The sequence below is a fragment of the Muntiacus reevesi genome, chromosome 1, assembly GCF_963930625.1.
Source record: "Muntiacus reevesi chromosome 1, mMunRee1.1, whole genome shotgun sequence".
Lineage (NCBI taxonomy): Eukaryota > Metazoa > Chordata > Mammalia > Artiodactyla > Cervidae > Muntiacus > Muntiacus reevesi.
This window is the reverse complement of record NC_089249.1, coordinates 216,808,979-216,935,671: the sequence shown is the minus strand read 5'-3', so window position 1 is coordinate 216,935,671 and position 126,693 is coordinate 216,808,979. Positions and strand designations below refer to the sequence as shown.

General features: G+C 49.2%; 5 protein-coding genes across 25 annotated transcripts; all 5 read left to right on the top strand.

The window, feature by feature from the left end:
- The first annotated feature begins 1,391 nt into the window (after positions 1-1,391).
- Positions 1,392-8,806, top strand: LOC136157274 (transmembrane emp24 domain-containing protein 9-like). The gene is made up of 6 exons (XM_065919222.1): positions 1,392-1,434; positions 6,624-6,869; positions 7,247-7,347; positions 7,701-7,826; positions 8,383-8,529; positions 8,657-8,806. Exons 1-6 carry the CDS (start codon positions 1,392-1,394, stop codon positions 8,804-8,806), a joined length of 813 nt encoding a protein of 270 aa, XP_065775294.1.
- A 35,770-nt stretch (positions 8,807-44,576) lies between these two features.
- Positions 44,577-75,433, top strand: FAM193B (family with sequence similarity 193 member B). Of its 10 annotated transcripts, none has more exons than XM_065918301.1 (11): positions 44,737-45,967; positions 50,760-50,815; positions 58,706-58,948; positions 59,746-59,977; positions 61,070-61,457; positions 63,825-64,026; positions 64,941-65,180; positions 71,188-72,208; positions 72,359-72,434; positions 73,171-73,268; positions 75,044-75,433. In XM_065918301.1, the coding sequence occupies exons 3-10, from the start codon at positions 58,835-58,837 to the stop codon at positions 73,265-73,267; spliced, it is 2,370 nt and encodes a 789-aa protein (XP_065774373.1). In that variant the 5' UTR covers positions 44,737-45,967; positions 50,760-50,815; positions 58,706-58,834; the 3' UTR covers position 73,268; positions 75,044-75,433. The 10 variants fall into 10 exon arrangements, with proteins under 10 accessions (XP_065774369.1, XP_065774368.1, XP_065774373.1 ...); XM_065918300.1 differs by having other exon boundaries at positions 50,755-50,815; XM_065918302.1 differs by having other exon boundaries at positions 44,769-44,874; positions 50,755-50,815.
- Positions 75,434-79,636: 4,203 nt separating this feature from the next.
- DDX41 (DEAD-box helicase 41) lies at positions 79,637-85,330 on the top strand. The gene is made up of 17 exons (XM_065918295.1): positions 79,637-79,781; positions 79,864-79,974; positions 80,248-80,407; positions 80,488-80,562; positions 80,691-80,751; positions 80,875-81,011; positions 81,796-81,868; positions 81,971-82,124; positions 82,207-82,343; positions 83,151-83,313; positions 83,442-83,573; positions 83,826-83,897; positions 84,003-84,099; positions 84,237-84,386; positions 84,471-84,542; positions 84,658-84,768; positions 84,944-85,330. Exons 1-17 carry the CDS (start codon positions 79,755-79,757, stop codon positions 85,078-85,080), a joined length of 1,869 nt encoding a protein of 622 aa, XP_065774367.1. The 5' UTR covers positions 79,637-79,754; the 3' UTR covers positions 85,081-85,330.
- A 1,858-nt stretch (positions 85,331-87,188) lies between these two features.
- DOK3 (docking protein 3) lies at positions 87,189-92,243 on the top strand. The gene is made up of 5 exons (XM_065934767.1): positions 87,189-87,390; positions 88,705-89,010; positions 90,887-90,986; positions 91,102-91,274; positions 91,375-92,243. The coding sequence occupies exons 1-5, from the start codon at positions 87,325-87,327 to the stop codon at positions 92,053-92,055; spliced, it is 1,326 nt and encodes a 441-aa protein (XP_065790839.1). The 5' UTR covers positions 87,189-87,324; the 3' UTR covers positions 92,056-92,243.
- A 7,841-nt stretch (positions 92,244-100,084) lies between these two features.
- Positions 100,085-120,380, top strand: PDLIM7 (PDZ and LIM domain 7). 12 transcript variants are annotated; one of them, XM_065918283.1, is made up of 14 exons: positions 100,085-100,166; positions 101,134-101,239; positions 105,093-105,244; positions 105,326-105,356; positions 105,837-105,955; positions 106,327-106,347; positions 106,604-106,740; positions 106,889-106,925; positions 107,856-107,926; positions 108,075-108,312; positions 109,390-109,570; positions 119,542-119,662; positions 119,778-119,893; positions 120,048-120,380. In XM_065918283.1, exons 2-14 carry the CDS (start codon positions 101,144-101,146, stop codon positions 120,132-120,134), a joined length of 1,407 nt encoding a protein of 468 aa, XP_065774355.1. In that variant the 5' UTR covers positions 100,085-100,166; positions 101,134-101,143; the 3' UTR covers positions 120,135-120,380. The 12 variants fall into 12 exon arrangements, with proteins under 12 accessions (XP_065774355.1, XP_065774357.1, XP_065774360.1 ...); XM_065918285.1 differs by having other exon boundaries at positions 107,865-107,926; positions 120,048-120,379; XM_065918284.1 differs by having other exon boundaries at positions 100,103-100,162.
- The last annotated feature ends 6,313 nt before the right edge of the window (positions 120,381-126,693 follow it).

Below are 126,693 nucleotides of genomic sequence, written 5' to 3'. Positions count from 1 at the left end.
GAGGAAAGGGCTATCGCTACATCTCACACACATGTCATATTTCCTAAGTTATGCTGTCACCAGGCCCTGTGCTTTAGTCTGACACACTCTCTGGTATGTTCCATTGGCTTCCTCTGAGTTTTTAAGTCAGAGTCTTCACATTAAGAACTGGACTATCAAGAAGTAGACAACTCTTAGCACATTCTGTTTCTGTAGCAGTGTAGAAAAAGAAAGCAGTTTCTCTCCAGACCTTTATCAGTCTTGCTGGAACTCTTCCCCACTGACCATTGACATAGTCAAAGCAGAAGATAGGCTTCATGTTCCAAACAGTTTTCCTAAATCCAGGGCTATAGCTTGGAGAACACTCAGAGATGGGAATCTGAACAGTAACAAGGAAAACGTTCATAAGGGATTAAATAATACAGGGAAAGTAAAGAAGCCAGCAGTAGGAGAATATGAGTGTTCAACTATGTATATCCAAGGACTTCCCTGCTAGTCCAGTGGTTAAGACTCCGTGCTCCCATGCATGCATATGCAATAAGTCACTTCAGTCATATTCAACTCTGTGTACCTCTATGGACTGTAGCCTGCCAGGCTCCTCTGTCCAAGGGATTCTCCAGGCAAAAATACTGGAGTGAGTTGTCATGCCCTCCTCCAGGGGATCTTACCAATGCAGACTTCAATCCCTGGGCAGGGAAATAGATCCCACTTGCCACAACTAAGTGTTCACAAGCTAAGACTAAAGATACCATATGCTGCAACAAAGATAAAAATCCTGCGTGCTGCAACTAAGACCCAGTTCCACCACATACATTTTTTTTAAAAGATGTATATCCAATGTGTGTGTGTGTGAGAGAGAGAGAGAGAGATTTTTGGCACAAGTATGGAGTTTATTCTTGACATACATTCGAGGGAACAGGGAAACTAGAGATCAAATAACATCAATCAGTGTTAATGGTAACTGAAGAACTTACTTAGCTTTAATTCCATCCAATTATTCTTAAGGCAGAAACTCCCCCAGGAGGAGGAAGGAAACACCAGCGCCACCTCTCCCACACTCAGGGAGCAGTCCTGGGGCTCCCTTTCTCCTCTCCAGTGGTAGCAGAGCCCATTCAACCAGCAAGGATCTACACACTTGGAACTGTAGGATGGAGTGATTGACACAAGCCCCTGAGAGGCAGAGCGTTCCGCAGCATGGACCAGCAAGCAGCACAGTGGCTGAGCCCTCATCTGGATCAGCCCTAGGGGCAGGAAAATCTGAGCACCAGAGAAGGGAAGCAAGGTACAAACTCATATAATTAACTGAGAGCTAGTCCAGAATCCTGAATCCTAGTTTTAAGGACGGGGATGGAGAAGGATGGAGACCAGTACCCATCTTAGGTCATTTGAACTTGTTATTCAAAGCTAGAAACATGATTGGGGCTTATCAGATTGGGTATAACTGGGACTTACCAGGTTTGGTATAGCAGTATTCTGGCCATGGCAGCAGCAGAAACCCAATTGTCTTACTTTCCTCTTAACCTCAGCCCCAATCTGCTCCACTCCAGTCCAAGAGAAGATAGGACTGTAACACACCTTTCTATTCTTGCCTTCCCACTCTGACCCCCATCTCCTGGTTTGTAAAGCCTTCAGTGTAGCTGGGATGAGAATGCTGCCATGATCTTTTGGAGACTCAGTGGTGCAGACTCTGGTTGGGAGTGTATTAACCGTATTTTCTTATTTTCTGTGGTCCTGGTGCTCTGGCATCTGGGCCCTCATTGCCCCTCCCAGGGTGAGCCAGTTCTTAGAAATAGCAAAGAACTCCACTCAGAGGGTATCTTTCAGATGCAAAAGAACCAGTCCAAAGCACATACCACTGCCACCACCACCCGCCCTCAACCACCATCTTTATTGAACTCTCATGCGCCAAACTAGTATTTCTCCTGCCCTAATCACCCCATGGTCAGATACCAGACAACAAAGGAAAGCCAAAACACCACAGAGACTGCTGAAATTATTCAAACTAACCAACCACTTACACCTTCCCATGGAAACCACAATAAAGACTTTTACCCATGATTTCCCCTCACTCCTGCCTTGTAATCAACCCTGGTATTTCCCCATGTGGCCCTGCATAATGTGGTGTAACCAGTCCTCTTGAGAATTGTGAGTAAGAAACTATCTTTTCTTTCTTTCTTTCATCCTTATTCTTTTTCTTTCTTCTTCTTCTTTTTTTTTTTTTTTTTTTGGCCGCACCATGCTCCATGAGGGATCTTAGTTCCCTAATCAGGAATTGAACCGAGGAAGCACGGAGTCTTAACCACTGGACTGCCAGGGAAGTCCCCAAACTATCTTTTCAATAGCAACCATCTCCTATCTTTAGGCCTCACCATGCCTAAATAATAGTAAAACCTGCATTTTAAAAACAGGAGGGGTGGGAGGTGTTATGGGACAGAGGGGAGGGAATAGAGGAGAGGAAAGGGGGAGAAAGTGGAAGTAAGGAAGTGTCACTGTCTGCATTTGCCGTCTTCCTCCTCTCTCCTCCCTCCACCTTTCCCCTGGGCTCTATCTCATTATAGACAATGAATGATCTTTGAACGTACAGAATGGGGTTTCCCATTTGTATGAAAGACTGGAGAGGAAGTCTTCAGTCAAGGGCAGGAGTGGTTACCAGTTAAGGAACTTGGCAGAAAGAGTTATGAACAGTAGATGATGTCTGAGAAAGCTGCATCCCATGTCCAGGTTCATTTATACAACCTCAGGCATGAGGGGAAAGGATTTTCCCTTGGTTAAAACAGAGCCCAGAGAGGAGTCCTGGTGCAGTTCTGGTGCCTTAGCCAAGTCTGTGCATTTCTTTAATCATCCAGAAAAGATGTTTGGAAGATGGTGGAGAACTTTGAGGATGCTGCAAACATTTTACTGTGGGAAAGTATAATGACATTTTGGCTGGAGTAGAGCTGAGACTTAAGTGTGTTATTTAAGTATATTGTTTTTGGCACACTACCCCTAGTAGTCTTCTGAGTCCTGGGATCAATGGCTACCTGATTCTCAGGGACTGAGACATAGCCCAGCTACTCCCTTTGATTTGCTCTCATTATGGGAACCCTTGCAGTGCAGAAAGGAGGGAGGACCAAGCCAGGCACATACCCGTGAGATGGATTGCCCGAAGCCCTGAGGAAAGATGGACTGGAAAGGAAGACAGTGAGAAAACTCACCAGGAGTAGAAGAATTCTGTCAGAGGGATCAATGTCAGCCTGGGAGCAGGAGGTATCTGAATCAAGAAGTGTAGTTGATTCCAGATCCAGAATGATACTGTTCTTATACACACCCTTCAGTGCCTAGGTGTTCTGGGGCAGAAAGCACAGGAAAAGAACACACATAGGAAATACCTTTGTGGAGATGGTCACAAAGAATATTTTTCTACAGGCCAGGGAGGAAGAGGAATGTAGAGGCCAAAGGACCAGAAGAAAGGACAGTGGCACTGTGGTATCCTGGGGATGAAGCAGAGGTCACCAGCAAACCAACAGAATCCACCCAGCACCAGAGCAGAATTACACATGGAAGCTCTGCTTTTAGCTGCAGGACATTGTAACCCTGATAAGCCTCCACCCTCACCATCCTCAGCTTGAGATGCCTAATGGGAATAATGAGGAGGGGGCATCACAAGAAAAGCCAGGCACCAGGTGTGGAGATTTTGGCTTTTCCGGTGCTTATGACTCACCATTACTCTTCTTCTTTCTTTCTCTCCCAGCTCCTTCATCCTTTCTTTCTTCTTTCCCCCTTCATCCTTTCCCTCTTCTCTCTTTCTCTCTCCAATTTCTCTTTCTTTTTCCTCTCTCTATTCCCCTTCCTTTCTCTCTATACTTTTCTTCTTTCTCTCCTTCATCTCTCTTCCCTTTCTCTAACCAAACATCCATTGCACAATCACGTTGTCCCTGGATTTTTGTTAGGCATTGGCGAGCACAGAGATAAATTTGTGGCAGAAACTTGTCTTTATCCCTTCTAGCCATCAGCCCCAAGGGACTTGAGTATGAATGGACAGCTGTAATTCAACATGGTTAATACAAGGCCCCAAGGAACCCATGATTAGAAATACCTAAGAAAGTGTCGCTGCACTTGAGACTTGAAAAGGTGAATAGGAATTAGGCAAGTGAAAAAGAGGGCAGCAATGGGAGTTTGGAACATCCCTTAAAAAGGGCACAGCACGTAGTAGAGGTCTGCAGAGACTAGATCTTGGGGGAACCCCAGACAGGGCAAGTAGATGTAGTTCCCCCAATATCTCCTTTTGAATCTCACAAATGACACCCAGGTACAGTGGTCTTGACAGTGTGGAATGAGATCACTGTCAAGTGGGAGAATCCCTCTCTGTTCTTATATTCTCAACCCTGTCATCACTTAAAAACAGGTTTTATCATCAAAACAACACTTTTGCCACGTGGAAACCAAGTCACCATTCCCAACATCTGAATTCTTGATTTTGACATCTTGCTGGTATGCTGTTTTCTTACATGCATGTCTCTGCAGCCCCTAATAATTTTACACTTTTGTCCCTTTAGAAGATTCTGTGGGCAGTCTGACCACTGGCTATGAAACAGTACTATTCACTGTGGACCAGTGTTGGTCCATGAGCATTTGTTATAGATCTTCAAAGAGATAAAGTACAGAAATTGAGTGTTTAGAAACTTTTGTAAAAATTTAACGTTGATGTGACAGCCAAGCACATAATGTTTCATTTTTTTAAATTTTGTTTTGCAAAAGCATTGGTTCATGAGGGATTGGAAATTTTATATAAAAACAATAGCAAAAACAAAAACCAAACCAGTCCTTTAACGCAGGCAGTGGCACTGGCAATCACCATTCAGGACCGTGGACAGCACCCCACTCAGTCTCCCAAACCCTGAGTCATCATCCCTGCTCCCAGCTCCTGGTGAACGCCGTTTGTGAACAACTAGTTTCCAAATCCAACTGATGCTTTTCAGTTGTTGTCTTAATTGACCTTTCTAAAGTGTCTGCCTTTGTTAACACTTGCATCTGCCATTTTTGTTAAAGACCATTCCCAATGAAGGAACAAAAACGTTCCCCTAGAATTACCAATGGGCCACACTGCTAAAGTGAGGGGACCATTTCTGGTAACTGAAAGATATCATTAATCTTAAAATACTGTATTGACATTGATCCTTTGCTTTTCAGTGGGCTCTTAGAGGGAAGGAGACAGGTTTTATTCATCTTTTTGTCCAATATGCATCATAAGGTCTTGCCCAGAGCTTGTGTGAGCAAATGTCTGTGGCTTATCAGATGGATGACCTTGGGCAAGTATAACTCAACTTTTCTTTGCCACTGCTTCTCCACCTGTTAAACTGGAATCCCATTAGAGTCTACCTTATAAAGTTTTAAAAGTATTAATTTAGTTAATACACTTAAAAGTGTTTAAAACAGTGGCTGGCACAGAAGAATAAAAGAATATTATTATTTTCATCATCATTACTTTATATTGCTGAATAAACTAATGTGTATATATTATTACCAAGTACGAGATGGTGGAGGACTTCATCCCACCACCTGGATAGATTACTGCTTTATAATGATGCTTGGGTCTACACTGCCTATTTACACTGCCTGTGAGCTTTGGAATTCTTGAGATTTGCTATTCCTGGGTCCCTATCTTGTCATGTTGACCCCATTCTCCCACACCTTTCAGTTGTATATTCCCTGTCCTTTCCTAGTTGCATTCCTGCTGCCTTCTTTCACTTTCCAGGCTCACCCACGATCTCTTCTTTTGGTCCCAATGGATGAAGGGTTCCAGCTGTGCAAGTGGGCCTGGCAGCTCCTGCCCCCTCAGTGATTTGGCCCAATTTACCTCCCCCCTCCCATAAACTTTCTAGTACCTTAACTGTCCCACTGCTGCTAAGTAATTCTAGGTCTTTCCACTGAAGTGGTTCTTGCTCCCTCGCTGCTCAGGGAGATTTAACCATTTTTCAGAGCTTGAGTCAAACTTGGGTGTTTGCAAAGTCTCTTCAGTCATGTCCGATTCTTTGCGACCCTGTGGACTGTAGCCCACCAGGCTCCTCTCCGTGGGATTCTCCAGGCTAGAATACTGGAGTGGGTTGCCACGTCCTCCTCCAGGGGATCTTCCCGACCCAGAGACTGAATCTGTGTCTTCTCCCTCTCCTTCATTGGCAGGCAGATTCTTCACCGCTAGCTCCACCTGCGAAGCCCTGAGTCAAACTTACCCCTTCCATAAAAGGGACATTTCTCCCTCCCTTTCCTGAACTACTATCTCAGCCTCTGAACTCCATGGGGCTTGTATGCAGTTCTGATTCTGTCTCACCATTCCGTCCACCATCACTTCTCACCTCCTTGAGGTTTAGGTCCAGCCACCCATCTCTGGCAACTGCTCTGCAAGTTTCAGAGGGCAATCCCCTTCCTTCCTCTCTCTGAGGCTCAGTTACCACATCAACAAGATGGCGCTAAGAGCACCTGCCTCCTTGGGTTTCTGCGAGCATTAAGCGAGGTAAGGCAAGGAAACCGTTCTAGAGCGCCTCGCTGGCGGGCTGGGAGCTCGCGTGGCCCGTCCTCAACGCGGGTTCGCGGGAACGCGCCTGGGGCGGGGCCGCGCTGGCGCTCCTGGGATTTGTAGTCTGTGCGCTAGTTCGCAGTCTCCGCAGGCGGGGCGCAGAGGCCCTCCGGCTCGCCTGGGAAAGTGGCGGGGGCCTGCGGGACACGAGGCCCTGGGCCCCGGGCCGGTCCCGGGCTGGGATGGAGCCGAGCGAGGGCAGCCGGATTGGCCCTGCCGCTGCTGCTGGGGCAGCTGCTGGCGCTGGCGGGCGGCGGAGGAGCCTTCTACCTCGAGGTCCGTGAGCTGGAGGAGAAGTGCTTCATTCAGGAGATCCCTGATGGCACCGTGGTCATAGGTGCGCGCGCCCCGCCAGTCCCGGCCTTGCCCTACCCACATCCAGAACCCTGAGAGGGAGTGGGAGATGGGGCCCGCGGGATCAGCCCCGGGGAGGGCACGGGTGGGAAACAGGTGGACGGCTGTGTGGTCAAAGCACCCTCTCCATTGCCTGTGCAGGGGTTGGGGACACGGAGGAGGCAAGAGTGAGCCAGATCCGGATAACAGCAGAAAAGCAGGGCTGGAGAGGGGAAGAGAGAGGCAGAGGGCTGTGGTCAGGCCCCACCAGACCAGATCTTCCTGTTCCTCCACCCACCACCACTCCTGTGACCAAAAGTCCGTGGTGGGCTCTTGGTCATGACTGTGGATGGAGATGCATCCAGGCTGCTTCTCCATTAGGTAACTACAAGACCGAGCTATACGACCCTGCTATGGAAAAGTACCAGCCCTCCCCGCAGTGGATCAATTTGTTCGTGTTTGTAAAGGACCCTGAGAACAAGGTGAGGCAGGCCTTGACTCCCTGCAGCCCCGCCCCCTTCAACCGACCCCTGCCCAGATCCGCGGTCTCCAGCGTCAATGCCTAGTCCTCCCTAGCCCTCCTTCTCTTAGACGAGGGACTATCTCCTCACAGGGAGGAAGAATCAAGGAAGGTCGCGCTCTTTGCAAACTGTAGAGTACTGTGTATTGGCAGTGCTGGGATCTGAGATTTTCAAACCTGGACAGATGCCAATTTCTCTCACCCTCCTTCCTGGTCTGGCCAGTGGGTCAGAACCTGGGATACCCCCAGAGTTCCTCTCTTAGAAGCAGGTTTCTGGTCCATTTCTCTGTGCTCACCAGAAGCTGTTTCTGCTAGAATCTGCTGGCCCGCCAATATGGCCCTCGGGGCAGCTTCACCTTCACCTCCCAGTCTCCAGGAGAGCACCAGGTCTGCCTTCACCTCAAGTCCATCCGGTTCGCCCTCTTCTATGATGGTAAACTGGTGAGTATGGAGGGGAACGTCACCAGTCCTCAATGTCTCAATCCCTGGGGTGAGAAGTGTTCCACAGGTGGTGCCTCTTGATGAGGGCTGGGCTTTCCATGAAGTAAGCCTAAAGAGAACAGGTCCTGAAGAATGAGAGGGGACCCAGGAGGGAGTCACTTGGACTTAAAACCATCCTTAGGCCCCCCTGCCATCTCTAGAATGAAGCCCAAGCTTCTAATGTGAGATTCAGAGCTGTCTGGCAGCTGAATGCTCCCAGGCTCTTCGTTACCACCTCCCACTGACACAGATCTCCTAGAAGCTGGCTGTCTCAAACACTGAGTCACACCTTGGTTTCTCTGCACATTTTGTTCTGTCCCGTCTGTCTTTTGGACTTGGAAGTCCATGCAAGCAGGGCCTTGATTTGGGATTCTGGCACCTGGAGCAGGGCTGTCCCCACATTACTGAGTGTGAGGAAATGAACTGCTCAGTTCAGTCAGGCCCAGACTAGTGTGTGGAAGCTGGGTTTCCTGCAGGTGCTCCCTGACCTCCAACCCTTGACTCCTCTGCTCCCCAGGCCATTCACTTGGACATGCAGTTGGGTGAACACACCAATGATTATATGGAACTTGAGGCCAATGACAAGCTGACCCTGCTGCATCTGCGGATACAGCAGCTGGTGGAGCAGGTTGAGAAGATCCAGAAGGAACAGGAATACCAGAGGGTGAGGGGCTGGGCTGGGCCCAGTTGGGACAGCAGACGTGTACCCTGCCAGGGAGTGGTTCTTTCAACTTTTCCCCTGGAGGTCAGTTCCGTTCTAGCCACATGCCTTCCTCCTCCCCTTCCCACAGTGGCGAGAGGAGCGCTTCCGGCAGACCAGTGAGAGCACCAATCAGAGGGTGCTGTGGTGGTCCATCCTGCAGACCCTCATCCTTGTGGCTACCGGCATCTGGCAGATGCAGCACCTCAAGAGCTTCTTTAAAGCCAAGAAATTGGTGTAGATCAGCCTCAGAGACCAGAGGCCTGGCCTCCAGTCAATCCCCTGCTGCTGAATGATGGGAAGTGGTCTGGCCTGGTCTGTCTCCTGACTTTTCCCATCCTTCCCAACCCTGAGGGATTTTCTAGTTAACTGGCAGGGGGAGAGAGGACCTCGTTCAACTGGTTTTCTTAGTTGGGATTTGGGAGAGAACGAGTTTCCAGCTGGAGATGGCGTGGGTGGGAGGAGCAAGAGGGTGGTGAGTGTTATCCCCACTCCCATGTTAATTAGAATGAGTGAGCTATCTCAAGATGGAGAAATAGGAGTGAATATAAATTATAACTGTCCAATTTTCTGAGCTAAACATTTATTGCCTCCTATGCTACAATTCATTCTATAAGGCCAATCAGATGTTTAACATGTGAGGCTTTGGTGGGAGATTGATCCCGAAGTGGATGAGGTGAAGAATGCTTTTATCCCAGAAGCAGTAGCGACATGTGGAACCTTTTCTAGAAAAGTCCAACTTGGACCCCTCTTTTGGGTAACCTGAGTGCTGGTGGTAATTGTGTGCCTATTGCACCTTCTCTCTCTGGGCTCTATTCAGGCTCACGTGCTACCTTATTCCAATTACTTGGACTTCTGGGTTCTTCAAGGAATCTGTTGTGCCCTTCTGTGGTCCTGCTTTTTTTTAGTTGACCTCTGTCTCTCTGTGATTCCATTGGCTAGTCTTTTCAGGAGATGCCTGAAGTTCCAAGTCACTGTTTCTATTATATTCAGCATCTCCTGTAACTCAGCCTTCACAAGTGCACACAGGTATGCATGCGTTCGTGCTAAGTTGCTTCAGTCATGTCCAACTCTTTGCAACCCTATGGACTGCAGACTGCCAGGCTCCTCTGTCCATGGGGATTCTCCAGGCAAGAATACTGGAGTGGGCTGTCATGTGCTCCTCCAGGGGATATATCTGACCAAGGGACAGAACCCATGTCTCTTATGTCTTTCTGCATTGGCAGGCAGGTTCTTTACCATTGGCACCACCTGGGAAGCCCTGGCACACAGGTATAGATGCCCCCCATTGCTTCTGCCTGATCTAATCCACATTTTACTAAATTCTATGCTGGCGGCCCTGTTGGATTATAGTCATCTCTCATGTGAATTTGACATTTTCTGTTATAAGGAAATTCACTGGTTGGCATTTCAATAAATTCACATCCAAATTGTCAAGGCCAGGAGTATTACTAAGAGAGACTCCCCATGGGGAGGGGCAGCTGTGACAGCCCTGGCCTCTGACAGAGACTCACTCTCCCCTGGGATAATCCTGAGGGTAACTGCAAGCCTCAGGGGTGTTGCTCACTTGTGCGTCTGGCCATAGTTGGCCTCAGAAAATATGAATGAGGCTTAACTGAAGGCTGGGGGCAAGGACCATTGGGGAATAATCTCTAACCATAGAGTGTGACCTTAGGTTCACTTCCCTCATCTGAAGTTGGTGGGGGTGGGGATGGGAAGGGTGCTCTACTCTCTGCTGCAGAGGAAGGAAAGTGACCTAGATGGGCACATTCTTGCCCATGGAACCTTCAGTATAACACCAAATGAGTCAGGATACTGAACAAGATGTAACGCTGACACATGCTTCTGAGGAGGAGGACATTGGGCTTAGGGCAGTTTTCAAGGGTCCTGGTCTAATCTAGTTAGTCATAGAAAGGTGCTTTTCAGAACTCAGACTCAGGATAGACGTTAGCTGGGGAAAGAATGTTCTGGCTAGAGAGAATAGCAAATACAGAAGCCTAAAACAAAAAAGAACATGGCTATTTGGGGAAACTGAAAGGAGGCCGCTATATCAAAATCCCAACTCCAGAAGGCTGCCTGCAGCTTGCTTTCCAAGTTATGATTTCATGTCTAGGACTTGCCTCTTCCTCATGATTAACCCTAGAATGACCACACACTTTACAGAGGGACTCTGTCCTCTCCCCGTATAGGTGAGACCTTATCCTGTCACTTCGATAGAGAAACAAGTCACAAAACAGCAACAGTGAGTGAGTACATGGAAGAGCTGCACACACAGTAGAAGGGGGTTTCTTCGTGTCAACCTCCCTACCCATTCCCCGTGGAAACTTCACAGTCACTCTCTGGAGGAAATGGCACATGTCCCTGATTTAGAGAAGAGAGCCAGCTAGTAAGGGATGGGTCATTCTGAAATGGGGTGAATTCAACTCAGTTCTTGGTGTTTTGTTCTTTTTCTGTTTTGGCTTCTCTGTTCTGGCTACTTTTCTCCAGGTAGAGGAAAGATCCCATACAAAGAGGTAACAGCTGGTCGTTTGAATTTCTAGTTTCTTGTGGCTGCCTTAACAAATTACCACCAACAACAAAAGTCTATTGTCTCACAGTTCTAGAGGCCAGAAGTACAGAATCAAGGTGTCAGCAGGGCTACACTCCTTCCAAAGGCTCTAGAAGAGACTCCTTCATCTTTTTCCAGCTACAGGTGGCTCTAGGCATTCCTTAGCTTGTATGTGTCTTCATCTCCTCCTTTGTGTCTCCTCTTCTGTCTCCTTTTCTGTGTCTTCTAAGGACATTTGTCATTTGATTTAGGACTTACCAAGGTAATCCAGGATGATCTCTTTTCAAGGTCCTTGAATTAACTATAACAGCAAAGAATTTTTTTCCATATAAGCTCATATTCTCAGGGTCCAGGGGTTAGGACATAGGCATGTCTTCTGTGGGGTCACCATTCAACCCACAAAAGAGAGCAAGACATGCACATATGATAAGATTCCAGGTGATCTAACAAATGGGGTACTCAGAGCTCTCAGAATTCAGTATGGGGTGAGACCTGGGTGGATGGATGGATGAATAGGAAGAGGGACACCAAGATCTTTATAAAGGAAACAGTACATAGGAAAACATTGAAAGATAAATGGTTTGAATATGAGAAGAATAGGGAAGGAATTTCAGTTTGGGGCAATGAAGCCTATAAAGATGCAAATGTACAAAGAATTTCAATATAATTTAACATATAATCCAATACCCATGAATATATAACACTGTAAGACAGAGACTTTGAAAAAGAAAGGAATTGGGAAGATAAGTGTAGCATGGTGAAAACAGGAAGAAAGTTAGATCAAACAACAGATGAAAGTGAATTATTTTTCTGTTCAGTCACCAAGTCTCATCCAACTCTTTGCGACATGGTAGACTGCAGCACACCAGGCTACCCTACCCCTCACCATCTCCTGAAGTTTGCTCAAATTCATGTCCATTGAGTTGGTGATGTCATCCAACCATCTCATCCTCTGTCATTCCCTTCTCCTCCTGTCCTCAATCTTTCCCAGCATCAGGGTCTTTTCCAATGAGTCGGCTGTTTGCATCAGGTGGCAAAAATATTGGAGCTTCAGCATCAGTCCTTCCAATGAGTATTCAGGGTTGATTTCCTTTAAGATTGACTGGCTTGATGTCCTTGCTGTCCAAAGGACTCTCAAGAGTCTTCCCCGCACCCCCCAAAAAAAGTCTTCCCCAGCACCACAATTCAAAAACATCAATTCTTCAGTGCTCAGCCTTCTTTATGGTGAAGCTTTCACATCCATACATGACTACTGAAAAGACCATAGCCTTGACTATATGGACTTTGTTAGCAAACTGATGTCTTTGCTTTTTAATATACTGTCTAGGTTTGTCGTAGCTTTCCTGCCAAGAAGCAACTGTCTTCTAATTTCTTAATTGCAGTCACCATCCACAGTGATTTTAGAGCACAAGAAGAGGAAATCTGTCAATGCTTCCACCTTTCCCCCTTCTATTTGCTATGAAGTGATGGGACCGGATGCCATGAGCTTAGTTTTTTTAAGATTGAGTTTTAAGCCGGCTTTTTTACCCTCTTCTTTCACCTTCATCAAGAGGCTCTTTAGTTCCTCTTTGCTTTCTGCTATAAAGAGGTATCATCTGCATATCTGATGTTACTGATATTTCTCCCGGCAATCTTGATTCCAGCTTGTAACTTGTCCAGTCTAGCATCTCGCATGATGTACTCTGCATTTAAGTTAAATAAACAGGGTGACACTATATGGCCTTGTTGTACTCCTTTCTCAATTTTGAACCAGCCAGTTGTTCCATATAAGGTTCTAATTGTTGCTTCTTGACCTGAAAACAGGTTTCTTAGGATGCAGGTAAAAGTGGTCTGGTATTCCCATTTCTTTAAGAGTTTTCCGCAGTTTGTTATGATCCACACAGTCAAAGGCTTTAGCTAGTTAATGAAACAGAAGTAGATATTTTTCTGGAACTCCCTTGCTTCCTCTGATCCAGCAGATGTTGGCAATTTGATCTCTGAGGTTCCTCTGCCTTTTCTAAACCCAGCTTGAACATCTGGAAGCTCTCAGTTCATGTACTGCTGAAGCCTAACTTGAAGGATTTTTGAGCATAACCTTACTAGCATGAGCTGCTGCTGCTGCTGCCGCTAAGTCGCTTCAGTTGTGTCTGACTCTGTGCGACCCCATAGACGGCAGCCCACCAGGCTCCCCCATCCCTGGGATTCTCCAGGCAGGAACACTGGAGTGGGCTGCCATTTCCTCCTCCAATGCATGAAAGTGAAAAGTGAAAATGAAGTCGCTCAGTCATGTCCGACTTGTAGCAACCCCATGGACTGCAGCCCACCAGGTTCCTCCGTCCATGGGATTTTCCAGGCAAGAGTACTGGAGTGGAGTGCTGTTGCCTTCTCCAACTAGCATGGGAGATAAGTGCAATTTTACAGTAGTTTGAACATTCTTTAATACTGCCTTTCTTGGCAATTGGGATGAAGATTGACCTTTTCAGTCCTGTGGCCACTGGCTGGATTTTCCAAATTTGCTGACATGTTGAATGCAGTACTTTGATAGCTTCATCTTTTAGGATTTGAAATAGCTCTGCGGAATTCCATCTCCTCCACTAGCTTTATTGGCAGCAGTGCTTCCTAAGGCCCACTTGACTTCACATTCCAGGATGTCTGACTCTGGGTGAGTGACCATACCATCATGATTATCTGGGTAATTAAGATCTTTGTTGTATAGTTCTTCTGTGTATTCTTGCCATCTCTTCTTGAGCTCTTCTGCTTCTATTGTGTCTTTACCATTTCTGTCCTTTATTGTGCCATTCTTTGGATGAAATATTCCTTTGACATTTCCAGTTTTTTTGAAGAGATTGCTAGTCTTTCCCCTTCTGTTGTTTTCCTGTATTTCTTTGCATTGTTCATTGAAGAAGGCTTTCTCATCTCTCCTTGCTATTCTCTGGAACTCTGAATTTAGTTGAGTGTACCTTTCCCTTTTTCCCTTGCTTTTCACTTCTCCTTTCCTCAGCTATTTCTAAAGCCTCCTCAGACAACCACTTTTGCATTTCTTTTCCTTTGTGATGATATTGTTCACTGCCTCCTGTACAACAAATATTACGAACTTCTGTCATTGTTCTTTAGGCACTCTGTTTACTAGATCTAATCCCTTGAATCTGTTTGTTGCCTCCACTGTATATTCATAGGGGATTTAATTTAAGTCATACCTGACTGGCCTAGTGGTTTTCCCCACTTTTGTTAGTTTAAGCCTGAATTCTGTTATAAGGAACTCATGATCTGAGCCACAGTCAACTCCAGATCTTGTTTTTACTGACTGTATACAACTTCCCCATCTTCAGCTACAAAGAATATAATCAACCTGATTTTGGTGATGTCCATGTGTAAAGTCATCTCTTGTGTTGTTGAAAAATGGTGTTATGCTATGACCAGTGCATTCTCTTGGCAGAATTCTGTTAGCCTTTACCCTGCTTCATTTTGTACTCCAAGGCCAAATTTGCCTGTTATTCCAGGTATCTCTTGACTTCCTATTTTTGCATTCCAATCCCATTGATGAATAGGATATCTTTTTTTGGTGTTAGTTCTGGGAGGTCTTATAGGTCTTCATAGAACTGATCAACTTCAGCTTCTTTAGCTTTGGTGATTGGGGCATCGACTTGGATTACTGTGATGTTGAGTGGTTTGCCTTGGAAACGAACAGAAATCATTCTGTCATTTTTGATGTTGCACCAAGTACTGCATTTCTGACTCTTTTGTTGATTATGAGGGCTATTCCATTTCTTCTACATGATTCTTGTCCACAGTAGTAGATATAATGGTCATCTGAATTAAATTCACCCATTCCCATCCATTTTAATTCACTGATTCCTAAGATGTCAGTGTTTACTCTTGCCATTTCCTGCTTGACCACATCCAATTTACCTTGATTTGTGGACCTAACATTCCAGGTTCCTATGCAATACTAGTCTTTTCAGCATTGAGTTTTTCTTTCATCACCAGACACCCACAACTGAGCGTCATTTCCTTTTTGGCTCAGCTGCTTCATTCTTTTAGGAACTATTAGTGGTTGTCCTCCACTCTTCCCCATTACATATTGGACACCCTCCAACCTTGGGGGCTCATCTTTCAGTGTCATATCATCATACCTTTTTGCCTTTTTCTGAAGTTAATGGGGTTTTCATGGCAAATATACAGGAGTGGTTTGCCATTCCCTTCTCCAGTGGATCACATTTTGTCAGAACTCTCCACTATGACCTGTCTGTCCTGGGTGGCCCTACACGGCATATCTCATAGCTTCATTGAGTTATGAAGCCCCTTTGCCACAATAAGGCAGTGATCCATGAAGGGGGAATATACTTACTGCAAGTTAGACAACTAGAAGTAGGCTGTTATCAGAGGCTGTAGATGGGTGACCTGAAAATATATTGTTTATCTTTTTTTGGTTAATTTTTTCCAAATTATTTGACAACAGTAACAGTATCACGTTTTCTGTGATATAACTTTTGGGATATATTGGATAGGCAAACTGGTTGGATGAAGGAGCTTTGAGCTGTTTTGTAACACTTGACTTGACATAAATGTGAGAAAATGACAGTTGTGCATATCCAGGAGGCACGATAAAGATGATAAGGAAGAAGTGGGCCTCTCTCCCTGAAGAACACTGTCTTAGACAATCACTCATAGATATGAGAGGTTTTGTGGAAGTCCAGGTTTCCAGAAGAGAAACTCCAGCACATAGTTGGAGCAGAAAAATATACATTTGAACACACTGGAGAGGTTAAGAGGAACAGTTTGACTGTACCTGCATCACTTGTCCTCCAAACTGACATACCTCAGTGCTAAGGAATCCTTTTCTTGGCCAGTGATTTCTCCTGCAGGGTAAAGTGAGAGTGTGTGAATGAGCACCTAACTTCCCCAGCTCTGTGGGATCGTGCCAAAGAAGCCATTTCTCTCCTGTTCCATCCAGAGTACTGAGTTGTGAGCTACCTGTCTGGGGGTGGAAAGAGGCTGTGAGAGAGCAGAGCAGAGGACATTAAAGGGACATGGATCCTACTGAATGTCACAAACTCCATTTAGAAGTCTGCCCACAAGCTGCTGAAGACACACTCCCCCCAGATGACTTACAGGTACTGCCAATGCTCCATGCGCCTCATCTACACACCTCCACCCTGTGTCTTACCTCCCTGCATGCACTCCTGATGGTGATGAGAATAAGCTCAGGCAGAAAATGATGGGCATGTGTGGAAAGCTTGGCTAAATCTGCTGGCCAGGGAGAGATCACAAACTTGAGCTTTAGCTCTACCCTTCAAAAAGCAAAAGGGAGTCTGTCAGCCTCTGGTCTGGTGCCTTGCAGGATGGAGAGAAGCTTAAGGTTTCTGCCACAAGAGGGAACAAGGAATGTTCCCTATGGACTAGGCATATCCATGGTAGGTCTGAGGAAACCTCAGAATTCCCAACAGGGCTGACAGAAGGTATTTCTCTCCTCAAGTCAATGTATAAAGACTGGAGGAAGTGACTGCTACTTCAAAGGTGAAGACAGCATCATGAGACTTCAAGGAATATGAAAATTCAAGGACATATCATGCCACCAAAGGATCCCAATAATCTGGTAACTGATACCAAAGACATGAAGACCTACAATTTACCTGATAAAGAAGTCAAAATAGTTGTTTTAAGGAAGCTCAATGAACTGCAAGAAAACATAGAAAGATAACTGATAAAATCAGGAAAATGATGCACAAACAAAATGAGAACTTTAACAAAGAGAAATCATACAAAAGAACCAAACCAAAATTCAATACAAAGAATACAAATGAGTGAAATGAAAAGTGCAGTAGAGAGTATCAACATCAGAATGGATCGAGAAGAAAGAATCTGGAATTAGAAGACAAGACCTTTGAAATTATCCAGTCAGAGGAAACAAAGAAAAAATAACATAAAAGAGTGAAGAAAGCATGTGTCATCCATGGGATAATATAAAAAGAAACAATCTGCAAATTATTGAAACCTCAGAATGAGAAGGTGGGCGCAGAGCAGAAAACTTACTTAAAAAAAATAATGGCTAAGAACTCCCTAAATCTGGAGAGAGATTTAGCTATACAGGTTCATGAAGCTCATAGGTTACCAAACAATTTAATGAGATCTTCTCTAGGACATATTATAGTAAAATTGTCAAAAGTCAATTTTTTTTTAGACAAAAAAAAATTATAAGGTGCAAAAAAAAAAAAAAAAAAAAAAGCTTGTAACTTATAAAGGAATCCTGATAAGACTCTGAGGATTTCTCAGTAGAACCCTAGCAGGTCAGAAGAGAGGGAGGTGATATTTTCAAAGGGCTGGAAGGTTGAAACTGCCAAATGAGAATACTCAATATGGCAAAGTTGTCCTTCAGAAGTGAAGAAGAGGTAAAGACCTTCCCAGACAAAGCTGAGGGAGTTTATCACCACTAGACCTGTCTTGCAAGAAATGCTGAGATGAATTCTTCAAGTAAAATGAAAGGGCACTCATTAGCCACACAAACATATACAACATACTGATAAAGACAAGTATATAGCCATGGAATCTCCCTGGTGGTCCAGTGGTTAAGACTCTGCTCTTCCAATGCAGGGGGTGTGGTTCTGATCTCTGGTTGGGGAACTAAACTCCCACATGGTGCACAGTGCAGCCAAAAAATTTTTAAGTACATAGTCAAACTCAGAATACTCTAATACTGTAATATGGTGATATAGTAACCACTTTACTATACAGGTTAAAGGACAAAAAATTAAAATAACTGTAGCTATAATAACTTATTAATGAATATGCAGTATTAAAACATTTAAATTATGGCATCAAAAACATAAAAGGAGGGGAGAAAAATAGAGTAGAATTCTTATATGTGATTTAAGTTATTACCAGCATAAAATAGACTGTAATATCTATAAGATGTTTTCTGTAAGGCTAATGGTAACCACAAAGCAAAATCTATAGTAGATATATGAAAGGTAAGTATAAGGAAATCAAAGCATATCCGTACAAAAATTTAATTCACAAAGAAAGGCAGCAAGAGAGGAATAAGGGAACAACAAAACATTTAGAAAACAATAAGATGGCATTAGCATTAAATTCTCCAATCAAAAGGCATAGAGCAGCTAATGGATAAAAAGAACAAGACTCAAACACATGCTGCCTATTGGAGGTTCATATCAGCTTTAAGGACATAACACAGGCTCAAAGGCAAGAAATGGAAAAAGACACTCCTTGCAAGTGGAAATGAAAAGAGAGCAGAAGTAGATATATAATACAAAATATACTTTAAAACAAAAACTATAACAAAAGATGAAGAAAGTCATTATATAATGGTAAAGGTGTCAGTTAATCAAGAACATATAACAACAATAAATATATATGCATCCATCACTGAAGCACCTAAATATATTAAGCAACCACTGATAGGTCTGAAGGGAGAGATAGACAACTGTACAATAAAAGTAGGGGACTTCAATATCCTACTTTCAATGATGGATAGATCATCTAGACAGAAAATCAACAAGGAAATATTGGACTTGAACTACACTTTAGACCATATGAACCTCAGAGACATATGTAAAACATTCTACCCAACAGAAAATAATACACATTCTTCTCAAGTGCACATGGAACCTTCTTCAAGATAGATCAGGATAGGCCACAAAACAAGTCTTAGTGATATAAAAAAAATTGAAATAACACCAAGTATCTTTTTCCTTGGAGCTTACAATGGAATGAAACTAGAAATCAATAATAGGAGGAAAGCTGGAAAATTAACAGATATGTAACAGTGAAACAACACACTCCTGAACAACCAATGAATTAAAGAAAACAAAAAAATTAAAAAAAGAAACCAAAAGGGAAGTTGTAAAAAAAAATCTTGAAATAAACAAAAATGGAAAAACAGTATACTGAAACTTATAGAATCAACAAAAGCATTTCTAGGAGGGAGGTCTATAGTGACAAACACCTATATTTAAAAAAGAAAAATCTCAAATAAACCACCTAACTTTACACCTCAAGGATCTGGAAAAAGAAAAGACTAAGCCCAAAGTTAGCAGAAGTTAGAAAATAACAGAGATCAGAGATGAAACAGAGACCAGAACAATAAAAAGATCAACAAAACTAAGAGCTGTTTGTTTTTAAAAGATGACTAAAATTAGCAAAGCTTTCCCTAAACTAAGAAGAGAAGATAAAAATAGATGAAATCAGTAATATAACGAAAGAAGAGACATTACAACTGATACCACAGAAATACAGAGGATCGAGGAGGCTACTATGAACATTTACATGTGAAAAATTGGACAATCTTGAAGAAATGATTAAACACCAAGAAACATACAGCCTACCAAGATAGAATCTTATGAAAGTACAAAATCTGAACAGAATGATAACAATTAAGGAGAGTGAATCAGAATCAAAATTCTCCTAACAAAGTAAAGCTCAGGACCAGATGGTTTCCCTGGCAAATTCTACCAAACATTTAGGGAAGAGTTAGTATCAATCCTTCCAAATTCTTCCAATAAATTGAAAAGGAAGAGGAGGGAACACTTCCAAATTCAGTTTACGAGGCCAGCATTACCCTCATACCAAAGCCAGATAAGGACACTGCAAGAAACCAGTATCCTTCATGAATATAGATGCAAAATTCCCCCCAAAAAATATTTAAAAATTGAATTCAACAGCTCATTAAAAGGATCATGCATCAAGTTCAAGTGGGGGATGCAAGGATGGTTCATCATATGCAAATCAACAAATATGATACACCACGTTAATAGGATGAAAGGTAAAAATCATATGATTACCTCAATAGATGCAGAAAAATTTTACAAAATATAACATTCTTTCATGATAAAAACTCTCAATTAAAAAAAATTCTCAATAAATTGGGTATAGAAGGAGCATATCTCAACATAATAAAGTCTCTATGGGAGAAGCCCAGGGTTAACATCACACTCAGTGGTCACAGGCTGAAAGCTTTTCCTCTAAGATCAGGAATAAGACAAGGGTTCCCCACTCACTTGGAAAAGGAAATGGCAACCCACTCCAGTATTCTTGCCTGGAGAATCCCATGAACAGAGGAGCCTGGCAGGCTACAGTCCATGGGGTCACAAAGAGTAGGACATGACTGAGTGACAGTACACATACACGCCCCTCTCACTACTCTTGTTCAACATAGTACTGGAAGTCAGCCAGAGCAATTAGGCAAGAAAAAGAAAAGGCGTCCACACTGAAAAGGAAGGAGTAAAATCACCTTTGTTTGGAAATGATATGATCATGCATGCATGCATGCTCATTGCTCAGTCAAGTCCAACTCTTTGAACCCCACGGACTATAGCCTGTCGGGCTCCTCTGTCCATGGGATTCTCCAGGCAAGAATTTTGGAGTGGGTTGCCACACCGTTCTCCAAGAGATCTTCCTGACCCAGGGATCAAAACCAGGTCTCCTGCATTGGAGGCAAATTCTTTACCATCTGAGCCATGAGAGAAGCCCTGATATAATCATATATATATATATATATATATATATATATATATATATATGCTAAGATTTCACACACATGCATACAAACTGTTAGAACTAATTGATGATTTAGTACAACTGCAGGATACAAAGTTCACATACAGAAATCAGTTGTCTTTCTATACACTAACAGTGAAATATCTGAAAAGAAATAAAGAAAACAATCCCATTCACAATAAAATAAAATATTTAGGAGTAAATTTAACCAAGAAGTTAAAATATCTGTACACCAAAAACTATAAGACTGATGAAAGAAATTGAGGAAGACACAAATAAATGGAAAACTTCCCCAAGTTCATGGATCAGAAAAATTAATTTTATTAAAATTTTCATATTACCCAAAGCCATTTATAGATTCAATACAACATCTATCAAAATTCCAAAGACAACACAGAAATGGGAAAAAAAATCCTAAAATTTGTATGGAACAACAAAAGACTGAATAATCAAAGCAATTCTGAGAAAGAAGAACAAAGCTAGAGGTATCACACATCCTGGTTTTAAACTATAACTACAAAGCTATAGTAATCAAAACAGTATGGTACTCTTATAGACCAGTGGAACATAACTCAGGAACACACCCTCACATATACATTCATCTAATATTTGACAAGAGAGCCAGGAATACTCAATGGGAATAAAAGCTGTCTTTTCAATAAATAGTGATAGAAAAACTGGACAGTCACAAGTAGAAGAATGAAATTGCAACACTGCTTTATACCATTCAGAAAAATTAACTTGAAATGGACTAAAGATTTAAACATAAAACCTGAAACTGTAACACTCCTAGAAGGAAAAATTTCTTGACATTGGTCTTAACATTTTTTTTTAATATCACTTCAAAAGCATATGCAATAGAAACAAAAATGAATAAGTAGGAGTACATAAAACTAAAAATCTCCTGCACAGCAAAAGAATCAATCAACAAAATGAAAAAGCAATTCATGGAATGGGAGTAAGTATTTGTAAGTCATGCATCTGATAAGGAATTAATATAAAAATATATAATAAATTCAAACAACTCAAGAAAAATTGGATTTAAAAATAAGCAATACGTGTAACTCTATGGCTGATTCATATCAATGTATGACAAAACCCACTGAAAAATAAAAAAATAAAAAAGAAATTAAAAAAAGAAATTAAAAAATAAAATAAAATAAAAAATAAAAATAGGCAGAGGACCTGAAAAGACATTTTTCGAAGCCAACAGATACATGAAAAGATGCTCAACATCACTAATTATCATGGAAATGAAAATCAAAACCATGATGAGATATTACCTCACACCTGTTAGAATGACTACAATTAAAAAAATAAAAGATAACAAGTGTTGGAGAGGATGTGGAGAAAAAGGATCCTTATGCACTGTTGGTAGGAATGTAAACTGGTACAGTCACTATTCGAAAGAATATTGAGGTTCCTCAAAAAATTAAAAATAGAAATACCATATGATCCAGCAATTCCACCTTTGGATACATATTTAAAGGGAATAGAATTACCATCTTGAAAAGATATCCACACACACCCCCTCCATGTACACTGCAGCATTATTCACAAAATCAAACACATGGAAACAATCTTAAATGTCAGTCTCCAGATGAATGGATAAAGGTGATAAGGACTGACACTGGTGGCTCAGTCAGTAAAGTCTGCCTGCAATGTTGGAAACCAAGGTTCAATCCCTAGGTTGGAAAGATCCCCCTGGAAACAGCAGGAAACAGCAACCCATTCCAGTATTCTTGCCTGGAGAATTCCATGGACAGAGGAGCCTGGTGAGCTACAGTCCATGGGGTTGCAAAGAGTCAGACATGCCTGAGCAACTAACACTAGATGGATTGACACACAAATACTATTTACTCATAAAAAATAAAGGAATTCTGTCATTTGCAACAACATGGATGAACTTGAGGTATTATGCTAAGTAAATTAAGTCATACAGAGAAAGACAAATACTATATGATCTTACTAAAATGTGGAATTGAAAAACACTGAACTTACTGAAACAGAGTTACCAGAGATTGTGGAATGAGGAGATTTGACATGTTGGTCAAATGATACAAATTTGCAATTAGAAAAAGAAAAAGTTCTGGGGATCTAATGTATAGCATAGCGACAATAATTTACAATACTATATTGTGTACTTGAAATTTGCTAAGAGAATAGACCCTTAAATGTTCTCACCATACACAAACACGCACACACAAAAAAATGATAGGTATATGAGGTGATGGATGTGTTAATTAACAGTAATATGGTTACCATTTCATAACATATATATATCAAATCATCACACTTGCACTTTAAACTTATACAATATTACACAATGTTATCTGTCAATATATCTCAATAAGTGGGGTTGGAGGTGTTTTTAACTTTTATACATCAAAGGATACCATTAAGACAGCCTGGAGTTTAGTCTGGATAGAACCTATAAAGAATTCTTAGAATTCCACAACAAAGAACAAGCAATTCAATAAAAATTAAAATGGGCAAAGGATTTGAGTAGAAATTTCTGCAAAGATATACAATAGCGGATAAGCACATGAAAAGATGTCCAATATTATTAGCATTGCTGCTGCTGCTGCTAAGTCGCTTCAGTCGTGTGCGACTCTGTGCGACCCTATAGACGGCAGCCCACCAGGCTCCCCCATCCCTGGGATGCTCCAGGCAAGAACACTGGAGTGGGTTGCCATTTCCTTCTCCAATGCATGAAAGTGGAAAGTGAAAGTGAAGTCACTCAGTCGTGCCTGACTCTTAGCGACCCCATGAACTGCAGCCTACCAGGCTCCTCCGTCCATGGGATTTTCCAGGCAAGAGTACTGGAGTGGGTGCCATTGCCTCCTCCCAGGGTCATGCAAATCATAACCACATGCGATACCACTTCACACTCATCAGAGTGGCGATACTTTTTTAAATGGTAAAGCAACAAATGTTGATGAAGGTGTGGAGAAACTGGAACCCTCAACATTGCTGGTGAAAATGTAAACAGAGCAGAGGCTGTGGAAAATATCTCCTTAAAAAGGTAACATAGAGAAAAAAAAAGGTAACATAGAGTTACCATATGGCCAAAAATTCTACTTCTAGACCATTTAAAAGACATGTTCACACAGAAACTTGTACCTCAATGTTCATAGCAGAATTATTCCTAATAGCCAAAAATAATAGGAAACAACCCAAATATCCATCACCTGATTAACGGATAAACAAAATGTGAAATATCTGTACCATGTAATATTAGTCAGTAGTGAATGAATAATAATGAAGAACTGATTCATGTTACCACATGGATGAAATTTGAAAACATTAAGCCAGGGAAAGAAGCCAGACACAAAAGGCCACATATTGTATGATTCCATTTATATGAAATGTCCAGAATAAGCAAATTCATAGAAACAGGAAGTAGATTGATGGTTTCCAGGCGCTGGGGCTGAGGAGTCATGAGGACTAAGGGCTTAATGGGTGGGGTTGCTTTTAGGTAATAAAATGTTCTAGAATTAGATAGTGATGATGGTTGCACAATTTTGTGAATATACTAAAAACCTTTGAATTACATTCTTTTAAAAGTTTTAAATGGTTACTTTTATGTTATATGAATTTTATCTCAATCTTTAAAAACCTACACATTTTTATAATACTGGAATACACAATGACATGAGTAATAATGGTAATAGAATCAGGAAACAAAGGACATCACCTCTTTACCAAGCTTGGTAATCATCAGGAAAGAAATTAATCTTTCCTGAATAAATTGCATTCCAGGACAACCAAATAGCTTTCGTTGATAAATGAAAGTTCTTCCCTATAGAAATGTTGCAGGTAATAAATGTGGAAGAAAGGAATTAGAAAAAGAATTAGAAAAGTTACCTCCTTGCCACCCCTACTGCAGTAACTGAGTAAGGGAATAATTAATGGATGAAGCATTTGGTTGAGAGATTGATGGGTAACTTCACAATGGAGGGATCAGACTGAACACATTGATTCCCTATGCCTCCAGGTTACAATATGCTGACCAGACCTCTGATGAGGTTATCTTGCTATAAAGAGTCGAACCTGGTTCTAATTAGGTTTTAAGAGGGTATTTCCATTTGTAGGTATTCAAGAAATCAAAGTAAAAGTTAAGTCACACTCTAAGGAAGAAAATAGGTCTCCCAGGAGCAGAGTTTGACCCTCGGATTCTCTTTTTGAGAGCAAGTGCTCTCAAAAGAAACCTGCAGGGAAGTGAGGGAGGCAGAGTAGAACAGGGGGAAGAAAGGGCTTCCCTGATGGCTCAGAAGGTAAAGCGTCTGCCCACAATGCGGGCGACCCGGGTTCGATTCCCGGGTCGGGAAGATCCCCTGGAGAAGGAAATGGCAACCCACTCCAGTATTCTTGCCTAGAAAATTCCATGGATGGAGGAGCCTGGTGGGCTACAGTCCATGGGGTCGCAAAGAGTTGGACACGACTGAGCAACTTTTCACTTCACTTCACTTCAACCAAGGAAACCAGAATTGAAGGAGACGCATGTACTTCAGGGCTCTTTGCAGCACTGTTTACAGTAGCTAGGACATGGAAGCAACCTAGATGTCCCTTGGCAGACGAATGGATAAGGAAGTTGTGGTACATACACACAATGGAATATTACTCAGCTAAGAAAAGGAACACATTTGAGTCAATTCTAATGAGGTGGATGAAACTGGAGTCTACTATACAGAGTGAAGTAAGTCAGAAAGAGAAACGCCAATACAATATATGAACACATATGTATGGAATTCAGAAAGACATTAATGATGACCCTATATGCGAGACAGCAAAAGAGACACAGATGTAAAGAACAGATTCCGTCTATGTGGGAGAAGGTGAGGGTGGGATGATTTGAGGGAATAGCATTGAAACATGTATATTACCATATGTGAAATAGATGACCAGTGCAAGTTCGATGTATGAAGCAGGCACTGAGAGCCGGTGCTCTGGGACAACCCAGGGGGATGGGGTGGAGAGGGAGGTGGGAGGGGGTTTCAGGCTGGGGACACACCTGTGTACCATGGCTGATTCACATCGATGTATGGCAAAAACCACCACAGTGTTGTAATTATCCTCCAATTAAAATAAATTGATTTTTTAGAAAAAGCGAAAGTGCTTTCAGCTGAAGCCAAGGCTCTGCCTAGTCCCCTGGAAAGCTCTAGAACATGAGCACCACTACAGTACTGTCCCACCTCAGGTCAGGAAGTTAGGTTTCAGCTGTTGCTGTTGCTTTGCTGCTAAGTCCTTTCCAGTTCTTTTGCAAACCCATGGACTGTAGCCCACCAGGCTCCTCTGTCTACGGGACTTCCCATGCAAAAACACTGGCGTGGGTTGCTGTTTCTTTCCCCAAGGAATCTTCCTGACCCAGGAAGAGAACCTGCATTGGCACTTCACTTCCCAGGAAGAGAACCTGTCTCCTGCATTGGCAGGTGGATTCCGTACCACTGAGCTACCTAGGAAGCCCAGGCTTCAGTACCCCCGTCAGTCGTTGTCTGCGAGCCATGAGGAGAGTGAGCTCAGGCTGATCAATTTCTAGAAGCAGTTCCCTTGAGTAGAAGGCACCTGTGAGCCCTTAGCATCCCACATTCACTGTAGCCCTGTAGCCAAAAGTTGGGTGTGCCAGTAAAGAGAATCTGGGCGAGGCAGCAAAACCATCAACTATACAGACAAACAGACTGAGAGCCATGAACAGGGTCATGGCGGTACAGGACAGCCAGTGTCAGCAACACTGGTCACCGACCCAGAATAAAAGCGAGAGCACTGTCCATCAAAACAGACTTACAGAGATATCACAACCAAATGGTGGGCTTTACACACCACACAATAGCAAAAGTACACCAAGGAGATTCAACTATGAACTAATACTCGCTGATACCAGAGAACCTCTGTTAATTTTGTTAAGTATGATAATAGCACTATGGTATGAAAGTAGCTGTCATATTTTTGACATACCAAGGTGCTTAGAGGTGAGGTGGCAGAAACGTCTGAGATTCGCCTTCAAATACTTCAGCAAAAAAAAAAGTGAGAGTACATACAGCACAGTCTTAGTAATTATTCAGTCTAGAGAATGGGTACATGTGAGTCTGAAGGAGGAAACAGAACAGGCTCTATCTTGAAAGCAGGACTCCATCTTGGACCAGGCTGTGAACTTTGAGCGATATGCCCAGTATCTATGGAAACGACAGACCAACTGGAAAAGCAGGCCCTTTTCCTGGAAAAGCAGGAAGGAAGAGACCCAGGGCTTTCTGTTGCTAAAAGAATACCCGAATGATCTGTATAACTGAATAGAATCATACAGTTCTATTATGCTTATTGGCGTATGACCACAGGCCTGTTGATAATTGCCCACTATTAACCACCTAGGCTTAAGGCACATGCTGCTGCTGTTGCTAAGTCGCATCAGCCGTGTCCGATTCTGTGCGACCCCATAGACGGCAGCCCACCAGGGTCCTCTGTCCCTGGGATTTCCCAGGCAAGAGTACTGGAGTGGGTTGCCATTGCCTTCCCCATAAGGCATAAGAATCACGGGTTAACTTTGATTGTCAGGGATTTTGGGGAGGTGGGTTTATACACTTAGGGTATAGAAGGTTCTCACAAAAACTGATCAGGGTCCTTGGCTAAGAGGAGACTCTACCTTGGACCCGCCAGTGTAATAAACTGCACTCCACTATCTGCATTGTCCTTCTGAGTGAGTTTGTTTCCCAGAACCTGTGGCTACAAGTCCACTGTTATATGTCTTTACTTGTGTACGTTTTTCAGGGATAAATGAATCAGACCTGATTAAACACAACTCTTCAACCACCACCCACTCTTTTCCAGTTCCAGGAAAATTCCCAGATAATCTGCCCCCTCTGTCTGTGACTTTGGGACTGGAAGAACTGACAGCAGGCAGTCATGAACCCCTGCATAGAGGGAATCCCAACCTGGGCTCCCAAGTCTCCCTCTCCAGCTCTTCCCAGGCCCCTGCTTGGCCTCCTTCCTCATTGGGCCCCTAAGAGCCTCTCGCGAAAGGAGAGGCAAGACACCTCACTACCTCAGGAGCCTCATCCCTTCCCTGCCCACCTGAGGCTTCCTTCGCACAGCAGGTACCTACCTTGAGTCAATAGTCAAATCCTTTGCTGAAGGCTGCAGAGCAAGGCTCGGGGCTCAGCACCAAGGCACCCTTAGCTAATCTCACCTAAGCCTCCCAGACCCACCTAGGCACTGAGGGAGGCAAGAACACCCTGCCCAGCTCAGAGGGAGTCTGTCCTTGACCTGCCACAGGCCATGCAGGCTTCCAATCTCCATCCCTAAACAGAAAGGAAAAGTAGAACTGGAAGCAGGCTTGGAGGACTAGTCCTGGAAGTTGAGGGTTGTGGAGGGAGGAAGGAGGAGCAAGGAAGTGGGATGGGCAGATGGAGAAAGGCTTCCAGCTTGGAGAAAAGGCACGATGAACTGCAAGAGAGGAGAGCAGAGCCTGTGCTTCCTTCTCTATGTCCCTACCTTCCAGTCTTTTGTTTATGCTTAAAACAGACTAGTGCTGAACAAGAAGCTGCCCCTAATTTTGACAATGGGGTACAGATGACTAAGACTCTCTCTTAGGAGAAGAGCTTCTGGGGGCTTGGAGAGACAATCACATAAAGAGAACTATGCCCAGGAGTCAGTGCCATATTGGGGGGTGACTGGTGTGCTCTGGGCACCCAGAGGAGGCACAGAAGTAACCCTTCACTGTAGGGTGGGCCTGGAAATTTCCCAGGCATACAGCAGAAGCTAAAAGCCACAGCCCTAGAACTTCCAAAGTGATGGTGAGTGGTGATAAGCCCAAACAGGATTGCCACGGGGCAACATGGCAGAGTTGCACGGTGGAGAAGCACTAGGACATGCCGATGTAAACTCTGCACCAAGAGGCTCAGGCTAAGGGAGAATGAAGGGCAAAAGGGGAGGGGAGCCAGGCTACAGCGAAGCAGGGGGCAGGGGGAGGCTGTGAAAAGGCTGCGTTGAGGACAGCAGTAGCTGTTTCACAGGTGCAGGTAGGTGGACACCAAAGAGGAGACCAGACAGCCTGGAGAACTGGCTCTGCTGAACTGGAAAACACAAGGCTGAGAGCCCTGGGCATTGTGACTTCAGGTATTATTGTTGCAGAGAAGCCAATTCTGACTCCGTGTTGGAACTGTTTCTTTGACTTGCTTTTCATTGCTTTTGTTACCATAATCATACAGAATGGTTTGCCTCAGATAATTCTGCCCCTCTGCCTGACTCTTGACTAAAGTGCCTTTGTTCAGAATCCTGTCCACCTGTGGCAGGAAGGCAGAAATGAACACATCCCCTGCCTGAGGCTTGCCATTCTAGGAGATGTTTGCAAGATTAATGGCCTTTTTACTTGGCTTCCCCACCTCCCGGCCATCTCTGATCCATAAAAGAATCTGGCATCCAGCCCCCATAAGGTGGGTTATTTTGGAGCTTCCCTGGTGGCTCAGACAGTAAAGAATTTGCCAGCAATGTGGGAGACCTGGGTTCCGTTCCTGGGTTGGGAAGATCCTGTGGAGAAGGGAACAGTTACCCACTCCAGTATTCTTGCCTGGAGAATTCCATGGGCAGAGGAGCCTGGCAGGCTACAGTCCATGGGGTCGCAAAGAGTCGGAGATGACAGAATGACTTTCACTTCACTTTAGCCTGCCATCTGCTTGGTCAGCCAGCTCCCCGAATTGTCTCTTTCTTGCCCCAGCCCCTCGTGTCTTGGATTCATTGACCTGTTGTGCGGCGAACAGACGACCTTGGACTCATAACATTACCAGCCTCTAGCAGCCTCTCAAAGAACTCTGGGCCCCTCCAGGTCATAGTGCTCCAGAGAGAGGGGCCCAGGCCACAGGCAGTTAGACACAGCCCTGCAGGGACCAACAACAGCAGCACCAGGTGGGAGATGAGTGTCCCAGTGACTAAGGGCCCAGTCCTGATGAAGAGCTCCGTTCCTCCCACAACAGTATCACCCCAGTTACAACTGAGAAGGAGATGAGGCAGAGAGGAGAGCCCGATGTTGATTTCAGATAGGCGCAAACACTGTGACAAGTGTTTTACACCCATTGCTCCTTTATGTAAAGTAGCATTTCTGCCTTGCTGTAAGATAACTGTTTGCTACCACGTTATGGAGATGGCTGACTTTTCTCCAAATGCAGAGCGATGTTTGGCATAGTTTGACTTGAAATACGAGCTATAGAATACAGTTAAAATTTGGTTTTAGAGGCACCAAGACATTTATTTTTACTATCATAAGAGTGGGTGGGTGGGGGATACCTCTGTAAAGATTTTGAGCTGAATACAGAAATTTACATGTATTCGAGTTTGCCTGCATTTTATAGTAAGGAAGGGTGTGCTAATCTTCATTATTTTTTCCCAAGCATTTACTTTGGGTCATTCTTTTATTGAAATTACATATAAGAAATTATTCCTCGACGTCCTATCTGCCTCTTTCTCCCAAACCCATCAAAAGTAGCGAAGAAAAAGAGAAACAGCAGTTTTCTGTCTTTGATTAAATGAGGAAAACCTCAAACTCCAAACTCTAAAATAACAGAAAAATTGCCGAGGGCAGAGAACAGTGGGCCATCCAGGGAGACCTTTATAGCAGGGCCAGTGTGGGACTGGCCCATGCAGGTGGGTGGCCTGCCTGGGATGGGGGTTGGGACAAAACAAGAACATTGGATACAGTAAAGTAGAAGGAGAAGGTGCTTAGAGAAATAGGAGGTTACATGAAGGACCTGGCAAAGGGCTGCCTCGGCGACATGGGGAGCAGGAAGGGCTCAAGGGGAGACAGTAGCCTGGCAGCTGCCATTCTTGGTCAGCTCAGCGGGCAAAAGGTCAGCAGCCTCAGTCACACGCACTTGTCTTATGAGACATCCCATGAAATAATGCAAATACCCTGGGCCCTCCCCAACACCACCCTTATGAAAATAGCTCATCCAAGAAGTCAACCACAAGATGAAGAGGCAAAGAGTCTATACTGCAGGGGAAAACAGGGAAAAAAAAGTGGAAAAATAAAGAAACAAGTGAAGAGCATCTCTCAGACCTACTGAACCTGAGTCTTACGATTTCCAGGTGAATCTTGAGAACATAAAAGTTGGAAAAGCTCTGTTCTTAAAAGACTATTTTCAGCCAAAGAGGAACAGAAAAACTAGTAACGACAGCAACAAAGTGACTGCTGAATGCATTCACATGTACAACTGAGCCACAAACAACTGCAGCAATTTTAGTTACAGAAAATAGAAATAATGGAAGAAATTGTCTTCAGTAGAGTCCGTAAAGGAGAAGCAGAAATGGTAACAGATAGTACAAATATGTTGATTTTCTCATCCTTCCCAACACAATAGTAACTAGATACTATCTTAAGCTAATAAACAATAAAGAATATATTTAAAGGAATAAGATAGGGTGGTAATACCAAAAATATATAAATGCTGAAGGCAGGAGCCTAGAGGGCTCCTCACTGGGGAATCTGACCCCCAACAACTGGCTCATGTCATCGCCCACTGTGAACCTCCCAGTTGGCAAGGCCCACCATGATCTCGAAGACCCCAGTTAGTCCCCATTCTTAATCATGAGCAGGGAGTCATAAATTGCTAGACATCTGAGAAAATGTTGAACACCCTTAAGAGAAAAAAAGCAATCTGGAGGAAACACACTATACAGGGAGAATATTTTATGTATGTTTTAAAACTCTTCAGGGGACTTCCCTGGTGGCCCAGGGGTTAAGACTTCATCTTCCAGTGCAGGGGGTGCACGTTCCATCCCCAGTCAGGGAGCTAAGATCTCACATGCCTCCCAGCCAAAACACCAAAACATAAAACAGAAGCAATTTTGTAATATATTCAATAAAGACTTCAAAAAAACCTTCAAATTACACACCCCAAATAGTGAATACTACCACACGTAAATTTTTAAATTAAGATTTTAAAAACTATCACTGAACTCTTTAAAAAAAATTAAATACCCTTAAAACGGTAACAATGCTATTTCTAAAAAGAAGGATGGAAGGAAAGGAGGGAGAGAGGGATGGAGGAAAAAAAAGAAGGAAGGAATGAAGATTCAGAAGAACACAAAAATAGGTCTTGGAAATTAAAAATCTGATAGCATAAATGGAAAATATGTAAAGTAAGAGTTGGAGGGTAATTTGAGAAACTCTCCCAACAAGGAGGGCAAAGAATAGGAATGGAAAAGATGCGGAAAATAAGAGAAATTTTCCAGGAGTTCAACCATCTAAATGAGAAAATAGAGGGGAAAAACAGTCAATGATCCCCCAAAATAATTTTAGAAATGTTGCCAGAACTGAAGACCTTGACTTTTAAACGTTGGAAGAACCCTTGAAAAAAACCTATAGATCCACAACAAGGAAAGTTACGGTGAAATTCCAGAACACTGAGGACAAATAAAAAATTCCATAGGCTAGAAAAGAGGAAAAAAACAAGATACACAGGGCGATCAAGGATTACAATGGCTTTAGATTTATCAACAACCATTCCGGAGGCAAGTGGACAAGAGAGTAATCATTTCAAAATATTGAAAGAAAATTATTCCCGTCCTAGAATTTCATATTCAAGACAAACCAGTAACCAAGCAAGACTTCCCTGGTAGCTCAGATGGTAAAGAATCTGCCTGCAATGCAGAACTGGGTCTAATCCCTAGGTTAGGAAGATCCCCTGGAGAAGGAAATGGCAACCCACTCCAGCATTCTTGCCTGAAGAATTCCATGGACAGACCATGAGGTGAGAAAGAGTCAGACATGACTGAGTGAATAACACTTTCAACACTTCAGTAATTAAGTGGGAAGGTTGAATAGCGATATTTTCAGTCATGCAAAGTCTGAAAAATTGACTCCTAAGTACCTTTCCTTGAAAGGTTACCACGATGTTCTCCACAAAAACAAAAGAGATAAACAAGAAAGGGGAAGAGATGGGTGAGAAAAACCGGAAGATCCAACAAGGAGAGAAGTGATGGAAATCCCCAAGAGAACATTGAAAGAGAATCCCTGGGTGCCTCTCATTGCACCACCTTTATAACTGGAAGACATGTGGCCTGCTGAGCTGGTCGTGAGTTTCATTCTGTACTTGTTTACATAGGAGGCACTCCTGCTCTTTTCCATGACCTGCTGCTTGCATCAGTGGCGGATGCTCAGCCCACCACACAGAAACAGCCCCTTCCTCCTATCCCATGCTGCCAGATGCACAGCTCCTGCAAACCCCAGAGACCTGTGGGATTTCCCAGCTGGGATTTCTCTCTCTGGGAAATTCTACCCATGATCTTGCCCACCAACTTCCCTGAGTGGGGCCCCAGAGACTCTTAAGGAAACTGAAGCCAAGGGTATGCCTCAGAACCTCTGTTCAGTATATCCTCTGGAGCTTCATCAAACAGTGGCCATACTGCCCTTTCCTTCCACAGATGGGTTTCAGTTCAGATCGGTTCGGTTGCTCAGTTGTGTCTGACTCTTTGTGACCCCACGGACTGTAGCACGCCAGGCCTCCCTGTCCATCACCAACTCCCAGAGTTTACTCAAACTCATGTCCATCGAGTCGGTGATGCCATCCAACCATCTCATCGTCTGTCATCCCCTTCTTCTCCCTCCTTCAATCTTTCCCAGCATCAGGGTCTTTTCCAATGAGTCAGTTCTTCGCATCAGGTGGCCATAGTATTGGAGTTTTAGCTTCAGTATCAGTCCTTCCAATGAATATTCAGGACTGATTTCCTTTAGGATGGACTGGTTGGATCTCCTTGCTGTCCAAGGGACTCACAAGAGTCTTCACTAACGTCACAGTTCAAAAGCATCAACTCTTAGGCACTCAGCTTTCTTTACAGTTCAGCTCTCACATCCATACATGACTACTGGAAAAACCATAGCCTTGGCTAGACAGATCTTTGTTGGCAAAGTAATGTCTCTATTTTTAAGTAGAGACATTAAAATGCAGAGACCTAGATTGGTCATAAATTTTCTTCCAAGGAGCAAGCATCTTTTAATTTCATGGTTGCAGTCACCATGTGCAGTGATTTTGGAGCCCAAAAAAATAAAGTCTGTCACTGTTTCCACTGTTTCCCCATCTATTTGCCATAAAGAGATGGGACCAGACGCCATGATCTTAGTTTTCTGAATGTTGAGTTTTAGCCAACTTTTTCACTCTCCTCTTTCACTTTCATGAAGAGGCTCTTTAGTTCTTCTTTGTTTTCTGCCATAAGGGTAGTGTCATCTGCATATCTGAGGTTATTGATATTTCTCCCAGAAATCTTGATTCTAGCTTGTGCTTCATCCAGTCCAGCATTTCTCATGATGTACTCTGCATATAAGTTAAATAAGTAGGGTGACAATATACGGCCTTGATGTACTCCTTTCCCAATTTGGAACCAGTCTGTTCCATGTTCAGTTCTAATTGTTGCTTCTTGACCTGCATACAGTTTTCTCAAGAGGCAGGTCAGGTGGTCTGGTATTCCCATCTCTTTAAGAATTTTCCACAGTTTGTTGTGGTCCACACAGTCAAAGTCTTGGCATAGTCAATAAAGCAGAAGTAGATGTTTTTTTGGAACTCTCTTGCTTTTTCGATGATCCAATGGATGTTGGCAATTTGATCTCTGATTCCTCTGGTTTTCAAAGCTGTACAATGCATTCTTTAGGAGTACATAAGTAAGGAGTAAAACCACAAAGAAAAGCAAGGAGGACATACGTAAGTGAGGCTAGGAGGAGGTTAGGGACCTTGAGTGGTTGTGGGGGAGGACACACGGAAGAGTAGTTATGGTTCTGGTAACAATCTATTTCCCAACCTGAGAGATGAGTATGTGGCTATTTATTATTTCCTCTTTCAACTGAAAATGTACCTTTGCTATATTCTTCTCTATGTATGTTGCATTTCACAATAAAGTGTTTTAATTTTTACATACATGTATACAGATATTCCTTGCATATTTTTGCCCCAAAATTATAACTCAAAAATTTAAAAAAGGCACCTGGCAAATGATAGCTGTTGTTTCCTTGTAAAAGGCTACACAAATAAGCAGACACTGCTCTTAACTTTCAAATACAAGCACCCATTGCAGTTGATGGGGAGTTTGGAGCTCAAAAAGAATTAGAGCCCAAGCCTCCAGATGTTGAGTTTGCACTCCCTGATGAAATGACAGCAACAAACTGGACAAGGATCAATTCCACCATAATACCTCCCAATCCAGAGCCTCATTTCAAACCCTGTACTCTCATACTACCTGCCAGCTAGACTCACACTCTTCAGTCACTCACCATAAACAGTAGGAGAAAGCACACACCTCTCTTACAAGACCATTCTCATCTCCATGCTCAGACTTCATGGGGCTTTGTAGTGAGATATTATTCAAGAAACATCAAATACCCTTTCAAACTTTGAACACCCTTTCAAGCTTTTTCAGTGGTAATTCCCTCTGACTGAAGAGTTATCCAGCCCCTACCCCCATCAGTGTGACAAAATCCTACACACCCTTGAAAGTGAAAAGTGAAGGTGTTAGTTGCTCAATCATGTCCAACTCTTTGCAACCCCATGGACTGTAGCCTGCCAAGTTCCTCTGTCCATGGAATTCTCCAGGCAAAAATACCAGAGTGGGTACCCATTCTCTTCCCCAGGGGATCTTCCCAACCCAGGGATCGAACCTGGGTCTGTTACATGGCAGGCATATTCTTTACCATCTGAGCCACTAAGGAAGCCCACACACCCTTGAAGGCTCACTTTGAAGTTCTCTTCCTCATAAAATCTTCCCAGGCCCTCTGGACTCCCACATCAACAAGTGATCTGAATGTCAGCCCCTATCACACTGCACTCAATGGCCTTGTCTCTCTGTGCTCCCTTTTCTAAACTAAGAGCTCCTCAACCAAGAACAGTATCTTTTTCTTCTAAATTTTTACCCATCACCAAATCAAGCTATGACATGGAGTGCTAACAAAGGCCTAATGAATAAACAAATTATTTTTCAATAGGACAAATTGGAAACACACAGATGCTCTCTTATCTGAGTGATCCATTTAAATCAAAGAAAATCAAGTGGAAGCTGGAAGAACCCTCATGGGGAACCTAATATCCCTAGTGAAGCCAGTTCTATAGATAAGCTTGGCCCAGGATATGTCAAACACCCGTTATGTGATGGTCTAGGGCTATGGCTTCCAAAAGGGCAGTATTACATTTCCAGGAAGAATACTCTTTCCTTCAAGGAGACAGTTTTGTCAACTGCAAGAAAATTAATGCTTCCTTAGCAAGGTGAGCTTACTTTTCAGGTAAATTACTAAAAAAAGACTGTGATCCACACAGTCAAAGGCTTTGGCGTAGTCAATAAAGCAAAAGTAGACATTTTTCTGGAACGCTCTTGCTTTTTCTATGATCCAGCAGATATTGGCAATTTGATCTCTGGTTCCTCTGCTTTTTGAGGAGATGCAAAGAATGGGATCAAGAAATCTGTTCCTGAAAATACCTAACTATCCAAAGACCTGTTCCACCCGTTTCCCTGGAGCACAGAGTGCCTTGCTCTCCACCCTGAATTTTTTAACGGTTGCTGAAGGTCAACAACTGTAGCAGCACAAGGTTCAATCTCTGCAGAGGCAGATGGCAAATGCCCTTGTTGTTCAGTCGCTCAGTGTCCGACTCTTTGTGACCCAATGGACTGCAGCATGCCAGGCTTCCCAGTCTTCACCATCTCCCAGAGCTTGCTCAAACTCATGTCTATTGAGTTGGTGATGCTATCCAACCATCTCTGTCATCCCCTTCTCTTCCTGTCTTCGATTTTCCCAGCATCACGGTCTTTTCTAATGAGTCAGTTCTTTGCATCAGGTGGCCAAAGTATTGGAGCTTCAGCCTCAGCATCAGTCCTTCCAATGAATATTCAGGGTTGATTTCCTTTAGGATTGACTGGTTTGATCTCCTTGTAGTCCAAGGGACTCTCAAGAGTCTTCTCCAACACTATAGTTAAAAAGTACCAATTCTTCAGTGTTCAGCTTTCTTTATGGTCCAACTCTCATGTCTGTACATGACTACTGGAAAAACCATAGCTTTGACTATATGGACCTTTGTCAGCAAAGTGATGTGTCTGCATTTTAATATGCAGTCTAGGTTTATCATAGCTTTTCTTCAAGGAGCAAGTCTCTTTTAATTTCATGGCTGTAGTCACCGTCTGCAGTGATTTTGGAGCCCAAGAAAATAAAGCCCATCCCTGTTTCCACATTTATTTGCCATGAAGTGATGGGACCAGACGCCATGATCTTAGTTTTTAGAATGTTGAGTTTTAAGCCAGTTTTTTCACTCACCTCTTCACTTTCATCAGAAGGCTCTTTAGTTCCTCTTTGCTTTCTGCCTTAAGGGTGGTGTCATCTGCATATCTGAGGGTATTGATATTTCTCCCAGCAATCTTGATTCCAGCTTGTGCTTCATCCAGCCCGGCATTTCACATGATGGACTCTGCATATAAGTGAAATAAGCAGGATGACAATATTAAGCCTTGACATACTCCTCTCCCAATTTTAAACTAGTCTGTTGTTCGATGTCCGGTTCTAACTGTTGCTTCTGGACCTGCATACAGGTTTCGCAGGAGGCAGGTAAGGTGGTCTGGTATTCCCATCTCTTTAAGAATTCTCCACAGTTTGTTGGCAAGCCCCAGTTTGTAATTGACAGGTCCTTAACAGACATGTGAGTGAGAACAAGCAATCAAAGGGGATCAATGACACCACCATGAGCACCTGCGTGAATGGATGCCCTGGAGAAGTAGGTTCAACCCGCAACCATGCATGCACATACACTCTCTCTCTCACTCACAACTGAGTACTAGATAAGGCTCCAGGGCCTTAAACACAACCCCAGGGAAAGGGTAAAACGCTCAATTAGCCAAGCTTGGGTTTTGCCACCCCAGCAGAATGGGTGTTCAAAGCAGAAATTGAGTTATAGAAAACTTTAATTACTTCTTTTTGGCTATGCTGGGTCTTCACTGGCTGTGTACAGGCTTTCTCTAGGTGTCACGAGTGGGGCTACTCTCTTGTTGTGGCACGTGGACTTCTTATTGCAGCGTCTCCTCTTGTTGCCCAGCACTGGCCCTAAGGCAACACGGGCCCTAGGGCAGCAAAATCTCAGTTACCTCACGGCATGTTGGATCAGAGTTCCTGGACCAGGGATCAAAACCATGTTTGCTGAATTGGCAGGTGGATTCTTAACCACTGGACTACCAGCGAAGTCCATAATTATATTTCTTGCACAGATGAATTTATGAACAGTTTCCTTCTTGCTGCAGTAAATATTTTGGAGGCAGAATCAACAAGACTTGAAAGCCTGATGTATGATGCAGTGGTGGGGAAGAAATCTCTGTCCTCTCTGAGATACCTGTCTCTCAAATGCCCCAGGCAAATTCAGGTCTTCAATTCTGTCTGCAAAGTTTTCCTTCCTTGCTTTGATGCTCTTCTCTCATAGCCTATAACATAGGTTCCACTGCTCTTGCCCAGTTAATTAATGATCAGGAGCTATTACTGGTTACTCTAATAAAGCAATGTATTTACTAGCAATTTACTATTTACTTCCTAGAAAAAGTATCTGAAAATTGCCCCATTCAGACTTCTGCACAATAGTCACTTAAGTTAGTCCATAGGGCCTGGAAGAGGTCGGGGCAAATTCTCAAATGCTCTGCCTCCATGAGTATCTCATCTGGGCCTTCCTGTTTCATTCTTTTCCTGTGCTTAAGCTCCACTACCCTCACAGAAGGTCCAGTCCTCACCCTGGTATTCGAGATTATTTCCCACTGGATCCCATCTCTCGTCCTCTCAGCCTTATGTCCTTTCCTCTAAACCTCTCTTCCTCTCTGGGGAGGTGGGAAGGGTTTGTCCCAGGCCTTCCTGCTCAAGAGTGAAAAGGCACTTCTCTAGTGAAGAGGGAGGAGAATTGAAGGGAAGGAAAGGAAAATTAGTTACCTCCCTCAAAAAGTGTTCATAAATTCCTTAGGTGGGCAGGGCCCAACTCCAGGACTCAAGGAGAGGAAGGCACCTGATCTGGCAAATTCCTCCCAGAATACAGCCCCAGAATGAGGGTGGCAAGCTGGATGGGGCTCAGGAACTGCACTGGGGCTGCCTGAAGCACACACCTGTGTGAGGCCCATGATGCCCAACCTCAGCTGTGCAGACGGGACACTATGCTGAGACGGTAAACTGGTTGGCATCATCCTTATCATTTCCCCTTTCCTCCTCTCCACTCAAGCAGCTGGTTCTGTAACTATTGCCTTGAAGTAGGAATAAAGTACTACTTTATTGAAAAGTGGAAAGTAGGAGAACTTATAAACCATCCTGGGTTTTGTGTTTCGAAAGTCCAGGCTCTTACAGACTTGATGGTTGAGGTTAGTGGCCTGCAAACTTTTGCTTCCCGCTTGCTTCCTGCTCCCCAAAAGCAGTTTTCAAAACTACACACCCTTTCACACAGGACTAGCTACATAAACTGGAGTACCTAGAACAAAATGAGAATGTGAGCCCCTTGCTCAAACATTATTAGGAATTTCAAAGAACTTCCCTAGTGGTCTAGTGGTTACTTACAACTCTGTGCTTCCACTGCAGGGAGTCCAGGATCCATCCTTGGTCAGAGAACTGAGATCCCACATACCGTGCAATGTGGCTGGGGGCAGGGGGGGGGGAGGGGGAGGATAGGAAGCAATTTAAGAAGTGATGGTAGACTGCTAAGCCAAGCTCAGAGCCCTTCTGAATTAGCGGTCTTGAGTGACTGTGCAGGTTACACCTCCAAGAAGCTTGCTCTGCTCTCAAACATTCTTAAGTTAGTGTGTAAATACATATATATAACTTTAAGCAGTTGCAAAAGATGTGATTTTAGTATCCTGCATACTTGCTTTAAAAATATTTTCTTCCTGGGACTTCCCTGGTGGTCCAGTGGTTAAGACTCTGTCTCGCCAATCCTGCCGACTATGCCAATTGTCTTGCTGTATCTCACTGTGTACATGGTTCATTGAACCCATGGTAGGTAAAGCATGAGTGGAAAAGGTGGAAGAAAACTCAGGAGCCATAGGAACTGCAGACATGTTTATTCTCTCCAGATTGGCACAGCAGCCGTAGCAGCATCAGACATGCTGTAATCTCCATTCTCATGCTTGACCCAGTGGACACAACCGTAACACGACCTTACCACCATAACACAGCCATAAGGGAGCTGCAAGGGCTTTTTCAGGTGGAATTTATGTATGCTTACAGAACAAGAGTAGCTTGTGGCCAAGGGAGTATCTTGTGAGGCACATGCGCAGTGCTATAAGTGATCTCAGCTGTTACATAATCATTATTTACAAAACAGGAGCGAGAGCGAGAGGGCGTGGGGTGAGAGAGCCTGACCACCACCATCTTGGCTGATTTGCTGTTTCTCTACAGACTCTATGCTCCCAATGCAAAGGATGCAGGTTTGATCACTGGCTGGGGAAGATTCCCATATGCCTTATGGGGCAGTCAAAGAAAAAAAAGAAAGAAAAAATTTTTTCTTTCAGTTCTCAGAGCAGTATAATAAGTTAATTCAATGTATGAGAGAGATCGGTCATGACTATTCATCGATGTTGAATAAATAAACAAACTGCGGTACTTCTATACAAGGGAATACTACTTAGTATTAAGAAGGAATGAGCTACGGATACATGCTACGACATGGATAATTTGCAAAATAATTATGCTGAGGGAAAGAAGTCAAACAAAACAAAGTGTATGCTATATGAAAATGCAAAACACGCATTAGAGACAGATCGTGGTTGCCTGGGGAGAGGGAAGGAGTAGGAGGGAAAGATTACAGTTAGGTGGAGCCATGTGGCTGAAATCTCCCCAACAGAATGAGTGAAAGTGATATATAGTCATTAATGGGTATTGCTCATAAAAACAGCCCATGCAACCATTGCTCTACCTTCTTTCCCATCCTCTCATTGAATGGAGAGAACCTAGATGAGGGCAGAGCCACAAGACAGAGAGAGTAGATCCCCAAACGACAGCCTGAAGCAAAGTCCTCTTCATCCAGCATTGGACTGTGACATGAACAAGAACTAAGTTGTTATGGTATTAAACCCCTGACATGTTGGAGTCGGTTGTTACAGCAGTTAGCCAACACTCACTAATACGGAGTCTAACGTAAGCTCCCTGCCAGGAGATACCAAGCTGGCTCCCTCAAAGTAAGGTTCTGCCTGGGGGCTCAGGCTGGTTCCCCAAGGCTTGCAAATTGGGCTCAGCACTGAGAATAGGTCAGCTGAGGGAGGGAGCATTTCTTAATACTTGGCCAGTTTGCTCATAAACCCATTGAGCCAGTCCTGATATGGCTAGGGAAGGAGCCAAACTGCCCACCAACCTGCTAAGAAGTTCTTCTGTAGTAAGACCCTTTGGTGACTATTCATCTGGCATACAAATAACCCTAGGCTCTGAAGCCATTCTGGGCAGTTTATCCACATTTATCTTCCTCAAAACTTCTCATCACTAAGCCTTTAGTCTGGTTCCTTTCAAGTCCCTGACCGACAGACCATACCATTAACCAATGGCCAGGAATCAGTGCATCTTCACTTTGGGGCCTCTGGGCACACTTCCCTTTTCTAGGTCCCTCAGGCTTTCTCGGAGGAAGACTAGAAGACCCTAGCAATCCACTTTCAGCAGGAGCCAAAATAATGTACAAAGCCATTTATAAACAAGGCTTTAGGTTTTTCTTCCTTAATCAACCCATCACAAACAACTCTCTTGGAGCAGAACATCAGTTGCAGAAGAGGAAACAACTTGCTCAGGCAACCTACTTGTGCCTTTAAAGGCTGCGGGATCCCAGCCATATATGTCATGTCCTCTTCATGAAGGAGTGAGGCCTGGTCATCCCTAGTTCTATATCTAGGTAGATCAGATACCACAGTAGCTCAGGTCATGTGGTCACCTGCTGTGCCATGATCAGGCATCCAATTTCTACAGACTCCTGGAGCAAGGCAGAAGATGTTTCTCAAAAGGAAAATAACTGTTGCAGGAGGTCATAACTTTGCTCCAAAATCCAATGCCCAAACATAAAAGGCCAAAGGCAGAACCATCTCCCCTACAGCCTGATCCAGTAAGAAAACCATCTCTCCTTGTATGGCCCCCCTTAAAGTTGATAGTTTTCAAGTGATCCAGTAATAGGTAAAAATAATATACCTAAATTTGGTATATTTTATACTGAAGTCTAAAGCTAAAGAAGTCCACAAAGTAGTATACCTCTTTCTTAGTGGTCAGGAGTGTGGTGCTCAGCAACTTGTCCTTTATTTGGTGCAGAATATTACAATACACCCCAGATCCTAGATAGTTCACTGAGTAGACAGACCCCTACGTATTTATGGGATTTGTTATCTGCCCTCCGGCACACATTTGTGTGCTTACCAAATCATCTAGGGTATCCGCCACTTCCTGTTCTCAAGCTCCATCTGGATACTGTCATCAGTATCGCAGTACATTAGCCTGATATCCCCTGGAATGGTGATCTGGTCAAAGATTCCTGTAAACTGAGTATATCCAGACAGTGACACACCCCTGAAGCGAGACAGTAAAGGTCTATTGCTGCCCCTGCTGCTGCTAAGTCACCTCAGTAGTATCCGACTCTGTGCGACCCCACAGACATCAGCCCATCATGCTGCCCCTGATAGAGGAATGCAAACTATTCCCGAGCTTTGGTATGGAATAAAAAGCATTGACCTGACCTATCACTGTGGGCCAACAACTGTGCTGGTTTGCTCCAAGAATGACTACTCTGAAAAAGTCCCTCAGTCGGGTTCCCTACCAGAATGAGTTTATCATAATGCTCGATCATTTTTTTTCTTTTTTTTAGTTCTACCACTTTATTGCTACCAACCCATCTCCCTCCACCCTCGTGCACACATGCTCAGTCATGTAACCCCATGGACTGCAGCCCGCCAGGCTCCTCTGTCCATGGACTTTTACAGGCAAGAATACTGGAGTGGGTTGCCATTTCCTTCTCCATCGATCATTTTTTAAGACCATCTATCTGAAGTATGAATGGATAAAGAAAATGTGATATAGACAGACAGATATCTGTATATATATAAAGAAATATATAAGTATATGCTATATATATATATATGAGTATATATATAAGGAATATACAAAAAGTATATATAATGAATATAAAAGAATATTATTTGGCCTTAAAAAAAGAACAGAATTCTGCCATTTGCACATGTATGAAACTTGAAAGGCATTTTAAATGAAACAAGCCAGTCACAAAAAGACAAACACTGCATGATCTCACTTACATGTGGAATACTTTTTTTAAAAAAAGCTAAACTCATAGGGCTTCCCTGGTGGCTCAGTGGTAAAGAATCTGCCTGCTAACGCAGGAGTCAGGGGTTAAATCCCTGGTCTTCGAAGATCCGCACATGCCTCGGAACAACTAAGCCCTTGTGCTACAACCATTGAGCCTGTGCTCTAGAGTCCAGGAGCTGCAACTACTGAAGCCTGCACGCTGGAGAGCTGGTACTCTGGAACAAGAGAAGCCACTGCAATGAGACGTTCACACAGCAGCAAAGACCCAGCACAGCCAAATAAATAAATAAATATTTTTTAAAAAAGCTAAACTCATTAAAAAGAGAGTAGAACAACAGTTACCAGACACAGCGGTGTAGGGAAAAGGGGAAGGTTTTTTGTGTTTTTTTAAAGCAGAATGCTGGTTGCCAAGGGCTGTAAGGATAGGAGAATGGGACCTTATTTAATGAGTATAGAGTTTCAGTTTAGCAAGAAAAGAGTTTTGGCGATGGAGGGTGGTGATGGCTGCACAATCATTTGAGTGTATTTAATACAAATGAACTGTACACTTAAAAATCGTTGACACAGTTAAGTTTTATGTTACACATATTTTACCACAATGAAAATAAATAAATGGAGAAAAAATGCCATCTATCTTCTGTTCTGGCCAAACTGAAGAGTAAACGTTGATATAGTGGGAATCACTCTGAATCTTTCAAAAATCTTTGACGGTGGTGCTAATCCCTATAACGGAGATGAAGTATTATTTTTTCATTCCATAGTTAGGGAGAGCTCCAGGGCCTTCCATTTAGCCCTTCTCAAAATAGCCCTTACTCCCGGAGTCAGGCCAATGTCAAAATTGTGCCCTTGATGGAACAACAACAACTCTACATACAACCACCAGAAGGTTTCAGGATGCCACTGACCCTTGCATGAGACAAGGTGCACTGAAAGCTATTTTTAAAAAATTTGTTCTACGTGCATGTCACATATTCAAAAAAGAGTAAATATTCCATTTTTAACAGTTAAATACATAATCATTACACTCTTTTAATGTTCTTTTGTGTATCACTCAGAATCCTCTCACATACACATATACTTTTTTGAAAACACTGACCTAGTATGTGCCCCAGTCATCTCATCTTTATCACACTTGTAATTGTGTATTTCAGTGTCCACTCTTCCCACCAGACTGAGGAGCTGAGTCTCCCTGCCCTAAGCACCAAACGCTGGACTCCCCGTGGACCATACACTGAAAATAAGCATCTAGACAATCCCTTCGCCCCATTCAGCACAGGCTGTCCACAAGCCCATGAGTTCTGGCTGGCTGATGCTGAGCAACCGTTTCACCTTTTGTAGCCCCCGTTTTCTCCACTGCAAAATAGAAGCTCTCGCACCTGCCAGGTCGTGCAGGTACGAGAAGTCAAGTCACGGCTGTGAAAGTAGCGGAGCACTATAGAAATTATTAATATTACTAACATTCACTCATCCATTTAACAGCCAGTTTTGAAGCGCCCAGGGCCGTGCAGCACGGTTACTACAGCGCACACCCACTCCTGGCGCACATCTCCTTCGGGATCCCCGGAATCCCGAAATGAGGAGGGCGTTTCCTCACCAGGTTTACTCTCCGGCGGAACTCCGGGTAGTGACCTTATGCAAAATGGCGCAGGCGGCCTCGGGGGCTAGTGCGGCGGCGCGGACTCCGCGTGCCCTCTGACCTGCTGGCAGCGGCGGAGGGGGAGCCGGGCGCCGCCATATTGGCTGTTGTCCTGTGTGGGGAGCGGCGGCGGTGGTGCGAGTGAAGCAAGGGAGCGGCGCGAGAAGCAGCATGACTCGGAGGCGGAGCAGGCCGAGCGGCGGCGCGGGCCGGCGCGAGCGGGCGCGGGCCACGGGGCCGCAGAAGCCCCAGGCGCCAGAGCCCCCACCGCCGCCGAGCCTGGAAGCGGGAGCGGGTGCAGGGCCCCCGGAGGCGCCGGCGGAGCCCTACGGCGACGGCCCCAGGGAGGAGGACGAGCCCAAGCTGGCGCCCGGCCCCCAGGTAGGAGCGAGCGAGGCGAGTCTGGCTGCTCGGGTGCTTTCATCTCCCCGGAATGGCGCTGGGACGGGCTTGGGGATGGACCATCCCCGGCTGGGACCAGAACCTTAACCCTCAGGGCCAGGGCTGAGGCTTTCTCCCCCCAAGGCGGGAGTTAGCCTGGACCCTTTGGTCCAAAGCCGAGGCACGGCCCGTCCGGTTCTGAGTGAGACCAGCCTCCCTGCCCTCTCCCGCCGGCTCCGGGATACATTCTGGTCGCACACCCACTAGGACCGCTCTCCAGTTTTAAGGCCACAGCTTAGCTCTGTGCCCTTCACCTTTCCTGGGCCCACCTGCTCCCTTCCCATCCACCCACAGGCCACGTCGGGGCTCTGGGGCCTGGAAAGCTGCAGCCTGTTCCCTCTCCACCCCCTCGGGAGCAGCTCCACCCCTTCCCTTCGCTGCTCCCTCAGCAGCTGTGCCCCCAGCATCTGTCTCCAGGGCGCCCTCCCCCTCACCCCCCCGCTTTGCCCAGCTGAGCAGTGGAAGCAGACAGCCAGGCTGCCTAGAAGACTTATTTGGTGGGGCTTCTGACTGAGTTGGAAACCCAGCAAAGCCTGCCCTTTCTCCCCGCAACACCCCCGATCTACGGGGCAGCCCACCCAGATCCTCAGATCCCTGGGTTTGGCAAATCCTGCTGAAAGTGAGCAGTAGGAGGACTCTCCAAGGCTTCCAGCTTGCCACCTGGAAGAAGGTCACTTTCTTTTGAGCAAAGGAGATAATAGGAGGTACCCTGCCAGTGTTCACTGCGACGCTGGGGTGGCATGAGCCACAGTTGCTCTGGGAGGGTTGTGGCACCTGGGGATGGGTGGCTTGCCCTAAGCTTGCTCTGACAAAAGAGTTTTGAGTTGGTTTTTTGGATGAGTCTGCCAAGGAAGGCAGGCTCCTGCAGGAGTCTTGGAGGGTCGGATGCAGCGCCGGATGAGGATGAGGCGTGGCGGAAGATGCGTTTGGCTCTGCAGACACTGCATCGGGCAGCAGGGGACTCTGGGAGGCTGGTGCAGCCAGAAGGCATGGCTCTTGACAGCCTTCTAGTAGAATCTCTGGAATTGTGCATGTGAGTGGGGATGCTGTTTGGGGTACCATTCCCAGAAAGCCTTTCCTGACTTCCCCAGCTGTGTGAGGTGCCCCCTCTGTCCCACAGCCCCCATGCTCTCCTCTGGTAGCACTCCCCGTTCTACAATGACATAGTCTGTTGATGTGTCTGTTCCCCCCACTGAACTGTGAACTCCGCAGGGCCACAAATCATGCCGTCTGGCCCCAGCCGTCCACACCTAGCCCTGGGCATTGCTGACAGAGTAGGAATAATTAGGTGAATGAGAGAGAATGAATCCTTTGAGAACCCGAAATTACTGTAACCCAGTTTTTATACTGTCTCCTTTGTATCTTAGATTATAGTGAGATATTTAATTAATGAAGATGTCACCACTTAGTGTGAGAAGCACCCCCTTCATCCCTATCCCCTACCCTGGGCTGAGACTGTTTCCAAAGGACTCCTCAAGTTGAGAACACAAGTTGGACCCCACCCTTGCCTAGTCTAACTTCCCACCCTGAAGCTGTTTCCCCCTCTAGCCTCCTCTGGACCCCTGGGAGTGCTGTTCTCCAGAAGAGGAAGGTAGGGGAAGGGAGGGTCAGGGAGCTGTTGTCTTCTCTTGTTTACCATTTGGGTTCCCCTGCCACTTAACCAGCCTGTAGTATTCATGGCGAGAAAGTTCAGTTGATGGCATAACCATTCAGTTTTTATTTAGGTCGCAGTTTTAGCATGATAGATTCCTACCTACTCCACTGCTTGACCTTTCAGTTCATTCATTCATTCATGCTAGGCATTTTACATACCTTCCCACCACCCCGTGTTCTCCTCAGCATTTAGCGTGAATGTGATGAGTTAACCATTGATATAATTATTCGTCTGCTTTTGCTTTGTAAACTCTTGAGAGTGTAGGAACCAAGTCAGTCACTATTGTACCACTAAGCCTGGTGATTGATAAATTCTAATGAATGAAGATATAAATACTATTAATCCCATTTTTCAGATGAAGAAATGGAAACTCAGAGAAACTAAACATTTGCCCAAATAACTCCTACTATAGGTACACCTACCACCACCCCATAAAGTGCCTTCTTGTGTACTGTGGGGTATTTAGCAAGACTTTTTTTTAAAACTCTAGCTGTAATAGGTGAAACAAATGGACAAACTTCTGATTGAGCCCTATTTTTGCTGGGGAAGGGGGTTCTGGGTGCCAGAAGCAGGCCTTTGTGCCTTGGTGAAAAGCACCTGCTGAAAGAATTGGGATCAGTCCTTGCTCTGCCTGCAGGCATACCTTTGGCGAGGACCTCTGGCTCCCACCACCACTTAGTCCCCTGTCTTAAGTACTTAGAGTGGGTAAGTAAGGTGAAAGTCAATGTCGAATGCCACACTGAGGCCAAAGCTGGAGAATGGGATCACTTTCAGTCCACACACAGGGTTTAATGCCCAAGTCACATGTTTTGTTTCTTTTTTTGTTTTCATTTGAGCCAGTATTTTTAAAAATCAATTTCCCACAAAACTGGATTTATGCCATCTGCTGCTAAAAATCTGGTGCTGCTAGGCCCACATTTCCAGAAGGTAGTCATCTGCAGTCTCTGGGAAGTGTCTGCCCTCTTCATCATATGAAGGACACCTGATGTGTGCCAGTCTCTGGGCTAGCTGGAATACAGAAGTGAATCAACTGTGGACCCTCTTCACAAGGGGCTCATTTGGTATAGAAAACATGACTACATAGTAGTCATGGTAAGGCTAGAAGAGCATTGCTTTCTCTGAGTTAAGGCTCATAGGCCTCTCTGGTTCCATCCAATCTCCTTTGCTTGACCTTGAACTTAATTGGAATCCCAAAAGCCCTTTCTTCTAATTGTTTAGGCCCCTAAACAACATTGATACATTCACTAAAAACGCAAATCCTTGTTTGTTTGGGTTTTTCCCCCCACGAGAAGACTAAAACAGTGGTAGCCGCCTTAGTGGGGGGTGGGGGGGCGACGAATTACAAAGCAGTTGAAGGAGGCATAGAGACATAGTATTTAATCTTACAGACTTGGGGTGAACTTCCTGCTCAGTCCCCTAGCTCTAGGCATGTCTATTCCCGTCTTTAAGACTCTATGCAGCTTCACAAGAGAATGTGGAGCAACCCACAAAGCATCTAGTGCTCCTCATGCCAGAGCTAGAATTGGATGTGGCATGTGGCAGGAGCCATTTGGCCATCCAAAGCCTGAGTGTTCTCACCTGCCAACTCCACTGGCTATTTCTAGTTCTCTTGGACCACTCAGCTGGTAGTCCAGGTGCACACTCACTCAGTAAACCCAAAGGAGACTCGCTAGACTGTAAACTGGCATTGGTAGGGGTTGAGCACATCCTGTCCTTCCCGTCTCTCCTCTGCAGCTTCCCATGAGACTTTGCCCAGCCTAGTTTAAAGGAACTCTAGAGACCTGGCTCTACCACTGCTCAGAGTTAAACCTACTCCCTCATGGGAGAGGAGCAGATGACAGTCAGTATCTTTATTAAAATCATCTCATTATATTTAATCCACTCAGCAAGTATTAATAACCTCTGTGCCAAGGCCTTTATTCAGAGCACACAGATGAATGAGATAATCCCTGTACCCTGAGACTTCCCCCTTAAAATCACTGCCCACCTAGCCATTTTAAATGCAGGTAGGAGGAGATAATGCTGAGTAGAGATCCCTGTCACCTCTGGTCCTTTGTAAACCAGTAGGGCTTCACCATGTAGAAATGCCAAAAGACCTTTGAAGATTAAAACTTAATTCCTAAAATTTTAAATTTCCTTAAAATTTCCCAGAACTATTAAGTTTAATATATGTTAGATGTACTATTAATATCCTAACACCTTCACTTACTAAGCCTAGAATCTTGTGGGCTTGGGCTATGTTTTTAATTCATTTCTGGAGTATTTATTGCACATTGTCCTTATGTGCTCAATGAGTGGCTCTTAAACTATAATAAAAGAAACGTTAGGTTTCTGGCACCTTATTCTTACTGCCTGCATTGCTAGGCCAGGCTGGCAGTCACTCATTCATTCAGGCCCATTACACACACACTATGCCCAGCCTTCCTCTCACCTAACCTGGTGTTCACTTATTCTACCAACACTAATAGACTCCTGGTCTATGCTGGGTCCTGGGCTAGATGGTAATATAGAAGTGAATCAGACATGGTCTCTGCCCACAGGGGCTCATGGTCTAAAGAACATGCATGTAATAATTACAATTAAGCTAGAGGAGCATCACTTCCTCTAAGCTGAGTCAAATTCTAGTTCCTGGTACACACCTTGAGAAGTGTTTCAGCCTTTTGTTTGGCTTTCTGTGTATAAAATGACAGTGATACTGGACTCAAACTAAGGTTCAACAGGCACTGCATGCTTTGTTTTGAGGATGCACAGATTTAATAGCCTAGAAAAGGCTTCTTGGAGCTGAGTCTTCAAGGTCAAGTAGAAGGTCCTCCAGAGAAGGTGAGGCAAAGCATCTGGGCAAAGCAAGCAGCGTAGACAAAGATCCAGAGTCCAGAACTGCCCAACTCATGGAGAGTGGTGAGAAGTCTGATTGGAGAGTTTAGTAGGTTTGGGCTTTATCCTATAGGCTATGAGGTGTCAACAAAAGATGTGGAAAAGTGAATGAGAGTGTGGGAGGAAGTAATTTTCAGTAGAAGAAGCAACTGTGATTGCTTGATTCTACCTCTCTCTCACCCCAACCTCACTAATGATCAGATCCCTTGTGCCTTGCTAGACCCTATCCCAGACCTAGAGTCTCTAGATCTGGAGACCAGGAACCTGTTCTTAAATTGCCCTAGATGATTTCTGATGGGTCTGGGAACTGGGTCTGGGAACTATTTAACTGAGGGTGCCATGGGGATCTCTGTAGAGGCCTAGAGTATTCTTTAAAGAATGGAGCTTCCTGGGGAAGGAGAGAGCTTTTCCCTAAGCGGAAGAAGAAGCAGCCTTAGTTTTTAAAGGAAAAAAAAAAAAAAAAAGCAAACTTTTTCAGGTTCGCCATTTGTCCATATTCTCCAACTGCTAATCTTTCTTTGTGTATCAAAACACGTGCTGCCATCTCTCCTGAACAGCTGGGATGCAGTGACTCATGGGAGACAGGCCCTGCCCTTGAAAAGCTCACAGTGCTATGGAGAAGACAGATTTTGACAATCGGGGTACACGTGATAACCTCTGTTCAGGAGACATGTAAAAAAAAGTGTTAGGGCATCCCCTAACACAGAGCAAAGCACAGTTTATTTAGCCTGTAGACTTAAGAGAATGTAATACCCAAACTGAGCCTCAATAGGGAGAGGCAGAGAGGACAGTGGGAGTGGAGATACGCTTTATGAATTGGGTAAAGGGAATGAATATTGTGGAAAGGAGTGGTTCATGGTTCTTCGTGGCGGAATATGCAGAGCAGAAAAGAACTGAGGAGAAGAATGCTTGTGTCCTCGGGAGGACCCTGTGTTTGCACCTTTCAATTCTGTGCCCATGTTCCCACCCTCATCCTTCCAAGTGCAAGATGGATGAACATGGTGCTGTCCTATAGGCCACCTCTCCTTTATTCCCTCCCCAAGACTCTTAGCTACCCAGCTCCCTTCATGGTTTCTCCCGCCATTCTGAAGTGAGTAGATATAGAGTAATTAAGGCAGAAAGAAGGGCCTGGAAATATTGAAGGTTCTTATTGTGAAGTTGCAGCCAGAGAACATGGGCTGGGGGGTTAGAGGCCTTGAAGGTCATCTGTCTAGTCTTCTGTCCAGTGCTTCAAGTCATAACTTTGGATTGGGCAAGTCTCACTTAGTAAGTTTCCCTGTCATTTCTTCCAGGACAGAAGAGGAAAGAAACTAACGGGTATTGAGCACCTACTGTGTGCCAGGCCCAGGCCAGGTACTTTACATAATTTATTTCCTTCTGTCCTCACGACTCTGTGAAGTATGGTTTTATTCTCATTTCATAAATGAGGAAATTGAGGCTCAAAGAAATTCAGTAATCATCCAAGATCATACTGAAAATGGCAAAACTTGGATTTGAACTCAACAGTCTGTCTTCAAAGGTCATTCTCTTCCACCCGTGAGAACTCCGTTGCCATTACAGAGTCATAAGGTTTTCCTGAGGTTCCAGGTAAATAAGCAGGAGCTTAGGCCTTCCCATGACTGATTGCACCCAGGAAACAGGTTCAACAGGTGAACTAGCTTTCGCAGGTAGAGGGCCACTGGGGTCAGAGAGACTCACTGCTCTATCCCTGACTCAGCCTGTACAGCCAGAGAGAATTCTCCACAGACTGACTTTATGTTGTGAAACTACAGCCCTATCTCCTGGAGGGCCCTGAGCCAACAGCCTGAGTGGGAGTTTGGGTGAAAGCTCAGGCCGCAGAGGTGTGGTTGTATTGGCTCCCTAAGAATTAACTACACCTCTGATGGCCAGCATTAGAATGGTCTGAGATTCTTAGCACTGAAGCCTTTCCATTAGTGACCTGGAGTGACACAGCCGTTTCTTTTCAGCATAGTATGTTGGGCTAGTTGGGCTGTGTTTTAGTTCCTGTCCTTTGTGTAGAGCATCTGAGACATAAGCCAGATGGCTTAAACATTCATTCATTTATTCAGTGAATGCCTGCTATGTGCCAGGCCCAAGCCAAGCCTAGTCCCTGGACTCTTTTAAATGGCCAGGGTCCACTCCCTGTCCCCAAAGAGCTCATTCTACAGGGGTTTGGGAGGGGGCAGAGGATATGTGTCTATGGCACAATGTGATAGACACTATACTAAAGGAATTCTGCTTAGCCTGGTCCAGCAAAAGCTTCATCAACCTTTGACCAAGATCTTAGGGGATGAGTAGGAATTTCCTGAGGAGCAAAGCTGAGGTTTGATGGGGCATGGTATATCTGAGGGATAGTACAAATAGAACCTATGGCTCAGGGTGTTAAGTGTGGAAATGGAATGTGGAGAGATCAGCTGGGGCCATGTTATGAATGCCACAGGCCAAAGAGTGTCATAGTGAGAGTAGTGAGCTCCACCCAGAAGGAGCCTAGAGATGAAAAGAGACCAAGGTAGGAAAGAGGAGGTAAACAAAAGAAATCCTCAGACTGGATAGATCGGTGAGAAGGCACGTTATCAGCTTAACCTTAAGGAGAGAATCCCACTGTCCTAATTGGTTGTTTTAAATTTATATTTATTATTTTGTTTATGGATTATAATTGTACATTATTTTAATATGTGTTCCTGCCTGATTCTCCAGAATGAATATGAGGCATCCTGGGAGTTTGGGAGCATTGACAGCCCCGAGCATGAACCTGCCTGCTTTTACGCATGTGTTGTTAAGGCGGGAACTCTTGTTTCCCAGCACCTAGCACAATGGTTGGCACCAGGTAGAGGCTCTGAGAATGTTTGTTGAATGAGGGAATGAATGGGTGAATGGAAGAGTGAGTGGTCATGACTGGGCTGACTAAGTTTTTCTAGGCTGGGGAACTAATCGCTTTCTCTGCTTTTGGAAGGGAATTTTAACTGTTGCCCTCTGCCTGCCTCGGTGACAAGGAGGCTTTTGGAGTTGGGCCATTTCTGAATAGAATTTAGAAACTGTCACAGGGCTCCTGGGTAGATACAGCACTGTGTCTTGGGGGAATCCTCTATAAACATACACTAACTCTTGGGAATAAAAGGAACCCATGAAAGAAATGAGAGCAGGTTTGGTTTTGGAAATTAGATCCAGCTTCAAGAGCAGTCCTTGATAGCCATCTGGCCTAGTGACATGTAATTCCCAAACTGTGGCCAGAAAGGCTGTGGTGCAACTTTTTCTCATGACCCCAAACAGCTTTTCAGATATACCATGAACTGCTATATGATTGTTAATGATCACTATTGCTTATAGCACACCCACTGGCTGACAGGCACTGTTAGATCCTTTACATCAGCTGTTCTCAAAGGGTTTGGTCTTGGGACCCTTTTACATTTCTAAAAATTTCTGAGGACCCAGAAGGGCTTTGTTGGTTAAACTATTGAAATTTACCAAATTAAGTATTAAATTTGAGAAAGTTTAAAAATATTTGGTCACTCATTTCAGAATAACAGTATTAGATTTATCTATCATATTAACATAAATAACAATTTTTAAATTAGAGATAACAGTTTTCCCAAAAAGTGAGAAAAATGGTCTTGTTTTCACTTTTGCAAATTTATGTCTATCTTAATAGAAAAAGTTTAGATTCTCTTACATGCTTCTGGGGCTTCCCAGGTGGTGCTCGTGGTAAAGAATCCACTTGCTAATGCAGGAGACACAAGGGACGTGGGTTCAATCCCTGGGTCAGGAAGATCCCCTGGAGAAGGAAACAGCAACCCACTCCAGTATTTCTTGCCTGGAAAATTCCATGGCTAGAAAAGCCTGGTGGGCTACAGTCCATGGGATCGCAGAGTCTGACACAGCTGAGCATGTACACACACATGTGCTTCTGTATTCAGTCTGTTGGCAGTACATTATTTTGATGGAATTATGTCCTTTAAAAAAAATCAACTTCACACAGACACTTAGTTGGAAAAGAGAAAGGTATTTTGATAGCCTTTTCAGATGATTTGTTGGTATTATTCTTTGCAATATGGAATCTGAGAACATACCAATAAAGTCTTTATACTCATTTACGTTAAAATCTGTTGGTTCATCTAACACTTTGGGTGAACTTTATACCAGTGCATGACTCTGTGGCATCATGCTTTGATCATTTGGAAAAATAGGTTCACTGAGTTATATAGATCTTCCAGATGTTTTCCTGTTTCATTTTATAATATCAAAACATAACATTTGTTAATATCACCATCAATTTCATCATAAAGTCTTTTTAAGTATTGGGAAGCTGTCAAGTTCATGGTTGTGGATGCAGCTTTTTCAAAATTCTAATTTTCGCCTAAAACTTGAAATTTTATCATTGACCACAAATACAGAATAGTTTTCCTTGGGGGTGATAGGCTTGTTTTGTTCATTTTCTGAGAAAATGTCTGCCAATACCCAAGTTTGAATAGCCATAGTTTGTCAGTTAGTCATTCTTTGAAGTAAAAATGCTCCGTGAAAAATTGGCTTTCCCTTTCTTTGACTTTATCTCTTTTTTCCGAGGAAAAACTAGAAAGTCCTAGCATAATGCTTTCAGACAAAAACAGAAAAGTCTTGGGCCTGGTCAGATGAGGGCGCAGGTACTAGTTTTAATGGGTGTGCATGCCAGCCCCCTGGGCTGGGAGTGGCCACAGTCTAGGGTCTTGGCTCCTTGAGAGCTCTGGGGATGTGCTTATAGTACAAATACCCTGTGTGAGTAACTCCACACGTCCAGAGATTTGGGGTTGCCCAGAGAATGAAGCAGAACTATCTTGGAGCTTTTTTAGCAGATCCCAAATCTAGAGAACCGCTAGAACCTTTCCATTCACTCCTCCATCTTTTACCTAAGGCTAAACTGGAATCTGGAGAGGCTCTGAATTTAACCTGAGGTAAGAAGGAATAATTAGCTGCTGCCCAGGGTCGTTGGGTTGAAGTATCAGTTCCAACAGCCTTTCTGATGAAGAAACATGGTTGGAATTTTCATTCATTCAGTAAACATGTATTGATCATGTTCTTCATGTGAGATTACTGTAAAATTGTGCTAGCTGCTAAAAAGTACAGCTTGAGAGCAGCTGGTTGAAAGCATGAATTGACTACAGGGCATACAAGGTCATGGTTTCCAATAATTTAGAAAGTGGCAGGAGATTGCAGTCAAAGGGAACTATAAACCAAGAGCTTTTCTGCCAAAGCAAAAATTTGATAGTATTAACTGTATATAATATATCCAGGTCTTGGGATTCTCAACACCCTCTGGCAATTAAAGTAGAGATGAAAATGTCAGAGAGAACAGTCCACAGGCTCCACTGGGAATTTTACCCAGAGGTAGGCACCAAGGCTTAGAGTTAAGACAACTTTGAGGATGGCCCCCTAAAACTTCCTGGGCCTAAAAATAAAGAATCTAATATACCAAACTCAAGACAGCTAGTTTCCAGTGTAGACTTACTTAAGAACAGACCAAAAAAATAAAGACCAGCCCAGGAGCCTAGATAATAGATTGAGCACATCCTGTATGGATCCTTTGAGCTAAGTGCTTTGCATCTCTAATGTCACTTAATCCTCTGGACAACCTTATGCAACATAGGTGGTATCATCCCTGCTTCAGTTTGTACTTAATTAGCTTCCCAGGCCTTGTGTTTCTTCCTCTAACTAGAAAGACAGCCTGCCCTGTAAATTCACTTCCTTTGATGGCTAATCTTATTTATTATGTGTACCATTTCAGCTCTAGGGAAAGTCACATTATTTCCATTAATAAGCAGTCTCATAATCCCTGAGGAATACAGTCTTCCAACAATCTTCCACTGTTCCACACTTGGAATTGGAACCATTTGGTTGGAGGTCCAGGGTGGGAAGACGGCCTCTTTCTATGGGAAACAACAATTTCAAGCAATGTCTCACCACACTGCCTGCCAGCTATATTGCCATGGGGTTACTTAACAAGTCTGACTTGGCCACTGGGTGCCCAGCTGAGCCCATGCCCTGTGCTGTACCGTGAGGGGTCCAGACAAGAATCAGACCTGGTACTTGCCCTCTAGGAGCACAGCCTCGTAGAAGGGACAGAAGATACAGGTAAATAAGTTAAGTAGAAGGCACAAGTCTTCTCACCAAGGCCCCATGTGCTCTGGGGGTATGGAAATGGGAAAGAGAGGTGAATTGTAAGAGGGGATCTCTAGGAAAGCTTCGGTGAGATTGGACCTAGGCTGGGCTTTATTTAAGCCCTGCTTATCTACCTGTTGGTAAAGGTGGGGAGGAAGAGGGGTTTAGGCAGAGGATCCCCTTTAGCAAAGGTGTGGCTTAGGAGAGCACGAGGAGTATTTGGGGAACCTAAGGAGTTCCTTAGCGGAGTGAGGACAGGGATTAAGACGCCTGAAAGTCACCTTCCCTTCACTACATATGAGAGGCTCACATTCTCATAAAACGCAGTGACTGCATATTCTCTGTTTTCAACCCTAGTCCCGATTTTAAATGTTCTTTCCTATTGCTCCCATCATGTTCATAATTAGTGCCATATGTTGAGTAGCGTATATGCCTGGCACTGGACTAGGTACTTTATCACAGTGCTCACAGCCAACTCTACAAGTCAGAACTTAATCCCATTTTATAGATGGGGAGGCACAGAATAAGTAGAACTTGTCCAACATTATGCAGTTGGTAAGTGATGGAGGCCCAGGATTAATGCCAAAGCCAGTATTGTTTCTTCTACACCCCAGCACCTCCCACAAGTATTTTAGCATGAAGTACAGTCACACAGGTCATATATTTACCTTATAAGAGTTGTTTCACTTTTAAAAGAAAACAGCAAATAACACTACACATTGTCATTTACATTGTACATTTGCGTTCTTGGTTGTTCCTATAAAACCATATATACTGTACTTTACAGGCCACATTAAAATTTTCAAGAATTATTTTACTCACCCAAGATTTTTGTCTTCTGTAATAACTCTAGAACCTAACACTGGAAAATGAAGCTCCCTTGTAGTAAACTTGCACATCCTGGTGTTTGCCTAAAAAATACAGTCACTTTACTCTTTCTCACAGGGAAAAGGACTTGGGCATTGGTCTCACCTCCTCCTCCTGGAGTTATTAATACTATGGCATCTTGTAGCTATGGAAAGTTTCCTGGGTGCATGTCTCCTTTACCTTAACTTCTCTATCAGCCTTTCACCCTTACCATGAGATACTCACCACAAATGGGTTCTAGAATGCAATTTTCTTTTGTAGCTGCCACTAAGCAGCTGACTTGCTCACTGAACTGTCCTCTTGGCACAGACTTTATGCTGCATCTCACATGAGTTCCATATGTAAGATTTTTTCCCTCTTTCTCTGATATTCTTTCCCAAGGTCCTTGTAATTCCCCACACGTTTCAGTATGCTACTGGTGGCGCTAGTGATAACGAATCTCCCTGCCAGTGCAGGAGATGCAGGAGACCCAAGAGACGTGGTTCAATCCCTGGGTCAGGAAGATCTCCTAGAGGAGGAAATGGCAACCCACTCCAGTATTCTTGCCTGGAAAATTCCATGGACAGAGGAGCCTGGTGGGCTACAGTCCATGGGGTCGCACAGAGTCGCACACGACTGAGCGGCTGAGCACACATGCACAGGCTCAAACATGCATGCTTCTGGTGCTGCTGTGTGTTTTCTTTCTTTTTCTGGAAACCAGGGACCCAGGTCAGTGTAATTGTAACATTACAAATTTAAGGATACCCTGATGCCAACTTATTGTGAGAAGGTGATTTTATTTGAAAAAGATGACCCATTTATTTTATTGGTAGGATGAAAGTGATACTTGTATTATTCCTTTGCTTAGGTCTCTGCAAATATGTCTTGCCTAGTGGTGGGTAAGTTTGGAAGGTATATCAGTTAACTGTTATGTGCAACAAACCACCCCAAAACTTAGTGGCTTAAAACAATACCATTTATTATTTGTCATGAGTCTCTCGGTTGACTGGGTGTTTCTGCTGATTGGGGCCTACTTGACTGATCTCAGGAATCCTCATGTATCTGATCTACTGGCCAGTCAGCTGGGAAGATTCAGTTTTCCCCACAGTTCTCTCACATCCCTCCAGCAGCTAGCCTGGTCATGCTTATGTGGCATGGCAGAGGTGCAGGAGCGAGCAAGTCCAGCCATGCAAGGGAGCAAGTAGAAATGCATACACACTTTTCAAGCTCATGCTGGCAGCATGTTTGCTGACATTCCGTTGGCCAAAGAAAGTGACCTGACTGTCAGAGTGAGAACGGACTGCAGTGCAAAGTTGCAGGATATAGGAAAGCCATTGATGGGGTCATTAGACACAATCAGTCTCTCAAGTCACTACCCCTCAGTGTGACAGAAAACCTATAGACATATTTCTAGGTCAGGTTTGTCCTAGAAGGAGAAGGAAAAAAATAGTAGCAATAATGGCTGTATGCTGGGACTGTACTATGGACATGCACAGGGCTAGGCACTTGCCTTGTTTATACACCCCCCTCATAACAACTCTGCACAGTATGTAGGAAAGCAGAAGTTTAATAACTTGCTCAAGGTCACCCAGCTCATGTGTGGTCAAGGAGGGATTAGAACTCATGTCAGTCTGACACCTGAAACCCAGTAGTTTTTCACCACACCTCCCTGCCTCTCAGAAGCCTCTGGGTCTGCCTTACCCTCCAGCTGGGTTTTCAGCTGAGTTGATCGTCTTTGACTAGCTCCTCCAGAGTGCTGCTGTGATCCTAATGGAATTGTGCAGCTCTTTGGGAAACCCACATGGTCTCCCAAACTGTGTTCACTGAAAGCATATTTTTTCCTTTCAGGTGAGGATTGGTCTGTAGACTTCACAGACAGCCCAAGAATTGTGACCTCTCCCAGACATGCCACAGCAGGAAGGGCCAACTCATTAACCTTCAAGATCTGGAGACGTTGGGGCACTAGGGCATTTGAGCATGAGCTTTGGAGTCAGCCTCACTGGGGTTCAAATCCTATAGGGTTCAACAACTCACTAACTCTGTAACCTTGGGCAACTTATTTGACTTCTTGAAATGTTTCTTCTTTAAAAAAAAAAGATGAGAATAATAACACATTTTGCAGAGCTGTTTACAAGGACTAAAATTGGGTAAATAAAGTGCCTAACCCAGTGCCTGGCACATAATAAGTGATGTCATCAGTATTGTTAATATTGTTTCTAAGCAGAGCCTTTCCCCTTCTGGGAAACCCTGTTTCTGTCTGTTGGACAGGTTCCCCCTACCACCAGCCAGTCTGTGCAGACTTGCTGCCTGCTGTGTCACCGGGAACGCAAAGGCTGGGAAGAAGGCCCTTCCCAGAACGGACTGGTGTTGCAGGGTGAGAAGCTGCCCCCTGACTTCATGCCAAAGCTCGTCAAGAATCTCCTAGGCGAGATGCCTCTGTGGGTCTGCCAGAGTTGCCGAAAGAGCATGGAGGAAGATGAAAGGCAGACAGGTCGAGAACATGCAGTGGCGGTAGGTAACCGCTGAGAAGGGGTCCCCGAATGCAGGAGCGCTGCCTGCCCAGAGAAGTCAGGCTGTTGAGCTGTGGCTGCCTTGTGCTCAAGTGGCTGTCCTCAGGTAGCACCTCCGCCCAGGTGCCAAAGAGGCTGCACCTATGCAGCATTAGCAGCTTGTGGCCCACATTTGGGGGAAGAAAAGAGAGGTTTCAGGCAGCCCACCAGCCCCCAAGGACAGTGCACCGTGTGATGGCCGGCTTGGAGGCACTGGTAGATCGAGATCCTGACCCTCCCTGTGACTGTGCTGCCTTCAGCTCTGTGGCAGCTCAAAAACCAACCAGTATGACATGGAAGGCAAAGGTCAGTTTGAGGGTCTGCAATGCCTCTGTTAGAAGGCTTCCAAGATGGCCGGGAGCCATCTAACTGCCATCTCCTGAATCACAGAGGTCAGACTCCTCATTTCTCATTCCCCTCAGTCCCTCTCTGTAACCCAGAATCAGTTCAGCTTCGGGATTCCTGACTTAAAGACCTTTTTCCTCTCCTTGGCAGCTCTCAGGACTCCCCAAAGGCCACGTTGACAGGCAGTCTCTGCCACTACCAGAATCTCTCATCACATCCACATATTTCACTTCATGGGGAGCATCACAGCCCCTCTTGGCAAAGGCCTGGCCCATGTTTGCCCTTGCACCTGGAGTTGTGGGAACTGTGCCATGGCATGGGGACCTGGAAGAGGAGGTGCCCCTGGGGAAGCCAAGGCAGCAGTGGGTCAGCCCTGATGTTTACTGTTTTACCATGAGCCTTTTTCTCCCCCAGATCTCCTTGTCACACACATCCTGCAAATCACAGTCTTGTGGGGGTGATTCTCATTCCTCTTCGTCCTCCTCTTCGTCGTCCTCTTCCTCATCCTCCTCCTGCCACGGGAACTCAGGGGACTGGGATCCTAGTTCGTTCCTGTCAGCACATAAGCTCTCGGGCCTCTGGAACTCCCCGCACTCCAGCGGGGCCCTGCCAGGTGGCTCACTCGGGAGCCCTCCTACAATCCCTGGTGAGTCTCCAAGCTCAGAAGAGAGCTTTCTCCATAAATGGAGAGAGTTGTGTTTTCCTAACCACACATTTGTTCAAACAAATCAGATCGGTTATTAAATAAAAGTGGAGCTCTTCTGGTGGAAGCCAAGTAGGGAATCTAGCCCTTGACTATCTTGGTAGAAATCCTTTCCCCAAAACTCTGAACTTGAAAAATACTGCTGGCATTGGCTCTGATAACTTCCCATTGGATCCAAGAGGGGACCTGGTAAGCATTGGCTGAAGAGAAAGTAAAGTCTTCAAGGGCCTTGAAGGAATTAGGACTCAGATCACCTGACTGCTGCAGCAGCACGGAGGGCCTGGGTGTCTCCTCTTCTCTATCCAAGGGATGGACGCTTTTATAAAAGCACTGCCCTTCCATCTGCACGAGATTGGCAGTGTGAGCTGCATTGATTATTAGCCAGTTATGCAGCTGTGTAAGCCTTTTTTAGACCTTGGGATAATGCTTAGCAACCCAAAGAAAAAATCTTGAGTTATTGCTGTACTTTGTAAATATGAATTACTGTCTACTTTTAAATGGAGGACCCAAGTTCTTCAAAGGGATGCTACCCCCAGAATTGTGAGTGGAGCAATACATAATTCTAGTTACTTTGGTGCATGAATCAGTGAGACTCATCAAAGTGCTTTCCCACTTGTCCTCTGAAATTTGGGGCCACCCAAAAGTCTGGCATATCCTGGCTACCTTGATGCACGTGGCCCAGAAGCAGAGCCTTGTCAGACAGGTTCTACAAAAGCACTCAGAGATAGAACATACAACCCCTGTTTATGCCCAGCAGAGGTTTTATGACCTTGCATGGGGCTGGCCTTCCTGGTGCCTTCTCCCTCAGGCCTGGCCATCTTCAGCCTGTCCAACTGCTGCCTGCAGAGAAATCTCTCCAGCCCAAGGTACCGCTAGGCTTTTCCAAAAGCTCATGGGTCCACCATGGTGAGAGACTATGCCCAGGCATGTTGCCTCTGGTCACAGGAAGCAGGCTGCTGCAGCAGCGAGCCCTTGGGCCTCCTTCCCAGGATCTGGGCTCCCACTCTGACACCTCTCTCCCCCATCCGCCCACAGGTGAGGTTTTCCCCATCTCGGAGCACCACCGGCACTCAGACCTCACTGCTCCACCTAACAGCCCCACCGGCCACCACCCCCAGCCAGCGCCGCTGATCCCATCTCACCCCGGATCCTTTGGCTCACCACCCCACCCGCACCTGCTGCCCACCACCCCAGCAGTGCATTTCCCTGCCCAGGTTTCAGAATGCCCTGTTGCCGTGGCTGCTGCCCCCCACACCCCAGGGCCATGTCAGAGCCCCCACCTTCCCTCCACCAGCATGCCGCTCCTGAAGATGCCTCCTCCATTCTCGGGTTGCAGCCACCCCTGTAGTGGTCACTGCAGCGGGCACTGCAGCGGGCCCCTCCTCCCACCACCCAGCTCTCAGCAGCTCCCTAGCACGCACAGGTGAGTGGCACAAAGAGCAAACTCCCTGACAACTTAAAGAGTTTGGGGAAAACTTTGGGGTGAAAATTAAAGGGTATACTCTGTTTATGTTTTTTCTATAGTTTTTCCAGATATGAAAGAAATATGTTTGTTTGTTTTTTTAAAAACTTGGGGAAATTTATAAATGTATAAAAATTTTAAATACATAAAAAAAGAAAAAAATTCCTGGCAACCTAAAGATAAACTTTAGCACAACAGCATATTTTCTTTTTTTGATGTTTCTCTATATCCATAACAAAATGAGGTCCACATTCTGTATTATTTTCGTGTGGTTACTTTTTAACATTATTCCATCATCATTTCCCTAGTTAAAATTCTTCAAAAACTTTGTCAGTGGCCACATGTTTTATTATACAGCTGTGGCATAATTTATTTTATCATTACCTATTCCTGGATATTCAGGCATTTGCAGATTTTTTTGTAGACTGTAATAAGCATCCTTGCACCTAAATGTCAGGAGTTCTGTCCTTAAAGTAGATTCCTAGAATTAACTCTTAAGTACTGAGAAAGTTTGTTTTAATATATATTTGAAAGATACAGTTTTTTGGAGAAGATCTGTCTTTTTATAAATCAGTTGTGTGTTGATGATGTGTTTCTATTTGCCCACTCTAAAATCCCACCACCCCGATACAGCACTCCTAGCAATGTTCTTTTGAGTAGCTTTCCCGTGTGGTAGTGGTGGTGTCTGTGTGGTTTTTCGTCGTCCAGTTTCACTTAGCGCTGTTAGGTTCCCACATGGCTTCTGAACCTCAGCTTTAAAGGCTGGGAAATTCTTTGCTCTTCTCCAGTTGCTGAACATTTAGGTCATCCCAACATTTTAACATTATAAATAATGTCTCTTAACGATGTCTTTGCCTAAAGCTTTTCACTCTTTGGGATTTTTCTCCTTGCAATAGATCTCTCAGGGTGAAAAAAGTTCTCAGTTTAAAAGATATGAGGGATTTTTTGCTTTTATTTTGTTGAGAAGGGCTCTTAATACATATTGATAAATTGCTTTCCAAAGGGGTCTCCAAATTGATGTAACCACCAGTATTAAAGCACTAGGAATTTTTAACTGTGCTAATATAGTAGATGAATAATGGTCAGTTGGGGTTAAGCTTCTCTAAGCACTTTTTTATTTTGCACCACCCAATATGCAGGATCTTAGTTCCCAACCTGGGATTGAATCCGTGCCCCCTGTAGTGGAAGTGTGAAGTCTTAACCACTGGGCCACCAGGAAAAGTCCTCTAAGCATTTTGATAGTGATTCCTGCCCCAGGGAACCTCCTTGGCTGCTCCTTGCCCCACCCTTCCTCCTGGCTCCCTCTGGCTTCAGCCCTGGAGCAATCCCACTGCTGATGGCCAACCCAGGACTCTGACTCTTCTAGCGTGAATTCTGGGACCTTTCAGACCTGTCTCTTCCTTACCCTGGGAAATTAGTCCATATTACAGGATGCTTCCTGAAATCCAAAGGCAGAGCAGTGCAGTGGGAGGGTAAGTCCTAGCTGCTCCTTGGGCAAAACAGTGAAGCATCCTGAGCCTCAGTCTCCTGTTGCAGCCTGGGGATGGCAAAACATGTTTTGCAGGATTTGGGGGATTGTTAGAAATAATTTGCTGTATACAATACCTGGCACAAACAGTAGCTCAAAATATGGCCCACAAGGCACATTTGCTTTCCTAACCTCAAGACACCATGGCTAAGGCAGCTCTGTGCAGTGGTGCGATCTCAATCAGAAGGACCTTTGAGCACGATCCACTGTCAGGGGCCCGGGTTCAATCCCTGGTCAGGAAACTAAGATCCCAGAAGCCACACGGTATGGCCAAAAACAAAACCATAGTGTCAGGGTGAGGGGAACCGTAGAGAATGAAAGGACATTGGCCTCCTTTAGATGTTCCAAGGAACCATCAGCCCACTAATCTGTTCAGACACCTACTTCCTGAGCACTTACTGTGTATAGGCTTGTGATGGTACACACTGGGACCCAAAAATAGAAGTGGCATAGTCCATATCTTCAGGGAATGCACACTCTGGTCTGGAAGACAGATGGGTAAACAGACCATCACTGTAGTGTGTGATAGAGGAATACTTGGTGTCCTCAGAATCCAGAAGGCTCACATGGTAGACAGGAGGGGAGGCACGGGGAACTTTCCAGAACAGTGCCATTGAGGGGGGCCCTGAGGAACAGCGAGGTTTGCCTTGTTCTTACAAAGGGCTCATTCTGTCTGTCTGCCTTGGTCTTTGTGGGATGAGGCAGATGAAGGTGATGGTGCAGCTGCTCCCCAGGCTCCTCACAGCGTGCTCCTGCCCTGCCTTTCCTCACCTTTGGGCCTGTCTTTTCTCCCAATTCAGCAGGGACCCTGGGTGCAAGGGGCACAAGTTTACCCACAGTGGCCTGACGTGCCAGCTTCCCCAGCCATGCGAGGCAGACGAGGGGCTGGGCGAGGAAGAGGACAGCAGCTCAGAGCGTAGCTCCTGCACCTCATCCTCCACCCACCAGCGAGATGGGAAGTTCTGTGACTGCTGCTACTGTGAGTTCTTCGGCCACAATGCGGTGAGTGAGCCTTCCCAGGCCCGAGCAGGCTGGGGGCCAGCCGAGGGGAGCCAGGGGAACACCTTGCTCTTCCCAGGGTCCCCCTTGCTCCTGGAGCTAATAATTGTGCTTGGACCCTGTGAGTCCTCACCAGTGTCCGCTTGCTAGATCCTCACGGCATATGGGTGAGGTAGAGATTTTTCAGCAGCTTGCTACCTTTGCTCTTCTCATGGTTTCTCTTAAGATTGACTTTTTTTCCTTAGGCAAAAAGAAAGGAAGTGGCAGAGGAAAGCTATGACTCTGATGAGTATGTATACGTAACGTGCGTAATCACAGAGAAGTGAAGACTTGTGCGTGAGGAAGGCAGTGGAGGCCAAGGCTCTCAGTCCTCAGTGTGGGAGCCAGCCATGGGACAGGCCGTGAGCACAGATGGCACCAGGAAGGAGGCTCAGAGCAGAGTACAGGCTGTCTCTGGACAGGGGGAGAAAGCAGTTCAGAAGTCTCATAAGGTGAAGAGGAAAGGGCTTCTGGCTAGGGGAGAGCATTTGAGGACAGAAGAAATTCAGACAGTTATGTTGCTGGTCACTTTTGAGCTAGAAGTTGTTATCCTCATTTTAGAGATGACAAAATCGAGGCTCACAAAGACTCAGTGAACCTGCCCAAGGTCATACAGCTTCCGAGTGACGAAGCCTGGGCTCAGACCTGCGCTCCTGGCTCCCAAGTCAGCGTGCTCGCAGCACTGCTGCATACCTCCCACTCCTCCGCCCCCTGCTGCCTTGGCTCCGAGCCTGGCTGAGGGTGAAGCCATTTGGCCTCTGTGGCTGTGGTAGAAAGAACAGTTGTCTTGCTTCTCACCACATGCTTGGTGCCCGCGGGTGGGAGTGCTCCGGGCTTCCCAGGCCCAGGGTGTAACGTCAGCACCTCCCCTCCCCCAGCCACCCGCTGCCCCGACGAGTCGGAATTATACCGAGATCCGAGAGAAGCTTCGCTCAAGGCTGACCAGGCGCAAAGAGGAGCTGCCCATGAAGGGGGGCGCCCTGGGCGGGATCCCTGGGGAGCCCGCCGTGGACCATCGAGATGTGGATGAGCTGCTGGAATTCATCAACAGCACGGAGCCCAAAGTCCCCAACAGCGCCAGGGCTGCCAAGCGGGCCCGGCACAAGCTGAAAAAGAAGGTGGGTGTAGGGGGAGCACAGCTCTACCACCTCTTTTCCCCCGAGGAATCCCTCACCCCCAACCCCCAGGACTTCTCAGGCATGAATAGTACTGGCTGCCAAAGGCCTTGGCAGGGCTCTCTTCTCTGAGAAGGTCTGAATGAGTTTGGGAGGCATCGGGGTAAGGGAGCCAGGGGACCAGTGGTTGGAGGAAAAACAAGTCCTGGCGTCAGAAGCCGCTTGCTGGATTCCTCAAATCTTAGGACTTGCTTCAGTCAGTCAGTCATATGTTCATTCAGCAAACACTTCTGCAAATACTTGGAGCCAAGTATGATGCAGTTAGGTTCTTACCCTAGAAAAGCTTGGTCCAGTGGAGAAACAGCACTGGACAAGCACATTAGTGCAACAAGTGCTGGGGTGAGCGAAGCCCCCATCCCGCCTGCGGCACTGGAAGCGGCTGGACCCCCAGGCTGCCTGGCGAGCCGAGTTGTAGAGAGTGAGTACAGATTCATCAGGAGGACCCTCCTGGCAACGGGCATAACACATCCACAGCAGTTTTTGAAGTCAGAGCTCACACCCAGGAGAAGGCAGACAAATAGAGGTGAGGGAATGGTACTGCTCAAGAGCTCTGACTCGATCCTACAGCTGAGGGGGTTCACAGAAGGGCTTTAATCACACAATGCACTCACCAGATGTGCTTCCCAAGATGACTGTGTAGCAATATGGAAGGTAGCCTGAAGGAGTGATACTCCGGGCCAGAGAACCAAGAGCCAGGGGAGGGGTGATCGGTAATGGGCCTGGAGCAGTTTTCAGAGGAGGCAGGTGATCTCTTGATTACAGGACAAGGAGATGATAGAGTCAGGGATACCTCTAGGTGTTTGCCAGGGTGGTTGGCAGGATGGCAGACCTTACTGAGCACAGGTGGAATTGGCAGAAGACGGAATCAGTTGGGGCACAGTGACTCGGAGATTCTCATGAGAGGTCCGAGTGGAGATGGCGATGTGGGGCTGGGAGTTGCTGGCATGGAGATGTAATTGAAGCCATGGGAATGACCCATCCTGAGGACTGAGTGAACTCCTCCCAGAAGGCCGAGGACAGAACCAGGGGAACTGTTCCCGGCAGCCCTGCCACCAGGCAAGCAGCAGAGCTTGATGGCTCGTCCCCTGCCACCTCGTTACCTCTTAGCCTGCCTGCCCCCAACTGTGTCTGCACAGTTCCACACTCAGGAGCTCAGCAGCTGAGAGAATGGGTTTGACAGCCAGCTAGCTCCAGGTCCTGGGTGGTCAAACAGCCCTGGTGCTCTGGAAAACAGTAGTGCTTCTCCATCTTTTTCCAGCCCAAATGACAAATCAGGACCCCTTCCCTGCACCCTGAAGTAGTAAACCAAAGGGTCTCACCACTGCCTTCAGAAAATGGTCGGCATTTGTTGTCTCCCTGCCAGCATTGCCTGGCCAGGAGTGTGCAGTGGGCAGAAGTGGTCTCTCTGGCCTTTCCTGACCTCCCAAGGCTGTGGTTCCCAGTTAGGTCCCAGGGAACACACTCACAGTTCCCAGGCCTGGTATGTTTTTCATAAATTTCTGCCTGGATATCCTTTCTCCTCAACCTCTGCCCCCTCATTTTCCTCCTAAAAACCTCCTCCCAAGCCCAGTTCAGATGTTTCCTCCTTCGCAGTCTTCCTCGGGTGACATCCACTGTGCTGTGGCTGCATCTCGCACATCTCTCTAGTCTGCCATTTATCATTCTCTATTCGCAGTTCAGAAACTGCCTGCACACTCCCATCTGCCCCACCCAGTACAGAGGCCAGGATACAACACAGAGTAGGTAGTTCTGATGTCCTGTAACTAGCGATCATGGTCATTATCTGTTTATACATCAGCCTCCTCCACAGTACCCCTCCGTCACCTCCCAGACTTAACTACAATCCACCAAAAACACAGCTTCCACCACGAAAGCCATCTACCTACTACCCACCTGAGGAGACAGATAAAGCTGGGTATTTTTCTGTCCCTTCATACCATTTCCGGACCCTGACTCTTTAACGTCCTAACCCTTGCTCCTTTGAAACCGACCCTGCGTCTGTCATCTGTAACCTCCCATCACTACTCCTCTTCATCCACTGAAGACTGTTACCTGTCTTCCTTTTCTCAGACCAGTTGAGATCCCTTGAGTATCATTCATTCACTCTCCTACCAATCCTCTCAATTCCTCATTGTCCTTCCATTATACCCACTTAGAAAAACCACAGTCCTGGCTTCAGCCCGAGCCTGCCTCTCTCCTACACCTTGAGGAAGGTGCTAGATTGAATCTGTCTTTGGCACCCTGGCCAAGTGGTCTCCCACCTGCCTGAGCCCCCACTTTGCTGTTCTCTAGTCTTCCGACTCCTCATCATTTCCATTCACCCCAGCCCCTTTGTTAGACCTCCATTCTGCTCCAGCTGCCAGACTCTCCCCACTCCCACCTTACTTTTTGGCAGATAACTCACTTCCTGTTTCAACAAGGATTAAAAACCAGTGGAGAGGCACTGTCCTGCAGAGTTCCTTCTTGCATGAAGGAGGAGTTAGTCCTTTTCCTACCTAAAGCCTGTGCTGTCCTTCCTGCCTCCTCAGTCTAATACCACTTCCTGCTGCGTGGCTCCAGCCTCTCACTGTGCCCAGTACTCTGTTTTTTGAAAGCAAACTTGTCATTTGAGTATACAGCCTCTCTTAACCACCCTGGTCTCGTTCCTGACCACACAAAAACGTCATCTGCATTTACTCCTGTCAGCTCACTATAGATTGTCTTCTACCTCCACTCCTCCATAGAGCCACTAGTGACTTCTTTGTTGCCAAATAATTTTCTCCTGTTCCATCTTCTTTTCTGCTAGGCAGCATCTTACCCTTTGTTCTCTTTTTCAAACACTGTTTTCTTTGGCCCCTCCAACCTCATTCAAGTGGGGGCAGGGAAGGGGAAAGGGGAGGCCACATTCTCTACATTTCTCACTTCCTCTCTGCCCTCTGTCCTGTCTCCTTTGTGAGCACCTCTTCCTCTGCCTAGCCCTCCCCCTTCAAGACAGCTGCCTGGGAGAGAGCCATCTAGATAGTGTTTCCTCCCAGGTCATTATGTCTCCCTGTTTCCCCCTGTGCTTCACAGTAACATATCCTACCACTGGTGGGTACCTCCTCACAGACATTCTACAGGTACCCAAACTCAGCGTATCCCAAACTGAGCTTGTCACCTTTCTCCAAAAGAGCCCACTCTTGCTTCTCCGTTGTCTGTCTAGTTAATAGCACCACCATTCACCCAGTTGCCTCAACCAGAACCCCAGATGCCATCTGGGGAGGACCACATCATGGTGATGGAGAGCAGCAGGCCTTGCAACTGAACCAGTTTGAAACCCGGCTCTGCTGTACTTGCTGTATGACCTTGGGCAAATCACTTAACCTCTAAGCCTCAGTTTCTTCCTCCATAAAATGAGAATAACGTAGAACCTAATTCATGGCTTTCGCAAGAATGAAATGGAGTGATGCATAGAAAGGTTGGGCAGAGTGAACAGAGTAGTTGCTGCAGAAATAGTAGTGATGGTTGATGATGTTTTCACATCTCATCTTGTTCTCTCCCCCACCCGTCACCGAACAGTCCTGGCCATGTGACACCCTCCAGTAGCTCACACCATCCACTTCTTTCCACCCTACTGGCACTGTTTAAAAAGCCTTCAGTGACTGAACATTGCCTATAGGCACAAATCTAAGATCAAATATGGCCTGTGGGGCTCTTGAGGATCTAGCCCCTGCTTAGGTTGCCAACTTCATCTCTCAGTCTGCCCCTGTGGCTTTCCTGCCCACTCTACTCCACCCAAAAGAGATCTGTGCTCCAGCTGTCCTTCTAAGTATTTGCATTCCCTAAATATTCTGCATTTTCCCATTTCCCAGCCTTTCTTCTACTTTTTGTCTAGAATATGTTTGTCTCACACTTCCCAGGATAATCCCACTTAACCCTTCAGTGCTCAGTGAGATACTGCCTCCTCTGGGAAGCACCTCCTGATGGCCCAGTCTGGGTCCCCAGAGCACCCCGTGCTTTTTCCCCTGTTGCTTTTCACACTGTCACTCAGAATTAAACAGCCTGTTTGCACATCCATCTCCCTCAGCAGACTCAAGTCAGTGAACAGAGACTGTCTGTGCACAGCTGAGTTCCCAGAGCCCAGCCCAGTGCCTCATATAAGAGTCACAGGTCCAAAAAAAAAAAAAAAAAAAAGTCACAGGTCAAGAAATGATTGTCAAATGATACTTAAAAACATGAAGATCACCCCTGGGTATGCTGTCCTGACTCACCACTTAACTAGCATGTAATCTTAAGTCAAGTTTCCTCATCTATAAACTGAGGATAATGACAGTGAGGGCAGTTGTGGGAATTAAATGAGGCAACGTGGGAAGGTACCAGGCTTATGGTACATAGGAAAAATGTGTGGTTCCATGCTTTTTCCTTCTCTCATTACAAAATTATACACGATTCCACATCATTCCCTCTACACCAGTCGTTTCACACTTGTATAGCAGAAGTCCTTTCTGCAATTGAAACTGTCCTCAGGCCCTCAATTCCTAACAAATGAAAGCAGAGCTGTTCTGACATAGAGGAAGAGCAGAGTGAAGGACCTTCCGGTTCTTTGTCCATCGCCATGGCCTCAGCTCTGCCTGTAGCCTTGAACTCCATGGCTTACAGCTGCTCCAGACCTGAGTTCCTTTCTCACCTGAGCACCCCTGTGCCAGGGCACAGCCTGATTATTGCCCAGGGAAGGGGACGCACACCCACTGGGGTGTCCTCATGGTGACCTGTGACATATATAGGTTGGTTGCTTTTCTCCCAAATTGATAAATGGAGATCGTAAGGTTCAGGGAACATAAGTGATTTGTCCAAGGTCCCACAGTTGTGATCCTAGTCAGCTATAGAACCAGCCTGTTAAAAAGATGAGAGAATAAATGTATGCCCCCTGGGGCAGAGGGTCGCCCTCTTAAGTTGATATTGTGGTGGCAAGTCCTCTTCTCACATAACTTTTCCTGTTCCTCCTCCTCCATTCCCAAATCAGCTGTAAATAGGTGAGATAGTGAAGTCATCTGGCCCCTAGCACATCACTACCACCTCATTCCCATTGGCTTTTGAAAACTGTCTTCTCCTGTCTCCCTCTAAAGGCCTCCTCAACCTGCTGGTGCCTTGAGGCTGGGGCAGAGCTGGTGCCAGAGGTTAGGGGTGGGGTGACTCAGAGCCCACAGACTTGCTTTCACTCTCCCAATCTGACTGTCAATGCTGAGTGGCAGAGTCTAGCCTTCCTCAGCCTCCTGGTCCTCACCTGGGCAAAGGGGCTGCTTTTACCTCTTGTTGGGGGGCCTCTTGTCTGCCACTGGGCATGCTTTAGGTGTGCCTTTGATTCCTTGAGGCCAACTAAGCAGTGAGTGGCCTTCCTATGGGAACTTGGCCCTCTCCAATAGCACCCATAGGCAGCCTCAGGAGGGCACACACATTTCCCAGCCACCCAGAACAGTCTGATCTACCATGGTATCTCACAGCCCCACAGCTTCCTTCTTGGAAGACCTACATGTTGTCATGGCTTTTTTTCTCCTGCCACCTGCAGAATTGAAGAGAATGCCTCCATAATACTAATCTTCCTTACACATATTCCCACTTTGGTCTTCACTCCAGAATTACTGTCCCCATTTTGCAGATGAGTTCACTGCAACTCAGCAAGTGAGTGAATTGCTTAAGCTTATGCCTGGGAGGGAGATCCTGTAACCCATTTAGACCCTAGGACTGATTCTAGGGCCCTGGACAAACAAGATGTAAAAACCCTACCCTCTTTTGGTGTAAATGCCTCCATCCCCACACATGTACCTGTTGGATTGCATTTCATCCTTGTTACTGTAGGGTGAGCAGGCCAGGATTGCCAGGCCCTGCTTCTAGCCAGTTAGTGGCAAAGCTGGGCTGGAAGCAGACGTGTCGGGTGTCACACTGTGCCTGGCAGCTGCCAAGCCCCTGCTGAAACTGCCTCTTGTCTTGGCAGGAAAAGGAGAAGGCCCAGTTGGCAGCGGAAACTCTGAAGCAAGCAAATCGTAGTGTTTCTGGAAGCCGGGAGCCGAGGCCTGCCAGGGAGAGTCTTTTGGGGTGGCCCGATCGGGAGCTGGATCGGGTCAACAGCTTTCTGAACAGCCGTCTACAGGAGATCAAGAACACTGTCAAGGACTCCATCTGTGCCAGCTTCAGTATGTGTGAGCTCAGCGTGGACAGCAATGGCTTCTCTAAGGAAGGGGCCACTGAGCCAAAACCTCAGAGTCTAGCCCCCTCAAACCCCAGTGGCTCCTCAGAACAAAGGCCTGACATTAACCTTGACCTGTCCCCTTTGACTTTGGGCTCCCCTCAGAACCATATGTTGCAAGCTCCAGGAGAGCCAGCCCCACCATGGGCAGAAATGAGAAGTCCCCACCCACCATGGACAGAAGTGAAGGGCCCCCCTCCTGGCATCCCTGAGAATGGGCTAGTGAGGAGGCTCAACACCGTGCCCAACCTGTCCCGGATGATCTGGGTCAAGACACCCAAGCAAGGTAACCCTGGCTCTGAGGAGCCAAGCATAAAGGAGGCCCCTGGTTGCAAGCAGGAGCTGTCTGAGCCTGTGGCCTCAGGTGGGAAGCCACGGAAGGGCAGGAGACAGGGTAGTCAGGCCAAGAAGAACGAGGTGAGCCCAGCTTCCCAGCCCCCAGCCTGCCTTGAGACTCCCAGTGCCAAGGGCCAGGCCCCTAGCCCCAAGCAGCCAAGCAAGGCCCCAGAGCCTCCCAGAGTGGACAGCGGTGCTGAAGCTGGAGAAGGGAGCCAGGGGACCCGGCCAGGACCAGGCTGGGCTGACAGCCCCAAAGCTGACAAGGAGAAGGGCAGCTCCTGGCGAAACTGGCCAGGTGAAGCCAAGGCACGGCCTCTGGAGCAGGAGTCTGGACACCCCCCAGGCCCAGCAAGGCCGCAGAGCTTGCAACAGGGCAAGGGCCGCAGCCGCCGGAGCCGCAACAAGCAGGAGAAGTCCGCCGCCTCCTTGGGTGAGTGCACCAGGAACTGACTGACTGATCGGCCCCCACCCAGCCAGGCCACGGGGTGGAGGGCAGCCCTTACCTGTGAGCAGCAGTGCCCCAGGAGCATGACCCAGAGGCTGCTGTGAGCACTGAGCCCTCCTGGCTATGTCTTCCTAGACGATGTGTTCCTGCCCAAGGACATGGATGGGGTGGAGATGGATGAGACTGACCGGGAGGTGGAGTACTTCAAGAGGTAGGTGTGAGACTGCCTGCTCTCCCACTCACGGTGGACTCCAGCCCCTCTCCCTCACCCCAGGTAGGGACACAGGTAGCCAGGATGGATCATCTGGGAAGGTGCAAGGGACTGGGAGCAGGAGAGATGTCAGGCCCCAAGAACAAGGGCTTTCTCCAGTTTCATTCACCTGCATTTCTCTGCTCTTGCCTGGGTTGAGTTTTGGGGGCAGTCTTATCTAGGTTGGGGGAGAAAGCCATATACATACAACCCAGCGATAAGAGCTATTAAAGGAGTAAAGACATGGGGCTAGAGCCTAGGAATGGCCAAGCTGAAGGATGGGGTGGCCAGGGCAGCCCTTCCCAAAGAGGCGGTAACCAGACTGAAACCTGAGGAATAGGAATGAGTGCGCCAGGCAAAATGAAAAGGGTTTGAGGGCAAGAGAAGTACATCATCCTGGGAGGAACAGAAGGCATCCCAGTTTAGCTAGAGTAAAATCCAGGGTGAGGAGGCTGGCTGTATGCTAAGGCAGGTCACTCTCTTCACACACTGCCCCTTAGGCGTGTGGGTACCTCACCCGGGCAGCCCCTTACTGTTAGACCGAAACACCTGGGTCCGAGGGGTTTTACAGAGCTGACCTGGTTTCCCCAGTGGCCAGGGCTTACAGGTCTGGAAGCGGGTCCAGTGGGGAGAAGAGAGAACCTCCGGATTGTGCCCCCACCCCACCCCCTGCCTGGGCATCTCCCAAACCCAACAGGTTCTGTCTGGATTCTGCAAAGCAGACGCGTCAGAAAGTTGCTGTGAATTGGACCAACTTCAGCCTCAAGAAAACCACTCCCAGCACAGCTCAGTGAGGTATCGAGACCCCTCCAGTGTTTTGTGCACCCCTTCTTCCCTTGCTCTGCCACCTTTTGTGCCGCTGCCAGGCCGTTTCATGCTCTGGAGCACAGGGAGTTGGACTAGGTGCTTTGGCGGCCCCATCTCCTCTCCTGAGGGCCCTCCTGTCGGGCCCTTCCAACACTGCCATCCCCTGGGGTGTCGTTGCCAGGCCTCTAGCTTCCCTCACCAGCTGCCTGCCAAAGTGCCCAGGGGGCCATGGGCCTTAGAGGGCGGCCCCCACCCCTGACATTATCGGCCTCTGGGTTGAATCTCATTGGCCTGGCCTGGCTCCTCCATGCAGGATACCAAGGTGCTTCCCAGCTGAAGCCATGCAAAATGGACCCAGCCCCAAGGGAACAGTGAGAGGGCAGTCCCACTAGACCAAGACCTTGGAGGTCATTTAGGCGTAGAGGCTAGGTGGGCCCTCTTCCTCAAACAGGATGGGTTCCATGAGGAAACCGGTACTAAAGCTCCCTCCTGGAAGAAGAGCCTGGCCCCCAACTGGGCTCTGGTCTCCCCTCCCAGCCACCTGCATAGGTCTTTTTATCTGAAATATTGACATATCAGATGTTGTTCCAGGCTAAAAACAGAAAACTGAGAAGGCAGTGGGCTGGGAACCCCCAGGGCAGAAGAGAAGACTGACTGGTAGGCCTTGGTCCTAGGCTTGGGGCTTAATGGCTGTAGAGTGCCATAGTTCACCCTAAGATGTGTGCCCGTGGCCGGGCCTCTTCAGGCTGGCAAGCATACAGCTGCCTTTGAGGCAGTAGGGAGCTGGGGCAGGTGGGCTGAGCTCACCCCTTGTCTCTTTCTCCTTTTCCCAGTGCCAGGGCAGCAGACTTCTTGGACCCTTGACTGAGTCCCTGAGTCCCCTTTTGAGTCAGGATCCTTGACACTAGTCTCTGCTTCCCGGGGCAGCCTTCAGGGCTGGGCTCCCTGTAGGCTGGTCACGTTGGCACTAACCCAGGGTCAGGGCAGTCCTCGGGCTCGCCTCAGCTCCGCTGCTCTGTGGGCCTGGGCTCCCTGGTCCTTTGGCATGGTATGTCTGCGCCCCCCCCCCCCCCCCCCCGGAGCTGCTGCCAGGGTCAGGGTGCCATCCTGCCTTTCTTCACCACCTCCACAGGAGCCAGGGGCTACCAGAACCCCAGGCACCTTCATCTGTTGCCCCTTTTGAGAGAAAACAAGTCACACTGCCTCCCCCAGCCCAGTGCCCCTGTTACGTAGGAAACCTCATCCAGCCATCTTCTCTCTCTCCCTCTTGACTGGTCTCAAGACGGGGGTGCTCCCCACCAATAAATGCCCTCCAACTTTGACCTTCTCCACCCTTCTCGTAGCCTTGCTTGTGAGCCCCGAGTGTGTGAGGGAGCACTGCTGGTGCAGGCTGGGAGCCCAGCCTGGGCCAGGCACCTGGAGCCTGAGGCGGGAGTCAGAGCACAGGTGACCTCTCCACGGTCAATGGGAGAGGCCGGGCTCTTCCTCCACCCTCGCCTACAGGAGGGGGCTCTGTGTTCCTCTAGTGTTGTCCTCAAGTTCTTGAGATTTAGGATGATGTTCAATGGGGCGGGGGTTCTGTCTTAACCTTCGTCCTCTGCTGGAGGTGATGGGGAAAGTCTGTTCACTGTTTTCAGCCCAGCGGACAGAAATAGCAGGCAACTGTTCCTGCCTCCATGGGGACCTGTGGAGACTCGGAGCCAGCACAGGGAGGCTGCCTTGGGGCCATTTCTCACCATGTGGCCATACTCTTTTTTTCTCAGCCCCTGCCAGAACCAGCTTCTTAAGGGTGTCCTGAGACCCCAACTGCCAGCCGAAGGTCTACAGTTTTCTCCATCACATCCCCACCTACCTGCCCAAGACCCCACTACCCGCTCCACCATCCTGGACCAACCAAAAGCTGAATAGATGCTGTTCATGCTGGGGCCCCTCAGGACCTCCGCAGAGCCGCTTCCTGGTGCTACGCAGCCCCCACACTCAGAGCCCGGGGGCTGGGCTGGCCTGTGGGCTTGGGGGCTGATGGTACTGCTGGCCCAACACTGCTCTTTTTGTGTTTGGTTGTTTTGTTTTTGTTTTACTTGTTTTTCAATTCTTTACTTTTGATACTGTGAAAATCTTTCCTGCCGAAAGATAAAGCAACATTTGGACACAGAGTCGGTGTGTTGATTGATGGTTTACTCATCTGGGTGGGGCGTGAGGGTGAAGGATGTACTCCGAGGCATTGTAGTCTGCCTTAGTCATTAACCTTCCTGAGCACATGCTGCTGCAAGAGGTTGGCATCGATTCCACTTAATTCTGTCAGCAATGCTAAGTGGAACTATTAGCCCATTTTATGGATGACGAATTAAAGCCAAGACAGCAAAGAGACTCCACTGAGCTCAGTTTGGCCAACTAGGATCCCAGGTGGTGCAGTGGTAAAGACTCTGCCTGCCGATGCAGGAGATGCAAGAGACTCAGGTTCGATCCCTGGGTCAGGAAGATCCCTGGAGTAGGAAGTGGCAACCTGCTCCAGTATTATTTTTTTTAATCGAAGGATAATTGCTTTACAGACTTTTGTTGTTTTCTGTCAAACATCAACATGATCCAGCATTCTATAACTGGAAAATTCCATGGATAGAGGAGCCTGGTGGGTTACGGTCCATTGGGTCTCAAAGAGTCAGACATGACAGCACACACACACAGGATTAAAGCGTAGGTCTGTATGACAGTAGCATCTGTGCCATGTCCTCCTGTTAACAGGACGCCAGTGTGGAAACCCGGAGCAACCCCTTCCCCACACTGTGTCTCAGTTTCCCTGCCTCCAAGACGGCTGAGTTGGAGGGGTAGAACTTGGCCTCTGTGCAGCTGATGCGAGAAGCTATCAGGAAGTCTTGAGGCCTTTGTGGATTGTGTGTGTACCTATAGCCTAGATGACAAGTTGTCAGGGAAAGTGGGTAAAAGTAAAGGTGGAGTTTTATAAGTTGGATCTGAGTTTACAGTGGGCATGGATGTGTTGCCAAAGTACTTGAGTGTTAAGAATGAACTCTTGTGTAAAGCAAACTACCTCATCCCCTGCTCCCCACCACAGATCTTGTTTGTGAATTCAGATTTTAATGTAACAGTTTTGCCAGAAATGCCTCACACACACTTTTGTCCCAAATCCTCACCTCCAATGCTATTTTCTCTGCTAGAGCAGCTCTTCTTAGCTTGTGCTCATGCAGGGATTGACAACGGCAGCAGCTACACCTTCGCTAACAGGTCTTTGTGGAGTGTTGGGACCAGGATCCAAAACCACTCCCTCCTTCCCCACCAGGTTGAACCCTTTCCCACCCCGCAACACACACACACACTGGGCTAGCAGTACCACTTCTTCCAAAGAGGTGAAACAGCATTGACCACAGGCTCACAACTCTTGATCCCTTGGCCAATCCTCAAGGAAGTGTGGCCACTTTTCTCTGAAAACTTTCTCTGTATATTTATTACCTGTGCTTCTCGCCTTCAACTCTTACACTGGGATCCTGCTCAGCAATTGAATTGTCACAGCTATGAAAAATTCTGCTTCATCTGCAGAGTTGCAGATCTGATCAAGCAGCTGCTTTACCCACAGAAAGTGAAAGTCACTCAGTCATTTCCGACTCTTTCTGACCCCATGGACTATACAGTCCATTCCGACCCCATGGACTATACAGTCCATGGAATTCTCCAGGCCAGAATACTGGAGTGGGTAGCCTTTCCCTTCTCCAGGGGATCTTCCCAACCAGGTCTCCCACATTGCAGGCAGATCCTTTACCAGCTGAGCCACAAGGGAAGCCCAAGAATACCAGAGTGGGTAGCCTGTCCTCCACCGGATCTTCCCGACTCAGGAATTGAACCGGTGTCTCCTGCATTGCAGGTAGACTCTTTACCAACCTGCATTGCAGGTAGCTATCAGAGAAGCCCTTTCCCACAGAAAAAGAGCTCTATGAATGGTGTTCAGGGTTGTTCAAGTCTGGCTCCTGCCTCTGGCACACTCCAGCCACACCTGATGACCTGTCTCCAGCTAGGTCTGGCACCCTCAGGGCTCCTTTTGCTCACTTGTTTCCCTCTTCCAAAATAACACTTTCTTACGAATACCACCTAATCCTTCACATTCCAGCTGAGAAACCACTTTTTTACAGTTTACCCTGTGTGTGTTAGTTGCTCAGTCGTGTCCAACTCTGCGACCCCATGGACTGTAGCCTGACAGGTTCTTCTGTTATTCTCCAGGCAAGAATACTGGAGTGGGTTGCCATTTCCTTGCCTTTATGCTAATTCCAAAAGGGATACTTTGTGTGTCTTAGGAGAGTTCTTAAACTCAAGATCAGTTATCTATCTCCACCTAATCTCTTTTGGGCTTAGATGGTAAAGAATCTGCCTGTAATACAGGAGACCCGGGCTCAATCCCTGGGTCGGGAAGTTCCCCGAAGAAAATGGCAACCCACTCCATATTCTTGCCTGGAGAATTGCACAGACAGAGGAGCGTGGAGGGTTACAGCCCATGATATTGCAAAGAGGCAGATATGACTGAGTGACTAACATGTTCTCACTGCACAATGTCCAGTACACACTCTTATCATAGAAAGGAAGAAAAAAACAGCACTAACCTATCCTCTTTAAAAGTTGAAATTATCCTGACAGTCAGCCCTGGATGATTATCCCATCCTACACAGGCCACGTCTCTTTGTTCACTAAGAAACTTGGGCATGGCCAGAACTTGACCCCTGCTAGACTCTCTATCTAGTTGAATGGTTATCAGGCCTGAGTGGTCTGGCTGTCCAGACAGGGCACCTTTCTTTTTGTTTTTAAACTCATGTATGCAGAGTACATCATGAGAAGCGCTGGGCTGGAAGAAGCACAAGCTGAATCAAAATTGCCAGGAGAAATATTAGTAACCTCAGATATGCAGATGACACCACCCTTATGGCAGAGAGTGAAGAGGAACTAAAAAGCCGCTTGATGAAAGTGAAAGAGGAGAGTGAAAAAGTTGGTTTAAAGCTTAACATTCAGAAAACTAAGATCATGGCATCTGGTCCCATCACCTCATGGGAAATAGATGGGGAAACAGTGGAAACAGTGTCAGACTATTTTTTTGGGCTCCAAAATCACTGCGGATGGTGACTGCAGCCATGAAATTAAAATACGCTTACTCCTTGGAAGGAAAGTTACGACCAACCTAGATAGCATATTAAAAAGCAGAGACATTACTTTGCCAACAAAGGTCTGTCTGGTCAAGGCTGTGGTTTTTCCAGTGGTCATGTATGGATGTGAGAGTTGGACTGTGAAGAAAGCTGAGCGCCGAAAAATTGATGCTTTTGAACTGTGGTGTTGGAGAAGACTCTTGAGAGTCCCTTGGACTTCAAGGAGATCCAACCAGTCCATCCTAAAGGAGATCAGTACTGGGTGTTCGTTGGAAGGACTGATGCTGAAGCTGAAACTCCAATACTTTGACCACCTGATGCAAAGAGTTGACTCACTGGAAAAGATCCTGATGCTGGGAGGGATTGGGGGCAGGAGGAGAAGGGGACGACAGAGGATGAGATGGCTGGATGGCATCACCGACTCGGTGGGCATGAGTTTGAGTAAACTCCGGGAGTTGGTGATGGACAGGGAGGCCTGGCGTGCTGCGATTCATGGGGTCGCAAAGAGTCGGACACGACTGAGCGACTGAACTGAACTGAACTGACTGAGACCCTCTATCAGGAAGCTTCTCCCTCTCCTGCTCTCCCAGCAGCTCTGAGATTCCTTACTTCCCTATAACTTCAGATCCAGGTCTCCTCAAAGTCTTCTTTGGTTCCCCAGTTACTCTAGCAGCTCTATTATGGCATTTAGAATGAAAACCGTTTGCGTCCATAGTTTAAAACCACAGGCATCATTTTGTTTATCCCTCGCCACTCTGAACATAGGCGTTTCACACAGATAACACCACCAGTATTCTCACCAGTCAGCGGCAGCCGTGTGTGTTGAGTCACTTACTCTGCAAGCCCCATCCTGCCCTGCCTGCCTTGGCCGGTGCGGGTTAATAGGAGCCGGATAGAGTCCAGGCCGGCATCCCAGCTAGCCTGGTCTCTGAGTTCCCCGGCCACGAGAGGGCGCAGTGTCCACTAGCGAGGACGTGCCAAGTGACGTCACGCCCTGGGTGAGGCTGGGCCGCCGGCAGGCCGCCTTTTTCGGGAACGGCGGTTTCCACGCTTCTACCCGGCTCGGTTTGAGCTTTTAGCGCGTCCTCGAAATCCTACAGAGTCACACAATGCCTTGCCTGACGCTTTCGCCCTCAGCCCCGGCAACAGCTGCGTAACCGCCTACAGTGGGCGGGGACACCGCACCGCACGACCGACGCTTAGTAGAAAATTTGTCCTTCTGCGCGATCCGGCACTCAGAGGTCGTTGCTAGGTGCCGACGTCCGCTTCCTTATATCTGATTGGGTCTCATCATAGGTGGGGCGGAGCTTTACTGTGGTGCGCATGCGTGCAGCAAAGGATGGCGGAATCGGAACCTGAGCGGAAGGTGGGAGAGAGGTTGGGGTCCGCACGGGTGGAGAGCGAAGGTAAAGGCTGGGGGTCCGGCTCTGACTCGTGTGTGTCTGCAGCGGGCTCGCACCAACGAGGCGACTGCCACAGGAAGCCGCTCCGAGGCAGAGGATGAGGACGACGAGGACTACGTGCCGTACGTGCCGTTGCGACAGCGCCGGCAACTGCTGGTGAGGGCCCTGGGTCGCGGGAGGAGTGAGGGCAGGAGTTGGGGGTTTAGGAGTGCGATGGAGGGTGGCCCCGGGTCCGCAGAGTGAGGTGTCAGTTCGCGGGAGCGTGGTCCCCAGGCAGACGAGGAACTGGCAATCTCTGAGGAGTGGGGCAGCTCTGCGCCTCCGAGCACAGGACACTCTCCCAAAAGCCAGGATCCTGACGCAGGCCCCCGGGCCCGATGCCCCACTTTGCGTTGGGCTTGGCTCTGAGGGGCACTGGTGGAACCTCAGCTCCAGAAGCTGCTGCAGCGAAGACGCAAGGGAGCTGCGGAAGAGGAGCAGCAGGACAGCGGCAGTGAGCCCCGAGGAGATGAGGACGACATCCCGTTGGGTCCTCAATCCAAAGTCAGCCTGTTGGATCAGCACCAGCATCTCAAAGAGAAGGCTGAAGGTGGGCTGGGCAGCAGGCCGGAGGCTCAGCATGGCGCACGGCTTTGGTGTCTCTCTGACACCTTCTGCTTCTTTTGTCAGCCCGCAAGGAGTCTGCCAAAGAAAAGCAGCTGAAGGAAGAGGAGAAGATCCTAGAGAGTGTGGCCGAAGGTCGAGGTATGAGTGTAGCCAGGGCAGAGAGGAGGTGAACTGAGCCTCCTCCCTCAACCCCAGGCATGTTCCATTTCAAGGGGCCTGGCCTCTGGGAAGCAGGAGCCAGCCTTGAGCCACATTTGTTTCCTCAGCTTTGATGTCAGTGAAGGAGATGGCTAAGGGAATCACATACGACGATCCAATCAAAACTAGGTACGTCTTTCCTGTCTGCAGTTGGTTCCTCTTACTTGGGATGGTAGGTGGCTGAGACTGGAAGGGACACCCCAAAGCCAGGTGTGCCCAGGGGCTGTCTTGACCCTTGTCACCCACCCACAGTTGGACACCACCCCGTTACGTCCTGAGTATGTCTGAAGAGCGGCATGAACGTGTCCGGAAGAAGTACCACATCTTGGTGGAAGGTGATAGCATCCCACCGCCCATTAAGAGCTTCAAGGAAATGAAATTTCCTGCAGGTACCTGGGAGCCGGAAGCACCAGCACATTATATGTAACAGGCTGTGCTGGGTCTTTTGTTCCTGTGCACAGACTTTCTCTAGTTAGAGCTAGAAGGGGCTACTCTTTGTTGCAGTGCACAGGCTTCTCATTGTGGAGCTTCTCTTGTTGTGGAGCATAGGCTCTAAGCACTCAGGCTTCAGCAGTTGCAGCACACGTGCTCAGAAGTTGCGGCGTGCGGGCTTCATTGGTTGTGGCATGCAGGCTCAGTAGTTGTGGCACGCAGGCTTTAGTTGTTCCACAGCATGTGGAATCTTCCCACACCAGGGGTTGAAACCTCGTCCCCTACATCGGCAGGCAGATTTTTATCCACTGTACCCCCAGGGAAGTCTGCAGTACCACATTGTGATCATGAAACATGCACCACATTTTGATAGTGAAACATCTGTGAGGTTGCATCCTAGGCCCCCACCGAAATCCAGAAGCTCCTGCATCAGGTCTAGTCAGTGGAGGAGGAGGAATTCGTCTTTATGCTTCTTTTTCAGTCATTCAACTGTTCATATTTTGTAACCTCTGCCATTAGGGAGCTTTGGTGGGCAAGTGATGATGGCCTTAAACAGAGCTGGGTGTGAATCCTGCCTCCACTTAGCCTAGAAGCCTTGGATAAGTTTGTGTGTCTCTCTTTCTGTCTGTCTTAGTTTCATCATTTGTAACGTGAGGGGCATAGTACCAATTTTATAGGCATTAGGGGCCTGTATCGCTTATCCTGTGAAACACAAAAATGAAGCCAGATTGTTTTCTGTAGCCATCCTGAGAGGCCTGAAGAAGAAGGGCATCCACCACCCAACACCCATTCAGATCCAGGGAATTCCCACCATGTGAGTGTGTACCTGACAGTCCTGGGGAGGAGCAGTCACTGGATGAGAAGCAGTCTTTGTTTTCCACCAAGCCTGACCCTCCGGCCTCTCTTCTCTCACCAGTCTGTCTGGCCGTGACATGATAGGCATAGCCTTTACCGGTTCAGGCAAGACACTGGTGTTCACTTTGCCTGTCATCATGTTCTGCCTGGAACAAGAGAAAAGGTTACCTTTCTCTAAGCGTGAGGGGCCCTATGGACTCATTATCTGCCCTTCGGTAAGAGAGGCTGGCCTGGAGGGCAGGGTGCAAGAGGGAGGGAGCCAACTTCTGGTGCCAGTCACTGCCCCTGTACCTGCAGCGGGAGCTGGCCCGACAGACCCACGGCATCCTGGAATACTACTGCCGCCTGCTGCAGGAAGACAGCTCGCCGCTCCTGCGCTGCGCCCTCTGCATCGGGGGCATGTCTGTCAAAGAGCAGATGGAGACCATCCGACAGTGAGTCTAAGTAATCCTGCCCCAAGGGTTTCCTCAGAACCCCTTGACACGCCAAAAGACCCTTTGCTTTAGCTACTCAGCAGAGCCTTGCAGAGGCCACCCATGGGCTCAGCCCTCAAGGAGCCCCCAGTCTAATGGGGAGCTGGGTTGGGACAGAGGAAGGTGCTAAAGTACTCTGGGACCACAGCAGATGGAACAGGGGCATCTGGGAGGTAAGGGAGTCAGGGCATTCCAGGCGGAAGGCAGAGGGGTGGAGGGCCTGGGGTGTCCAGGACGATCAGGTTGTCCAGTGTGATCTATGAAGGAGGCTGAGGCTCTGGGGTGTGGCTGGGCCTGTGCCCTTTACACACAGTGCAGTTCCCGACAGACAGCACATCACTACCTGTCCAGGGTTGCAGACAGGCCAGACCCGGTCCCTGTTTCATAGGCATTGCTAGTCAGGGAAGATGCTACCATGGAAAAGATGAGTTCAGTGTACCAGGAAGGTGATCCCACTGAGGCCTACAGAGGGAGCTGTGGAGGCACAACTGAAACTATCTGAAGATTCAGCCCTCCTAGGGGCAGAGGGGCGATTAGGGGGCGGGCGTGCGAGGCAGAGGTGACCACATGGCTGGGGTCTAGCAAAGAAGGCTGTAGTGCTCTCCAGGAGAGCCTTGTTCTGTTCGGAGAGCAAGGTAGTGGCAGTGACAAGGAGGGACAAGCAAGGAGAAACAGGAAGGAAACTGGAAGGCAGAACAAGGCGGGCTGCCGGCCTCTAGGTAAGGTCGAGCAGGTGGCTCTGCCTTAGTGTCTCTCCTGGATCCCCAGTGGCGTGCACATGATGGTGGCCACCCCTGGGCGCCTCATGGATCTGCTGCAGAAGAAGATGGTCAGCCTGGACATCTGTCGTTATCTGGCCCTGGATGAAGCTGACCGCATGATCGACATGGGCTTCGAGGGCGACATCCGCACCATCTTCTCCTACTTCAAGGTACCCTTCCCCACCTGGCCGGGACGTTCCCCCACCGTTCCCCCCACCACACACACCACATTCAACTCCGAAGCTGTCCCAGCTGCTCAGCCTCCCTCCCCACCCCCACATGTCCTCTTCTTTCTCAGGGCCAGCGACAGACCCTCCTCTTCAGCGCCACCATGCCCAAGAAGATTCAGAACTTTGCCAAAAGCGCCCTGGTAAAGCCTGTCACGATCAACGTGGGGCGTGCCGGGGCCGCCAGCCTGGATGTCATCCAGGTACCCGCTAGGCAGTCTCGCCTGGGATGGCGGGGTCTTCCAAGGCTCCTGGGAACTGATCAGAGCCGGGTGGGTACCAGGGGTTTCATTCACAGCCTTGGCCCTTAGCAGGAAGCCTTCTTATAGTGCCCTGCCCTTGGCAAGAGGCTTCTGGTCACCTCCCAGCCAGGACTGGGGACCCATTCTCTGTGGCAGGGCCAGGGCTGGTGAGCCTGTTCTCAGGACCACCTGACCTGATCCCGGTGGTGACAGGAAGTGGAATACGTGAAGGAGGAAGCCAAGATGGTGTACCTGCTTGAGTGCCTGCAGAAGACACCACCGCCCGTGAGTGCTGCCAGCCAGGCTGGCCAAGGGCAGCATGCAGGGGGAAGGTCACAGGGGGCACCCAGGAGTCAGCCCCTGTGACCAGAGTTGGCTTTTTCCGGACAGGTGCTCATCTTTGCAGAGAAGAAAGCAGATGTGGACGCCATCCATGAGTACTTGCTGCTCAAGGGAGTGGAGGCTGTTGCCATCCATGGGGGCAAAGGTCAGGATGGGATGTCCTAGGCAGGGACCCCACTGCCGTAGCAGCCCCTCATCTTATCCCTTCCCCACGTGGACAGTCTGCCACTCCTCCCCAGACCACTGCTGTCGCCCTAACAGTTCCTGCCTGACCCTTTCCAGATCAGGAGGAACGGACCAAGGCTATCGAGGCATTCCGGGAGGGCAAGAAGGATGTCCTTGTGGCCACGGATGTAGCCTCCAAGGGCTTGGACTTCCCTGCCATCCAGCACGTCATCAATTATGACATGCCTGAGGAGATCGAGAATTACGGTGGGGTATTTGGGAGGCTGGGGTTGAGGGCTCAGCCGTAGCCCCTGGAGAGGGGGCCACATGCTCTGTTTCCTCTCTCTGCAGTGCACCGTATTGGCCGAACTGGGCGCTCAGGAAACACGGGCATCGCTACCACCTTCATCAACAAGGCCTGTGGTGAGTCTGCCACCGAGGCCACCAAGGCCGTCTCCTGGGTCCTCCACCTGTGACCTCTCAGGTTCTGGCTACAGGGCCCAGGGTTGGACCTGAAGGCTCCCCACTATCCCCATAGACGAGTCAGTGCTGATGGATCTCAAAGCCCTGCTGCTGGAGGCCAAGCAGAAGGTTCCACCCGTCCTGCAAGTCCTGCACTGTGGGGACGAGTCCATGCTGGTCATCGGAGGTGATGCGGGATGGAAGGACCCTAGTCCAGTGGGGACAGTCGAGAACACCATGGAACAAGTGCATGCTGCCCCTTGGTGGACTGGGGGTCTGATGGGGGGGCCCACGGTCTGGGGTATGGAGGCTGGCCCCATCAGCGTGCTGACCATTCCTCCCCTGGTCCCCCATTCCCACAGAAGAGCGTGGCTGCGCCTTCTGTGGGGGCCTGGGCCATCGGATCACGGACTGCCCCAAGCTCGAAGCCATGCAGACGAAGCAGGTTAGCAACATCGGCCGCAAGGACTACCTGGCCCACAGCTCCATGGACTTCTGAGCTGGCTGCCACCCCTCCTCCTCTGCGAGGGGCCTCTGTCCCTGGAGCTCCAGCCATCACCACCACCCCCTCCCCCCCGCCAACACACACACACACACACATACACCTGCCCCGTGGACAAGAAGACAGCAACCTTGGCTCAGCTGGTCTGGGTTGGGCCAGGCTGGACCTGGCTGCCTGCTCTCTGTGCCCCCCAGAATTACTATTTTTGCTCCCCTTTACCCTAGCTGCCATTAAAGCACAAGCCTTTCTGGTCTCAGCCTCTGTTTCACCTTGTCTGCCCCGTGCTCCCTGGGCAGGCCTCACCCTCTGACCTCCAGCGCCCCTCTGAGGTGGGACCTTGGTATCTCCCACCACCACTGCCAAAACCTGCTGGTACTGAGTTGTGGAAGGAGCTGATTGCCTAGGGCCTCCTGTGGAGGTTTAGGGTAAATTTCCTCTATTTGTGACTCAGAGAAGGACCACCCCGAGAGACCAGAGGGAAATGTTTGGTTGGGGTTTCCGGTCTTTCTGGTTGGCTGTTAGAACCTCCAGCCCTTCCCCGGCCTCCCTCTTCCTGTCAGTGGGTAAAGTTCCCCGGGGCTTCTCCTAAAGCCCTTTGGAGACATCCTGCCTCAGGCCCCCTGCCCACACAGGCTCCCAGTAGGGAGGCCTCTGCTGTTTGCCAAGCAGGCAACAAATACCATAGGACTGCCACATGCATCCACTGACCCAGCTATGTGCTGGGCTCAGGACCCAGGTGAGCCAGACAGGTGCCCTCTGGGAAGTTCACAAGTGAGTGGGACAGAAGATTAGCCGTGAATAAATGCAGGCCGCCGTCACGGGACTGCTAGCAAATGGGCCAGGATTTCAGCATCTTGCTATGGGTAGAAAGAAAGAAAAGCCCAGGTGGCAGCTCCGCTGTGCCAGGCACTGCCTGTACAAGGCCACATGCTTATCCCAGCAGGACAGCAGTTGTTTGAGTCATGCTTGTCACTTGGTGTGTGGCCTTGGGCAAGTTACTTAATGTTTCTGAGTCTTGATTTCCTCATCGGTGAAATGGCAATGAGAATGCAAAGGACATGGTGTCAGGCTGCTGGGGCCATAACGGGCCCAAAGCCAGGTGAACCAGACCCTGGATTTCCTGCCTGAGAAGCTGCACAGCCCACATGTGGCCCCCAAACAGTATTTGGCCTGTTCACACATTCCTTCCTAGAAGTGGCACGGGATAAGTGACACGAGGCTGTCTCCAGAATTCAGATTCATAAGCAGAGCTCAGATAACCGGCCTCCAGCAAGGAAAGGCTTAGAAAGAGCCCCAGCAAGAAGCAAAGCTTAAAAAAAAAAAAAAAGCATGTGAGCTCTCAAGGGAACTCGGCAGGGGCGTGCCACCCTCACTCACGTGGCTAGGGCCCTGCTGTGAGGGCTGGGGCCTTTGTGCTCTCAAGATAGTGTGGGGTGGTCCAAGGAGACCTCCTGGAGGAAGAAGGCCAGAGGAAGAAGGCCCAGTGCCCTAAGGAGCACGGTGAGAGGCGCCCTGAAGGGGCCAGGTGTGGGGAGGTGGAGGAGAGAATACTCTTCGAGTGCTGGGCCCAGGAGTCCAAGTTAGACCCGAGGGCACTGGGAGCCCGGTAGAGTTTAGGAAGGGGAGGGATGGGTTGGTTTGGGGATGGCAGAAAGGGCCAGATGGGCCCAGGTGGGGCCATGGTTCAATGGGAAGATGCCAAGGCTGGTAATAGACAGGAGCTGTGAAATGGAGAGGATCAAGTAATTGTTAAAACTGTTTTCCAGCATAAAGACAGGCCAACCAACTAGGACTCTTTAATGGGAAAGCAAGGAGTTTGCCCATCTGGCTAAAAGGTCCTGGGGTGGGACCAGGCTGTGGGCATGCCAGGCCCCAAGGTACACAACTGCCCCAGGATGGGGGAGGAGTCGGAGCTCATGACTCGGGAGCCAGCCTGCGGTCAGAGGCTCACACCCAGCTGGCCAGGACAGGCAGGGATCATCTGCCCTCAGGCGGTCTGAGGCCCCTGCCTGGCCCTAGTGGGGTACCTGGAGCCCCAAGGGAGAAATGTGGGATGCCCTCCCCAGCCCATTCTCTCTCTTTTACGGCAGGCAGGGCTCCCCTCCCCCAGGCCTTGCAGCTGCCTCTCTGGACAGAGGGAGGGGGAAGTGGCCAGAAGGGGAAGTGTGAGGAGTTCCCCTCCTGCCTGTCATCAGTCTCCTCAGGTCCTCGGAGAGGCGGCCCTGGGGCCCGGTCGCAGCCATGGAGCCTCTGGAGACCCCCGTCAAGGACGGCATCCTCTACCAGCAGCACATCAAGTTCGGCAAGGTGGGGACTCTGGCTGCCAGGCGGCCGCCCAGGACAGGTGGTGGGCCTCTGCCCCAGACTCGGACAGGCCACTAGGATTGGGAGAAAGCGGGTAGGTCAGGGTGGGGAATCCAACCTGGCTGTGGAGAAGTTCAGCCTCAGTGAGACCCTGCCTCATTTACAGGTGGGAAGCCAAGAGCAGGGAGCCGGTAATGCCTCTTGGGGCAGAGCAGAGGTGAGGGACCGGCTAATCCAACAGCCTTCCATCCCATCTACTAATGGCACTGTGGCCCCTGAGAGGGCTGGGGGCTGAGCTGGAGGAGCCCCTAAAAGTGGAGCTCCATCCTGCCAAAGAAGGCTCGGCTCTTCCCAGGCCTGTCCTGAGATCGCCGGCCCTGCACACTCATAGCTCAGCTGCAGCTGCTGCCCAGGCAGATAAACCGTCTGTTTCCTTTGCTCGGAATTATTTGCATGTTTCCTTCCTTGCCATCATGAGACCGAGGCCTCCCTCCCACCCCAGCCCTTGCCCTGGCCTAACTGACCTTTTCTTTGCAGGTGGTGGGGGCACCGACAAAGCAGGGGTGTCGGGTGGTCTGCTCTAGCCGCTAGATATTATCCAGTAGAAGCCCCAACCTCGTACGGTCTCACAACCTTTTGTTTTTTAAGTATTTTATTTTATTATTTATTTGGCCATGCTGGGTCTCAGTGGTGGCGTGCAGGATGTTTTGCTTGCCACATGTGGGATCCAGTTCCCCGACCAGGGATCAGACCCAGGCCCCTGCACTGGGAGCATGGAGTCCTAGCCGCTGGACCACCAGGGAAGTCCCCCCTCATGACCTTTGAGAGACAAAGCTACTAGTGCTTATGGGGGTCACAGTTGGGAAAGCATGGGGGTAGATGTGAACCTAGGGCTGACTGACTCCAAATATAGACTGTCCCCCTTGCCAGGCCAGCTCTGGCAATGCATCCTGGGCTTCCCTGGTGGCTCAGACGGTAAAGAATCCGCTCAGACAGTAAGGAATCTGCCTGCAGTGCAGGACACCCAGGCTCAATCCCTAGGCCAGGAAGATCCCCTGGAGAAGGAAATGGCAACCCACTCCAGTATTCTTGACTAGAAAGTCCCATGGCCAGAGGAGACTGGTAGGCTACAATCCATAGGGTCACAAAGAGTCAGACACAACTGGGCGACACTTCACTTTCACATGGCCTGAAGAGCAGGGAGGCGGACGCCACCCTGCGTGGCCAGGAGCACTGGCTGACCGGCTTGTGTGGGGTTGAGCTGCAAGTTGAGAACTGCCACTTGAGGGTCATCTCCCCCATTTTTATCTTCTGCAGAAGTGCTGGCGGAAGGTGTGGGGTCTACTCTATGCAGGAGGCCCCTCGGGCGTGGCCCGGCTAGAGAGCTGGGAGGTCCGGGATGGTGGCCTGGGGCCAGCAGGTGACAGGTCTGCGGGGCCCGGCCGGCGGGGAGAACGGCGGATCATCCGCCTGGCTGACTGCGTGTCCGTGCTACCGGCTGATGGCGAGAGCTGCCCCCGGGACACTGGTGCCTTCCTGCTCACCACCACGGAGCGAAGCCACCTGCTGGCTGCAGAGCACCGCCAGGCCTGGATGGGCCCCATCTGTCAGCTGGCCTTCCCGGTGAGCACAGGGCAGGCGGATAAGGCATCTAGGGGCGGGCCGGGGAGATCATTTCACCCACACCTTGTTCATCCCCATGCTCATTCACATCCCATTACTCAGCAAGCACCTAGAAGCCTGGGATACAGCTCAGAAGCCCACAGAACAAATCTCAGATAGTCATGCATGCTATGGAGAATATGAGAGGCTGAGTGGGACCATGAATGAGCAGGGGGATGTTAGACAGGATAGTCCAGGAAGGCATCTCAGGAGAGGACAAATAACCCACCAGGCAAAGATCTGAGAAAAGAGTGTCCTAAACACCGGTCTGAGAAGGCTCCTGAAAAGAGGGAGCAGTGTGGGCAAGGGCCCTGAGGCAGGGAAAAGCTTGATGTTCAAGGAGCAGAAAGGCCAGTGTGGCCACAGGGTAAGGAGGGAGCGGGGACCCAGGAGGAGGCAACAGTGGAGAACCTAGTGGGAGCCAACTGAAACTGCCCTGGGCCACTTGTGGAGTCTAGGCTTTTATTCTGAGCAAGAGGGGAAGCCTCTGGGGAGTTGGACCCAGAAACTGAGTGTTTTAAAGCTTTGCAGGGTCTCTGATGGACCAAAAGGAAATGAGTGGCAGTTCCTCAAAAATTAAACAAAGTTAACATATGACCTAGCAATTCTCCTCCTAGGCATAGACCCAAGAGAACTGAAACAGGTGTTCAAACAAAACTTGCATGAGAATCTTTAGTGCAGCATTGTTCACAGTAGCCCAAAGATGCAAACCACCCACATGTTCATCAATGGATGACTGGATAAACTGAATGTAGTCTATCCATAAAACAGAACATTACTTAAAAAAGAATGAAGTACTGGTACATGCTACAACATGGGTGGACACTGGAAACATGCTAAATCAAAACAGCCAGACACGAAAGGCCATACACTGTGTGATTCCATTTACATGAAATACCCAGAATAGACAAATCCATAGTTACAGAAAGCAGCTTACGGGTTGCCAGGGCTGAGGAGAGAAGGGAATAGAAAGCAAAGACTTAATGGGTACAGGATTTCCATTTGGAGTAATGAAAAAGTTCTGAATTACATCTCCATCCACTTTAAAATGGCTAAAATGGTCAGTTTTATGTTGTGTATTTTACCACAATTCTTTTGATTTAAAAAAAAAAAAAAAAGGTAAATAAAAAGGAGCAAAGAGACCAGTGGGAAGCCATTGTATTTGACCCTGGCTATGGTATCTTGGGGCTTCCCTGGTGGCTCTGATGGTAAAGAATCCACCTGCAAGGCAGAAGACCCGGGTTCAATCCCTGGGTTGGGAAGATCCCCAAAGGAGGGCATGGCAACCCTGCTCCAGTATTCTTGCCTGGAGAATCCCACAAACCGAGGAACCCGGTGGGCTATGGTCCATAGAGTCACAAAGAGTCAGACACTGAAGTGACTTGGCGTGGCATGGCACGTGGTATCACGGGCCAAGGTGGTCATGATGGAGATGCTCAGGGTCAGAGCCTGAAGAATGTTGGGGAAGATGGGGAGAGGTCAAAGAGGGGAGGAACAGTGGCCATTCACTCGTGGGGCCCACCCTTGAAGCTCCCACCCCTTTACTGCTCCAAGGTGTCAGGGACACAGGCAGACTGGCCCAGTCCCATCGCCAACCTCAGGGGCGATGGAGGACATCTTCATGTGTGCCCTTTGCTTTACAGCTCTCAGCACCCTAAAAGGGGCAGTCGGTGGGGAAATAGGCTCAGAGTGGGGCCCAGGGCCATGCACTGTGTCACGGGCAGAACTGGGACTGACACTCAGGTTGCTGGGTGCCCCTGCTTGTCACAGACCCCAGGGAAAGGACATGGGAATGGGGAGGAGGGGCACTAACCTCTGACCTTGTCCCATTCCCTAGGGCACAGGGGAGAGTTCCTCGGGATCTGGGGAGGTGGAGGCTCGGCAGAGGAGCCTAGTCCCCATGGAGGAGAACTCCATCTACTCTTCCTGGCAGGAAGGTAAGTCTCGGAGATTACAGGGGCAGCCTTAGCCCCAGCACAGCCGGGGCGGGAAGCTTTCTGGGACCCCAACCTGGGAGTCTGTGGTTGTGGCCCTCACGGCCGGTGCTTGCAGTGGGCGAGTTTCCGGTGGTGGTGCAGAGGACGGAGGCGGCCACCCGCTGCCAGCTGAAGGGGCCCTACCTCCTGCGTCTGGGACAGGACGCTCTCCAGCTGAGCGAACCGGCCAGCCAACAGGCGCTCTACACCTGGCCCTACTGCTTCCTGCGAAAGTTCGGCGCCGACAAGGTGAGATGCTGGGCCGCCGCCCCGCTGGTCCCGCAGGGAAGGGTGGCGGGTGGTGCCCGGCCCCTCAAACCGCTGACTCCTCGTGCCGCCTCCTGCCCAGGGCGTGTTCTCCTTTGAAGCCGGCCGCCGCTGCGACTCGGGCGAGGGCCTCTTCGCCTTCAGCAGCGCCCGCGCCCGCGACCTGTGCGGAGCCTTAGCCGCAGCCATTGCCCGCCAGCGGGAGCGGCTCCCGGGGCCCCGGCCCTGCCCTCTGCCGCGGGCCACCTCGCTGCCCTCGCTGGAGCCTCCAGGCGAGCTGCGGGAAGGGCCCCCGCGGCCCGAGGCGCCCGGCTCGCGGAAGATGCGCGCGGCCGAGCCCGGGCCACAGAGTCTGCCGCCGCTGCTGGGCCCCGCTGTCTCCGTGGAGCCGCCGGCATTGCTCTACGCGTCCGTGTGCAAGCGGGCCAGCGGGCCCCCGAGCGCCGCCGCGGAACACCTGTATGAGAACTTGTTCGCGCCCGACGCCGGCTGCCGGGAGCCGGTGCACGAGGGCCCGGGCGGTGGCAGCCCCCCGGCCAGCCCCATCTACCACAACAGCCAGGACCTGGGCTGGCCCGGCGCGGCCCATGACAGCAGCCTGGAGGCCCAGTACCGGCGGTTGCTGGAGCTGGAGCTGGCGGATAACGGCGACGAGGCCGCGGGGTCTAGCCGCCCCGGCGCGCACTCAGGCTTCAAGGCCAAGCTGGTGACGTTGCTGAGCCGAGAGCGAAAGAAGGGCCCGGCCCCCTGCGACCGGCCCTGAACCACTTGGCGTGGCCGCCGTAGGAGAGGAGGGCGCTCTCCCTGGGACAAGAAGGCAGGGAGGACCACGGACATCTGGGGACGCAACCCTCACACGCACTCTAGCCTGGAGGGACAAGGTGGGAGGCGCCCCCCACCCCCACCCGCCGACGTGTATAGTGTACAGATTTGCTGGTAATAAAGCCTTTTTAGTTCTCCTCTCTGTCCAGCCTCCTGGCCCACAGCGCTATCTCCTCCCTAAGGGTTTCCCTGGTGGCTCAGATGGTAAAGAATCCACCTGCAATGCTGGATTCCTGGGTTTGATCCCTGGGTCGGGAAGATCCCCTGGAGGAGGGCATGGCCACCCACTCCAGTATCCTTTCGTGGAGAATCCCATGGACAGAGGAGCCTGGCGGGCTACTGTCCATGGGGTGGAAAAGAGACACGACTGAGCGACTAAATACAGCAAGGCTCCCGGCAGCGGTATGCCCAGGTCCACACAGATCCTCAAACACAGGGGTTGCAGCAAACGCCAGTGCCCGGTGTTGGGTTCCAGGGACATACGTGACCCAGCGCCAACCTCTGCCACCAGTAGGTTCTGGTCCACTGGAGCAGGCAAGTGGAATGCAGATAATTATGGCTCCATGTGGTCCTTGCGGTGGAAGTGATTCAGACAGTAGTAGGGCAGAGGGAGAAATAAGGCTTGCTGATGGGCGATGTACACTCTGAATTGAGCGTAAACGGGAGGCAGGGCTTCCCCAGGCTGGCAGTGAGCCCTGGAGCTTTCCAGGCTGAAGGTAGGCATGATGGTTGCAGAGAGCAAGGGAAGAGCATGCACCAGAGGGCTCCTAGGGGCTTGAGGTTGAGTTGGCTGCTCATGAGAGGCCTGATCATCCTACAAGGAGCTGGGTCTCATCCTCAGTGGAGGGACACAGTCAGACCAGGGGAAGCTGTGTGGAGGCTGATTTTGAGGGACCGGAAAGCCTGAGCTGGGGAGGAGTGGGAGCGGGGGAGGGGCAGGGGGCAGGGACTTCAAAGATGTGCACACCCAAAACAGTCTCCGCTGAGACTCAAAAATGCACAGACACTCCTGGGAAGTCCCTGGCCTCAGTCTCTTCCCTAGCCGTCAAGGATAAAGATCAGATTATACACCAGACATGCATTCATTCGAGTCTCACCAATGCCCACTTTGTGCCAGGCACTGAGGACCCATGGCCGTGTTCATGATAGCCGCAGTCCTGTTTTCAAGGAGGCCACATTCCAGAAGGAGATAAGGAGTCTCTTGAAGACTTCTTTGCCTGCCTTACTGTCCTCCCCTTACCGCTGCTCCTGTCACCATCCCTGGGTCTCCATGCATACAAGCATCAATGCCCCCAAAGATCCAGCCTCCTGGCCCCTTGAGCTCAGCACCACCTCAGCTGCTCACCCCTTTGACACATCCCGAACTTCATCTTTATGATGGTGATGCTCCATCGTCACTTTACAGTGGTCCTGCTCTCCTTCCGGCCTACTTCCTCTAGTGTTGCCTATGTGGCACCTCACCCTTCTCACTGACCTGCACTGACCCTTTTCTCATTATCTGCACTACTCCAGTCCATAATCCCATCCTTGCACTACTTGGATTCTGCCTTCTGCTCCCCTCTCCTTCCATCCTATTTTTGGGGCACAGTCCCCAGCCTCAGGTGAACCCAATTCTCTGTGCCACCATATGAGAAATTCCCATAACCAGGCTGACTGCGTTCATCTCAAACATCAAAGAGATAGGCTCTCCTTGCTGCCCAGAGATCCTGCACCCCACAGTGGCTGCTTTTCTCCTCCCCAAGGCTCTCATAGCTTCTGCTCTCCATCCCTGACCATTCTCACATTTCTACTTAGGAAATGGCAGCCAACAGAAGCGAGCATCCTTGACCTCCCATTGCTTCATCTACAAGAGCAGCTGTATCTGCACCAGTCTCCCTCCTGCCCTACAACGAAGAGTGTCTGCTCCCGTCTCCTCTCACTTCCCCATGGCTTGACAAATAGAGCTCTACCCTCTCTCCTTGACCTGTTAATTCCATCATCATCATTTCCAGCCACACACAAATATGCTCTATAATTTCTTTAAAACGAACCTCCCCTCGACCTCTTATTCTCCTCTAGCCACCTCCCCATTTCTCTCTTCCTCTTCACAGAGAAATTCCTCAAAAGAGTTGTTGATTACTCTCATTTCCACTTTCTCACCTCCCATTCTCCCTTCAACCAAATCCAATCTCCTGGTGGTCTCCACAACTCCATTCCATCGCTCTTATTAGGGTCACCAACCTTCTTTTTCCCCAAACAAAAGCAACCTGGACTCTCTTTGTGATCTAGACTCTCCTTACTTCTCAGCAGCATTCCACACCCCTTCTTGGAATGCGGTCTTCACTTGGTTTTCCTCCTCCTCACAGGTCTCTCCTTCCCAGACTCTTCTGTCACCTTCCCTGCCTGAGTTCTGTGCAGAACTTTGGCATCAGACACAGTGTAGTTCAACCCTAGCTGCATATGTAATCACCTGTTGTTGTTCAGTTGCTCAGTCATGTCTGATTTTTTTCGACCCCCTGGACTAAGGCACACCAGGCTTCCCTGTCTTTCACCACCTCCCAAAGTTTGCTCCATTGAGTTGGTGATGCCATCCAACCATCTCATCCTCTATCGACACCTTCTCCTCCTGCCTTCAATCTTTCCCAGCATCAGGGTCTTTTGCAGTCAAGTTGGCTCTTCGCATCAGGTGGCCAAAAGATTGGAGCTTCAGCTTCAGCATCAATCTTTTCAATGCAAATTCAGGATTTATTTCCTTTAGGATTGACTGGTTTGATCACCTTGCTGTCCAAAGGACTCTCAAGAGTCTTCTCCAACACCATGGTTTAAAGGCATCAATTCTTTGGCACTCAGCCTCCTGTATGGTCCAGCTTCCACACCTGTACATAACTACTGGAAAAACCATAGCTTTGACTATACAGATCTTTGTTGGCAAACTAATGTCTCTGCTTTAAAGTAAATGTCTCTGCTATTTAGGTTGGTCATAGCTTTTCTTCCAAGGAACAAGCATCTTTTAATTTCATGGCTGCAGTCACCATCTGCAGTGATTTTGGAGCCCAAGAAAATAAAGTCTATCACTGTTTCCATTGTTTCCCCATCTATTTGCCATGAAGTGATGGGACCAGATGCCATGATCTTAGTTTTCTGAATGTTGAGTTTTAAGTCAACTTTTTCACTCTCCTCTTTCACTTTCATCAAGAGGCTCTTTAGTTCCTCTTCGCTTTCTGCCAAAAGGGTGATGTCATCTTCATATCTGAGGTTATTTCTCAGATTTCTCCTGGCAATCTTGATTCCAGCTTGTGTTTCATCCAGCCCAGCATTTTGCATGATGTACCTGCATATAAGTTAAATAAGCAGGGTGACATTATACAGCATTGACGTACTGCTTTCCTAATTTGGAACCAGTCCATTGTTCCATGTCTGGCTCTACTGTTGCTTCTTGACCTTCATACAGATTTCTCGGAGGCAGGTAAGGTGGTCTGGTATTCCCATCTCTTTAGGAATTTTCCACAGTTTGTTGTGATCCACACAGTCAAAGGGTTTAGCATAGTCAATGAAACAGAAGTAGATCTTTTTCTGGAATTCTCTAGCTTTTTCTATGATCCAACAGATGTTGGCAATTTGATCTCTGATTCCTCTGCCTTTTCTAAATCCAGCTTGTACATCTGGAAGTTCTCGATTCACTTACTGTTGAAGCTTGAAGTAGAGCCTTTTTAAAATGCTGATGCCTCGGCCCACACATATGGTCTCAAATTTCATCTGTCAAGGCAGGCCTTGGGCACCACTTTTTCAGCTCCCCAGATAATTGTAGTATGCACCCAAGGCTGAGAATCACAGTCCTAAGTGAGTCAAGGTGGTCTCCAGATCTCACAGGCCATCTAAATATTGATGACTCCTAATGTATATCTTCAGCATAGATCTAGCCCCTGAGATCCAGATTTAAGATTCCAACTGCACATGAGAGTTCTAGGTGCCTAAAAGGCATCTCCAAATGTAGTGTGTGAAGGGAGGTTGTGGGGAGGTGCATTCTGTGCTATCCCATGGTGTTTGTGGCCACAAAGGACAAAACCCAGAAAAATGTTGAAAACACTGAGAGGCAGATTTCAGCCCTACTTACAGATGGACCTCCTGACAGGCAAAGTCTTCCCATGATTGATCAGGCTGCTTGCAACAGAGCAAGCTGAAGCTAGGAGGTGTCAGGGTACCTTCAGCAAGGACCTCTTGGCCCCACAGTGGCAGGTCAGCTCTTGCCACCTCACAGAATGCCAGGACACATTGGAGGTTACCTAGAAAGCCAAGATTTTGGCCAGAACTGGAATCCAGGACTCTGGGCCCTTGGTCTGGCATGCTTCTTTTTAAAACTGTCTTCTAATACTTTTATAATTTTACTTGTAAAAGTAGATTTTACTTTATTTTCGCAAATATTTATTTTTACTTATCTCTTTGATGGCACTGGTCTTTAGTTGTAGCATGTGGAATCTAGTTCCCTGACCAGGGATCGAACCCAGGCCCCCTGCATTGGGAGCGAGGAGTTTTAGCTACTGGACCACTAGTGAAGTACCATAAAAATCGATTTTAATCTATATGTGATATATTTTTATATATGGTATGAGGTGGAGCCTTGTTTTTTTAAGACAATAACCAATTGTTCCAACACAACTTATAGAATGGTTTTTCTTTCTATTTTAAGCAATTGAATGCTCTTTTAGAATTTATTTTCAGTGTATATTCATTTTTAAATTGAAGTGTAAAAAAAATAAAATAAAATAAATTGAAGTGTAATTGATTTGATTTATAATGTTTCAACTATACAGCAAAGTGACTCAGTTATATATATATATATATATATATATGTATGCATACATGAATATGTTCTTTTTCAAATTCTTTTCCATTAAGGGTTATTACAAGATATTGAATATAAATTTCTGTGTTATATGGTAGGTTCTTGTTGCTTTGGCATGCTTTTTTATTACAAATCTAAACCTTTTTGTTTCATGGCAATTTTTGTGGGGTTCCAATCAGACAGTAGAAGAGAAAGTCTTTGGAAACATCTAGGGACCTGGCCCTGCAGCTACCGGTATCCTGACCACCAGGGGGCACTGTGACCCAGCCCACGGCCAGTTCCTCCCTACCCAGGGGCTGCCTGTGCAGGGAGCTCTGGTGGCTCCACCTAGGTCTGAGCCCTGATTCCAAGGAATGGGATCCCTGGCCCTCCCTGTTGGAGGACTGCCTGGAGCCCCAGGCTGCCGCTTCGCCCTTTTCTCATTTACTGTTTCACTTTCTCAATCCTTCCTTCAGCTGTTTATTCATATCCACTGTGTGCAGTCACTGGGGAGATGGTGAACAAGACAGACAAGCCCCTGTTCTCATAGGACTGACTTTCTAATGCAGACAAAGGGCAATGAGGAAACAAACACTTAATATAATGTCAGGTGGTGGTAAGTGCTATAGGGAAAAAACAAGGCAGGATAAGGAACTAGTGCATTATGCAGGTGAGGTGTCGGGGGCTGCTGTTTTAGATAAGATGATCAAGAAAAGAGGAGGCAACATCTGAGCAGAGACCTGAACACAGTGAGAGAGCCTGTTGTTTTGATATCTGGGAGAAAGTGTTTCAAGCAGAAGGAGTCGCAAATACAAAGGCCCTGAGGCAGGAATACCTTTACTGTGTTGGAGGAACACTGAAGAGGCCAAGTGACTGGAGTGGATGGAGTGAACGAGGAGGTGAGTGACCCAGTTTATTGTGTCATGGTGGATGAAGTTTATTAGTGTCATGTACATCTGAAACACTTTACTTTCAAGTGTGATACCAGCCCACTGGAATGCTAAAAGCTGAGGGCGATTTGATGTGATCTCTGTTTTAGGGGGACTTTGGCTGCTGCATTGAGACAACTCTGGACTGGGTAAAAGTAGTAGCAGAGAGCTCTATTAGGAGACCGTTAAAATGTCCAGACATGAGAGAAATGGCAGGGACATACATGGAAGCCAAATGTGGAACAAATTCTGAAGGTGGAATTTGCAGAATCTGAAGTATGAGACAGAAAATAAAGGAAGGAAAACATAACTTTTACTGGACCAGGCAGATGAATAATGCTGCTCTTTAAAAAAAGTTTTTTTTTCTTTTTTTACTTTACCAAAGTGAGGAAGGAGTTAGGGAGGTGGAGAAATAGCAAGTTTAAATTGACTGATGCTGAAGCTCCAATACTTTGGTCACTTGATACGAAGAGCTGACTCATTGCAAAAAAACCCCTGATACTAGGAGAGATTGAAGGCAGGAGGAGAAGGGGACAACAGAGGATGAGATGGTTGGATGGCATCACCCGACTAAATGGACATGAGTTTGAGCAAACTTCCGGAAGTGGTGAAGGACAGGGAAGCCTGATGTGTTGTAGTTCATAGGGTCACAAAGAGTTGGACATGATTGAGCAATTAAACAACAACAGTGATGATCTGAGATACACATCTTAGGTTTGACAGACTGTTGGATATTGGAGTCTGGGTTTGTTGGAGAAGGCCAGATCTGGACATATAAGTTGGGGGTCCTTGGCATATAGGTGTTATTGATAATCACAGAACAGAATGTGGTCCCAGAGAGTGAAAGTAGAGAGGGAAGAGCTGATGAACATGTTGGAAAGCAAATGAGGAGCTGAGAAAAGAGGTGGAGAAGGAGAATTCAGTAGGGCAGGAGAAAGGATAGTGGAGAAGAAGCAGTCAGTGGGACAGGATGAAGTCACGGGGAAAAGGGAGTGTACCCTGACCAGAGCTGTTTCTAGGTAGGGAAAGGGGAAAGCTGAGAAATCACCATTGGTTGAATAACCTGGAAATCATTAGAGACCTTTTAAAGAGGGAATTAATTCAGAGGACTGGTGGGGACAAGAGCTTGACTGAGTGGGTTCAGGCGAGAATGGGAGGAAAAACGGGGAGGAAGGGTGATAGACAACTCCAAGGAATTTTACCCTCAAGGAGAGTAGAATAAAAGAATAAAAAAGAGATTGCTGAAAAGTGATGTGAGATGAAGAGAAAATTTCTTTAAAGATGAGAACTCTTACATCAGTTTATGTAGTGAGGGGAATGATGCAGAAGAGGATGAAATATGATAATAGTGGAAAGGGGAGAATAGCATTGGCCATGCCCTGAGGCGTGGACATCTGTTCACTCGCAAACTTGGGTCCCTGCTCAATTTCCCCTGCTGCCTGAGCTAGCCTCCTGGGCTGAGCACTGGGTCAAAGTGGGGACTCTGACACCCTCATTGGGGTCGCTGCCGGCTCTGGAGCGGGTAGCAGGACATAGCCCATCAGGACAGTCAGCACTTAGATGGGGTCGCTGGGCTGCTGGCCGCTGACTGCGGGGGGTCGGCGGTAGGAATTGGTCAGGATTGAGAAACGACTGGGGCCAGAGCCAAGGGTCCCTCCACCTGTGTCGGCTGTCATTATTTTCTGCCTTCGGTGGAATGTTCTGCAAACTTAGCTTCATGCTCCCCTGTGTCCTCCTCAACTAAGCCCACCTCGAGGCCCCCCACCCCCACTAACTCTCCATCAAATCCGTCCGATTTAGAAATTCTGGAGCCGCCGATGGCTGTGCCTTAGGGCAAACTGTGCCTATCTTCACGACGGCCCTGTGAAGCGAGTATTGTCCCATTTTTCCGAGTTGGAAACTAAGGTTCACAAGCCGACTCAGATCCAGATCTGTCTGGTTCCCAAGTAAACTTTCTTTTCGCTCCGCCAGCTGGAGGCGCAAAGGGCCAGGAACACGGAGGCTCCCAAACTAGGTGTCCAGCAGCCGAGACCCGGCCCAGACTCCGCCCAGGCCCCGCCCCACCAACGGGACGAAGGAGGGCTGTGTCTTAGAGCTCAAAGCGAGATGGGACCTGATGATTGGGTGGGGCGGAAGGATTGGGTGGGGCTTCCCACTGCCCGGGCGACCGCGACTTTGAGGGGGCGGGGCATCTGGCTCCGCCCCCCTATGCGGGCTCAAAGTGGATGGCAGCGGCGGGGGCGGGGTCAGAACTCGGGCGGCGGATCCCAGCGCGGCTCTGTGGAGCCCGCCGCGGAGCAGCGCCCCGGCGGGGCCCAGTAGGTACTTGCGACAGCGCGGGGCGTCTCGGGCCGGATCAGGTGGGGGGCAGAGGCATAATGGGGACCACAGAGGGGACTGGGGGTCGTAGCCAGCTCCGCACGTCCTCCGGTGGCCGTCGCCCCTACCCCCGCCCCCGTCTTCCTGCGGCGAAGCCGGCTGCGGCGGGGCTGATTGGCGCCTGCGCCGCTTCCTGCGCCTGGGACTCGGCCAGGGCTTGGGGCCCAGACTAGGGCCCGAGGGAAACTGAGTCACGTTGGGACGGTAGCAGTCGTGTGTGGGAGGCAACACCCCCGCAGGGGTGCGGGATAAATCCGCTTCCTGGCCATGCTTTGGAATCCCAGCCCCCGCCATTCCCCCCAGGGGCCGCGCCCCCGCTCAGAACCCAGAGCTCCCAGGGGTCCTGCCCTGGCTCTCGGTAGCTTCGACTGGGCTTGGAATGGCTAGGATTCGCTCCAGCCGCCTCCCTCCACCCCTCTCCACCCCTCCCCCTCGCGGCCCAAGCCCCCGTGTTCTCTCCACACAGTGTCAGTTTACACGCCTTATATAGTCCGAGCAGGCTCCAGCCGAGGCCTGCCTGTCGGGACCTGGGGGCGGGGGAGAGGAGCGCCGGCCCTGGACTGGCATTGCTGTCCAGACCAAGGCTCAAGACTGGCTGGGAAGGAGGTCATGCCTAAGTAGTCCCGCGGTCCACTCCTGGATGAGAGGAACCTGGAGACTGGATGCGGGCTCCCTTCACCGCCTCCCTCCCCCGCCCCAGTCCTTTGGGGAAGGGGAGTTGCCCCTGTCCTTTCCAAAGTGAGTCTGCCAGCTAGCAGCCCAGCGCGACCTAACAGGGTGCCCGCCTACCCTCCCCCTGGGTGTGCTCAGCGTCTGCCAGTGCTTGCCTGGCGCTAGTCCAAGGCTGGTGTCCAGAGTCGGGCCTGCCTGTGCACCCACCATGTATCACTCACCTTTTCTCTCCTCTCAGGAGCAGCACTATGGATTCCTTCAAGGTGGTGCTGGAGGGGCCAGCACCTTGGGGCTTCCGGCTGCAGGGGGGCAAGGACTTCAATGTACCTCTCTCCATCTCCCGGGTGAGCCTAGATTGAGGGAAGGGTTCCCCTAGGGGTCTCTGGTGCTCAGATCTCCAGTGGGTGGCAGAAGGAGTCTGAGCAGGAATGATACTAGGAGGTGTCCAGGTCCAGAGCTGTGGGCACCTGCCACAAGGACTCCCAACTCGGTAGATACTGGGAAAGGAGCCCTCAGACTTCCACAGCACTGCACTGCACCTTCTAGGCTCAGGAGTGTGCCCATTCTTCAGGAGGTGAGCCTGAGGTCTCCAAGAAGTGTCTATAAACTGCTTGAAGAGCAATGCTTGGTGCTCGGCCTCTGGGAGGGCACTCTGACTGCAGGAGCTCACTTCATCCTCATTGCCACCTAAGGGATAGCAACTATCATCCTGTTTATTCAGATGAGATAACTCAAGACTCATTGAAGGGACTCTTTCATCTGTTCCATGGCAAAGCAGGCATGGGGCTTCAAACACAGGGTTGGCCTGCATTTTTTGTGGGTGGATAAGCTTCTCCCCAGCCTAGGTGAGGACTTTTATCCCATTCACTGGTCCCATTCAGGATGCAGTGCTCTTTGGGTCTCTAGGGCTCTGACTTCCAACTCCTGAGAGCCTGTCCTGGTGGGGGTGGAGCTGGAGGCTGGCTCCTCCCTGTGGCAGGGGGATTGCCTTATAAGCCCAAGAATGCAGCCCCATGCTGGGATAGCCAACTGGTGGCTGAAGTCTGCAGAGCTAAAGAAGGCTGGCCTAGGCCTGGAACCCTGAACCCCATCAGTGGGCCCCTCAGCCGATCACCAGGCTGTGGCTCCGACTGTGGGATCAGTTGTGGGACACAGGGAACAAAGTATCTGCCCTGAGAGAGTGAGGCCAGCCCTTGGGTTGGTGTCTCTTGACTAGTCTGGGGGTCAGGAGGGGCGGGGACTTCCTGTCCCTATATCCGCTTGTCCAGAGAGGCCCACCCAGGCTCCTGGTCAGCAGGCAGCTATTGGCATGAAGCCCAGGGCAGGCACAGCCTGGAGGGGTCTAGAGAGCCCAGCTCGAGAGGGGCCCAAAGTAGAGTCTGTTGTAGTTGGGCTTGGTGGCCAGGACCTGCAGGCAGTCACTGTTCCCAGGGACACTTCCGCGGGGTTTCCTGGAAGCTGCTTTGCCAGCAAGGTAGCTAAGGGCACTGGTCTCCCTACTACATAGCCCCAGCCCATACATAATACTCAAGCCTTGCCAGCCCTGGGAACCCATCCTATACTCCCCTTCCTGGGAAAGTGCTGGTCAGTGTGGCTGGGAGCTTGGCTGACCTCAGCCTCAGTTTCTTCATTGGTGGGGTTGGGCAACAAAGCAGCCTAAGGGATGGACTTTCAGATGTGGCCTGTTGGGGGCACTCTGAGCTCGGGCTCTGTTAGCAGTCCCAGCATGTGGGTGGGGCCACCAGCTGAGCCCAGCCCTGGAGTTGGACCTAGGTCCTGGTGGGTGGGAGCGAGGGTGGTCTTTTCTGAGCTGGGCTGGGCCCCCTCCCTCTCTCCTGACCCTAGCATGGAGGAGGAGAGGGAGGGGCTAGGGCTGGCTGTAGGCCCAGGCCTGGGAGATGAGGTAACGTCTGGGACTTGGGGGTTGGGCTGCTCAGTGGAGCCCTCAGGCTGACTCACCCCCTACTCCGTGTAGTGTCCAGCCCCCTGGCTTTTTCTCCCCTTGGTCCCTTGGGCCTGCTTGCTTTTCTCTCCAGACACACCCCACTCCCCATCCCCAGGTCTCTTCTGCTCCTGTCTCCACCTCTGACCACTCCTCTGTCCCTCCTGTGTCCTCCTGTCCTCCCCATCCTAGAGAAGGAAGTAGTTGCCAGTTCCCCATCCCCTTTCTGGGAGCCAACAGCTCCAGCTCAACCGGAGACCCCCACCTCCATGGGCTTAGCCCACACTTCCCGGGAGCCAGCCTTTGTGGGTAGGGAGTGGCCAGACCAGGTTTCCCTTCTACTGACTCACTGTGACCTTGAGTAAGTCACTTCCTCTCAAGGGCATCACTTCCCCATGCCCATTATAAGGGGTTGGATTGAACTAGAGGTAAGATAGGTGATCCAAGCCCCAAACCCAGCTTGAGGATCAGATAATCTTTCCATTCAGAGGGCTGTCCTCTGAGCCCCAGCTCTCAACAATTCTCTGGTGGCTCAGATGGTAAAGAATCTGCCTGCAATGCAGGAGACCTGGGTTCGATCCCTGGGTTGGGAAGACCCCCCTGGAGAAGGAAATGGCAACCCACTCCAGTATTCTTGCCTGCAGAATTTCATGGACAGAGGAGCTACAGTCCATGCATTAACAAAGAGTCAGACACAACTGAGGGACTAACACTTTCACTTTACTTTTCTCAACAGAGGTGGCCTAATAGGGTGGAGCCTTAGAGTCAGGGTCCTGGCCCTGCCTCTTGAGTTGCTAGCTAGGCAACTAGAGGCAAGTTACTTAACCTCTCTGTTTTCCCATGTATAAAATAGGTATATTCCCAGATTTTCCTCCACAGGGTTTTTGGAGGATTCAGTATGTGGTAATACTAGGTACTTGGTAAATGTAAACTTCTGTTAGTACTTAGCAAGTAAAGAAGGGGCCACCCAGCTGTCTTACCCTTCTGACTTCTGAAGCGTGAGGTCGAGCCATCAAACCGAGCTCTCTCTTCTTGCCCTAGTGCGATCAGTCTCTGGGTCTAATCCCTCTGCCACCTCTCTGGAACCTCTTACCTCCTCTCCCTGCCTGAACTCCTGAGTATCGGCCCACTGAGGAGCCTTATGGGGTCACAGGCAGCCTGTACTCCGAAAACCTCCCCGACTTGTGAAGTGTGATTCTGCTTCCCATTACTTCCCCCACAAGCCTGTTCAAGGCCAAGCCCATTGCCAGATGGCCAGGCAGCCCTGTGGGCTTAGACTTATGAACCACAGTGCTACGTCTGCCTGTGTTGTTGCCACTAGGCTAGAGGACTAGGAGGGCCCAGTTGGGTTCTTCAGGGTCACCTATATCAAGACCCTGGGAAATACCTACCCTGGGCCTTAAAACTGGTGCTACCTAACCTTGAGAACAATTCTTTCAGCACTTGAGGTCTTCATAAGTATTGAATTCTCTCACACCCTATGCAGCCCATTCCACTCTGTTTTCGCCAAAGCCCACCACTTCCCAGAAGTCATCTTCATGGGTTTCAGCTCATGCTGCTGACCGTTCCTTCCAGCCTGCTATTACTCAGTTGCCACGGGAACCAGGGATTCCCAACGCAGAGCCCAAAGGATTGTGGGGAGAGGCTGATGTGGCAGTCGAGGGCTTGGGGTTGACACCCATATTTACAGCCCGTGAAGCCCCCAGCTGACACTCTGGGCCCCATTTGGGCACTGATCACTGGGAACCTAGAGGTGATGGGGGGTATTTCTGGTGCTCCAAGGGTCCTGGTGGATTCCTGCAAATGGCACCAGGATTGGGTGCTAGGAGTGTAGGAGGTGAGTGAGCGCTCAGGGAGGAACTTGCCACATGCACAAGCCAGAGGGCAGGTCTGGTGGGTGGGATGGCCTGGGCAAGAGGCCAGCAGAGACCTCAAAAGCTTCAGTTAGAGCTGAAACACTTGTGTTTTCGCCTGAAGGTGGCTGCATGTTGATGTCAGCAGCTTCTGAACCTTGAGGAGGATCCCTGGAGGTGAATGAATGTGTAAGCGGAGTGCTTGAGGTGATGGTGAAGCTCAAGCGAGCTCCACCCCCTCTCAGATGGCTTTAGTATCCAACAGTAGTCCAGAAACACGTTGAATGAAGAGACCCCTGGGTTCTGCGAGTGGGGCAGCTGAGGAAAGGCAGGGTTGGCTGCTATTTGCCTGAGTTTGGTCAGCAGAGTCTTGGTCCTCCATGAGCCTCCATCTCTCCATAGCTCACCCCTGGGGGTAAAGCTGCACAAGCCGGCGTGGCCGTGGGTGACTGGGTGCTGAGTATTGATGGCGAGAACGCGGGGGGCCTCACACACATCGAAGCCCAGAACAAGATCCGTGCCTGCGGGGAGCGCCTTAGCCTCAGCCTCAGCAGGTAAGCCTGAGCTGAGCAGCCCTGGCAGGTGGGCGTGCCCTTGGGCGTGGCCCATCATCACCGCTTCCCCTTCTCTTCTAGGGCTCAGCCGGCTCAGAGCAAACAGCAGAAGGTAGGGGATGGGCTTGGGATATGTGGGCAGCAGGCGGGGTGGGACTGGACATCCAGGCTCACCTGCCCTCCCTGGTGCAGTCTTGGTCTCCCCCCATCCCTGGCCGGGAGTAGAGGGTGGAGGCCAGAGCTGGGGAGTCTGGGAACTGGGAGTTGGGCCAGGGACTGCCGCACGGTCAGAGCACCATGCATGTCTGCCTGTCGGTCCATCCGTCTGCCTGCCTGCCTCCTTCCCTCTCTCCCGCCGGCCTGTGCTGCAAGCTGCACTAGCCCACCCGCCCTCGGACTGCGTGGGCTGAGATCATTGCTCCCAAATGGGTCCCTTGAAACCTGAGTCTCCGCCTCCCCGGAGCCTCAGGCCAGATGTGTGGGGGTAGGGCTGGAGTACCGCTGGCCTCTTCGTGCCAGGGGACGCCCCACTCTGGCCAGATCCCCCGCCTCCTCCCGCCCTGCCCGCCCTCCCCGCTCTGTCTCTGCCCAGGCCCTGGCCCCCGCCGCGGACCCCCCGCGGTACACCTTTGCACCCAGCGCCTCCCTCAACAAGACGGCCCGGCCTTTCGGGGCGAACCCGCCCGCAGACAGCACCCCGCAGCAGAATGGGTACGTCTGTCCTGCCCGTCCACGCTATGTCTCCACCTCCGCACGCCCGCCGGCTGCCCGCTGCTGCTCTGTCTGTGCTGCGCCCCAGCCTGGCCCGAACCGTGCGACAGCGACCCCTGGTGGCTGGGGCGGGTACTGCAGGCACAGGGGTGTGGCTCCTGCCTTGGGCCGGCCCCCCTGGGGGCTGTGAGCAAGGCAGCGCCGCCCCGTACGCGGTGGTCGCCTGGGGTTGGGATTTGATGTTGGCCGACTGAGCCCAGATACTCAGTGCAGCCTTCCCCCTGGCTACTCTGACCCCTTGCCATCTTTCTTCCTCCCCTTGTCTATCTCTTTGTACCTTTATCTGTCCATCTGTCTTATTTCCTTCACAGGTGCAGACCCCTGACAAGTCAGTGAGCCCCCTCTGCCTGTCCCTCTCTTCCTTCCTTTTGGCACTCTGGGTGGTGGCCCCTCCCCACTCTGGCTGCCGGCCTTTCACCTTGATTGCCCTCCTGCCCTCTCACTTCCCTACCCCACCCCTCACCCAGCAGGGCCCTGGCCTTGCCCGCCCCTCTTCCCGTCACTCTCGCCCACCTGTATCAAGTCCGGGGAGGGGCCGCCCCTGCTGCCCGTCCAGGCATGAGGTTCTGAGCCCCACCCTCCCCACAGACAGCCGCTCCGACCGCTGGTCCCAGATGCCAGCAAGCAGCGGCTGATGGAGGACACAGAGGACTGGCGGCCGAGGCCTGGGACAGGCCAGTCCCGTTCCTTCCGCATCCTCGCCCACCTCACGGGCACCGAGTTCAGTAAGTGCCAGCCCAGGGAAGGGTGGGCTCCCCTCCTGGTCCCCCAGCCCGGGCCCGGGCTTCTGGCACCCTGTGACCCTCTACCAGGGCTCAGGGCTGGGGTGGCCTTCTGTCTGCTCTTGGTCAATGCCTGCCTCTGCCCTGTCAGTGCAAGACCCGGATGAGGAGCACCTGAAGAAATCAAGGTAACAGGACCAGCTCCAGCCCCTCTCTCATTTCCGGCCTCTCCCATTCCAGCCCTGTCTGCTCCTGGCCATCCCTAGCCAGGGTTAGCCATTCTCCTTCCTTCCTTCGGGCCTCCCTCCCTGCCTCCCTTCCATCTCTCCTTCCTTCCACTTCCTCCTCCTTCTCTCTCTACCCCTCAGGGAAAAGTATGTCCTGGAGCTACAGAGCCCACGCTACACCCGCCTCCGGGACTGGCATCACCAGCGCTCTGCCCATGTGCTCAACGTGCAGTCGTAGCCTGGTCCTCGCCGGCCGGCTGCCCTCTCTGCCTCTTTCTTGCTGTTCCTCCGCCCCAGGGCACGTCCCCTTGGCACCTCCAGCTTCTGCCTACCTCACCCATCCCTTTTCTGCCCCTGGACTGAGCCTCCTGCTGGCCCGGCCCCAGCTGCCCTCCTGGCACAGGGCCCGGCTCCATCTGACACTGCTGCCTTCACTCTTTGCCCCTATGGTACTGCTGTCTGCCAGGTCTGTACTGGCTTTTTGGGCACGCAAATAAACATTCTCAGCCCTGCTTTCTCTGCCTCTCTTCTCTGTCTTCGTGGACTTGGTTTGCATTTGGGTCGGGGGTGTTAGATGGTTCAGATCCAGTGTGGGCCCTGCTAGTCTGGGTCTCAGTGGGTGGGGGTACCCAGCAAAAGGGGGCCCTGCCATGAGAGAGACCCTCACGAACGGCCCCAGAAGCGAGAGCCCTACCTCACCTCCCAGCCCTGTGCGACAGACCAGCCAGCTGGAACCTGGCCAGGAGAAGTTGCCCTACCCCTCCCTGCCCTGGGGGGACCTGGAGTCCTCTGCTCTCCTGCACCCAGGCATCTCTCATGGGGCCAGCAGGACCAAGCTTGGGGGGTGGGGCCATGCCAGGAGCCTCGGCCGTGCAGGGCCTTGAATGACAGATCTTACAGCCAGGTGCCCAGGATGGAAGCCCCAACCCCAGTCTCAGCTACACCCCAGGAGCCCTGGCCTGGTGAGAGAGCGTGGGCTTGGGCTTGGGGAAGGGTGGGTAACCACCAGAGGCATGGGGGTCGGGCCCCTCCAAGCTGCCCCGGGCTCTCCCCGCTGTTCTGTGGTGTCCCCGGGCACCCCCATGGAGCCACTTTTCCTGGCCTTGGCAGGCCCTACCACCCCCAGTCCCACGAGCCGCCCACCCTGGGCTGTGGACCCTGCATTTGCTGAGCGCTATGCCCCGGACAAGACCAGCACGGTGCTGACCCGACACACGCAGCCAGCCACACCCACACCTATGCAGAACCGCACCTCCATCGTGCAGGCCGCCGCTGGAGGGGGCCATGGCGGGGGCGGTGGCGGCGACGGCAAGACTCCCGTGTGCCACCAGTGCCACAGGGTCATCCGGTGGGTGGCCCCGTCCCTTCCCACCCCGGTCTTTTCCTGAACTGGAGCTCCAGCCCTGGTGTCTTTCCGACCGCTGCTCCTCCCATCTGTCTCCCTACTCATCTCAGCTGCCCCCTGCTCAGACTCTCTCCAACATTTGCCCTGGTGAAATGGAGGGGGTGCCAACGACAGCCAAGCTGCAGCCCTAGACTCGCTGCTCTCTGGCCAGGAAGGGCCTCCCTGCTCCCAGCCCCCTCTTGCCTTTCTCCTTCCTGCTCACTTGGTCTCTCTCTACTAAGCCTCTTAAGTCCTTCCCTCTCTGCACTGCTCCCCAGGGACCAGCAGTCCCACAACCCCCCAGAATCGGATCTGTGTCAGGCCCCAGAGCCTTCCTAGTTCTCATCCCAGGCTCTGCCCTGCTCTCAACTCCTGTCAGCTCTTAAGCTCTGGAAAGCACCCCCTCGTTCAGACAGCCCCATTTATCTGGGATGGCCAGGTCCCTCTCCAGGCCAACGGGACACAGTGGGCACCAGGCTCAGCTCAAGTGCCCACTGGCCTTCAGGGCTCACAGGTACTCCAGGCCTCCTGTCTCCCAGGACACCAACCCCTTGGGTTCAACTTATTAGACTCAAGTCAGCAGTCCTCACCCAGTGTCACCTTCCTCCCTTTTCTGACGCTTCCCTTCTCCCTCACCTCCTGTCATCAAAACAGTGCAGCTTTTTAAAATATTTATTTGGCTGCATCTGATCTTAGTTGCAGCACATGGAATCTTAGTCGCAGTGCATGGGCTCAGTTGCCCTGAGGCATGTGGGATGTTAGTTCCCCAACTAGGGATTGAACCCGTGTCCCCTGCCTTGGGAGGCAAATTGTTAACCATTGCACCACCGGGGAAGTCCCACAATGGTCAGCTTTGTCTTGCTGTGTGATCTTAGGCAAGTCACCTTTCAAGCTTGTCTCTTCCCTATTTGGAGATGAAGAGAATGAACATTCCCTCCCAGGTTTCATAATAGGTGTGGGGTAAACCCTGTGGGGTGCTGGCCAGGAACCCCAACTTCATTTGCACCCACTCCTGCTCACTGCCCTTGCTTTCCCCTGCAGGGGCCGCTACCTGGTGGCGCTGGGCCACGCATACCACCCTGAGGAGTTTGTGTGCAGCCAGTGCGGGAAGGTTCTGGAAGAGGGTGGCTTCTTCGAGGAGAAGGGGGCCATCTTCTGCCCACCCTGCTACGATGTGCGCTATGCACCCAGTTGTGCCAAGTGCAAGAAGAAGATCACCGGCGTGAGTGGGGCTGGCGGCTGGCGGGGGACTGGGAAGGCAAGCCTGACTCTTCAGCAGTGAGGAGTGTTGAGCAGCTCCTGGGCTGGGGGGCTGTCCCTGCAGGACGCCGTTGGAACCTTACCAGCCTCACAATCAGGCTACTGTATCAATCTCACTTTACATTAGCCAGGACTGTCTTAACAGGTGATCTAAATCCTAACTCTTAGGGGCTCAAGCAGGAGAGAATTGGTGCAATAATCAGAAAGGCTGAGGGATGCTAACTTCTGGCCCAGTTGAATGCAGATCCTGAGGTTGTCAGGAGTCTTTTCTGCCACTTGCCTCTGGTTTCATCTGTGTTGGCTTTGATCCCAGCATGCTTTTCCCTAGAAAGCGGCAAAGATGCTGCCACATCAATGGCTCCAGGGTTAAATCTCCCCAGGTTAGCACCACAGAGAGAAAGAGAGGACCTCTGTGCCATCGAGTCCCAGTGCTGATGCTCATTGGCCTGGCCTGCTTCACATGCCCATCTCTGAACCAAGCCCTGTGACTCTAGTTGGCCAGGCCCAGGTGACACTCACCCCTGGAACAGGGTCTGGTGACCTTGCCTGAACCATAGGACTGGTTCCTTGAACATAAAACCAGGGTGACATTACCCCAAGAGAGGAGGTGAGTGCTAGTCAGGCCAAAACAAGAGGTGGCTACTGTGTTAGGATTGCATTCAGCTTCAGTAATAGAAAAAACTCCAGTATAGAGATTGAAACAGAAGGGGTAATGTTTACTTCAATTGCAAGAATTCCAGGGGTGGAAGAGCAGCTCATGGATGGCTTTAGGCTTTTCCTGTATTTTAGTTCTGAAATCCTTAGCCTCTAGGCCTTTGTCCTCAAGTTTATTGTATCATGGATGCCAGATGACTGCTCAAGCCCCAGGCTCACATTCTTGTTGCAGGTGGGAATCCAAGGGAAGGAGCAGGAGTCTTCTTTTAATGAGGTTTTGCCTTTTGGCTCTGGAAGAAAAACCAGGAACTTGCATCTTTATCTCAGTTGTTGGAATTGTTATTGTATGGGCACCTGGGCCAGTGAGGGAAGCTGGCAAATTCAGTATTTTAGCTACTGTCCTCTATAAGAGAGGAAGGCAAAAGAGGGGGTTGTGACTGGCTTTTGAGAGGCTAAAGCAATCTGCCACCCTGAATGCGAATGCGTATGAAAAACGGAGTCTCTGAAGATAGGCTTGAAGGACACAGAACTATTGATTTGCAAAGGCAGAAATTTAGGTTCAAAAAACTTGTGATTCAAAATCCTATTCTTGGTGATTTCCTGGTGGTCCAGTGGCTAAGACTCTGTGCTCCCAATGCAGGGGGCCTGGGTTCGATTCCTGGTCAGGGAACTATATCCCCTGTGCCACAACTAAGACCCCATGCAGCCAAATAAATAAATATATATATTAAAAACCTGTTCTTAAAAAAAAATCCTGTTTTTCCTACTGAGTCTAAATATGCAGCAGAGCCTGGCCTGGTCTCCTGCAGGGCAACCTAGCTGCCACCTGGAGCTGGGCCTGGGACTTGGGTCAGCATAGTTTATGGGCTGAGAGTGATGCCCTATCTACCATCTCCCATTCTTGTGGACAGTGCCCCACATTGGGGATGCCCTGTGAAGAGACAGGCATGGTCCTGCCCCCAGGAACTCACACAGAGGAAGGGGACTCCAAGAGTGTCGACGGTGAGCAGCCTAAGGAAAGAGGAGCGTAACAGGCAGGGTGACAAGTTGAGGGGGTTTCAGCTGTGCCTGTGTGGAAGCTGAAGTGCAGAGAGAGGCAGAAACTGCCCAAGGCTACAGAGCATGAGGGCCAGACCAGAGCAGCACCAGGCACTGCGGACTTCCAGCACTCATGCGTCTCCCTGTTTTTGGATCCATGGGCAGAGCTTCCGGATGTGGCCAGAGAGCTCTGTGCATGTGTGTGTGCTAAGTCACTTCAGTCGGGTCTGACTCTGTGACCCTATGGGCTGTAGCCCACCAGGCTCCTCTGTCCATGGAGACTCTCCAGGCAAGAATACTGAAGTGGGTTGCCATGCCTTCCTCCAGGGGATTTTCCCAACCCAGGGATCGAACCTGCATCTCTTACATCTCCTGCATTGGCAGGAGGGTTCTTTACTACTAGCACTACCTGGGAAGCCCAGAGAGCTCTGTAGTAATGGTCATATTAGTGATAACTGCCTTGACCACAAGTGACAGAAAAAATAATGACAGCTGTTTCTCACCTAAGGAAGTGGAGAGGTGGGCAGTCTGGGACATGTAGGCAGATCCAGGCTCCTGTATCTTGTTTCTCCAACATCTTAGCCTTGACTTACTTACCACTCATAGTCCAAGATAGCTCTTGAGCTTCAGGCAAAATTTCCATGCTCCAGTCGGCTTGCTGTTCAGTTGCTTAGTGGTGTCAAACTCTTTACGACCCCATGGACTGCAGCACGCCAGGTTTTCCTGTCCTTCACTATCTCCCAGAGTTTGCTCAAACTCATGTCCATTGAGTTGGTGATGCCGTCCAACCATCTCATCCTCTGTCGTCTGCTTCTCCTCCTGCCTTCAATCTTTCTGAGCATCAGGGACTTTTCCAATGAGTCAGCTCTTCATATCAGGTGGCCAGAGTACTGGAGCTTCAGCCTTCCAATGAATATTCAAGGTTGATTTCCTTTAGGATTGACCGGTTTGATCTCCTTGCAGTCCAAGGGACTCTCAAGAGTCTTCTCCAGCACCTCAGTTCGAAAGCATCTATTCTTTAGTGTTCAGCCTTCTTTTTTTTTTTTTTTATGGAATCCCGTGGACTTCAGCCCACCAGACTCCTCTGTCCATGGATTTTTCCAGGCAGGAATACTGGAGTGGGTTGCCATTTCCTTCTCCATGTGTTCAGCCTTCTTTATGGTCTAAGTCTTACACCTGTACATGACTATCGGAAAACTATAACTTTGATTATACAGACCTTTGTCAGGAAAGTGATGTCTCTGCTTTTTAATATGCTGTCTAGGTTCATCATAGCTTTTCTACCAAGGAACAAGCACCTACCTGTCTTTCAACACGCACCTGGCTACAGTCACTGTCCACAGTGATTCTGGAGCCCAAGAAATAAAGTCTGTCACTGTTTCCATTTTTCCCCAGTCTATTTGCCATGAAATGATGGGACCGCATGCCATGATCTCAGTTTTTTGAATGTTGAGTTTTAAGCCAGCTTTTTCACTTTCCTCTTTCTCCTTCATCAAGAGGCTCTTTAATTCCTCCTTGCTTTCTGCCATAAGGGTGGTGTCATATGTATATCTGAGGTTGTTGATATTTTTCCCAGCAAGCTTGATTTCAGCCTGTGATTTATCCAGCCCGGTATTTTGCATCATGTACTCTGCATTTAAGTTAAATAAGCAGAGTGACAATATGCAACCTTGACATACTCCTTTCCCAATTTTGAGCCAGTCCATTGTTCCATGTATGGTTCTAACTGTTGCTTCTTGACCTGCATACAGATAATCTAAGGAGGCAGATCAGGTGGTCTGGTATTCCCATCTCTTTAAGAATTTTCCAGTTTGTTGTGATTTACACAGTCAAAGGCTTTAGCATAGTCAATGAAGAAGTTTTCCTGGAATTTTCTTGCTTTTTCTATGCTCCAACGGATGTTGGCAATTTGATCATTGGTTCCTCTACTTTTCTAATCCACCTTGTACATCTGGAAGTTCTTGGTTCACATACCATTGAAGCCTAGCTTGAAGGATTTTGAGCATTACCTTGCTAGCTTGTGAAATGAGCACAATTACGTGGTAGTTTGAACATTCTTTGGCATTGCCGTTCTTTAGAATTGGAATGAAAACTGACCTTTTCCAGTCCTCTGGTCACTGCTGCGTTTTCTAAATTTGCTGACATATTGAGTGCAGCACTTTAATAGCGTCATCTTTTAGGATTTGAAATAGCTCAACTGGAATTCCATTACCTCCATTAGCTTTGTTCATAGTGATGCTTCCTAAGGCCTACTTCACTATACTCCAGGATGTCTGGCTCTAAGTAAGTGACCACACCATCATGGTTATCTGAGTCATTAAAACCTTTTTTGTACAGTTTGTGTATTCTTGCCACCTCTTCATAATCTCTTCTGCTTCTGTTAGATTCTTGCCGTTTCTGTCCTTTATTGTGCCCATCTTCACATGAAATATTCCCTTGCTATCTCTTAATTTTCTTGAAGAGATTTCTAGCCCCATTCTATTTTCCTCTATTTCTTTGCATTGTTCACTTAAGGCTTTCTTATCTCTTCCTGCTAGTCTTTGGAACTCTGCATTCAGTTGGGTATATTTTTCTCCTTTGCCTTTTGTTTCTCTTCTTTTCTCAGCAGGAAATTGGAAAAGGAAGAAGGAGTGGAAGGTTCTTAGGAGCCATCTTTAGAAGATGATTTCACTTCAGTCTCTCAGTCGTGTCCAACTCTTTGCCATCCCATAGACTACAGCACGCCAGTGAAGGACAGGGAACTGTCCTTCAACTCCTGGAGCTTGCTCAAACCCATGTCCATCGAGTCGGTGATGCCATCCAACCATCTCATTCTCTGCTGTTCCCTTCTCTTCCTGCCCTCAATCTTTTCCAGCGTCAGGGTCTTTTCCAATGAGTCAGTTCTTCACATCAGGTCACCAAAGTACTGGAGTTTCAGCTTTGGCATCAGTCCTTCCAATGAATATTCAGAACTGATTTCCTTTTGGATTGGGCTATGGGTGCCATCCAACCCTTCTGCTTCCATCCCATAGCCCAGAACTCAGTCACATGACATTACTGAGCTGCAAGGGAGGCTGGGAAATATAGTCTGTTTGGTACAGCTGTGTGCCCAGCAAAAAGTGAGGATTCCATCAGTAGACTGGAAGGGGAGAAAGGATGTCATCACAGTTTTGTGTTGTGGGTCATTTTCTATGTATGGGCATCCAGCTTGACAATTATAGTATGAAGTCAGTTTGATTATTCTCATCTGACAGATGAGGAAATTTTGCCCAAGATGACAGTCATTTCCCCACCAGCCTAACTGATACCGTGTTGGACTGTTCTATCAGAATGGGCTGGCACCCAGGACCTTTCATTTTAAAATTTTATTTATTTTTGGCTGCACTAAGTCTTCCATTGCTGTGCAGGGTTTTCTCTATTTGCAGCAAGCGGGCGCTACTGTCTAGTTGTGGTGTATGAGCTTCTCATCAAAGTGGCTTTTCTTGTTGCGGAGCACAGGCTCACTCGTTGTTGCTCACAGGCTTAAGTGGCCCATGGCATGCGGGATCTTCCCTGACCGGGGATTGAACCAGTGTCTCCTGCGTTGGCAGGCAGACTCTTAACCACTGGACCACCAGGGAAGTCCCCCCAGGACCTTTCTTAAGCTGGCATCTGGATTTGCTTCCCACAGATCAAGGCCCTTATGTTCTGTTCACTGACAGCCCCGCCTGCATTACATCGCACTCTCGTCCTGCCCTGCCCCAGTTCTAAGTGGACAAAGTTATTGCCCAGGCTGCAGCTACAGAGGCAAGGCTGACGGAGCCTGCCTAGCTCCTGGGTCCTAGAGTATGCCCAGAGTGAGGTGGTGAGCCCTGCTCCTGCCGCAGCCCAGTGGTTCCACATGTGGCCCAGGGCACTCAGCTTCCCCTCTTGCAGGGGCTGACAGACCACACCCTCCAGTGGGGTCGGTGGTGGGGTGTGTGCGGGGGGGTGGGCAGGAACCTACCTGTCCCAGTTTACCAAGGGCTTCAGGCTCTTAGAGCTCAGAGCATAGGGAAGCACAGGACCATCTGGTTGACTCAGCAGACTTGGAGGGGAGCTCTGGGGGATGGGATGGACACATTAGAGGTGACATGTCCTAGTCTGGGGACCCTCTGGAAGACTGTTGTCAAGCCTTACCACTCACCACCAGCCCCTGTCACTCCGGTGCTTCACTGACACAGGCAGCTCTATCTTGCCAGTTACCTTCACCGCAGGGCCTTTGCACGGGCTGTACTCTGCTAGAAATACCCCTTAGCACTCTCTTTACCTCATTCCTTCTCATCTGCGCTTCAAATAACACTTCCTCAGGGGCACTTTCCCTGATACCCACCCTCCCACCTGGCCAGACTCCGCACTGTTTGCTTACTACCCTCCAATCCTTTTGTCCCATCTCTTCTCCAGTGTGAAATTCATGGGCTGGGGACTAGGGCTCTTTTGCTCATGTGTAATGCTCACACATGCTCATACCTCACATATAGGAAGGGCTTCCCTGGTGGCTCAGTTGGTAAAGAGTCTGCCTGCAATGCGTAAGACCTGGGTTTGATCCCTGGGTCAGGAAGATCCCCTGGAGGAGGGCATGACAATCCACTCCAGTATTCTTGCCTGGAGAATTCTATGGACAGAGGAGCCTGGCGGGCTACAGTCCATGGGGTCGCAAAGAGTAGGACGTGACTGAGCGACTAACACACTAACACATGTATAGAAAGTGGTCACTTAATACTTAAAGGAGTGAATGCAAGTGGCCTCTAAGCTGAACTTAATCATCAGTAGGAATTAGCTTGGACAAGGGTCAGGAGAGAATGCTCCAGAGGGAACAGCTTGTGTCACAAGGCAACACCCGGGGAGGGTGTGAGACGAGGTGGAATTGAGGGCAGGGCCAAGTTAGGGTTTCCGGAGCTGGGGACTGCTGAGGTCAGATGTGCCTCAGTGCGCTTCTCCTGGGGCAGGGGGAGACAGCTGGAGGAGGGGAACGGAACCGCTAGGCCTGGGTTAGGGTGATGGGACGGCAGGGGCAGACAGATGTAGGAAGCTTTGGGCATAAGGTAGACATGGAGAACTGGCTCAGAGACCTGCTCCCTGCCCACATGCCCACTGGGCCCAGCTCTGGGCTCCCCATGCTCCTCCCGAGACCCTGTCCTGTTGACCCACAGCCAAGTTCCTTCCCCCAGCCCTTGTCTTCTCCTTGCAAAGAGGCAACACCAGGCAGTGGGAAGAGCCAACTCTGGAGTGAGCCAGACTTGGGCTCGAAACACTTTTCCGTCATCTATTGACTGTGTGATCTGGGACAGATCACTTTCTCTGGACCTTGCTAAAATGGGAGTGGCAGTAACTTCCTGGCCAGACTGGTTGTGAGGTATATGTGAGAAATGACAGATTTTTTTTTTGGACTGTGCCACACACCTTGTGGGGTTTTAGTTGCCCAACCACGGATTGAACCTGCACCTTCAGCAGTGAGAGCGGTGAATTCGAACAACTGGACCACCAGGGAATTCCCGCGACAGTTTCTGTAGCGGGCGTGGACAGGCCAGCTGAGAGCTAGGTGCTCCCCGTACTTACATCTTGCTTTGTCCACACTGTTTCTTTCCTTATTATTTTTTTTAAATAGTTTCTATTTAAAACTTTTGGCTGTGCTGGGTCTTCATTGCTGCCCGAGAGCCTCCTCTAGTTGCTATAAGCAGGGGCTACTCTTCGTTGTGGGGCATGGGCCTCTTCCTGTGTCGGTTTCTCTTGCTGCAGAGCAAGGACTCTGGGACACAGTCTCAGTAGTTGGAGGCATATGGGTCTGGCTAACTCTGCAGCAGGTGGAATTTTCCCTGACCAGGGATTGAACCTGTCTCCTGCATTGGCAGGTGGATTCTTAACCACTGGACCACCAAGGAAGTCTTTTTTCCAAGACTTGTTTATTTATTTATTTTTGGCTGCTCTGGGTCTTCACTGCTGCGCACAGGCTTTCTCTAGTTGCAGTGAGTGGGGGCTGCTTTCTGGCTGTGGTGCGCAGGCTTCTTGTTGCGGTTCTTCTGTGGTGGCACACGGGCTCTAGGGCACGCAGGCTTCAGTGGTGGCAGTTTGAGGGCGCAGTAGTTGTGGCGCACAGTCTTGGTTGTCCCTCGGCATATGGGATCTTCCTGGTTCAGGGATCGAACTCTGCATTGGCAGGCAGACTTCTAACCAGACCATGAGAGAAGTCTCTGTTTCATTTTTAAAGTAATAGCCAATATTGAAAAATTGGATTTGACTTTAACACCTGGATTTCAATCTGAGCCTTGTAGGCATTCCTGAATGAAACGGTCAGCACCACCCCTGCACACGGAACACGTGCTCTCCCATGACACAGTCCCCACCTTGCCCCACTGTGTATGCCACCTGGCCTTGGCAGGCACTGGGTCTGGTACCCCTGGCCTCAGATGTGGGACCATCCTTACGGCAACCAGACAAAGCTGGGATCAGGCTCCCAGTTCAGCAGTGAAGGAGCCAAGTGTCATGAGGAGGTAAAGCTGTTGGGCAAGCCACCCAGCTAAGATCTGGCTGAACCCACGATCTGACATCCCCTGGGGCTCCACACTGCCTTCTGCCTGCCCCAGGTGTGAGTGCCGCTCAGCCGGTTGGCCCCAAGGAGAGCTCAGCCCACCTGTGGCCTCTGCTCTGTCAGGCCTCCAGTAGAGCAGGTTAACTTAGCTCACAAGCACTCATGATTGCCTACCCATGGGCCAGGCACTGTTGGGATATACCAGCTAACAGAAACGTTAATAGTTCATGCCCTCTGGGACCTCATACTAGATCGGGAAGAAGGCAGTGGGGAGCAGACAATAAGCGAGAGACATAAGAGGTAAATTACCTGGTGGTATGCTAGTATGGGGGGCTTCCCTAATGGCTCAGATGGTAAAGAATCCGCCTGCAATGCAGAGAGCCAGGTCAGGAAGGGTCGCATGGGTCAGGAAGATCGCCTGGAGAAGGGAATGGCAACCCACTCCAGTATCCTTGCCTGGAGAATTCCATGGACAGAGGAGCCTGACAGGCTACAGTTCACAGGGTCGCAAAGAGTCAGACACGACTGAGTGGCTAACACACACACACGTCAGTATGGGAAGAAAGTGCAGGGTTCAAGCTATTGGAAGCATGACTTTGGGAAGCGGGGTTGCCATATGAGCTGATCGTGTCAGCGTGGGCCTCAAGGGGAAGGTGATCTTTGGGTAGAATCTTGAAGGGGGTGAGGGCTGAGCCTAGCACATATCTGGGCCAAGCAGTCCAGGTAGAGGGGGCAGCTGGTAGGAAGCCCTAAGATGATGTGCCCGGTGCATCAGCCATGGACACGAGGCCACATGGGGAGAGCAGAGGGACGGAAGCCAGTCTTGCTGGCCTCTGGGCCTTTCCCCGGGCTTTGCCCTTTGCTCAGAGCAATGCGGACCAGGCAGGGATTCAAGCAGAGGAGAAGATGGCCGAGCACAGGTTGATTTCAGGCTGTCAGGGGCAGAGGAAGGAGCACAGAAGCCAGTTTTGTGCACTTATCCAGGTCAGAGGTGCCCAAGGCTCACATTCCACACCAGGGAGGCTGTGAGAAGTGGCCGGTATCTCGATGCATCTTGAAGCAGAGCCCGGCCGGATTTCGGAGTGGATCCGAAATAAATAAGGGACAAAGCAAGGAATTTGGCCCATGCGGATGGAGTCACCATCCACTGAGACAGAGATGCTGTGGGAATGTGCAAGGTCTAGCGTGTGGAGATTGGGAGCAGAACTTCAGACGCAGCATAGTGAACAACCACCAGGCTCCCCTGGTAGCTCAACTGGCAAAGAATCCTCCCGCAATGCAGGAGATCCCAGCTAGATTCCTGGGTTGGGAAGATCACCCGGAGAAGAGATAGGCTGCCCACTCCAGTATTCATGGACTTCCCGGGTGGCTCAGATGGTAAAGAATCCTCCTGCAATGAGGGAGACCTAGGTTCGATCCCTGGGTTGGGACGATCCCCTGGAGGAGGGCGTGGCAACCCACTTCAGTGTTCTTGCCTCTCCTCATCCCCATAGACAGAGGAGCCTGGCGGGCTACAGTCCATGGGGTTGCAAAGAGTCGGACATGACCAAGCACAGCACAGTGGATGCCTCGGGGTTGGAGAGAGAAAGTAGGAGCAGTGGGTGTGCAGATAAAACATTTATCTGGAAAGAAAGAGGGCCCCAGCCAGCCTGCCTATGTCCTGGACTCTGGAGAGGAGGGTGCCAAGTTACCAAGTGGCTGTTGCTTCCTCTTAGGAGATCATGCACGCCCTGAAGATGACCTGGCACGTGCATTGCTTCACCTGTGCGGCCTGCAAGACACCCATTCGGAACAGGGCCTTCTATATGGAGGAAGGGGCTCCCTACTGCGAGCGAGGTATGGGCTGGGACAGGTGAGAAGGCGGTGCTGGGTGAGGGGGCGGGGTGTGGGCAGGGGAGAACCCAATTCCGCCCCCGCCCCCGCCCCACTTTTCTTCTCTCTGTGTCTCCAGACTATGAGAAGATGTTTGGCACAAAATGCCGAGGCTGTGACTTCAAGATTGACGCTGGGGACCGCTTCCTGGAGGCGCTGGGCTTCAGCTGGCATGATACGTGCTTCGTGTGCGCGGTGAGTACCCCTCTTCGAACTCAGGCCCTGTCCCCAGAGCCTCGTGTTCTTCACCTGCCTCCCTCCCACCCCTGCCTCTGGGATTCCTAAGAGGTTGGGAACGGCCCTCTCCTGCTTCCCCCACCCCTCGTAACTGCACCTTGGCTGTTCCCAGATATGTCAGATCAACCTGGAAGGAAAGACTTTCTACTCCAAGAAGGACAAGCCCCTTTGCAAGAGCCACGCCTTCTCCCATGTGTGAGCCCCTCCCACTCATTGCTGCCCACCCCAGCCTACCCAACCCGAGGGGTTTGCTGATTCTGGAACCATCGCCCCAGATTTCTGGATAGGGCGAGCAAAAGTTGCCCCGACCCCAACTCCTGGCCTGAGCCTGGGGTCCCCTGGGCCCCACCCCCATCACCTCCCCCCACTCCCTCCACCACCTCCGCACACTGGTGCTGGCCACACCGGCCCCTGCTCACGTCCAGTGCTACAATAAATCTGTCTCCAGCTGCGTCTGGTGTGTGCCTCCCCCTGTGCATCAAGAAAGGTGGGATCTGAGGCCTGTAGCAGGATGGAGATTAAATTCTCCAGGGCTGACCGTCCTGGTGGTCCCATGATGGGGACAGGGAGGACTCATGGTCAGCAGGAGAAGGCAAAGGGGGATCTCACCTGCTGGGCCCAGGACCCACAGAAGTTGGGGGTGCCTGATCTGGCTTGGCTTGGCAGTCAGAGAAGAGGAGTTGGAGGGGCATCCTCAGTGGTGTAACGTGGAAAATGGTACACCCAAGTGAGGGTCCAGAGGAGCTGCTGCCATCGTATGCTGCAGGCAAAGAAAGGGGGCTGGAGAAGGCAGCCTCCCAGTTCTGGAAATGCCAGGATGCCTGGAAGTGCCAGGATGAGGAGCTGGGACTGCTTCCTGAGGGCACGGTGGGGAGAGCCAGGCAAGAATGTTCAGATCTGTTATAGAAAGAGCCCCTGGGAGCCATGAGCAGAGCAGAAGGAGGGAGCCTGGGAGGAGGGGCAGGGATCTGGGGAAGGAAGGCGCAACAAGCCACATGGTAGCGACTGGTCCAGGCCTGGAGCAGAGACGTGGGGGATGAGAGGTGAGAAGAGGAAGGACGGCACCGGAGTATACCAGTCGTTCCTCCCATTGTCTCACGCAGCAACCCTGTGGGGGTTCTGCACGTAGTCTCATTTTATAGATGAAAGCTTAGGAGACCTGACCAGAGCTGCACTGCCCCTGAGCACATGAGCCAGGCCTGAAGTTGGGCACGCAGTCCTGGACTGGCTGGCGCTGAGCGCCATGCTCCTGGGATGCCCCTGCAGAGCTCGCCTCTGCCTGCTGCCTCCAACGCTGGAAGCTCTGGCAGTGGCCCCATCTTTCCCCGGGGCCTCCCGCATCCCGTTGGTGCCCTCCACTACCCCAAGGGGACTGTCATCCCTCCTACTCCAGGCCTGAACTGGAGGGGGACTGAGAAGAGGCCCCAAACTAGACCAGGAGAACATGGTGCGCCCATAGCCACCTGTCCTCCAGGGCTCGCTGGCATGAGGATTTTTATAGCACATCTGAAGTTGTTGGTGTTCTTAGCAGGTACCCAGGCCTGTTCCCTTTAAGAGAAGAGCAGGGCCTCTGTGCCATGTCTTCTCAAGGACCCCTGGAGCAGGAGTGCAGGACTTTGCGTGTCACTTTCATGATATCTTACCAGTGTCTAAAACAGTGCCTAGAATACAGTGGATGTCCAATGAATGTTTGTTGAATGACTGAATGAGGTGCCTACAAGACATTTAGGAGACAAATCCAGGAAGCAGCTGAAGATTCAAGTCTAGATACACCTTGGATTAAATTTGGAAGTGAGTTCAGGGCAGTTATCGCAGATATTCAACCATTATCACAGATGCTCAGAGAGGGGCCCCGGCAGGTCACATGAGGAGTAAAGCAGGTAGGATGTGGTTTTCTTTCAACATTCCTAGCATATTCAGTGAAGAGTATCTCACTTCCACAAGGAAGTGTACTCTCTCCCTTTTCTCTTGAACCTTGAAGACCTCCCAGTCCATCCTTGGTTTCCATGGATACAAGCCAGCAAGAGCATAAGGGCGGATGGTTAAGTGCTGATCTGTGGGGAACCTCCTGGGGGCAGCCGTGTGGGAATGCTGAACTGTGGCCAGACCTGCCAGTTTACCAACAACCAGAGATCGACACTTTTATGTGAAATTTGGTTTTTCAATGTTGGCAACTAAGAGATTTTTTTAAATCTTATTTAAATACATAATGTGGACCAAATCCAGTGTGATGATGGCCAGGGCCCCAGCCTAGAGAAGATAGGAGAGATGGGGAAGCCCCAACATCACAGGGCAGGGCAGAGAAAGCAGAAGGAGCCGCCAGAAGTGGAGGACCACAGCCTCTGGAGGGAGGGAGTTTGAGGCAGGGAAGCCCGGGTGGGCAGGAGTGTTTCTAGAAGTGTCAGCCAGGCAGTTAAGGCCAAGGAGTCCCCATGGCATTTTGCAACAAGGTGACGTTTGCCATATCAGTTTTGCTGAGAGCTGGGGCCAGTGCCAGGATTGGAGGGAGAAGGGGAGGGTGTAGAGAGTGAGTCGACGAGAGAGTGTGGACAGCTGTCTTTTTAAAAGGCTTCACTGTGGTGGGCCCTGAGGACCTCTAGCAGCTGTGGTCAGCCGAACTGCCAGGAGGGGTGGAGGAGGCAGCTTGAAGGCCCCTGCCAAGGGGAGGTGGTTGAAGAAGCTGGAGGGCAGATGTAAGGGGAGAGTAAAGGGGAGAGCAGAGAGCTGGGGACTGAAGCTCAGGAAAGCGGAGCTTTTTAGATGGAAGTCAAGCAAGGGGCACTTGCTCTGAACAGCTACCTCTCTGCTGGAAGCACAGAGCAATCGCTTAGATGTCATTTAATCATTAAAACATGCTTAAAAGAGATGTCATTAAAGGCACGTTTCAGAGGAGGGACCTGAAGCTCAGAAAGGGGAAGTGACCTCTCCGGAGCCACCCAGCGGCCCAGGTCCAGTCCATGCTTCCCAGATTAAAGGCAGAGCTGCTTCCCACTGCACCTCCCAGCTCCCCACCCCTCTCCAGCACGAGCTACAGGGATCACTGTGTTCTCAAGTTTCAGGTGCAAGGCTATACAGGTGGAGGCCCAGGGTACTGGGAAATGTCTTTGTACCAGGCACGGGAGGCCATTAGCGCCCCAGGAGTGTGCAGTCCCCCCAACCGAGGGGGTAGAGCCCTTGGCAGGGGGCTGAGTGGGCAACTGGAGAGACAGCAGGCCAGGGAGGGGCTTTTTCCAGTTCTGAGCGGCTTGCACTCATTTGAAATCAGCAGGGAGACAGGCGGTGGAGAACAGGGTACACAGGCAAGGACTGATGATTCTCGATTCCGGTGCAGCTTCTCTGTGCTGGGCCCCACGTGGGCCTTGGAACACTCACACGGTACACAGGGTCCTGCTCCAGGAAGGGAGCTGAGGCCAGGGACTACGGGGCCTAGCCCCATGGCACACACACGGAGCAGCCACGAGGCTGGGATTTGAGCCTGAGTTGGCCTGAATCCAAAGCCAAACCTGAAACTGGAGGAAGAGCTCCTCCCCAGCTAGGACCTAAAGTGGGGCAAGGAAGGGGGTTCCGGGGGTTACTGGTGGGGCAAGAGGCAGCTTTCTGGGAACGTGCAGACAACTCAGGAGGCTGGGACCAGCCCTGAATAGCCAAGGAAGGTCCCAGGACCAGCCTTAAGTTCTCCCACTCAGGGCCTGGGGGCACTAGAAAGTCAACTTTGTTTTCATCTTTGTCTCTTGCCACTAACAAAAATGACTATTACTTGGAGACTGGGTCAACTAGGAAGGACTCTCAGCTGCAATTCAAACTAGTCTAAGCAAAAAACAGGGATAATTTGTCTCACTTAACTGAAACGGTCAATGGCTTCAGACACAGCAGGATCCAGTACCCATGGAAGGCAGGATGTTTTCAGGAGTCTGAGTCCCCGCCTTCCTCCTTTTCTCAGTTCTGGCTTTAGTCTCAGGCAACTCATCCCATTATCAGCCAAAAGGCCCTTCAACCAGCTCTAGGCCCACATCCTGCCAGCTCAGCAGCCCATCAGAGACTATTGATGGTTCCAGCAAAAAGTCCCAGGGCTGATACCCATAGGACTTAATAGGATCATGTGTCCACTTCTGAAGCAGCCACTGGTTCTGACCCACTGGCCTGAATCACATGCTGTTCTCTGGAGCCTGCATTGGAAAATCAACTGGAAGACAGGCAGGGATGGCTGACCATGGATGTCCACTGCACTGGGCAGACATCTCATTCTCCACACTCAGGATCCCTGCCCCCCTGACTCCTTCCCTTGGCCCCACAACTGTAGCCTCAGGAACTACTTCTGACCAAATTCCAGGCCAGGCTAGCCCCTGGATGTAGAAATAGGGGTGCTAGAAGGAGAAGCAGGGAGAGTGTGTGCTATGCTGAAAGGATGCAGGGCAGACAGGTTTCTATACGGACTTTGCCACTCTGTGCCTTACAGGGAGAGTCACTGCCCCTCTTTGAGCCTCGGTTCTCCCATTTGTGAAATAGAAATGATAGCCAACATGTCAATAGCATCTACTATGTGCAGCTGCTGTTTTAAATGCTTTCTAGATACTTACTTCTTAAATCCTCAGCAAACCCTATGATGTGGATACCATCAGTATCATCCCCATTTTACAGCAAGACAAGAAAGGTCAAGCAGAAGAGTCTAAAGTCCCACTGTAGCAAGGTCTGTGCAACTCAGGAGCAGAGCTAAGTGGTGAAAGTGGCTGGGCCCATGCCAGGGGCAAGATCTGAAAAGTGATGGGAGCATTGTAATGATTAGGGCGAAACTTCTGAAGGTATGCTTGGTAGGAACCTGCAAGAGACAGGGTGAGGGCAGAGAAGGCTCCAGGCGCTGAAAAAGTCCTGAAACCTACGTGACAGCCTTGAAGCCTTATCTGAGAGGTGTGGGGGAGCAACGAGCAGGAAGGTGGGTGTGGGAGGGTGGGGCTGCAAGGAGGAAGGGGAAGGGGTTTTTGCTTTCTAAGCCTTCACCCTGTCACATTTTATCCTCACAACATGTTATCCAAGAGGAAACTTAGGGAAAGCATTTTAGTCAAGGTCAGACAGCAAGTGACCAGCCAAGGGACGTGAATCCTCCTCCTTTCTTAGCTTTTCCACTCTGGGGACTGAGAAGCCATTGGACAAGCCTCCCAATGCTGGAGGGGGCAGGGGGCGCAGCTGGGAGAGGGGACAAGTTCAGGATCTTGGGGAGGGAGAGACTTGGAGGGTGATCAGTGCTGGGAGTGGTAGACATAAAAGCCTGGTGGGAGAGCCTCCAAGGAGGCACCCAGCATCCACCCACCATGGCTGAGCATGTGGGTTTCAGGGCTTTGCAGAGGAGGGAGTGATCATTAGTCACCCTGTTCCCACTGGTTGAGGAAACTGAGGACTACAACGGGGCCACCGAATTTGGCAATTTAGGGGTTCCTGGTGACCTCAGCCAGAGAAGTGCCAGAGACCATGTAGGAAGGAGGCAGAGTACAGATAAATTATAGGATGATGATGATGTGAAGGGGTGAAGGGTGGGCTCCAAGGAATATGAGCAGGGAACCTCCCTGCTCCTCTGAAAATAGAGAAAACTGGGCATGGGGCATATGGGGACTCTCTGCACTATCTTTGTAATTTTTCTGTGAATTTCAAGCTGTTCTAAAATTAAAAGTTTATTTAAAAATATAGATGGCAAAGAGGTAAGAGTGGGTGTGGCTAGAATTTGTAGGTGGCTGGGGGAGGCAGGAATTTGAGAAAGAGAGCCCGCAGGTGCAGGTAGGGCTTCTGTGTTTTGGATGTGAAACTGAGCAGGAGGCTGGGGAGGGGGCTTTGGGATGGGGAAATGAAAGCTGGGAAAAGTCAAAGGAAGCAGGAAGGGACTGAGGCCTGAGATCCCTCGACCTACCTTTCCCAGGCACCCTTCAGCCCCGCTATAGGGTCTTCCACTCTCTCTAGAATCCCATGGACTCTGCTTGGGACTTGCCCCAAGTGGGGGCCTTGGAGAAACTGACAGGGCCAGGGGTCCAGGGGTATAGTGCTGAGAATTCCCCAGGTGGGGGCCTGTGGAATCTTTTGAGTTTTAAGGGGTTCTTCATACTCTAAAGTGCTGGGGTCCACTGCTGGAGATCAATGTGCATACTTCTTTCCTCTTCTTGGTCCAGTTGGTTGGTTACCCAGTTCAGAATTTGGAGACCCAGCCCCACCACCTCCCAGATTGGACCAGAAAAAGTTTGCTCAGGTTCTGCCACCTCCTCTGGGAAGACATGGGTGAGAGGCTTTGCAGGTGGTGGTCAAGGCTTCTGAGAGCTGCAGAGGGTTTCAGGAGCCCAGCTTAGGAGCAGAGTTGCTCCAGGAGGCCCTGGCAGTGGTGCACACTTCTCTGCAAGAGACTCCTCTGAGGAGTTTTCTGTGTTCAGAGCTTTGGGAACTAAAGGTGCCAGGGTACTGGCCCTAGAGAGTCCTTGGAGAAGCCCTGCCCTGGGAGTCTGGGGTTAAATGCTGCTTCCGGAACTCTACTTGGGATTCCTCTAGGAGATCCGAGGCTTGGGAGAGAAGGCAAAGGATTTCCTAGGCTGGCCTCACTGGAGAGAGCTCAGGGGGCAGCTGGTGGGGGAGGGGTGCTCAGTATAGAGCGGGGCGGAGATGAGTTAGAGGTTGGGAATGTCGAAGTAGGAAGCCGAGAATGGTCTAGGAGGCAGGGGTGGAGGAGTGTGGTTGGAACAAAGATCAGAATAAGAACAGCATAGGCTGGAATAAGGAAGGTGCAG

Bases quoted from the DNA above. Each gene is read 5' to 3' on its own strand.
- LOC136157274 (XM_065919222.1), top strand. From the start codon at position 1,392: ATGATTGGGGCTTATCAGATTGGGTATAACTGGGACTTACCAG. The intron at 7,827-8,382 runs GTGAGTATGGAG...TCTGCTCCCCAG, and splicing joins TCTTCTATGATGGTAAACTG to GCCATTCACTTGGACATGCA. The intron at 8,530-8,656 runs GTGAGGGGCTGG...CCCTTCCCACAG, and splicing joins AGGAACAGGAATACCAGAGG to TGGCGAGAGGAGCGCTTCCG.
- FAM193B (XM_065918296.1), top strand. From the start codon at position 44,665: ATGACTCGGAGGCGGAGCAGGCCGAGCGGCGGCGCGGGCCGGCGCGAG. The intron at 58,949-59,745 runs GTAGGTAACCGC...TTTCTCCCCCAG, and splicing joins GTCGAGAACATGCAGTGGCG to ATCTCCTTGTCACACACATC. The intron at 65,181-71,187 runs GTGGGTGTAGGG...TTGTCTTGGCAG, and splicing joins GGCACAAGCTGAAAAAGAAG to GAAAAGGAGAAGGCCCAGTT.
- DDX41 (XM_065918295.1), top strand. From the start codon at position 79,755: ATGGCGGAATCGGAACCTGAGCGGAAG. The intron at 81,012-81,795 runs GTACCTGGGAGC...TGTTTTCTGTAG, and splicing joins GGAAATGAAATTTCCTGCAG to CCATCCTGAGAGGCCTGAAG. The intron at 84,387-84,470 runs GTGGGGTATTTG...CTCTCTCTGCAG, and splicing joins TGAGGAGATCGAGAATTACG to TGCACCGTATTGGCCGAACT.
- DOK3 (XM_065934767.1), top strand. From the start codon at position 87,325: ATGGAGCCTCTGGAGACCCCCGTCAAGGACGGCATCCTCTACCAGCAG. The intron at 87,391-88,704 runs GTGGGGACTCTG...TATCTTCTGCAG, and splicing joins AGCACATCAAGTTCGGCAAG to AAGTGCTGGCGGAAGGTGTG. The intron at 91,275-91,374 runs GTGAGATGCTGG...CCTCCTGCCCAG, and splicing joins GAAAGTTCGGCGCCGACAAG to GGCGTGTTCTCCTTTGAAGC.
- PDLIM7 (XM_065918283.1), top strand. From the start codon at position 101,144: ATGGATTCCTTCAAGGTGGTGCTGGAGGGGCCAGCACCTTGGGGCTTC. The intron at 105,357-105,836 runs GTAGGGGATGGG...GTCTCTGCCCAG, and splicing joins CTCAGAGCAAACAGCAGAAG to GCCCTGGCCCCCGCCGCGGA. The intron at 106,348-106,603 runs GTGAGCCCCCTC...CCCTCCCCACAG, and splicing joins TGCAGACCCCTGACAAGTCA to ACAGCCGCTCCGACCGCTGG.